Source organism: Amblyraja radiata, chromosome 23 (assembly GCF_010909765.2).
Source record: "Amblyraja radiata isolate CabotCenter1 chromosome 23, sAmbRad1.1.pri, whole genome shotgun sequence".
Classification (NCBI taxonomy): Eukaryota; Metazoa; Chordata; class Chondrichthyes; order Rajiformes; family Rajidae; genus Amblyraja; species Amblyraja radiata.
In genome coordinates, this window is record NC_045978.1 from 28,315,106 (window position 1) to 28,459,284 (window position 144,179).

The 144,179-nt window shown below is 41.7% G+C and overlaps 2 protein-coding genes across 19 annotated transcripts in view; one reads left to right on the forward strand and one right to left on the reverse strand.

Annotated features, from left to right (window-relative positions):
* Window positions 1-7,957: 7,957 nt before the first annotated feature.
* On the forward strand, window positions 7,958-68,529 carry zmynd8 (zinc finger MYND-type containing 8). Of its 11 annotated transcripts, none has more exons than XR_004415467.1 (21): window positions 7,976-8,140; window positions 29,425-29,643; window positions 30,306-30,419; window positions 31,858-31,950; window positions 36,385-36,472; window positions 39,200-39,270; window positions 39,607-39,684; window positions 40,958-41,073; window positions 42,193-42,683; window positions 43,805-43,954; window positions 44,669-44,821; window positions 48,748-49,287; window positions 51,446-51,820; window positions 52,466-52,662; window positions 54,789-54,869; window positions 54,969-55,047; window positions 57,395-57,634; window positions 58,607-58,764; window positions 63,171-63,272; window positions 64,190-64,241; window positions 67,543-68,529. XR_004415467.1 is itself a non-coding variant. In XM_033041889.1 (20 exons), exons 1-19 carry the CDS (start codon window positions 7,973-7,975, stop codon window positions 63,246-63,248), a joined length of 3,474 nt encoding a protein of 1,157 aa, XP_032897780.1. In that variant the 5' UTR covers window positions 7,958-7,972; the 3' UTR covers window positions 63,249-63,272; window positions 67,543-68,529. The 11 variants fall into 11 exon arrangements, 9 of the variants coding, with proteins under 9 accessions (XP_032897780.1, XP_032897786.1, XP_032897778.1 ...); XR_004415468.1 differs by having other exon boundaries at window positions 63,180-63,272; XM_033041889.1 differs by lacking the exon at window positions 64,190-64,241 and having other exon boundaries at window positions 7,958-8,140; window positions 39,215-39,270.
* Window positions 68,530-108,850: 40,321 nt separating this feature from the next.
* The window catches only part of LOC116986401 (eyes absent homolog 1-like), a 216,486-nt gene continuing 181,157 nt past the window's right edge, over window positions 108,851-144,179 (reverse strand). For all 8 annotated transcript variants that reach the window (XM_033041902.1, XM_033041899.1, XM_033041901.1 and 5 more), the window contains 6 exons: window positions 120,448-120,506; window positions 120,171-120,331; window positions 119,033-119,147; window positions 116,995-117,116; window positions 116,477-116,577; window positions 108,851-109,721 (listed from right to left, as the gene is read on the reverse strand). In XM_033041902.1, coding sequence (XP_032897793.1) covers window positions 109,641-109,721; window positions 116,477-116,577; window positions 116,995-117,116; window positions 119,033-119,147; window positions 120,171-120,331; window positions 120,448-120,506 — 639 coding nt within the window. In that variant the 3' untranslated portion in view covers window positions 108,851-109,640. The remainder of the gene's footprint in view (window positions 109,722-116,476; window positions 116,578-116,994; window positions 117,117-119,032; window positions 119,148-120,170; window positions 120,332-120,447; window positions 120,507-144,179) is intronic.

The window sequence follows — 144,179 nt, forward strand, 5'->3', positions numbered from 1 at the left end:
CAGGACGAAATACCGCGCGCAACTCCACACTCCTCCACGCCACTCCATGCGCCCATCCCGCGCTACCCACACGCGACCAGGTCGCGTAAATGGCGCGCAAATGACGGCCAAGTGGGACAGGCCCTTTAGAATCACACTTATTTTGCGATAGAAATATTTGTGTTTTCACTTTATAAGAAGAAAGATAACATTATTGTAAAATATATCACTATTGTGAAAGTGTTCCAATTCCTCTGTATAATTTGAAAAAACAATACAAAAAAAAGCAAACAGTATGACAATTCAGTCCCAAATTTCTTCTAAATAAATCTAATGCAGTAGCATTATGAAGGATAGACATTTATTATGTATTAAGTGTTAAATAATTTCATCATGATGGCATATGCTGTGAGGATATGTGGACCAGAGAGCCAGCACTGGATAGAATGATAAATATCAAGTCGAATTTGGGCACCTGAAGAAGAGACATGAAGACAGAAGAGATGATGTGGTCAGCTATCTGAAAGTGAGCATCACAACTGTGAAGGCCTGAGATGTAGGGAAAGGTTGGGCAGGCTTGGATTATTCCTTGGAGTGCAGCGTGCTAAACGATGATTTCAGTTTAGTTTAGATATACAGCACGCAATCAGGCCTTTCAGCCCATCGAGTCCGTGCCAACCAGCGATCCCCGTACACTAACACTATCCTACACACTAGGGATGATTTACAAGCCAATTAACTTATAATCCCGCACGTTTTTGGGATGTGGGAGGAAACCAGAGCACCTGGAGAAAACCCATGTGGTCACGGGGAGAACGTACAAACACAGTACAAACAGCACCCATAGAGAAGATTGAACACGGGTCTCTGGCGTCGTGAGGCAGCAACTCTACCGGAGTTGCCTCTAATGGAGGTGAATAAAATCATGAGGGGAATAGAAAGGATGAATACACACAGTTTAGTTTAGAGATGCAGCATGGACACAGGCCCTTGGCCCACTGAGTCCATGCCGACCATCAATCACTCGTTCACACTATTTCTATGTTATCCCACTTTCTCGTCCATTCCCTCCACCTTAGGGGCAATTGTACAGTGGCCAATTAACCAAGAAAGCTGCATGTCTTTGTGATTGGGGGAGGAAACCAGAGCACCCGGAGGAAACCTATGCGGTCACAGGGAGAACATGCAAACCCCACACAGAAAACATCTGAAATCAGGATCAAACCTGGGTCTATGGTGCTTTGAAACAGCAACTCCATCAGCTGCGCCAATGTGCTCTTTTTCCAAGGGCAGGGGAATCAAGAATTAGAGGGTTTAAAGTGAGAGCAAAGATTTAATAGGATCCAGAGAGTTAATGTTTTCACAGAGAATATGGAATGTGCTGCCAGATGAAGTAATTGAGGTTCACGATTCAAAATTCAAGATTCAATTTAATTGTTACATGTACCAATTAAGGTACAGTGAAATTTGAGTTACCATACAGCCATACTACGTAAAAAGCAAAAATACACACAGCACATAAAATAAAGTTTAACATAAACATCCACCACAGTGGAATCAACATTCCTCACTGTGATGGAAGGCAATAAAGTTCAGTCATCTTCCTCCTTTGTTCACCCATGGTCAGGGCCTTTGAACAGGGCCGTTGCCGACGGTCCACTGTTCAAGCCCTCTCGTCGGGATGATCGAAACTCCGTCGTAAGGAAGGATCGGAACACTATGGAGCTCCTGAGTCGGCCGTTTCTTACTGGAGACCGCTGCTTCACGGTGTTAAAAGTCCACAGCCCCTGCGGTCGGAGCTCCAACACTGGCGGTACTCGGCAAAAGATCCCAGGCTCTGCGATGGTAAGTCCGCGCAGCACCCGTGACTTGAAGCTCCGGGCCGGTCTCCAGGAAAGGCCGCACCACTCCACATTGTAGGCTGCAAAGGGGGGCAGAGATGCAACACGGAGAAAAATCGCATCTCAGTCGAGGTAAGTGACTGAAAAAGGTTTCCCCTGATCCTCCCCCACACCCCCCACATAAAACATACCAAGAGACATTAAAACTAACATTCAAGACATACTTAAAATAATAAAAACAGAGAAGGGACGACAGACTGCTGGCGAGGTGGCCATTACGGGCGCCCCCCGATGGTCCACAATGCAAGTATGATCCAAATACAGACCCACACAGGTTATAACATCTAAAATACATTTGGACAGATACATGGATAGGAAAGGTTTAGAGGAATATATGCCATGTGCAGGCAATTGGGTATTGCTTAGATGGGGCATCTTGATCGACGTGGATGTGTTGCGTTAAAGGGGTCTGTTTCTGTGCAATATGATTCTATGACAGGACAGTACAGTGGTAGAGTTGTTGCCTTACCGCGCCAGAAACCCAGATTCGATCCTGACTATGGAGTCCTTACCGACTACCTGCAGGATGCTAAAGGGTGATCATATAAAGGTTTATAAAATCATGAGGCGAAATGGATAGGGTGAATGCACTTAGTTTAGTTTAGAGATACAGAATTACAGAAACAGGGTTTTCTGCCCACCTAAAGAGAGTGGTTTGGGACTATGAGTAAAATTATCACCCTGTTGAGGCAAAAGTAATTGGTCATTAAAAGGATGTACACTGTGTAAAAATGTGCAGCTTTGAATCTGCTTTACAATGGCAGCAAGTAATGCATTAGCACTTACCTGCACAGTCATTATATTGAAGAAAATATTTAATTAACTGAGAAATGTATGTATGACTTGGTGGTAAGTTATAAGAATCCATCCAAAACAAAGATATTTAAACCCTTTTTAGTTTTCTCTCTTCTAACACAATGGAGCTTGCACTCGCTTACGCTACCTACATCATAGCAAATGTCTGTGGTACTATATATTGCACAGCCAATTTTCATTTTTGCTGGAAAATGTTTGCGAAACATGGGCAGGTGGGGCTGGCATTGATGTGGCATCTTGGTCGGCATGTGGAAGTTGGCTGAAGGGCATGGTTCCATGCTGTATAGCTCTATGATTATTAATTTTTTCCTTATGCTTAAGATTTCTACTTTTGAATTTGTATTCCCAGATAGTTGAACTCAATAGCTATGGTTGATAAGATGCCATTTTAAATTTATATAACAATAGAAACATAGAAAGTAGGTGCGAGAGTAGACCACCCGGTCCGTCGAGCCCGCACCGCCATTCGCTCATGGCTGAACACTAAACAGACACACTTACCCACAAACAGTAGACACAAGACACAGAACACAAGACACTACCCTCCCCTTTATACCGCTATCACCCCTCTCCACCCCAAGAACCGCGTGATCTCCTGGGGGAGGCAAAAAAACGGATAAAAACCCAGGTCCAATTCGGGAAAAAAATCCGGGAAATTCCTCTCCGACCCCAATCCAGGCAATCGACACTTGTCCAGGAGATCACTCAGGTCTTACTATACTAACCATACCTAGGTCCATATCCATGCCCTCTCCCCGTAGCCCCTTATCCCCTTGGCAGCTAAAAAAACATCTATTTTAGACTTAAATATATTTAACGTTTCTGCTTCCACTGCTCCCTGGGGCAGTGAATTCCATAAATTAACCACCCTCTGGGTGAAGAAGTTCTTCCTCATCTCAGTTTTAAAAGAGCCCCCCCCTTATTCTGCAACTATGTCCCCTAGTTCTAGTTTCCCCGATCATTGGGAACATCCTCGGTGCATCCACCCGATCAAGGCCCCTCACGATCTTATATGTTTCAATGAGATCGCCTCTCATTCTTCTAAACTCCAAAGAGTAGAGTTCCAGCCTACTTAACCTTTCCTCATATGTCAATCCCCTCATTGCAGGAATTAATCTTGTAAACCTTCGCTGCACTGCCTCCAGGGCTAGTACATCCTTTCTTAAGTATGGACCCCAGAACTGTACACAGTATTCCAAATGTGGTCTCACTAATACTGTGTACAGCTGCAGCAAGACCTCCGTGTTTTTATACTCAATCCCCCTAGCAATAAAGGCCAAAACTCCATTGGCCTTCCTGATTGCTTGCTGCACCTGCATACTAACTTTTAGTGATTCATGTACTACTACCCCTAGATCCCTTTGCGTTGCATTACAACGCAGCTCCTCCTCATTTAGAAAATAACTTGCCCTATCATTTTTTTTCCCAAAGTGAATGACTTCACATTTATTAGTATTAAATTTCATCTGCCAAGTTGTTGCCCACTCACCTAGCTTATCTATATCCTTTTGCAGACTCTTCCTATCCTCCTCATCCCCTACTTTTCCTCCCATTTTTGTATCGTCCGCAAATTTTGATATATTACACTTGGTTCCCTCCTCCAAATCATTTATATAAATTGTGAACAACTGGGGTCCCAGCACCGACCCTTGCGGAACCCCGCTAGTTACCGGTTGCCATCCCGAGTATGAACCATTTATCCCCACTCTCTGCTTCCTATTTGTTAGCCAATCCTCTACCCATGCTAATATATTACCCCCAATCCCATAATTTTTTATTTTTAGCAATAGTCTCTTATGTGGCACTTTGTCAAAAGCCTTTTGGAAGTCCAAGTATACCACATCCACCGGTTCCCCTTTATCCACCCGGGTTGTTACTTCCTCAAAGAATTCGAGCAGATTCGTTAAACAGGACTTCCCCTTCACAAAACCATGCTGGTTCTGTCCGATGAAGTCATGTTTATCCAAGTGCCCCGTTAGTGTTTCTTTAATAATTGTCTCTAACATTTTACCCACCACCGATGTTAGACTAACCGGTCTATAGTTACCCGCCTTCTGTTTACTTCCTTTTTTAAATATAGGTGTTACATTGGCCATTTTCCAATCCACTGGGACCGTTCCTGCCTCCAGGGAGTTTTGGAAAATTATCACCAATGCATCCACAATCCCCACCGCTATCTCCCTCAAGACCCTTGGATGTAATCCATCAGGCCCAGGGGATTTATCCTCCTTCAGTCTCATTAATTTCCCTAATACCACCTCCTTGGTGATCTTAATAGTATTTAGCTCCTCCATTCCTACCGCCCCCTGTTTATCCAGCGTTGGAATATTTTTTGTGTCTTCTATGGTGAAGACTGATACAAAATACTCGTTTAATGCCTTTGCCATTTCCATGTTCCCCACCAACAACTCTCCAGTCTCACCCTCCAATGGACCAACGTTCACCTTAGCCACCCTTTTTCTTTTTATATAGCTATAAAAACTCTTACTATTAGTTTTTATGTTGTTCGCTAAATTCCTTTCATAGTCTATTTTCCCCGTCTTAATTAATCTCTTAGTTATTTTTTGCTGACCTTTAAATGCTTCCCAATCCTCTACCCTCCCACTATCTCTGGCTACCTTATATGCCCTTGCCTTCAGCCGAATACTATCCTTTATAGTTTTACTGAGCCATGGCTGACTGTTCTTACCCTTACCCCTTTTTTTCTTCATAGGAATAAATTTTTCTTGAAGGTTATACAGTAGATCCTTAAACGTACACCACTGCTCATGTACCGTCTTATTCTTGAGTCTGCTATCCCAGTCAACTTTGATCAGCTCAGTCCTCATACCTTCATAATCCCCCTTATTTAGACTAAGCACCCTAGCCTGAGTTTCAACCTGCTCCCCTTCTATTTGAATATGGAATTCGACCATATTGTGGTCACTTGTTCCCAACGAGTCCCTAACTATGACATTTTTAATTAATCCTGCTTCATTACACAGGACCAGATCCAAGATTGCCTCCCCCCTTGTCGGTTCTGTGACATACTGTTCTAGGAACCCGTCTCTAATACATTCTATAAACTCTTCCTCTAGTCTACCCTGCCCAGTTTGGTTTGCCCAATTAATATGAAAATTGAAGTCCCCCATGATTACAGCAGTTCCCTTTTTACATGCGTCAACTATTTGCAGATTTATGTTCTGACTAACAGCGTCACAGCTATTTGGAGGTCTATAAATTACACCCACTAGTGTTTTTTTCCCCTTGTTATTCTCTATCTGTACCCAAGCTGTTTCACTATCCTGATCCTTCAACGCAATATCCTTCCTCTCTATTGCCGTTATTCCCTCCCTTATTAAAAGGGCCACCCCTCCTCCCTTTCTTTCCTGTCTATCTTTTCTAATTGTCGAGTACCCCTCTATATTTAACTCCCAGTCCTGATCCCCTTGCAGCCATGTCTCCGTAATGGCCACGATATCATAACTATATATACTTAATTGCACCGTTAATTCATTTATCTTATTTCGAATACTCCGTGCATTTAGATAAAGCACTTTCAGATGATTTTTACTACCCTTCCTTTCCGTTTTTGCCCCTTTTACATCTAGAGCTTTATCTTCACACATTCTGGATCCTCCTGTCACATTTTGATTTTCCGTTTCCCCACTGATACCCTGCTCTATTTCCTCTACCCCTGCCGTTATTACCCCCCTTGATACCTCCCCCCCGCTACTTAGTTTAAAGACCTCTCTACTGCCCTAGTTATATGATTTGCCAGGACCCCAGTCCCAGCACCGTTCAGGTGAAGTCCGTCCTTACAGAACAGATCCCCCCTGTCCCAGTACTGGTGCCAGTGGCCCAAGAAACCAAACCCATTTTTCCCACACCAGTCTTTGAGCCACGCATTCAGCTTTTTAATTTTACGTACCCTCGCCGATTTGGCCCGTGGCTCAGGTAGCAATCCGGAGATCAGTACCCTCGAGGTTCTGCTTTTTAATTTATTCCCTAACTGCTCAAACTCCTTCAGCAGATCCTCCTTCCTCGTCCTTCCTATGTCATTGGTCCCCACATGGACCACGACCACTGGATCCTCCCCCTCCCTCTGCAAATTTCTCTCCAGCATCGCAGAGATATCCTTAACCCTAGCACCGGGTAGGCAACACAGCCTTCGGGACATGTTCTGCTGGCCGCAGAGAACCTTATCTACCCCCCGAATAATACTATCCCCTATCACAACGGCATTTCTTCTAACTCCCCCCTCTTGAATGGCCCCCTGATCCACGGTGCTGCAGCCAGGTTGCTCATCCCTCCCACAGCCCCTGATCCCGTCCTCACATTGAGTAAGAGCCTCGGTCATGCTCGTCAGGGACAAGGGCTGTGGCTCCTGCCGCATCTCCTCCTGGTTCCCCCTACCTGCCTCGCTTATGGCCACACCTTCCTTTCCTTGCTCACTAACTACTGAATTAGTTAAACTGGTCGGTGTGACCATCCCCTGGCACAAAACATCCAGGTAATACTCCCCCTCCCTGATGTACCGCAGCGTATGAAGTTGGGTCTCCAGCTCATCAATGCGGAGCTCGAGTTCCGCTAGCCTCAAACACTTACTGCAGCTGTAGGGATCATCTACATCAATGGTGTCGACAAATTCCCACATCTCACAGTATTGGCACATCTCCTGGCCGCCCATCTTATATAAGTAATTAACTGGTCCTATTTAAGAATCCCCTACCCGGATTACTGTATTGATACACCCCTTATTTATATAATCCTACCTCCTATAAATGGGAAAGTACTCACCCCAGCCGTAAATTACCTACTGGTTTGGCTGTCTAGTGGTAATTCCGTCCGCTCTTCCTGTCTGGTCCACTGCTCCCTTGCAGTGCGTGGCAAACCTCTTAGCCTCTGTTAGCCTCTCGAGCCGCGGCTCCGTCCGTCCTATTTTTGTCAAGATATCCCCAGCTGATCAGATCTTCAAGATCAGTTGATTCACAGCTTAGAATCCCAGGTGTGGCCTCTCCCACGTGATCTTCAGTAGTCAGTTTCCTATGGTTCATTAACATGCCCTAAGGATATTTGTACATGTTTGGTACAGTACTCCGGACTAGGTCAGGGGAAACAACAAATAATTGATTTTTATGATAGTGCATTTTACCTGGGACAGAAGGGTCAACTTAACTGAGACTCCACCAATTACGATGGAAAAAGCTGAATCTTCCTTAGGTTTCTGAAGATGTTTTCTCTTAATAGAACATGGTCATTTTGTTGCCATGAGTGAATGAAGCTTGCTTGGTTTAATGTTTAGAGTTTATTTTTCAGATCTTGGTTCGGGAGAACGTACGGGTCTGAAAAGAAAGCAGCTTAGCCCGCAGCCATCTTCAAATGGGCATTCTCCACAAGATGAATCATTGAGTCCAATAAAAAAGAAGAAAAAACCTGGTTTAGCCAATTCGAGTAAAGAGCAGGTATAGTAACATCCGAGTGTGTCCAATTCATGCTCTGATACTTTGTAATTTTATCAAGCTGCATCACCCCATATTATTTCATGGTTATAATTTGAAATTGATTACAAAAACCAAGAAAATATAAAGAAGAATGAAAGACCATCTATGAACAACAATCCAAATTTGAAATTGAAAACATAAAAAGCTGGTAAAATAAACAGTGCAGGTCAAGCAGCATCTGTGGAAAGAGAAACTGATAATGCTTTGGGTTTTTTTGTGGTCTTCAATTCTGATCTGCAACCTAACCATGGAATCAACTGCAAAATGGTTAATAGTAGAGCATAAACAATCTCATAAACTTCCAGGAGACCATTTATAATCCATAACTTCACTTGACCACAATTAAGAATCTAGATTCAGTTTAGAAATACAGCAAGGAAATAGGCCTTTCAGCTCATCCTGTCCTTACCAACAACTTGCAGGATGCTAAAGGGTGATCGTATCAAGGTTTAAACATCATGAGGCAACTGGATAGGGTGAGTGCACAGTTTAGTTTAGAGAAACAATGTACTCAGGCCCTTCTGCTCACCAAGTCCACCCTGACCATCAATCACCCATTCATTCCAGTTATCCCACGTTCTCATCCATTACCTGCATGTTAGGGTAATTGTACAGAGGTCAATTAAACTACAAACCCACACGTCTTTGAGATGTGGGAGGAAACACGAGCACTCGGAGAAAATCCATGAGATCACAGGGAAAATGTGCAAACTAAACACAAACGGCATCCAAGGCCATGTTAGAACCCTGGTTTCTGACGCTGCCAACTGCACCCCCATTCCACCCCTGTGGAGATGAGTGTGTTTTGTCAGCTTGGCTTTAGAACTGCAAATGCCCTTCTTACAGGAACCTGTCAAGTTTCCTTCTGAAGGAGTTACTGTTACTTTAACCAATTAATATTTTGGAAATTTGTTCCTAACTCGGGTATGCTGTGCCTTTTTTTGTGGGGGAAAAAAATCAGCTGCATATTCAAAGGATATATTTTAAATTTAGTTTAGTTTAGAGATGCAGCGCGGAAACAGGCCCTTCGGCCCACCGAGTCTGTGCTGATCAACGATCCCCGCACACTAATACTATCCTACACACATTCCCAGCCAATTAGCCTACAAACCTGTATGTCTTTGGAGTGTGGGAGAAAACCGGAGCTCCCGAAGAAAACCCATGCAGGTCACGGATAAAACGTGCAAACTCCGTACAGGCAGCAACTCTACCCCTGTGCCACCTTGCCGCCCTGCTCTATATAATGCTGGTCTATATTTCTGATATAATAAAAGCTGCCCAGCTCAAGAATTATTAGTAAGTGTGGCAGTTATTGCCCAAAAGTGCAATATCTTCATTGACATTGAATGGTAAGCTGAATTTGGCTTAAAAAGATGGAGATGCCATAGTTATTTGAGCAAAGTAAGAGAACAATCAATGATTGCAGAGAATTGTCAATGTCATATTCCTGCATTAATGAGTAACATTTTTTTCTGGTCCAAAAATGCTCAACCTCTTTTTTTCATAATTTTCTTTTCTGTATGTTGACATGGTTACTTCTTGTTTAGTTTATTGAAACAAAAATAGGAAATTAGCTACTGCTAGTTTTGCAGTGCACATCAAATTGACTGCAAATGTTATTTTAATTTGATTTTATTAGATTTTACCAGTGCTAAGATCCTTTTGTAGCTAAGACCTTTGACATGTACTATATTTGAACCTCTGCAGCAGCAAATTGAAAAATGAGTAGATTGATATCAATATCAAGGATTTGGAACTTTTACGAATTGACATCTAAATCTGACAAATCTAAATTTTGTTTTAATCTCATCATTTACGGATTTAGTTTGGTGTAATGCAGCTTCTAAATTATTTAAACATCTTTTAGATTTTGCAATGTTTTATTTGTGACTTGTTTGATGACAAAGTTAGAGAGGTATGTTTACCATCCTTGGAATTATTTTATCTATCTGTTCAGCTTATAAAGATGGTAGGTAGCTTTCTCAGTATTTTCAAAACTGTACCTGTTTATCATACCCGTTTGTGTTTCTTAGACACAACACTATGCATGTGACATGTTGGAAGGTGGTCTAGTAAATTAGTTTCTTTCTAAATTGAGTCTAAAATTCAATTGATATCATCATGGTTTTTTGGTGCAGGTTAACAAAAAAGTAACATTATAATTTGAATGTATCATAATCTGATGTCCAAGCTTATTTATTGTAAGTAACATATAAGACCCCTGTTATGAAGCAGTCATACACAAGTGTCAGTTTTAAATCGAGTGCAAAGCTTCTCTAAATGTACTTAGTTATCAAGCTCTCATTTACTTTTGTTAATCTAGATATCCTATGTTATGTGGGAACATTGCTGGTATTCTTCTAACTAAACTTGGTGACAAAGGACCAATGCTCTGTGCACATTTAGCAAGATTTAGGTGAATGTGTACGCAACGTCTGGCTGTGCATCTCATTTCACAGATACTTTTCTGAAAATGGCAACTGCATTCCAATTGGAGTCTCCATAACATGTCTATTTAACCATTGATTTTAAAACAGGGTAATTCCGTGTACTAAAATCAATCCAAAATCAAGGAGGTAGTAATGCAAGACCAAGTATGGCTTTGTTGTTCCAAATCACTTCCTAATCTTTTTTAAACAAAATCACTGAAGTATAACTCTTGAAGTTTATTTGAGTATACAAGCTTATGACCATCAAGCAGATATTATATGATCTGGGTACATTGCTGTATTGATAATCCAACAATTTATCCTGCCTATATTAAATCTAAATTGTATCTAGCAAGTTTAATTTTATATTTACTATAGGGGCGATTATCAATATTACGAGGGATCAATGCAGTCTCGTAATGTGCAGTATATTTCTCAATCTTTCAAAAAGTGCAGTCCTGTTAATATATCACAGATATAGTGCTTATTCAAAAACAAAATGCAAGCCTTCATATAAGAATAATCTTAGCCAGGATCAATATTTATTGTTTTTGGTTCAATTTGGTCAATAAAAATTTAAAACAATGTATCTTTTTACATTTTAATTCAATTACAATTTCCCATGTACCGGAATGTTACATTCCTGAATAGTATAAAAACGTAATTAATTTCTTCATTTCTTTGTCATATAACATGCTGAAACACGCATCTTCAACTGTAAGCCAATAGCAAGACATTTACCCATGGGGCATGCCTCTCACTCCATGTCACACTTGACAACGTTTGAGAGAAACTTGGTTGGTTTTACTTGCCGAGAAATCAGAAAGAAAATAATTCACTTGCATAATCAAAATGCATTTTATAGCCAATTATAGATTGTGGTTGGAAAATGTGGCATTCAGAACAGACATAAGGTATCAATGAGACTACTGGAAATGTACAACATTTAGTTGACAGTTAAATGTTGACCAGGGTTCTAGTGGAGCTCCTTTGTTGTATTGTAGAATCTTGCTTGAATCTGGAGGAAGGCATATCCTTAGTTTAAACTCACATCTGCAAGTATGCAGCGCTGGCATTAAAGTACTTCTTCAGCACTGAAGTGTCATCCAAGAGCCTTTATTGAAGTAGAGTGGACTAAAGTCTTAAACCGTATGATTATGTGAGTGTCAGCTTGGAGGTAAGGCTAATAAATCGATTGATGCCATGGCTCAGATCATTATTTTCCAATGTCAATCCCTTCTCTTTATTGGAAACCAGAGATAAAACATGCTAGTGTAGTGGTCACTATTTCTGAATATACAGTTTTAAAAATGTAACCACAACTTTTCAAATATCTTGTACGCCGACATTTGGCTCTTTTTATGACAAGAAATCGATTCTGTGGTTATGGGTTGGTAAAATTGAACAGTCAGCCCATGTGGCATTTTATAATCACATTTTTATGCAACTATTTTATTGACATTGATAATGATTTAATGCCGAAGAAACCTATTTCTTCTAAATGCACATGCTCATGGAACGCCTTTCTACTTTTATCCTCTGAAGTAGTTTTGTGGATAAATTGCTATTAAAAATGGTACTGAGAAATTATTCCCATTCCAAAATTGAAATATATTACCAGTGTTTTTTGTTGCACTGATTTGTTTTTCTTTATAAATTTGTATTTGAGAATTGATGAACAGATTTGGTTCCCAGAGAGAGAAAGAATTAATAAGTGCACATGAAAAGGCAAAAACATTACAATAGCAATCTATAGAAATGACAAAAACTACTAAAACGCTAATATTTGGTCGGTGTGACTTTATCTCGTAGAATTTTTGACATTTGGTGTCATTATTTTTATATTAATTCTGAAACAAATAATACGTTGGAAGCTTGGTATTCATTGGTCAGTTAGACTATCTGCTGACTTCAGTAAACATCTCCATTTTCTACAAGACACAAGTTGAGAATGCACACCATTTATGTAGAAGAAAGCTCAACAACATTGAAGAAACTCGGAACTCAGATCTAAAACAATGTGGTCCACTCTTTTGCAACTTTTAACCTTCACATCTTCCATCGCTGATGTATTGTTTCCACCTGCATCTGCGTGGATGTTATCACTGTTGCTGTTTTCATTATTACCTGGACAGCACAATGAATGTTTATTTCAACACATGGACTATAGTCATTCAAGAGGATGGTCTGCCACCACCTACCTGGACAGCTTAGGCTGGGAAATGGAAGCTGACCTTGCATGTGACACTTCCATTCATGAACAGTCATTTATCAATACAAAGTCTGCATCTTAGGCTTAAGTGAAAACAGATGATACCTTGTTACTGCCATAGTCTTGGCTACTGTATGACATAATTTGTGGTGTTTACACATTGACTTCATTGATAACTGTTGATCTGGCAAAAAATGTGATTGTTGAAATTTTGTTCGAGATGCTCAAAAAATATTTGAGATGGCAACCAATTGGATCAGATCAATAGGATCCAGAATGATCTTAAGCTGCACCACATTTTATCTTAAACTTAACATAAACAGTAAATATGTAGGTCTAGGTTTATTGTCACATGCACCAAGGCATAGTGTAAAGCTTTATTTTGCATGGTATCCAGTCAGATTAGATGATACTCTACATAAATATAATCAAACTCAAGTACAATATGTAGAGCATGGGGGATGATACAGAGTGCAGAATATAGTTCTCACCATTGCAGTGCACCAGTTCCACAGACAAAGTCCAATATCCCAATGAGGTCGAAGTGAATTGGACAGTGACCAAGCTCTGTGTGGAGTATACAGTTATAATGAAAGTATCATTAATTGTTGCATAATTCCAGAAATATGTACAATATTAAAGTTCATTCTTTTCAGTAAAAGTAGTTTGACTTTTAAGCATATTTAAGTATACCTTGATGATAAATTTGGCCAATAGAAAATCTGTGAAAAACTTGGATGAGGAAAGATTGTATTTAAATCTTTGGATTTATAGAATTGGAAACTGCTGCTACTTTCTTATGGTACTAGTGGAGCATGCATAAGATGGACCGGTAAAAAACCAAGCCATTTCAGTTCTTACTGATCAAAGTTGCTAATGGGTAAAATTGTTGTGCATGTTTTAGACCGCTGCTTTATATTGTTCCAATAAGCTCTCAGTTGATACATTTGCATGGCATGTTTGGTGACTATACTGTTTTGATACTTTTGGCTAGTTTTGTTTCATTTAGGAAATTTGATGGCTGAATTTTTTTCTATTTAGTTTAATATGTGCAGTTGGTTCTGTTAATAATATGCTTGCATAATGTAAATTGATGAATTATAATACGAATGATGAATTGGGGAACACTACTTGTATAAAGAGATCAGAATTGGTTAGTACACGATTTTGATCAGGAACTAGAGAACCAATTGAAAGTTACTTTGGAAACTAACAAGCAGAGAAATAAGCTCTTTTGGGAACAAAGGTCTGGAGGGGAAAACACTTTCCATACTTCCTGTCTGTATGTTCATTGCCTTGTAAGAACATGGCTGCTATTTAATCTGCGGGTGGCCATTGAAATTGACAAGCAATAACTTCTACTGATACTCATGCAAATGAATTTTATTTATCAATGTAAAATGCAGCCTTTAGTATTTTCAGCTTGCAGTAACAAAAATAAATGCAGCTATTAAAAATATCTTTTAATTTTGAAAATCCTGTGGGAAGGGGAATAACTTTATTATTGTGTCTGAAACTCTAGCTCCATTTTCCACACATGTTTTTATAACACAATTTTCTGTAATGCGAGGTTTCTTTGTGACACAACCTTCATGTTATAACAGAGCTAGCTACCTGTACACTGTAACCATGTGATCTGAGCAATTTTGCATTATATTTTGCCTCACTGAGATGGATTACTTTGAGCGTCAACCAAAACCCGTGTGGTTTTCTTAATAACCCTCTTGATTCAACAGCAGCATGTTCTATCTTGCCATTTAAACCTGCACCTAATGGTGAACAAGTGACAAAAGTGCACTCGTATTGTTTAGCAAATCAAACTAACCACGTAATGATATGTGGTGCGATGCATCATCCGTTGGTGACTGTAGAATCTTAATATTTTCATCTTCAATAAGAGGATGGACATAAATTCTTTCATTTCATCTATGCATCATCGGGGGAAGTATATTTTTGTCTCTGATTTTAAAATTGGACACTTGTTCCCTGGAACCTCTTGGCTGGATTACATTTTAGTTAGACTGTTTAAAATTCTCTATTTTTCTTAATCTTTTTTCCCCTCATAGTATTCAGATTTTTCAATTTTAGTATGAAGCTTTTATTCATCAGTATTTTAAAAGAAAATGGTATGAAGCATTAAGTTGATAATTCTCATTCTACCTAGACATTTCCATAGGTGACACCATCTTACTGCATCCATTTTTCTGTGTTGTCTCAAAGAGAAATGGTTAATCCAGGCAATTTCAATGTAAAATTATAAGCAGTTAGACACAAATTACTGGAGCAACTCAGTGGGTGAGGCAGTATCTCTGGAGAAAATGAATAGGTGATGTTTTGTGTCGAGACCCTTCTTCAGACTGAGTCAGTGGAGTCAGGGTATAAGTCTTCATTGCTGGAAATATCTAAATGACATTTTGTTGGCATAGAAGACATTTTGAACACAATTTAAGTTTTGGAGGGTCTGTCTATCCCAATTTTCAAATATTTTGTCCCTTTCTTTCAGCTTTGCTTGAATTTTGTTTCTCTAGTGTGGTGTCTATTAGGTTTCTAGTATTATCTCTCTGCCATGGTCCAACTTTTATGTTTAGACATTTTTTTTAGATCCTTTTTAAAGTGTTCTCAGGAATTGAGACTGAAATATATTACACTTTATAAATTCCAAAAGGGGCTTAACAAGTAATTTAACAGGCTCCCCTTTCCTCCTAACATGTGTGCTAAAATTTGTTGGACTGACTAGTCACTAATAGTTTATCATTAGCTGGTTTAGATTGAGCATCATTAATTATTCTGCATGGTCTTTTTTCAGTTAGTTTAGTCTGAGCATCATTAATATTTCTGCATAAGTAAAGAGCTTCAGAAAGCTTTGGATTATTGCACAGTCATCTCCTATCTTATAACTGTATGTAATTTGAAGGAACCGAGTGCTTTCTAATTTGGCCAGCCTGTTACATTTGTAAGTTTTAGGGAATTGTCCATCAACTTGTTCTTGGGATTAACTCTGTATTTTGATTTGCAACAAACAGAGTGCTATTTAATATAAGATGCTTATTTATCAGCAATTGATCGTATGTGTTGAGAAATGGAGTGGACCTTGATCTTGGTGCCTTCCTGTCTCCTAACTTAATTTAGTGTTGTTGATCAAATGCAGTAGATAATTAAAATCCTCAGGTTTGATGTTACATTAAATTATTACTGTCTTTCGTAGAAGGTTGACAGAAAGACTAAGCTGGCTCAAGTTTGACTAATTAATGAACATGTTGAGCTTTAGCAGATCCAGCAACATCAAGTGTCACAATGTGATCTTTATCTGGATCATGTAGTCTCTTCATCTGTCTTGAGTTGCTTTTGCTCGCCATTTAGCACCGTTATACAAATTTACTGCATACATTGATTGCATTTTTTAATCTAACATGGACAGGCTACTTTCTTTTCAGCATGATGTGTGTTCACAGTATATTAGAGCCCATTTGAGATGTTCTCCAACATTTCTTGGACATTGCCTTTCTTTCCTTGAGTGTTGCTCTCACTTAGGTCAACTATCATTTTTTGTTGTTCTTTTACCTTGCCACAAATTCATCCCATTTCTCTTCCAGTGACTCTTGTGTGTGTCCCTGATTACCTGCCTCTGATTAGATGGTTGTCTGTACAAAAACATATATCTTCTAAATATGTAGTGGAGTCAAACTACATTCAAGACTTGTTCCATCAAGGCTGTATTTCTAACAATAAAGTAGGGGGGTTAATTAGTTGCTCCAACACATGGTTTTAGCTTGCAATTAGTAACAGCAATGATCTTTATACTTTATTTTCAAATTAACAATTTTGGATATGTGCTCTGTGGACTCCACAAGAGGTTTCAGTCTTGGTTCTGTGCTTCTGTCTCGGGAGTAGGATTGAAGTTGGAATTTCTAACAATTCTGAATGCTGGCATTTAAGGATTCAAATTGGAGAGAGCCCTATTAGAAAATGAAAGAACTCTAATGTAAAGTTAACTTTCACGCACAGCACCAGCCCAACTAAAAATATCAGAAAGTAGAACGTCAGTCGGAAGATAGTGGTCGTAGAGTACGAGGGTGCCCCTCTGCCATTATAGATGCTCTCACTAGGGTCTCCTCAATATCCCACAGCTCCGCTCTTGCTCACCCTCCCCCCATTCATAACAAGGACAGAGTCCCCTTGTCCTCACCTCCCCCCCTTCCATCAGCCGTCGCATACAGCATATAATCCTCCCACATTTTCGCCACTTCCAACGGGATCCCACTACTGGCCGCATTTTCCCATCTCCACCCTTTCTACTTTTCCGCAGAGACCGTTCCCTCCGCAACTCCGTGGCCAACTCATCCCTTCCCACCTAAACCAACCCCTCCCCAGGTACTTTCCCCTGCAACCGCAGAAGATGCAACACCTGTCCCTTTACCTCCCCCCTCAATTCCATCCAAGGACACTAACAGTCTTTTCAGGTGAGGCAGAGATTCACTTGCACCTCCTCCAACCTCATCTGCTGTATCCACTGTTCCAGGTGTCAACTCCAATACATTGGCGAGACCAAGCGCAGGCTCAGTGATCATTTCACTGAACACCTTCGCTCAGTCTGCCTGAACCCACCTGATCTCCTGGTTGCTCAACACTTTAACTCCCCCTCCCATTCCCACACTGACCTATTTGTCCTAGGCCTCCTCCATTGTCAGAGTGAGGCCCAGCACAAATTGGAGGAACAGCACCTCATATTTTGGTTGGGTAGCTTACACCCCAGCGGTATGAACATTGACTTCTCTAACTTCAAGTAGCCCTTGCTTTCCCTCTCTCTCCACCCCCTCCCCCCCCCCCTTCCCAGTTCCCCCCCCAGTCTTACTGTCTCTGACTACATTTTATCTCTGTACCACCCACTCCCCTGACATCAGTCTGAAGAAGGATCTCGACCCGAAACGTCACCCATTCCTTCTCTGCAGAGGCGCTGCCTGTCCCGCTGAGTTACTCCAGCATTTTGTGTCTACAGTTAGAAGATAGTGACTGAAGCAGCAATAGGAGATACATTCTGGGGAAAATAAAGACAAGAAGATTTTACAATGAGCATGTTGACCAAAAAGAGGAGATACTCGAAGACTGCACCATATTGGAAGAAATCAGGAAAACAGGAAAATTGCAAAACAAAAGGATTAAAAGTGGATTATCTTGTGGCATAAGAAAAAAACCCCATTATACATAGTGGTGGTTCAGATTTGAAATGGGTAGTGGGTAGTGGAAATGGATTCAGTAATGCTTCTTAAGAGGAATTGATAATAATTGAAGTGAAATATTTGCAAGCGAGGCAGAGCTTTGAGGCCACATGGATGTGTCTAAGTGAGAACGTGCAATCTTGATGGGCTGGTTGACCTCTTCTTGTGCTGCATTTTCCCATGATTTGTAAATAAAAACCCAAATGCTGGTATAACGTGGAGAAATGTGAAACTTTGGTGGCAAAAACAGGAAGGCAGATTTTGATCTGAATGGTGTCAGATTAGGAAATGGGGACGTGCAACGAGACCTGGGTGTGTTCGTACATCAGTCACTGAAAGTACATGCAGGTACAGCAGGCACTGAAGAAAGCTAATGGCATGTTGGCCTTCATTTCGAGAGGATTTGAGTTTAGGAGCAAGGAGATCCTATTGGAAATGTACAGGGCCCTGGTGAGACCGCACCTGGAGTATTGTGTGCAATTTTGATCTCCTAATTTGAGGAAGGACATTATTGCTATTGAGGGAGTGCAGCATAGGTTCACCAGGTTAATTCCTGGGATGGCGGGACTGACATATAATGAAAGAATGGGTCGATTGGGCTTGTATTCACTGGAATTTAGAAGGATGAGAGGAGATCTCATAGAAACATATAAAATTTGTAAAGGATTGGACAGGCTGGATGCAGGAAAATGTTTCCGATGTTGGGGAGTCTAGAACCAGGGGTCACAGTTTCTGAGCTGAGGAAAAACTTCTTTGCCCAGAGAGTTGTGAATCTGTGGAATTCTCTGCCACAGAAGGCAGTGGAGGCCAATTCACTGGATGTATTCAAGAGAGAGTTAGATTTAGCTCTTGGGCTATAGGAATCAAGGGGTATTGGGAACAAACAGGAACGGGGTACTGATTTTAGATGAACAGCCATGATCTTATTGAATGGCTCGAAGGGCCGAATGGCCTACTCCTGCACCTATTTTCCTATGTTTCTATGCTACATATATCTTTGCCTAATCTATGTTTTTTTAATGATTTGTGGTAGCATTATTCAAAAAAAAAAAAATTATCCTTGAAGGTTTTTCCAATTAATTGCTTAGTAACTTTTCATACTTGGTGAATGATGTATTTTTAGTAATAAATTCATGAAATTGCATAGTGGTTATATTTCCAGAATATATTTTATTACTGCATTCCAGAATGTTTTACTTGGCAATAAGCTGAATACAGCTAAAAACAGTGTGGGGTTTGTATGTTTGGCATTTATAGTGCAGATGAAAGTGTAGGGAACATTTTACTTGTAATTCACCATTGCATATCCCTGCGGGTTCTTATTCAAAAGGTGAGGAAGATGGAGGATGAGCATACTAATTCAGATGAGTTGGCATCAAAATGATAAAAGCCAGTGATTTACCTTTTTGACATCTATTTTGAGCTCTGTCCGATCTCAAATCTATGAAAATAGAACTTCCAGGAAAGAGTGGGGAATTTCCTGGGTTTGTTAATGAATACAAAATTATATCAATGTGACATTAATGATTAAAAGAGCAGCTAAATGCCTTGAGTCCCAAGTAAATAGCATGCATTTTCCCCGTATGTTACAGATCATGTTTTTTTTTATTTTATATAGACCTTTATCCATCCAGAGAATTTGTAACATATTATAGAAAGAAGAAAGATTTTAGTTTTCATGACCTCCAGACTCGCCAGTATATTTTAGCCAATGAAGTAGATGCTAAGCAGTCGATTTGTGCATGTGCAAATTTGAAATAAGTGCTGATATTATTTGATTTGGATGCTGGCTGATCAACAAATGTTGTGTTAACGGGTGGTGGGTACGTGCTCATATAGGCTATAGCTATTACTCAACTTTCTCAGATTCCTCAACTTTCTAAGAAACCCACGCCACCCTGGCTACACTTTCATTTCACTCCTGCCATTGGGAAGAAGGCATAGGAGCCTGAAAACTGTATGATCCAGGTTCAGGAGCAGCTTCTTCCTTACAACCATCAGGCTATTAAACAATATAATTTCCAAATAAGCTCCGAACTACATAGATTTGGGGAGATTGTTTTTGTCATTCCACTATTATTATATGGATATATATATATCTACCTGTTGTGCTGCTGCAGGTAAGAATTTCATTGTTCTGTTTTGAGACATATGACAATAAAACACTTTAGACTCTTGATCTTCTTCAGACTGAAGAATTGTCCCAAACTGAAACATGACGTATTCATGTTCTCAAGAATTGCTGCCTTACCCACTGAGTAACTCCAGCACTTTGTGTATTTTTTTCCCCACAATGGAATGAGCGGCATGGGGAGGTAGTTGAGGCAGGGACAATCACAACGTTTAAGAAACTAGTTAGACAGGTACATGGATGGGACAGGTTTGAAGGGGTTTGGGCCAAACACAGGCAGGTGGAACTAGTGTCGCTGGGACATGTTGGCTGGTGTGGGCAAGTTGGGCTGAAGTGGCTGAACCTGGTTGCTAAATTTATTCATTCTATTTACTGCAACCTTTAAGATTTAAAAAAACGAATTAACTGTGACTGGTGTCCAAATGCAATCATAAAAATAAAAGTGAAGGCATAAAGACAATGGAAGAGACAAATACACTGTGAGCGAAGGTGAGGTTTAAGGTGACTAAACATACAAACATGACAGAATTAAATGGAGGCCAAAGGAACAGCAGATGCTGATTTACCAAAAAATATATCAAAGTTCTAGAGATACTCAGTGGGTCAGGCAGCATCTCTGGAGAACATGGATCGGTGGAGTTTCAGGTCAGATCCTTTTCCATCCCCCAATTTGAAACGTCATCTATCCATGTCCTCCAGAGATGCTGCCTGACCTGCTGAGTTACTCCAGTACTTTGTTTTTTTCTTTTTGACAGAATTAAACATCAGATTCATTCATAAACAGGTTTCAGCCACTGGCATCTTATTGGATGATCTATTTTGAAATACATTTTCAGATTACAACTAATTACAAATTTGCGATGACTGACAAAAGTCATTAAAAAATACAAATTGGTTGGTTTAGGGATTGTTTAAAATACATAGATGTGAATAAAGTTATAGAACAGTTCAGAGTTCCAAAGGGAAGTTATCCTTTTTAGTAGCAACATGTTAAGTTTTGTGCTGGAAAGTTTTACAGTTCTTAATTTACCCAAGCCAGCCACAACACAGACTCTGTAATTAAAATCTGGGTCCTTCGTTTTCAGTGATCTGGAGCAAAGCATCAGGGAGTTGGAAGTATTGAAGTGGAGTATTAAAGCAGCTGAATGGAGACACAAGAAACTGCAGATGCTGGAATCTTGAGCAAAACACAAAATGCTGGTGTTACTCAGCAGGTCAGGCAGCATATGTGGAAGGAATGTATAATCAACATCTTCAGACCAAATAGGCATCTTTTTGGGTTAGGACCCTTCTTCCGATTCCAATTTGAAGAATCGTTCCAACTCAACACGTCACCTATCCATTCCCTCTTAAGATGCTGCCTGAACAACTCCAGCACTTTGTGTTGTGATTAAAGCAGCTCAAGTCAGCACTGGCCAAGTATATTCATGGATTTTAGTTCTTTGAGATGTAGGTACATCATTCTTTGATGAATCAGACACCTATCACTTTTGTTAAGGCACATAAAGAATGCTTCAGTATTCAGTTCCAATTTCTTTACCCATTGGGAAAGAGCCTAAAACAACATGTCATACTTTGTCAAAAAGTACCCTTTCTTCATTTTATTCTTTCTTCCACAATGTAGCCAGGTGTACCACCAACACATCTCCTGCCTCCTCCTGAATCTCAACACAATCCGAATGATAACCAGCAACAGTTTGGTTTTCCCTGTTCCTCGACCTACCCTGCCAACAAGCTCAATACACTTGCCTCCACCTTATAGCTTAATTTCAGGCCATCAAGTGGACCAAACCATCCGCAATCTCATTGTCCTACTTGACCCAAAATGGAACTTCCAATCTCATCACAAAACCTACCTTTAGTTCAGTAAAGTGATCAAAGGGGCTACTTTCAAGGTCATAAAGAAACACTTGCCAAAACTCACTTGGGGCTCCATCATGATCATTCAACCCTAGCCTTGCTCCAAATACGGAGATTTCCAGAACTGATCCAATAGTGGCTGCTTTGACATAGGGAACAGGACCCCCCCCCCCCCCCCCCCAAAAAAATGATAGTTCATAGGCGGAAGATGAGAGGGAGAAGATTTAAAATGGACCCAAGGAACAACAACTTCTCGGAGAGCCATGGAATAAACTGCCATAGAAAGTGGTTGAGGCAGGTTGAGTGGTTGAGGTACAATAATAACTTTTTTAATGCATTTGGGCAGATTCATGGACAGGAAAGGTTTAGAGGGATATAGGTCAATTGAGAGAAAATAGTACTTGCTTAGATGGGCATCTTGGTCAGCATTGACATTGGGCTGATGAGCTTGGTTTTGTGCTGTGATACTCTATGTCCCTATAAAGACAGCATTTACCCAAACATGGCATCAAAAGTGTTTAGGTAAATCCAAAGTCAACTTGAAGCAAGGGTAATAAAACGCTCCACTATTTAATTCCTGTCAAGTACAAAAGCAAATGGCAGTGTTTATCATAGATTAATTGGTACAATGCTTGAATATTCTGTAGTTGCTCCTTGAGGCGGTGTCCCAAGTTAGCCATCTTTAATTGTTTCAACAATGATATTTGTGTCAAGGGGTTGGAAGCAAAGGTAGTTGCTCGTGAATCAGAAGGAGTGCATTCTACAACATTAATGTGTGGTTCAGTCATGATGAAGACTATTATATTGGCACATTGGTAGGCAGTCAGAACCTTTTTCCCAGGATGGAAAAATCAAATGCTAGAGGGCAGAGCTATAAGGTAATGGGGCAAAGTTTAAAAGGAGATGTGCGGGGCAAATTTTTATTTTACACAGAGGGTGGCGAGTGCCTGGAAGGCTTCACCAGGGTTGGTACTTGAGGCAGATACGATAGTGGCATTTAAGAAGGTTTTGGATAGGCACAGGTATATGGAGGGATATGGATTATGTGCAGGCAGATAAGAGATGGTCTTGACATCATGTTCAGCGCAGACATTGCGGGTTGTAGGGCCTGTTCTTGTTCTGTACTGTTCTGTGTTCTAAGAAAAGAGGACTCAAAATTCTTTGAGACACTGGAATCAGTCGTGGGATAAGAGGAACCTGTACAATATACCATAGCTGGGAGATTCATACCAAACTTTCAAGACTTGGGCATCTGTATAGAGCAGCAGAAATATGCTGCACAAGAGAACTGGAGTGGTAGATGGCACTCATGCAGAAAATAGTACAGTTTTAAATGGGAGCAGACTATATGAGAATACAGAAGGAAATAAAACTGACATAGATTATATAATTCTAAGCATCATGACTAAATTCAATGAGCTGCAGAAACAGCTGTGCAGGAACATGTATAGCCATAAATGAAACTTTACCTCCCACAAAAAAATGGTCAGGAATAGGCACTTAATATTGGCAGATAAAAGATGTTTAGAAAAGACGGGGAAGAAAAAATGTGGGTGGGATGGAGGTACTGGTTAGAAAAAGACATTGTAATGCTGGAGGGAAGGCATGTTCTTGAGAAGTCAAATGTATTATTCACTAAGTTAGAGTTGGATAACAAGAAGGGAGCCATCAAGTTACTGAGGGTTTGCTCCAGGTTTCCCAATAATAAGTGGCAGCATAAGGAGCAAATCTGCAGAGAAATTACAGAAATGTGCAAGAACTATAGTTGTGATTTTGGGGGCTATCAAATGAAACCTTTGATTGGCTAGAATAATGTTAAAGGACAAACATAGCAAAGACTTCCTCAATTGTAATCAACAGAAAGACCTTGGCCAATGAGGCACAGAGCAACATTGAATTGACTTCTGGGAAGCAAGGTGATCCAACTGCACCAAAGATCAGGGAGGGGGTACTTGGGAAGCAGTGATCATCAAGTTAAAAAGGTTTACATTAATAGCACCGAATGGCATGGAACAATCAAAAGCAGAGATTCTCAACTGGAGGAGGGCTTACTTCAATGGAATGACAAACACCGAGGTAATGGAAAATTAAGTATTGGAGATAAAACTGCAAAAGAACATCAAGTAACATTTTTAAAAGGGGAGATGTTTTAGGTACAGACAGGGTAACATTTCCACCAGTTGGAAAATTAAGGGAAACATAACCAGTACAAAATGACAAAGGATGCCCAGAGGCATACAGAAAAAGGGGAGGTTTGATGCGAATCAGCTGAATAACTCGAGTATCAGCTTGAAGGCAGTTAATATAACAAGAGAATATAAACCAGAGGCAAGGGTTATCTGACATTTTAGAATGAATTGTTTATACCGTTGGATTGTTAAACGACCCAGGTGGAATAGGAGGTGTGGTTTCTCTGGTTTGCATTTGGCTTCACGGGCAGTGGAGAAGGACAAGGACGGAAGATCAGTTTGGGAAATGAAAGGAGAATTGAAATTGCATGCAACTGGGAGCTTGTGATGGCCTATGGCGTCAAAGCACAGGTTCTCTGCAAACCAGTTACCAAATCTGCATTTGGTCTCTCCAATCAATACAGTGGTGGCCACATCGGGAGCACAAAGTGTGGTAGACGAGGGTGGAGGAGATACATTCCAATCTTTGCCTCATCAGGAAGGGCTGTTTAGTCCCTGGAAGGTGGCGAGGAATGAGGTATAGGAACAATTTTGCACCTCCTATAGTTACAGTGGAAAATGCCAGGGATCAGGGAAGGGTGGATAATGATGGATAATCTGACCAGGGAGTCGCATGATAGTGATCCCTGCAGATTCGTTAACTTTCTAAGAAACCTCGTGCACATCAAATCTCCTCAATCTTCTAAGGAAGTAGAAACATTGATGGGCTTTCTTTATGATTGCATCAATGTGCTGGGTCCAGATGGGTCGTAACCTGAAACATCACCTATCCATGTTCCCCAAGAGAGCTGCCTGACCTACTGAGTTACTCCAGCAGTTTGTGTTTTATTTTGTATATTTGCACCTGCAGCTCCTTGTTTCTCCGTGTTATATTGTGGCACCATTTGCAGTATTTGTGGTGTGGTTCCAAACTCTCTTTAACATGATCTCACATCACTCAGAGACTGCTGCTGTCCTTTTATCGGTGCTCCATTGAGAGCATCCTAACATACTGTGTATGCGTATGGTACACCAGCTGCACAGCGGCTCAGAGGAAAGCGCTCCAGAGGGCCATTGACAACGCCCAGAGGATTGTCGGCTGCCCTCTCCTTACCTTGGAGGACTTACACAGTTCCCGCTGCATCAAAAAATCCCAGAGTATTATAAAGGACATTTCCCACCCCGGACACTCCCTGTTTGAACTGTTGCCGTCAGGCAGACGGTACAGATCTACAAGGACAAGGACAAACAGACTTAAAAACAGTTTTTACCCCACTGCTATAAAGGCACTAAATGTAGCCGCCAAGGAACGCAGGGGCGATACATACTAAGAGAATGTGAAATCGACAGAAGGATGTAGGGCTGGGTGTTTATGCGTGCTATTTTTATGATATTTATTTTAGTTGTTTATCTTTTTTAAATATTTACCTTGTATGTATCGTTAGCTTTTAGAAATGTTTGAATGGTGCACTGACTGGCTGACATTTTACAATTTCGTTGTACATGGTTCATGTTACAATGACAATAAAGAAACTATTCTATTCTATTCTATTCTATTTATCAATATAGGTCCATGCGGGTTTGTTTATATTCTGCTTCCAATTCCACCACTTTTGCAGTCTGAATAATTGTTTTCATGCAAATTTGAGCATAGACCTAATAACGATGCTCCCCTCACGTGAACCAAAAGCTCAGAAATATCTGCTTTTAAGGTGTGGTTCCAAACTCTCTTTAACATGATCTCAAACTCTGGCCAGTCATCAACATTGTGTAATAAACCATTCTAATGCTGTAAGCTCCACAAAATGTAAGAGCAATAGTAAAGGAGAGTAAACAGATATATATTTAGTGTCTTAACATAAACACAGAAATCTTCAGAAATGACACTTGTTAACATATGGCATTTGCATCCATTTGTTTTGCTGAATAAAACATATCAGGCATGTGAATGCGAAAACGCCCTAGCTATTACCTTTACATGTGATTTCACATCCTAATGGGAGCTTGGCATCGTGTGGGTTTCAGTTTTATATTGTGAATTTGCATGTACCTATTTGACATTTGGGCAACGCTGTTCCCAAATAAATTTGGGCAACGCTGTTCCCATGCTCAAACTGGTCAAGCCTGAACACCATGGTAATAAAATCACTTTTTATTGCCCAATATTTATTTTACATAGTCTCTGTAGAGTGGCCATGCAACAAATGGTTTAATATATTTGGCATAATATCTGGTTTTGTTAAAACTTCGCCAGAGGTACAGAGTTTTTGAAATGAGCATTTGTCTATCATGCATACCTTCAACTTTCCTCTTCTCCTTCAAAGAGCATTAATTGTGAAATTTCCAATTTGATTGTTTTAGGACATAGCCAGCTAATATTACAAGAACATCACTCTGGAACCAGGTCTTTAACTAACTTAAAACCACTCAATGACCTAATTTACCTTTTTTTCCCCACTCTCTGATGGATTTCTTTACAGTTCTGTTCTGTATTCAATATTCTTCATACTTCAGTGATTTTGTTTTAGGGTATATACTATGGATTGTGTCATTGGTATCAGCTGAAATCGGTAAATTAAAGCTTTTTTTATTTTAAAAGTTCCCTTCTTTCATAACAGCAGCCCATATTTCCAGTTGTGGTTTGTATGCTTAGGGAGAATAATTAATTTTTTGTCAGTGATTCCACCTGAGGGGGGAATTTTTGAAAGATAAATATAATTTAAGGAATGTAAGTAGCATAAGAGCCAAATTCAATGAATTCAAGATCACAAAGTTTGGTGCAATATGCTTTGAATTTGTGAAAATCTGCTTTGCAAAGTTAATTAAATATTCTTGTATACTTCACTTTGTGCATCCACCCTAAATTGTCAAGTTAGTTCAGCAATACAGTGTGGCCGTTGCATTGCATTGAATCCTCACCTTTGATTTCTTGATAATTCCCAGAAATTGATGCTATAATTGTTCTTGCCAAATCGAAATGCTCTACATCACTGTGTTATGACTGAAATGCCACAATTACAATCACATTGACAGAACCTATCTGATGCACCTCTGCTGGGTGTAGAAAAATCTCCACCAAGTTGCAGTAGCGCCATTGTATTTTGAAGGTTGGACCATAATCTCATAGCCTATCCATTGCAGAATAGGAATTTGTCTTCCAATTAACCAATTTGTAGTACCCAATTGAATGTAGGAGAAATGAACAACTGCAAAATATTTTGACTTGTGATGGCCAAGGATTACAATGGAGTTTTTAATGTTGAATTAGTTTGTAGCATTTCTCCTACTAATAAATTTAAATGTCATTCACATGGCCACATTTGATAAATTTGACTTCCATCACATCAAGAGATGGATGACAAATAACTTTGGAAACTGGGCAGGCTCTAAGGACTATTTTGAACAGGGAGGAAAGGAAGAGAGATCTATGAATGAAATTCCATGGTGTACTACTGAAATAGCTGCAGGCATAGTCCGTAACAGTAGGATGTAGGAAATCCTGAACATAAAAGGGGGATCAGTTATGCAGAGGCTCCAATTGGATACATATATTTTGATAGGTAAGGCTACTGAAGTGCTGGTCAACATTGATGAACAATTTTAAGTTAAGGCATCGATTAGGGTTTCATATAGGCCCATAAGTTCAGTTTTAGTTTACTTCAGAAATAGTGTGGAAAGAGATCTTTAGCCCACTGAGTCTGCGCCGACCAATGATCACTCGTACATGAGTTCTATGTTATCCCAGTTTTGCATCCTACACACTAGAGGCAATGTACAGAAACCAATGAACCTACAATCCTGCACGTCTTTGGAAAGTGGAGAACCCAGAGAAAACCCATGCGGTCACAGGGAGAATGTATAAACTCTGCGATGACAGCACCCGTAGTTAGGATTGAAGCCAGGTCTCTGGTGCCGTAAGGCAGAAACTCTATCGCTGCGCCACCGTGCTGTCGAATAAATGGAGGAGCAATGGGAATTAAAATACCAGCAATTGAGCTTCTGATGAGCTCAAGTTTATAGCAGATGGATGATGGATCAGGATAACATTAGAGCTGTTGAGACTGATGATAACAAAACCATTATCATTGGTTTCAACAGTGGGTGGAGGCACGGATAAACATGGGCATCTTGAGGTTAGATATAATGACGGGGCCTGGCTTAGCTTGAGAAACTGGTCAGGGTGCATGATAGAATCAGAGGGTTGGTACAGAAGGCGTGTAGGGACAGAGACCAAGGAACATGTTTCATGTTAAGCTGGTATCTCTGTAATTCTGGTTTAATTTACTGTGCATTGAACAAATATTTTCAAAAGGTCAATGGAGGTGCCAGATATTTTTGGTGCTCGGACTGATCAATGGTTTAGCAGTGCTGTTAAATCAAAAATAATAATAAGCCCTTCCAAAACTGAATGCAGTTAATGATTCTTATACATGAGGTAATGGCCCGCCTCCACATGACCAGGGGTTGGAGGGGAAAACATAACTGTTGTCCTTCAAAACTTAGTTTTCTTGGAAAAATACCAGGCAAATAAATTGGTAGCTTTTGTTACCCCAAACGTGAGGAGCTTTAGTAATATTGCACAGAGAGTATATATTGGTATTCACTGTTAATACATTTGCAGTATTTTTCAGTAAATGTAGTTACTTTGTGTGTATTTAGTATTATTAATTGCAGTATTTTGTGAAGTATATTATTTTTACTGTAGTGTAATTAGAATACCGGTACTTGTTAGGTATCACATTGCTTATTCAGATGGGTTTCTGCTACAATTACGCAATAAAATATATAATATTTTCAGCAATATTTTTTTGCTGCACCTTAAACTCAAACCCAATTGAGCATTGCATTCTTTGCTTTCTTCCCCCACTTTGTCTAAAACTATGGATATCAGTAACTTTTACTACTTTTATCTATTTTGTATTCTTTTACTTTGCAAGACAATGTAAGAAAAAGTATGTGCATGTCTTGTAAGTAAAGAGTACAGTTGCATGAATTTGACCAGACTTGCTTGTATAATTAAAAAAACAAGCTTGTCATTAATTTGTCATCTTCTGACTGTCTTGTAATAATCTAGCAATCTTGTTCAATGGACGGTTGTTCCTATTGCATTCTTAACCATCTGGTACTCAGGATGAGAAGCCTAACAGAACTGGTATTTTTTTTGCACCCTAACAATTGGTGATCATCCCATTTTGAAACCAAGCCTGTTTCTCTTGCCTGCCATTTCAGTTGACACTTAGACGTGGTCCCTTTGCTTCTATGAAGCAGCCATTCACCAAAGACCTTCTTCATGTTGTACCACAGGATGGTCGAAATGACTTCTATTGCTGGGTGTGCCACCGGGAGGGCCAGGTTCTGTGCTGCGAACTCTGTCCTCGTGTCTACCATGCAAAGTGTTTAAAACTGAACGCTGAACCGGAAGGGGACTGGTTCTGTCCAGAATGTGAGGTATGATAAAAGATAGTTGAAACTATGGTGAGGGAAATGGGTTTAAATTTGTACAAATTCAAGAATAAGAAAGTGGGATTTTATTTTGATTATATGTAATAAATAAATTTGGATAAAAGATGCATGAAGCCACAATTCCTAGGATAAGGTTCATCAATAACACAAACTGGTATGGATACAGGGAACTAACTGAGTTGCTAAGGACATGACTAATTTCTGTGAGCTTAATTGAATATTTCTTTATTGTATCAATAAGCCTTTGAGCTATAAAGGTAGAATTTTAATCAAATAATTTATTGATTTTCTTTTCCTAAGTTCCAGGTTTTGTAGTTTTGTTAATTCATCTGTAGCACTTTTACAAGCAGCAGCTTTAGAAGCTGGCAGATAAATAATTCACAATGTTTTCCAAAGGGTTAATGCGGTAACTTGGTCCTAAACTTGATGGCGTTGGACTCATTTGGGACCGTTGCCATTCAGACTGTTGTACATTTCATGAGTAAGAAGAGTATCTGACTGAAGATTAATGGTGCACTCCCTGGAAGACTGCATTTTCAACGGCATGTCATTATCTTTATTGTGCTGAGGTGGTTCCCAATCCATACAACAGAAGCAGATTTATGTTTAAAAAAAAAAAATAATCCTTCAATCTGTTTGCTTCACAGAAAATCACGGTCGCTGAATGTATTGAGACTCAAAGTAAAGCTATGACTATGCTCACTATAGATCAGTTGTCTTACCTGCTGAAATTTGCACTACAGAAGATGAAGCAGCCAGGAGTAAGTACAAATGGCAATTCTGTGAAATGACTGTTATTTTCCTGTGACTTCTAAAAGGGACACATTTCTGATGTTTGTTCAACTTCTCGGTTAAGGGTCTTGAGTGGTAGTGAGATTACACACTAAAGGGAGGGAGTATCAAACTGAAATAGATAATGCACTTCAATATTTATTAATAAAATAAAAATAAAGAATCAAATACAATGCTGAATAGGAATCTTTTAAATGGCGTAGTGTCAGAAATATTAAAAGGTAAAACACAAGAAACGACATGATCACAATTTTTCAATATTCCTTTGGTAGAGTAAAGTCAGCTATGAGTCAATCAAACCATGAGGCACTTGATTTTAATTTAATATACTGATCTGGAACAAACGTAATAGCAAAATAATCTACTTCTTTATGCCTCTTAATGATTTGCTTAATTGTTCAACATCCAGCTACCATTAGCTACAGAAGTAAAATCCTTTCTGAGAGTGCAGTCCCAGTGCTCAAGATCTTACTCCTTGCAAATATAAACTGCAGCTGGAGTTTGTCAGAAATTGCGCTTTGAAAGAAATTAGACGGCAAGGTGGCACAGCGGCAGAGACCCGGGTTCGATCCTAACTATGGGGGCTGTCTGTATGGAGTTTGTACGTTCTCCCCGTGACCTGCGAGTGTTTTTTCCGGGAGCTCCAGTTTCCTCTCACACTCCAAAGACGTACAGGTTTGTAGGTTAATTGGCTTTGGTAAAATGGTAAAATTGTACCTGGTGTGTGTAGGATCGTGTTAGTGTGCAGGGATCGCTTGTCGGCACAGTACTTGGTGGGCCGAAGAGGCTGTTTCCGTCCTGTATCTCTAAGTTAAACTAAACTAAATCAGTGACATCTTATCATTTATCTTTTTTACTTCGGTCTTTTCACTTCAATGCCCCTGCAATCAATGGAGTGGGTCTCTCTCAGACGACCACTGAAAGTGTTATCCAGTGGAGATTCTCTTCTATCCTCCACTATCACAGCTCCGAGTGGATGTTACCACATCATGTGCTGACTACCTCCCATATGATTGGGGAACATGAAACAATATATAAATGATTCATGGAACCGAGCATTGACATATTAGTATTATTTCTGTCAACCTGACTGTATATGATAGATTTTAATTAAGGTTATTGCAACAATATATTACTCTGATCCACTCAGAGCACAGCTTTTTACTGCCTCCAAAACATTGTGCAAAATTGCATTAGTGGCCCAACTGGCTGTGCGAAATGTCATTGTGTGATTTGTCATGCCATGGCTAATCATTTGCTGCAATTATGGAGCAGCTGAGTTTCTTGTTTGACTACTTTCTCCAAAAAATGAAACAAAACCCAAGCTTTATTAAAGTATTTTCCGAAACAATTATTTTGTTTCTAATTATTTGTAACTTTTAAAAATACTGTGCTGCTTATTAACAGACTGAACCCTTCCAAAAGCCGGTTTCATTAGAACAACATCCTGATTATGCTGAATATATCTTTCATCCAATGGACATCTGCACATTAGAAAAGGTATGTTTTCGGACCTCGGGACTCTTATTAACAAATTAGGTCCCATTTGCTTGTGTTTCTGTTTGATTTTTCCTTCTCTTTTCTTAATTGTGTAATTGCCCCTTCTTGTCTCTCTCTGCTTTCAGTTTGCGACTTTTACTTTGGAAAGTCATGAAATCCTAGTTCAAAATAAATGCACATTTGTATAACAATTTCAGCATGTTACAGTCTAGTGCCATCCAGTGGCAGAGAGCGTATTTAACAGCATTGTACTTCAATAAATGCACACGCGTCCAATATTATGCACAATACCATTGTTTACTCAAATATCTGTCATTGCTAAAGCTATGTAGCTAAAATATGAACCTGTTGGTTTATTAGTTATTATACATGCTTTGAGTACAAAAGTTGGTTCATGCATGTTTTATACCAGGGATCTTTTCCTGCTTGATTGGGAAATTGACTTGAGCACCTTGGAGAGCAAGTCACTTTAGTGGGTCAAATGTTTGTCTTCCAACAATTGGACATCTAATGTTGCCGTCCAGTTTACCTGTTGACAGACAATTTGCCTGTTAAATCTACAACCTGCAAACTGTCTTTTGTAACTTGTAGAAATAGTGATAATCCCACAGGCAATTAGCATGAGAACGATTTAAATGGCAGATAGACACAAAAATCTGGAGTAGCTCAGCAGGATAAGCAGCCTATCTGGAGAGAAGGAACGTGTGATGTTTCGGGTCGAGACCCTTCTTTAGACTGGATAGGGATAAGGGAAACGAGTGAACGAGATTTAAATGGCTCCTGCTTTTCCATTGATCGCTTGCTCTCTGTTTGTCAGCCTCATTGTAGAGCTCAGTATACAAGTATATAATTACACAGCATTGCTGTGGTTCTATTAGTTATTACAGTCTATAAACATGGTTTGCGGCTGAGATATTTGCAGTCTGTGCTGGTGTCATGGGCCAATATATACCTTTTAGCCCAACTGACCTAGTATTTATACTCTTGAAAATCTTCCATCATTGGGGTGGCACGGTGGTGCAGCGACATTGATTGATTGATTATACCTTTAATAATCCTTTACAGGAAATTACAGTGCCATGACAGCTTCAAGACAAACATAAAACCACACATTTCCTCAAATAGCTTCCATACTTAACAAGTTAAAATACAAGTTAAAATACAATGAATGGAAAAAAGTGCAGTTATTTATGCGCATTATATAACCTTATAGCAGCTGGTATACAAGACTTCCTATGTCTCTCAGTTTTGCACATTGGTGCAATCAGTCTCTGACTGGAAGATGCTGCTCTTGATCACCTTCAGGGCATGGAGTGGGTGAGTGGGGTTGGTCATTATTGAACCCAGTTTGTTCAGAGTTCTGGCCTCTGCCACCTGCTGGACCGTTCGTTGCTCAGCCCCGACCACATAGTTGCTGCCTTACAGAGCCAGAGACTCGGGTTTGATCCTGACTACAGATGCTGTCTGTTACAGAGTTTGTATGTTCTCCCCATGACCGCATGGGTTTTATCTGGGTGCTCTAGTTTCCTCCCTCATTCCAATGATGTACAGGTTTGTAGGTTAATTGGTTTTGGTAAGAATTTTAAATTGTCCTTCGTGTGTAGGATAGTGCTAGTATATAGAGATCGCTGTCGACGTGGACTATGTGGGCCAAACGTCCTGTTGCCAAGCTGAATATCGAAACTAAACTAAACAGCTTGTTCCTTGCCTTTCTCCTTTATCTAGATTCTCCTCAATGCATCTGACCTTTTTAATTCAACCACTAACTGTAGAAATGGGTTCCATGCTCTAACCTTGATGTGTAAAGAATTTACTGAATTTGTTTGTGAATAGCATATAAATTTGAATTTGAATTTTGGAATAATTAAAGGCCGTGAGACAAAGTAAGTTTGTGTCTTCTCTATAAAATTCCTTCATAATTTAAATATTTTGTCTTAACAGTCATACAGCACAGAAACAGGCCTTTCTGCCCACAGAGTCCATACCAACCATCAACCACCCAATCTCAATAGTTCTATGTTACCCCACTTTCGCACTCACTCCCTTCACACAATGGGCAATTTACAGTCCAATTATGCTACAAATCCAAGTATCCTACACATTTATAGACGGGCAGCAAGGTGGTTTATTTTTTTTATTGATGGGTAGGGTGTTTGAATATATTTTGCCATTTCATAAGATATGGGTGTTAGTGAAAAGCTCGGTGATTAACAGCCATTTTAAAGTTCCCTTGAACTGAATTGCTTACCATGACATTTCAGAAGGGAGATAATATCCAGCTTTATTGCTATGAATCTGGAATTCTTTATACTGGGAAAGTAGGTCAAATTTATTTCCAAGAAACTATTAGTGAACAGATTTGTTTTAAAGCTAATTCAGTAGTTCCACCATACTGCATTGCTACTTTCATATGGAATCTAGAACTTGGGGGCAGACCAAGGAGTCATCCACTTAAGGTGAAGATGATGAGGAATTTCTTCTGAGGTCCAGGATCTATTAATTTCTTTATCACGGGTTTATGGATGCCGAGTCAGTGAACACATATGAGGGTGAAAGATTTTGGTTATTAGGGGAATTGAGAGTCGAGAATGGGCCGGAGAGCAAGGCTGTGCCAAGAATCAGCCAGAGGGTTATTGAGCAGAGAGGTTTGAGGGGCCATATGGCTTACATCTGTTCCTGTTCTTATGTTCTGTTATTCTTCCAGATTATTCAATTATTAGATTTTATGATTCTCAGTTACTGTGGTGAAATTTGAAATCGAATCCAGATCATTCAGACCAGATCTCTGGATGATCAATTCAGTAATTATTTTACTGTGTATGGCCTTGCCCTTATTGACCAACCTTACCAGCCCCTTATTGGAAATTGATCACATCTTGCTCGCTCTTCTTATTAGGATGCTTTATTTTATGGCATTGTTAATCTCTGTTGCTTCTTTAAATCATTTTTCAATCTCCAATACACCCTTTACTTTTTGCAGCTGTTTTTTTTTAATGTGCATATTGAATTTTATGTATTAAAATTTCCTCTCCACATGTATCCCATATTCTTTACAATTAAATTCTGCAAAACTTTTGGGAAATATATTTTTTAAAAGCACCTACTATTTGTTTAATTTAACAGGCCTCTCTCATATTTGGATATTTTTTTATTGTTGAGCATAGCAGATCTGGATTTGAATGGAATGGCTCTGCCCAGCAAACTGCCTGTAAATAATTAATTACTGCCATAAATTATAAAACTTGTGCGATTTATGTGAATTAACCTATTTTTTTAAATCTTGTGCGTGTTGTAACAATGTTCCAGAAGCCAATACCAAACAAAATCTGAGACCGAATGATTCATTTTGCTTTTTAGACATCAAACATAAAACAACAAAAGATACAGCACAGAAACGGGTCCTTTGGCCACAACATCTGTACCAAACATGATATCAAGCTAAACTAATCTAATCTACCTGCACATTATCCATAGCTCTCCATTCCCTACATATACATGTGTCTCTCATATCTGCTTTCACCACCATGATCTTCCGCACATCTTTAAATTTTGTCCCTTTCACTTAAAGTTATGCTCTTTAGTCTGACATTTCTACCTTGTGAATAAGATTCTGACTGTTTACCCTATCTATGCCTCTCTGAATATTTGGTCTCCCCGCAACCTCTGGAAGTTCAGAGAAAACAATTCAAGTCTCTCCAAACGGCTTATAGCTAATCAGGCCGCATTCTGCTAAACCTCTTCTGCACATTTTCTAAAGCCTCCACATCCTGTAATGAGGCGATCAGAACTGTACACAATATTCAAAATGCATCCTAACCTGTCCTATAAAGCAAAATCATGACTTACTGACTCTTTACACACTGAACTTTACCTCCCGTTCTGCATTATGTTTACATATTCTGTTGTGCCGCAGCAAGTAAGAATTTCATTGACCTATCTGGGACACATGACAATAAAACACTCTTGACTCTTGACTTGACTCTTATACTCATTGCCCCAACCAGTGAATGCAAACATACTATATGTTGTATTTACCACGCTATCTACTTCCATTGCCATTTTCAGGGAGCTGTGGACTTGGACCTCAAGATCCTACTGTACATTAATGCTTTTAAGGGTCTTGCCATTAACTGTATACTTACATTCAACATCACACATTGCAACTCCTCACAATTGCTCAGTTTGTGCAGCACCTTACACCTTGTACAATCCTGGTAAATGCCATTGTTCAATGACAACAAAATGACTTGCTTGTACTCGAGTTACACTCTGGGCAAGTTGGAGTGTATCTCAGTCTACTCAGTCAATTGGATTAAATTACCATGCTCTCACTAAAGATAGACTACATTGTGTGACCTTGTGGGCTTTTCCAAATTGTGGTTGTGTAATAAATGAATATGCATTTAATACCACTGAGTATTTCTATTCTTTCAGAATGTCAAGAAGAAGATGTACGGTTGCACTGAGGCTTTCCTAGCTGATGTCAAATGGATATTGCATAACTGCATCATATATAATGGTGGTAAATATCATCGTTAATACATAATTTCTTTTAAAATATATATACATTCCAGCTTCATTCTCCTATTCTGATGGATATCTGTGGTGAAGGAATATGTGGATTCTAGGTATCTTTGTCCTAAATCATAGAAACTTGCTGCAGGCATAAAATGACACCACTGCTATCTAAATTAATATGAAATGGACATCTTTCCATTATCTGCCATTCTTTAATCCTGTGTTTTGGGGACAATCCAGAAGTATCATGTTGCACTAAATTTCCCTGATATTGTTGTACCCAAGTGTCATTTGGGTACAACTGTGAATGGGAATATTGCTGATGATTTATGTTAAAGTTCTGCTGTATAACACCAGCCAACTAATTGTAATTCTTGCAAACCCCAAATTCTGGAAAAAGTAATGGTTGTTTGTGAAACGGCCTCCTCTTGTACACTATATTTCCCTGAGCCTATAGCCTCGAGTCGTATTATGATTTTGATATCAGTGCACATTCTTGGACATGTAATTACTTATTTTGGAAGAAGAAATATGTTGGACAGTCTTTATTTATTTTCTTTCCTTTGGTATTAGGATGCTTTGTGGACTTTGTTTGAATAAATGGCATGCTATCTAACAATGGAGGGCACCAAAGTTCAAACCAAATTTGATTTTGTGCATGTTGGCTTGCCACAAATGCACTAGATAGTATCAGAGGGTGGGAGCTCCCACAGCGAGAGGACTCTGTCAAATTTCCCCCATTCACTTTCTCTTCCATTGCCAGTGCATACTGTAACTATTAATATAGTATCTCATTGCTACTCTAGCTGATGTCTGCTATCTTGGTATTTACTGAAAATTAAACCATTGACACTTCATGCTTTTTGCACAACTGGAGCACAGTGTTTGTGGAACATTTACCCACCATGTTAAAGAAGCACTGTTGACTACTGGTTTGCTTATAATATGTGGAAATGGATCATGAGAGATTCCAGCAACTCTCACTTTTCATTGAAGCTGAATTGCAATGGTTTAAGATTATTCATTGTGGTATCAGATAAGATGTCAACAATTATTTCCACTCTCGTCTATTTTCTTCCAATAGATTCTGTGCCTTTTGGTACTTCAAATTAGTCATAGTTGAGCTTTGATGCAGTCAAAGTTTCCTCTTAAGTGCACAGGTGCAAGACTTAAGCCAATTTGATTTACTCATTGTAACAGCAACGATGGAATGAGTACTTTGGACACACCAAATAGTATAGGCCCTTCCACGCTGAATAGCGATCCCCATACACTAGCACCATCCTATACACTAGTGACAATTTACAATTCTTACCAAAGCCAAACTATGGAATGTGGGAGGAAACCGCAACACCCAGAGCAATTTCCATGCGGTCCCGGGGAGAACGTACAAACTCCATGCAGACAGCACCCGTAGTCAGGATCAAACCTGGGTCTCTGGCTCTGTAAGGCAGCAACTCTAGGGCTGCACCACCGTGCCACCCTTGTGAAAACCTGTGCTTCAACACTAGCTGTAGCTTTGGCCGGTCTAGCGCTACCAAAAAATTCCCCATCGCTCAACAGTAACTTATTGGCAAAGTGTTGGAAGCAATCTGCCTGAATCCTAGTCTTACACAATCATCTTTCCCAGCATCTGTGCACTGTGTTCCATGGGATGAACAGTAACGTTTATTTTAGCAACACCTTTAAGCCCATGGTTTCCACCACAGGGAAGGGCAAGAGAAATGGATGTCTGGAAAATACTTCCAATTCTTGTGCAAATTGGCTTGGATATAGATTACCATTCCTTCATTGGAGTGGAGTCAAAATCCTAGATTTTCCTTCCCATGCACCTTCTGGGATTACCTACAGCATACAATCTACAACGAAGTATAGAACAGAGCCACACAGGGACTGGCTCTTCAGTCCACAATGTCTGTGCCAAACATGATGCCGTTAATTTAATCTCATCTGCCTGCAATTGTTCCATATCTCTACTATTTCCTGCAAATCTTTGTACCCATCCAAAAGACTTGTATCGCCTCCACCATCAACCCTGGCCGTGTGTTCAAAGCACCCACCACCACTTTTTTTCCAGAACAATTGCTGATTAGCTTTAAATAGCAAAAACCCTTGAAGATTAATTCACCACTGATGACTACCAGGAGAATATTTTTTTTATATCGGTTCCTGTCCTTGGCAAAATGCATTCATGCATCTTCAAGTAAAAGTTGCTGATAATGATCAAATAGGAATGATATCTTTCTTCTGCCCCATAGTGTTTAGCTCCATTATACAGTGCAGAAGGTTGAAGATTAAATTATGACGTATGCCTTAATTACTCAATGGATAATTATGGATAATTTTGCAATGGCAAATGAGCTATAATTATCACGTGTGCAGTCATTTCAATAGTATTGTACTGAAAGAAAACATAGAGAGATCAAAATGCTTTGCAACATGTGTCTTGTGGCCTTTAATATTTATCTGAACTAGTCAAAATGGGATCAGTGTCTTCTGAAATATGATATTTCTGACAACGTAACACATACGATCTTGTATTGTGTAATGCAGCTTCTGCTCGTCATGATTTGATCCATTTACTGGTTTAGAGAAGAGACAATTTCCACTTAGTCAAGCAAATGTAGAGTAAATCCGAAACATGTCACAGTGTAGTTATTAGGTGCACACCTCATGTCATTAAATTAGATGCCAGTGTCATTCTGTGTTCTGTTTTTAATATCAATAATAGATTTCTGTGTTGCAGCCAATCATAAATTAACAGCAACAGCTAAAGTGATCATTAAGATCTGCGAGCATGAAGTAAGTATTGATGAGGCATTTGTGTGATTTTGTATTTTTATACTCTGATTTAATTGGAATTATTTAGACAGGATCATTTACTTTGGAATAAACATATGTTGTTCAAAAAATTGAAACACAATGTTAAACAAACCATTCAGATCACAGTCTGAAAGAGAAAAGCTCCTTTAACCTTTCTGATGAGATCATCCTAATCATCCTTCTATTCTTCTTTTCTCTGTCAGCTATTCACTCTCTCAGATGTCCACTTTGTGGTTTTAGTTGATGCTTTGCTCCATTGAAGAAAAGATGTGGTTTCAAGCTAATATTTTTCTCCTCTTTCCCCTTAAAAAATAGATGAATGAAATTGAAGTTTGTCCAGAATGCTATTTGGCTGCATGCCAGAAGAGGGACAATTGGTTCTGTGAGCCTTGTGTAAGTTAAAGTGTTCTGTAAACTGAATGTCAAGATGTCCATTAAATCAAACAGCTGATCCCTTATGATCTTTAAGAAAGAACTGCAGATGCTGGAAAAATAGTTTCTCCAGCATTTTTGTCTACCTTATGATCTTTTGTTTGCTTTAAGACATTTCTAAACACCTTTACAATCATTCTTTCCACTATCCAGAAGTGGTTATTTCTAAATCATTGCTCCTTCACTCAAATAGATGCCTCAGAAAAACATATTTTCATTAGTGCGCTATTGGTGGGCAGTAGGTCGTTGGTCAAGGAAAGGAGAAGAAATTTAAACATGACATGAAAGTTTGCAAAAACCATCCATTGTGCTTCTCACCAGATATTGATCACATTATTCAAGATGAAAGTTAGACTTAACTTCTTGATGTGTTATCATCACCCAAAATTTGTTATCCCATTCCAGGTCAGTTCCTAATCCTGTTCAAGGGTTGTGAATTTTCAAATTGCATCCTCCAGTCCTCTATGAAGAATAGCTTAGTTCCTTTACATGGACTACCTTCCACTTATCTTATTGATCTTTCATCAAGTGGACTCTGAGTCTTTGTTCAATCTGGTGGAACAGACGTGTTGTTCAGACAGAGGGTAATTATTGGCGTTTTTCATCAAACTTATACAATCACAATTTTTGGGCAACCTCTACCTTTTGCCACTGAATCAGTGAACATAAAATCTCTGATACCTGTGGAATACTTCCCTGCTAAACTTAAGGAATAGAATTCTATTTCCCCAAAACTAAATCAAAACAAGTACAGTGGCAAGTTTTGTTATTGTTGTTTCTGAATAATGATATTGAGTAATATTTTGAGTCAAAGTAAAACTGACTTTTCTCAATTTCTAGTCTCTGCTGTGAGGCTTCAGGGCACAGTCTGGTTGTTTTCAGAGCGATAATTTAGGTTGCAAGTAGCGGGCATGAACTCTGGGGAAAGCTAGCACAGTAGCAGGACACTGCATAACTGCCAAGAGTGCTGGTCGAGATTTCCTTTAAAAAAAAATGATCGCTGTGTCTGTGGCCTGCAGGGTTAATGCTTGTGCTGTGCTACTGATTTTCCACAGAAGAATTGTGTTTAAATATTGTTTATTAGGTGCAGTTTACAAATCCTATTAGTTATAATTACTCGCATTGAACTTGTGTAATTCTTCATGTACTACTTGATCCTCTCCATTCAGCAATGCAGTAATCTTCCAACAGTTCAGATTTACCTGCCTCTTATCACTATTTTTTTTATTTGCAGAGTAATCCCCACCCACTTGTCTGGGCAAAGCTTAAAGGCTTTCCCTTCTGGCCTGCAAAAGCACTGCGGGACAAGGAAGGACAGGTTGACGCGCGATTCTTTGGGCAGCATGACAGGTGAGTAATGTGTAGGAATGAACTGCAGATGCTGGTTTACACCGAAGATAGACACAAAATGCTGGAGTAACTCAGCGGGGCAGCCAACATCTCTGGAGAGAAGGAATGGGTGATGTTTCAGGCCGAGACCCTTCTTCAAGAAAATAATGTTGTTGTTTTAAGTGTACTATTATTCATGTGGCCAGAGCCCCATGCCAAAGTTTATTTGCTTTTTGCTAACTCACAATGCATGATCTCAAGTTCTGGAGTGGGGCATGAGTGTATATCTTGAGGCCAGAATAATCAGAGCACCAATCCACTCTTAATTCTAAATGGAACATAGGGTGTGTCTTCAAAATCTAAATTAAGGAATGATTTGTCTTAAGAGCATCCAACTGCATTGCTATTGGTTAAGGAGCTCCTAGATTTGAATCCAGTAATGATGAAGGACCAGCAATATAATTCTAGATGTGGCTCGGTGGTACCCAAAATGGTGGTGGTCCCATGCACCTGCTGCACTTGATCTTCTTGGTGATGGATGGTTTGGGAGGAGCTTCCAAAGTAGCTTGTGTACTCATGGTGGAGGGAATTAATGTTTAAAATGGGTAATGAAACGCCAGTCAAGTAGGTTGCTTTGTCCTACATGATGCATTGCTAGCTGGCATTTGAGCAAAGTGGCACCCTGAGTTTACTCAATCCTGGCAATAACTCCATGCATTGATGTGGCTCCATTTACATAGCAAAATATCCCAAGGCCCTTCACCGAAGCATTATCAAAATTTGACTTTCAGCCACATGAAGAGATGCAAAGACAGATACCTAAATGCCAAGGAGGGATTTGAAAACACTGAGGGTAATTGTCTTAATCAGCGATGCCACACTGGAATGAATTGTATATCAGTGACCCACAAGCATGACCATTGAAAATAACATGATATGATGATGACAAAACTGTTAAAAGATCTCTCAAAATTCTTGACCTCTGGCCCTTGGATCAAAGGACAATCTGATCCTCAATGGGTTTGATTTGCATTTATAAGTAACATGTTTTTGTCATTGTGATGTTGGAGCCGATGAGAAAATATTGGCAAGTAAATCTAAAAGAGGCATTAATTTAACAATTTTTTCTCCTATTCACAGGGCTTGGGTTCCAATAAATAACTGCTACCTCATGTCCAGAGAAATACCCTTTTCTGTGAAAAAGACGAAAAGCATCTTCAATAGTGCAATGCAAGAAATGGAGGTATATGTGGAGAACATTCGTAAAAAGTTTGGAACATTCAATTATGCACCTTTTCGGTCACCATACACTCCCAACAACCAATTCCAGATGCTGAAAGATCCCCAGAACCCAGCCGCAGGAACTGCTAAGCCTGATAAATATGAGAAAATCAAACTAAACTTTGATATGACTGCCTCGCCAAAAATAGTTCTCAGCAAGTCTCTGTTAATCGGTGGTCCCAGTCAGAGAATTTCACTAATGGACACGCCTCGTTCACCAATGAGCACCAATTCTTCAGTGCACACTGGTTCTGACCTAGAAACTGATCCTACAGAGAAGAGCATGAAAGCTACTTCCAGTCACTTTAGTGCAAGCGAGGAGTCGATGGACTTCATTGACCGGAGCACAGGTATGATATACCTTAATTTTAACAACTTGTTTCAAAGTGTATGTTGAGGCAGCATTTGATGGAGCGGGAAGGAAAAGGAGAAATTAACCATCTTTTTTTTCAAAAGCTATATAAAAGGAATCCATTGGAGAGGTTGTACCTTTATAACTCCTTCAAAATTTATGCTTATAAATTTGATTGCCAATTTTTTTTCGATATAATTCCCATTTATTTGGATAACACACTGTCCCCAGTAGGTTGTGTAAAAGCATTTCAGTTGCCCTGCACTGAGGACTGTCAGTTCTGTTTTCCAGATATCACAGTAGAACAGAAAGTGCTATACCAGAGTGGCATTAGTCCTAAAATGAATTGGGAATGGGTGACTGTATCCCTGTAATTTTATTGGGAGGCAGAAATATTGTATCATTAGAGTCGACAGATGCTACTAGGAATTTGTGCAGTCAAAAGTGAAAAGATTTAAAAATAGATGTTGAAGATTGACACAAAGTGCTGGAGTAACTCAGTGGGTCAGGCAGCATCTCTGGAGAAAAAGGATCGCTGACGTTTCGGGTCGGAACCCTTCTTCAGACAAATAGACGCTCTAGGGTTTTAAAGAGTAATCTAAACATCTTAAAAAGTAAATCTAAAAATATATGGTCTTGGATTTTAAGAGGGTAGTTTTGCATGCCGTTTCCATAGAGAGTTCTGTATTTTGGAGATGATGTGCTGATGTTACCAGTATGTAAAGATCTTCCAAGTAATGGAGACTGCAACTTTGGTCTGGCGAACTTGAAATTGTGTTGACATTATTAATACCACCTTACACAAGATTCTTAATGTTATTCCAACAGAAAGGAGATATGAGGATAGGTAAAGGATTATCACTGAATATGGAATTTGTCTGGCAGATGAACTTGATCTTAAAAATGAAGAAGTTCAGAGTCATGCAGCGATCATGCATTAGCTTGATGGATTCTATGTTCTATGTCCATTCACCCATTCCCATTCTGTGTCGAGTTTTGGATGACAAACCTTTCTCCTCCAACTGACTTCATGTTCATTTGTGGTACAGGTTACAAACAATGTTCAAACCTGAAATTCTCTGCCCGATCCACATTGATCCAGTTTGTTTCCTCTTTCAGCTTCTCCTGGATCTATGAAGACAAGTCAAGCTGGCAGTGTGTCGGGCAGCCCAAAACCCTTCTCTCCTCAGTCCTCCACTCCCATTGCTGCTAAATCAGAAAGGACTCTGAAAACCCCTCCTACGGGCAGCATCCTTAATCTAAACCTTGGTTAGTTGTGACCACAAAATGTTTTTCCATTGGCTTTATGGGATTTTTAGTCAATCTATAGCCACATAAAGAGGCTGTGTGGGAGCAGTGTATGTGCATGCATTGGGATTGTCCAGTGTTGTGTGCCATCTTCTTTTAGCTATTTCCAGCCAGGGAAGGGGACTTTGAAGTGAGTAATGTACATTGTTTGAGAGGAAATTAGATGCAGAAGGTTGGACAAGTATCACTTTTTCAAAACAAAAGCTTTGTTTTATGATTCAACAAGGTAGTCCCAGTAACACACCATCCCAGTTATTTTCATAGTTTATTTTTCATTGTATATTGCAGGCCACAAGATAGAGTAGGGAGATTATCATGCAGTTTTCTATATTTGGTATGATTGAAAAGTTGTTTTCTTTCATTATTACTTATTCTGTGGCTTCAGCTGTGCTTTTCATTTCTATCGTGGTCCTAAAACAGTAATAGCTTGGTATTCTGTCCAAATTATTGTCTCAAAGGCCATGTTGTCATTGATTTGCCAAACTCCATTGTTTTCACACCATCTCTTAATATTGCATTCTAGAATGATCAGTATTCTGAGACCATGTTCCACATTGGCTTTGGGTCACCTCTCTGTCTTTTCAGATGTCTTCAACAGAGGCTTGCTTCAGGCTGATATCACATCATTGGTTTTGCTTTCTCATTAATGTTTTATTCTGTCCTCTTGTCTGATAGATCGCAGTAAAGCAGAGATGGATCTGAAAGAGCTGAGTGAATCTGTGGTGCAATCGGCTCCTGTGCTCCTCACTTCACCCAAAAAACACCCAGTCCGGAGCAGTTTCCTGCTTAATCTAGACAAGACAATAGAAAGTTGTAAAGCACAGTTAGGTGAGAATGTGTCTGTTATTTATCAAATTTTAAGCCTTCAGGAAGGACTTATTCGTTCTTTGGAATATCAGTGTAATTAAAGTTTGGTAGAAGATTTTTTTTCCTAAACTTAATGGTTTGGAAGGCAGGAGAGTTGGCATTTCATCTTTTAACTGTTTGTTTGTGGTATGCATTTTTTAAGGGACAAATTAATTTCCCCATACCTTTGGTAAAGTTGGAGTGATGCATTTTAATGGACAAGGAAACCAACATAGACACAAAGTGCTGGAGTAACTCAGTGGGTCAGGCAGCATCTCTGGAGAAAATGGATGGGTGACGTTTGGGAAGCCGTCTTAAGACTCGTCAAATCAACATGACGGATATGACCTGCTAAAATACATTTATTGAAGAGAAGTTTAGTATTAATGATATTTGAGATAGAGATTTGTATTTACTCGCATTTAATAGAGAATCCAGCACTCTGTCTGGAATTGCCAAGACTAAGATGTGATTTAAAATAATTTAGTGTGGCTCCACCCAGTGGGTAGGCCACTTATTATGCAAACCCTTGGCAGTCGGTGGTAGGGTCACACGACTGGGTAATGGTGGGAAGGAATTGTCATGAGGTATAAGGGTGTGCCCTGGTATAAGTATTGAGCCCCGGGTCAGCCTTCCCCCATTCGCGTGTGTGTTGTTCTCTTTACTTCAACAATAAAGATCTCTTTGATTCACCACACATGGCTTGCTTATTCGCCCGCCATATTGGTGACCCCGACGATCCAAAACAGTCATTTTGGATTTAAATCATGGACGCAGTCAACTATCAACTTTCAACAGCCCGAGGTCGCTGACAATCCGGCCCAGCAGAATTTTGTCTCCCTGAAGTTGCCCGTGTTCTGGACATCGCAGCCCAGTTCCACGTTCGACGCATAACAGCCGACGAAACGCGGTACTACTATGTGGTCGGCGCGTTGGATCAGGAAACGGCCGGTTGCCTGGTCCCTTACCGACGTGCGCCACCGGATCAGGACAAATATGATGGCCTTAAAGCGCTGCTCTTGCATTCCTTTGGGCTCAGCTGCCCGGACCGCACAGCACGGTTCATGCGTATGGGCGGCCTTGGCGATCCCAAGCTGTTGGAGCTCATGAGTGAGATGCTCACCCTCATGGATGGGCGTCGGCCCTGCCTGGTTTTCGAGCACACCTTTTTGGAGTAGATGTCGGACGACATTCGCCTACTGCTCACCGGTGAGGATTTCGCAGGCCTCCTGCTGTTAGCGGCGGACGAGCTGTGGTAAGCCAAGTGGCAGGGTGGTGACTCGATCGATCGGGTATCGGCTGGAGGGCCCAGAGACCAGGCCCTATGTCCACCGGGAGTTCAGCTGCGTCGCCAGTCCTGAACGACCCTGGTAAGGGGAAGTGGTGTTACTACCACCAGCGCTCGGGTCCTGCAGCCCGTCTGTGCCGCCCGCCCTGCTTGTATCCGGAAAGTGCCAGGGCCGGCCACCAGTAGTCGCTGCGGTGGTCGGCCTGAAAAATCGCCTCTACGCGTGTGGGATCGACACTAAGGACTCGGGCGTGGAGGTTAGCGCTTTACCCCTGTCGGGGGTGGACACTCGTTATGGCAAGTGGGGGCCTTCGCTGACTGCAGTCAACGGCAGGTCCATATGGACGTTTGGAGTTCGCACGATCCTGCTCATCTTTGGTCCATGCCATTTTACCTCGACCTTTACGGTGGTTGATGGTTTCCCAGCCGTTGCTGGGCGCAGATTTCCTCTGGGCCTAGTCTCTGTTAGTGGATGTGCGGGGGCAATGCCTCGTTCGCCTACCCTTTCGCTTTCATGCCTCCGGTTCTGGGGGGGGTCCTGTGGCGCCACCCGGTGGGTAGGCCACTTAATATGCGAACCCTCGGCAGTTGGGGATAGGGTCATGTTACTGGGTAATGGCGGGAAGGAGTTGTCATGAGGTTTAGGGGTGTGCTCTAGTATAAGTATTGAGCCCCGGGTCAGCCTTCCCCCATTCGCGTGTGTTCTCTTTACTTCACCAATAAAGATCTCTTTGATTCACCACGCGCGGCTTGCTTATTTGCCTGCCATATTAGTTCAATTTCACACACACATTGTGTGTTTCCAGGAGGCTAATGGCAGCCAGTCCAGATATGATTGCTATCCCACTGTGCGTGGCCATGGGAAAGGAGGGCACGTAGTCACCGATCAACGTACGCTGGGTGCCACGATGGCACTGACCCGGGCCACTGTACATGCCAGTCCCAGCCCCGTCTGCCTGCACAGGGGAGACAAACAGTGAAACGGCGGCGTGGCGAGTAGAGCTGCTGCATCACAGTGTCAGAGACCACGGTTCCATCCTGACCACGGGTGCCATCTGTACGGAGTTTGTACATTGTCCCTGTGATCACATGGGTTTTCTCTGGGTGCTCTACTTTCCTCCTACACTCCAAAGTGTGTGTTTGTAGGTTAATTGGCTTTGGTAAAATTGTAACTTGTCCCTAGTGTGTAGGATTGTGTTAATGTGCGGGGTGATCACTGGTCGGCGCAGACTCGGTGGGCTGAAGGGTTTGTTTCCACGCTGTATTTATCTGATCATCTTTGTGATGATCAAAATACAAAGACTCTAAACTCGTATTTTAGAATCTTTGTATTCTGATGATCACAAAGATTATTTGTTTTGTTGGACTGAAGAGATATTGGCAAAAGTTTGAATATGTAAGTGCTGTGCTCTATGAGGCATTCTATACTGCATTGTAGGACCAAATGATAATGTGTGACCTCTTTTGGAATACAGGACAAGATTAGAAAGCCCTATTACTCAGAAAATAAAATGTTATATTTTTCATAGATAACTCGCACGAGTTATCTTCCTCAAATTGTTAATCTTGTTAATTGATTTGAGGAAGGACTGCAGTTAATTTTCTTGAGAATAATCAGTTTAATTTATGGCTGTTATAAAATCCAATGACCCCTGTTGGATTTTGTATGATGTATTTTGAACAGTGATTACTGTTCCTTTGTAAAGAAACAGCCTAATGGTAAAGAAAAGATTAATAATTTGATTGAATTGCTGGGATTTCTGCAGCTTTCTAAGTCATAAACCAGCAAAAAGGCAAAAAACTACTATCCAGCTTCTCTTTACTTTGAAACGTATTGGCAACCCTTTGGGAATTTTGTGGGCATTTCTGCACAAAACAGTTATCATTCACTTTCAAAAGCAAGTTAGGAACCAAAGCAAATACTACTTTGGCAATTTCCTGGCGGTTTATTCTGCCAGACTTTAGATGAAGTTCACTCTATACTCACGACTGTGTAGCCAGACACAGTGCAAGCTCCATCCTCAAGTTCACCGATGACACCGCCTTTGTTGGACGAATTACAGATGGTGAAGAGTCAGAGTGTAGACATAAGATCGATCGACTGACCAAATGGTGCCTTCACAACAACCTGGCTCTCAATGTCAGTAAAACCAACTGATTGTGGATGTTGGAAGAGGAAGGATGAGGATCCATAAACCAAAAGTAAAACGATACCGATTTTTTGCGTGGGAATTGATTTGATCCAGATAGTTCAAATCACTTAAAAATCAAGGGGATTGTCCTTGCCAATTTTATGCCAATTATATTCTTGTATTTTTTTAAAATTTTATGGAGATTTAGAAGTTGAATTAGTTCTACTTATGCTGCGAAATTACATTTTTATTTTAAAGCACCACCAGGCACCAATACTTCTTGCTCTCTACTGGCTTGTTTTGACAAGTTGCATATAAGAGCATCATATTGGTTAATAGGAAATGCTATTAATAATGGAGTTAGTGCACTCTATATTCTTTAGTTTGATACGTTTATTATCAACTTTTGAAGCATGTACATTTTTTTTGAGACTTCATTGATGATATGTCTGGTATTGTTTCAAAATTCTATATATTCTTATCCCAAGGGATAAATGAAATTTCTGAAGATGTTGATGCGGGTGCTGAACACAGCGACTCCGAAGATTCAGAAAAATCGGACACTTCTGACAGTGAATATGCCAGTGATGAAGGTCCAAAGCTAAACAATGGACAAGAAGAGAGAGAGGAAAAGGATGGTACCAGGAGTGAAAAGGAATCTCCCTTTGTGAAAAAGAAGCCTAAACATTTAGTAGTTCATGGGGAAGTGAAGCAGGAGACCAGTCCAAGTTCTCTTGTGGCCAAAAATGAGGCTCTGGGGAAGGAAAAGGCAAATGGGGATTCAGACAAAGAGCACATTGAGAAAATTAAAAATCTACATCAAGGAACAAAGGAGAAACTGGGAAATAAAGATGAGACTGATTCTCCAACAGTGCATTTGGGACTGGATTCTGATTCTGACAATGAACTAGTTATCGATTTAGGAGATGAAAGCAAAGAAGCTGTACGAGAAGGCAAGAAAGGTGAGAAGAGCAAAAAGGAGTCAACACCAACAATGAAAGAATCGCCAGCCTCGTCAAATACGGAAAGTATGTATACTTAAACCTGTGCTTTCCTTAATGGTATTATACAGTGCCCTCCATAATGTTTGGGACAAAGGCCCATCATTTATTCATTTGCCTCTGTACTCCACAATTTAAGATTTGTAATAGAAAAAAAATCACATGTGGTTTAATTGTACATTGTCAGATTTTATTAAAGGGTATTTTTTAATACATTTTGGTTTCACCATGTACAAATTACACCAGAGTTTATACATATTCCCCCCATTTCAGAGCACCATAATGTTTGGGACACCACAATGTCATGTAAATGAAAGTAGTCATGTTTAGTATTTTGTTGCATATCCTTTGCATGCAATGACTGCTTGAAGTCTGCGATTCATGGACATCACTGTTGCTGGGTGTCTTCTCTGGTGAAAGACAACGTGCTGAGAGTTCTCATACCTGCATTAAGAAGGGATTTAAACATACCCGAGCAATTATAAACACCTGTGAAGCCTTGTGTCCCAAACCTATGGTGCTCTGAAATGATGGGACCATGTATAAACACAGCTGTAATTTCTACATGGTGAAACCAAAATGTATTAAAAAATACCTTTTAATAAAATCTGACAATGTGCACTGTAACCACATGTGATGTTTTCTATTACAAATCTCAAATTGTGGAGTACAGAGGGAAATAAATAAATGATGGGTCTTTATCTCAAACATTATGGAGGGCACTGTACCTGTTCACATTGTTAAACTTGGAGAGGGTTTAATAATACCCTGTACTGTGTTTAGTTCCTCGTGGTTTGATTTGGATGTTGTGCGCTATTAGTCATGAATAACACCTTGTCCAGCTTTCTGCCCAAGACAACTAGTTCATCAGTTTATGGTTTCGTTAGATTGTTTGAGGAAATCCATAACTTAATTAACAAGCATATTAACATATAGAAGGTGCTATAGGTTTAACAAATTGGAAGATTTAATGTTAACAGATGAAAAGGACATTGGGATTTAGAGTTTGGTTATTTTAAAGCATGAATTGCCAAATGATGATATGAGTTTACTTGCAAAACCAAGCAGAACCATTAGACTAGTTGAATCAGAAATTTATTGGCTTGGTATAGGTTTCTGTGACGTTATTTAATAGAGCCATTTGTATGGTATGGAAGCAAGCCCCTGTGACCCACCTTGTCCATGCCGATCAAGTTGGCATATTGGGCTAGCCCCATTTGTCCACATGTGGCCCATTGCCCTCGAAACCTTTCCTGTCCATAAATCTGTCCAAATGACTGAAAAGTCTATAGCTTCCTTTGGCAGCCTATTCCATGTACAGACCTACTCTCTGAGTGGGGAAAGCTGCCTCTGAGGTCCCTCTTAAAAATCTCCTCTCCCAACTTAAGCCTGTGGCCACCAGTTTTGGAATCTTCCACCCTGGGGAAAAAGACTGTGACCATTCATTTTATTCTTGCCCCTCATCATCCTTTACACCTCAATAAGGTTCAGCCTCCCACACTCCAAAGCAAAAAAAGTCCCATCCTCTCCCTCTAACTCAAGCTTGCAAGCTCAGGCAAGATCCTGGTGAATCTCCTCTGCATCCCCTCCAGCTGAATTACATATTTCCTGTAGCTGGGCCACCAGAAGAGCACACAGTACTCCAAGTGTGGGTCTCACCAACGACTAGTACAGCTGCATTGTGATGTTGAAATAAGGAAATACAATAACCTAAACAGGAAGGAAAGTCTTGGGAAGTGCTTTCTTCAAAGTATTTCACTCTTTTTGTGAATAAGATGATTGTTTAAAAACAAAATCTAGTTTGGCGTCTTTTAATGTGGGATGTTAATTTTTACAGCGGGATTAACATGAACTAAATTTTCCTCAGTACTAGATTGCTTCATGGTGCAGGGATGTAGATTTTTTTTGGTTGTGATTGGCCATATTTTATAGGAGGTTCGTCCAAAAAGGTGATGATATGAAGAATAAAAGTTACATCAGATTTTTAAAGATTAAATATTTTCACTGGAAATTTCAGAGAGAGTGGTGGGAGAAGGAATACCTTGAACATAATATGCTCTTTCCACCAGCTTTCCATTTTATTACAATGAATATTACAATCAAAGAGTGAATTGTGAATTGACTGCTGATTATCGGTTCTAATAGTTATAAGGGGAAAAAGTAATATTCCTAATTATGTGTATAGGTAAAGCATCACCCACTGCAACTGTCTCCAGTCAACCTAAAGGTGAGGTTGCTTCTTCACATCCCAGTCTCCCAAGCCAGACCCCTTCAACCACTATAACAACAGCTGCCAGCGCGGTGTCCACATCCACAGTTTCAGCTGCCACTGTTAGCAACAGTCCGGTTAAAAAGCAACGGCCTTTATTGCCAAAGGAAACCGTACCATCTGTCCAACGTGCAGTCGTGTGGAATCCCTCGACCAAGTTTCAGACCTCCTCACAGAAATGGCATTTGCAGAAGGTCCAAAGGCAGCAACAGCAGCAGCAAGTGCCGACGACTCAACAGCAACAGTCTCAGAACACAGGAACGCGATACCAGACAAGATTGGCTGTGAAAGGTATAAATATTTTGAGTCTAGCTCTAAATCTGGCAGACGGCAAACCGCATGATAGCGGTAATTTTGTTATAGAGTCATACAGCATGGAAGCAGGCTCTTCAGTCCAACTCATCCATGCCGATCAAGATGCCCCATCTAAGCTAGTCCCATTTGCCCGAGTTTGGCCCATATCCCTTTAAACCTTTGCTATCCATTACAGGCATTGGAAAAGTCTTGATTTTGTACTGGGGCAATAAGTAGATTGATCCTGTCCGTGATTGTACAAAACAGTCACAGAGAGAAATACACAATAGGACCCAAGCTCCTAGGGTTTCATCGAATTATCTTGAATAATCTGCAGCATCTCAATCAAAACACAGTTTTTTTAAGATTAACGGAGTCAGCATATTGAGATCTACCATTTTTCCTTAATTGCAGGAAAACAACTCCCTATTCTTTATTGGCACCATGAACTGTACTAAAGAACAAAATTTATAAGTTCAGAGTTATTGTAGCTTCCAAAATGGTCAAAGCTCATATTGTACAAAAGTTGGTTATGGTTTGAGAGTTTGGGAGGGTTTGACTGATAGCCAAGAAAGAAAGGTACAATTCAAGGACACTGACCTATTCTCACTTTTCATACTTTGACTTTACTTCCCATTGCAGCTGTGCAGCAGAAAGAGGCAACTCTGGCAACTTCCACTTCTTCCATTACTTTGGTTACAAGTACGTCATCTCTATCAGCGGCAGGCAGCAGTTCAGCAGTCGTGAACACAGCCTCCAGTTCGGTGTACAACACAGATCTACCCATAGCTACTCCATCTGCTGACGTTGCTGCTGATCTTACAAAGTATACAAATAAGGTTTGTATTGCAGCTATGATTGAAAATACCTGCGACATAGAATTTTGTACAGAAATTATGACATAGAAGTAGACCATTTGCCCCAGTCGCCCGTATCAATATCCCTTTTTGATTTGGGGATTATTATTGTTTCTCTTTAGTTCTGGTACATGACATGTATGACATGAATGTAGCACGTATCCGCTCAATGGCTGCAATATATTTGCATTGCCGAACTGTAAATACTTAAACCCATTATCCTGATTCGATACTGTTCCTTGAGCCAAATTTGAATTTCATTGTCAGCCTTGTGATCGTCAGGGCAAAAAATGAACTCTTCACTATTGAGTATGCACAAAATTAATTTTAGTTTGAGAGATACAGTATGGAAACAGGCCGTTTGTCCCAAGTCCGCGCTGACCAACAATCACCTCATACACTAGCTCTATCCTACACTCAAGGGACAATTTACAGAAGCCAAATAACCTGTAAACCTGCACATCTTTGTAATGTGGGAGGAAACCAGAGCACCCAGAGAAAACCCACACAGTCACAGGGAGAATGAGCAAACTCCGTACAGACAACACCTGGAGTCAAAATCAAACCCAGTCTCTGGCGCTGTAATGCAGCAACTCTACCACAGTACCTCCATGCCACAATTTTGCAAGTCTCACTGTCGTGCCCCACATAGGAAACAAATGACTTAATGGCCTGTCCCACTTGCATGCGATTGCGTGCGTTTGGCGCGACGAACCGGATGCGGAGTTCGCGGGAAGTTTGCGCGTGACGTCATTTACGTCATGCTTACCAATCAGCTGGGCAGGAGACGGGCCGACTGAATTTGAGCGTCGCATGGCGTCGGGCGGTGACGTCATCACGCAACGCCACGCGCTAGGCGTACGCCGTCAAGACGCTGCGTACGACCGCAAGGCACCTGCGTGCCGACAGGCCGTTGGCGCGCAAAGATTTCGGTCACTGCAAGATTTTCGGAGCCCCGCACGATGCCGGGACTAGCCCCGCACAACTCCGCACTTCTAAGTGGGTCCTGCCCCGCGCAGCCATACAGTGCCCGTACGCCTCAAGCGACCACGAGGTCGCGTAATTTGCGAGCCAAGGTCGCGTAAGTGGGACAGGCCCTTAAGATAATGAAATCAAAAATATAGCAGTACAGCTCTGTAAATTAAACATAATTACAGATTTATTGAAGCTAGATTATAATCCCTCACCTCTTTCAAAAGATTAAATTTAGAGAATCTTTAACACAAATGTTAAAATAGTTTGCCTCTGAATAAACTTTTTACTTAATGGCTAACACAATGCTTCATTAAATATGCTCCTATAATAAATATTCCTTCTGGGTTTTTTTTAATGATGAGCAAACATTGAAAAAAATGTGCAGGATAATTAAAGAAATGAGGCTTCAAAGGCAGCCAAGTAGTGTCTCGGAATAAGGATAAAATATTATAATGAATCAGAACCATAAAGCAGGTAATTAGACCTGGTTCTGTTATAAGTTGTCACCTTGCAAACATGTGAAGGTCACAATCCAGTCAACCAACATAGATTGAAACTTGTAAACACTATTAATTAAATTCATCATTTGTGGTCTGTGTACTTTCTCTCACTGGTTCAAGCATTGAATAATTATACATGCTAATTCAGCTCCATTTAGCATATTTCTTGACATGAAAGATGCAATACCAATGACGATGGGCAATCCATACTAACATTCGATCTCTTTAACGTATCCATTCAATCAAAATGGGCATAATTACACCCAACCCCCTCCCTTCCCATCAACATTACCATCATCACCAACGTAAAAAATAATCCGATTCTTGGTCACGTCTTCTCCCGTCATACCCCCTCCCCCCCACTGATTTAATATAAGAAATAGATCAAGAATAAACCATTCAACAATTCATGCCTGCTCCACTATTGAAAACAATATCATTGCTGATTTTTACCTCCATTCCTATACTAATCTCATGTTCCTGGATTCCCTTTATACCCTCCATTCTGTTGATCTCGGGGATTACCATTCATTTTGACAACATAAAATATCTTTTCCATTTAACCAACGACAAATCTACGACAAATTCACTCTTTATCCATGCTAATTTCTTGATTAATCGATTACTTTTTAGATGATGGAAGCAATAAAAGGAACAATGACTGAAATCTACAATGATTTCTCCAGAAACAGCTCTGGAAACACAATAGCAGAGGTTAGTTTATTGGTAGTCAAATTGGAGTCGTGCCGTTAAATAACATCACTGACATTAGCTGACCAATCTGAATTACTGGTTTAATTTCTCATCTGGCAGATTCGACGAATGAAAATTGAAATAGATAAACTGCAGTGGTTGCATCAGCAGGAGCTTGCAGAAATGAAGCATAATCTTGGTAGGTGCCACAAATCGGCCTTCTTTTCTATTTTACTTAATATATTGGATGAATAAATCGTGTAATTTGTCCTCTCCATGCCATAATATGTTATTTTGACCAGTAGATTGCAGAAGTATATCAGCATGCAAGATAACACTATGCAAAGTGGTTTCCTTTTTCTCATGAGAAGTTTCAAAGCCTTATTTTATGATCTTTCCCTAATGGTGCAAATGAGATTAAAATGACATCTAACTCCTTCATTGGCTATATTTAAGAGGGAGTTAGATGTGGCCCTTGTGGCTAAAGGGATCAGGGGCTATGGAGAGAAAGCAGGTATAGGATACTGAGTTGGATGATCAGCCATGATCATATTGAATGGCTGTGCAGGCTCGAAGGGCCGAATGGCCTACTCCTGCACCTATTCTATTTTCTATGTTTCTATGAGTGGAACATAGGTCTTTCGGCTGCCCAGCAATTTGAAACTTGACAGAATTTATTTTTACTTTTCCATTTGCTGTCAGTATACAACAATCCTTGGGCAACACGCAGCCTATGAATTGTAGACACTGTTCCCTTTGGCACAAGAATTAAGATCCGGAGATGAAAAAATGAAGATGATTGGTTAAACAGCCAGAAGTGCCGTGAAGAAGTACTTTTTTGCGTAGCATATGGGTAGAATCTGCATTGGGAGGTGCTGGATGGTGGTGGCAGGAAATACAAGTCCACCACCGTTTTTCCGGCGCCCTTGGTTCCAGAGCCTTTCTGGATTATCCGTTTTGCCGGACCAACAGAGGTCACGGCCTTGTGGGGACCAAGATACCCACCTGCAAAATCGGCCGTGGAAGTCAGCTATGGGAACGGATCTGCCATCTCTGGCCCGGCCGGAGTTCCAGAGCCCCGGCTGCAGGTAGCAAATTTATCCCATCAGTTGGCTGCGGAAGTCGGCTATGAGCTGATCTGCCAACTCCGGCCGGGCTGGAATTCCAGCGCACCAGCTGCAGTTGGCAAACCTGACCCGCAAATCGGCACATTTTCAGGGAGGAGGGGGTCTTCGGTGGGGGGGGGGGTGGGATGGGGTGATTTTGTCCAGATTAAAGGGGGAGAATCAGGACCACCAGTTGGCGGAACATCTGTGATGGAGCTATAGAGGGAGAGCTGATTACGGTATTGAGAAGATAACTGGGTATACTCATGAAAATGGAGAAAAAAAAGCAGGGAATAGGGAGAAGGTGAGGGAATGGGGCCAGCTAGATTGCTTTTGCTTTGAACTAGCTCTGAGGCAATAGGCCAAGTGGCTTGATTCCTTCAATGATAGAACCTATCATAAATAGGTTCCCATATTTGTAAGTACACTGATTTTTCAAGATTATCTCATTAGTTATCTTAATTTGACTGCATAGAACATAGAGCAATGTCGCGGAAGAACAGCCCCATCAGTCCACAATGTCTATGCTGACATGATGGCAAGACCAACCCTTGTCTGCCTGCACATAATCCATATCCCTCCACATCCATGTGCCATCCAAAAGTCTAAAAGTCGCTTGTACATGTCACTGACTGTGTATTCCAAGCATTGATCCCCCTCTGTGTATATAAAACGAAACTTGCCCCACACATCTACTTTAAAACTTGCCCATCTTATCTTATAGCTATGGGAACGGATCTTATCTTATAGCTATGCTCTCTAGTATTTTGTATTTTATTCCTGGAGCATACATTCTGACTGTCTATGTCTTTCATAATTTTACATGCTTACATCAGGTCTCCCGTAACCTCCGATGTTTGAGAGACAACGATACAAATCTGTCCACCTCTCTCTGTAGCTAATACCTGCTAAACCAGGTATAATTATGGTAAACCTCCTCTGCATCCTTTTCCAAAATTGCAATTCATGATTAAGAGTGGATTTAAGCAGTAGTCATTCAGCATGTGTTGTCCTCCATGGAGCTTACGGATTTTCATTCCACCTCTACCACAGAATTATATAATGCTCAAATATTAAATTGCATACCTTTTTCATGTAGGAGTATATTTTTCTAGTCTGGTGGCATTTTTTGCCAGAGGTGGTCAAGGAGTAGATTGCATGTAGAAGCTTCTCTCGGATCATGAAGTGAGGGAAGTTGGACACCTATCTGGACACTTCTTGAATGATGTAAGAATGTTTCCTAGTCACAAACGAAGTGAATCTGCTCAAAATGTTGGTTCTGACTTGCAGCTTGTTAAAATCAAAACAGTAGGATGGGGAACTGAAATACCATTAAGTAATTTGTTGACCGTGTTTTTGTTTTAGGAAATCTGTTCTTCAATCCTTTGACAATTAAACTGTGGTCATTTCCTGAATGATATTTCAATTTGTACTTTACAGAGCTAACAATGGCAGAGATGCGCCAGAGTCTTGAGCAGGAAAAGGACCGCATGGTTGCAGAGATCAAGAAGCAGATGGAGACGGAGAAGCAGCAGGCTGTTGATGAAACTAAGAAGAAGCAATGGTGTGCAAATTGCAGAAAGGAGGCCATCTTCTACTGTTGTTGGAACACCAGCTACTGCGACTACCCTTGCCAGCAGGCACACTGGCCAGAGCACATGAAGTCTTGTACTCAGTCAGGTATATAGTGCTGCACATTCTCCCCCCCCCCCCCCCCCTATCCTGAATGATCTAACTTTTACAGCACGGTAATGCATTCTACTTTGTTTAAAAAGGGATTTAACCGAGGCGCGGCTGGTAGGGCTGCTGTCTCACAGGTGCTGTCTGTGTGGAACGTTCTCCCTGTGACCGCGTGGGTTCTCTCCCACATCCCAAAGATGTGTGGGTTTGTAGGTTAATTGGCCTGTGAAAATTGCTCCTCGTGTGTAGGAAGTGAATGTGAAAATGGAATAACTCAGGAACTTGTGTGAACAGGTGATCAATGGTTGGCGGGGACGCGATGGGCCGAAGGGCCTGTTTCCATGCTGTAACTTTTAAGTAATCAATCAATCAAAAAAAAAAATGCGATTGTCAAGCTTTTTTTTACGCATGTGCAATATAATTGAGATTATTTTTGTTAAACTCAATTTAGTGTTATAATTGCTTCTGTCCTGCCCACAAACCTGCCCCTGATATCCCTATGGGGTTCCCCATTGAGCTTCTGGCATGACCTGAGTCGGCTTGGCTGGGTGTTGTCTGCAAGCATTAGGACAAGCCAGGCTATTGCTCCTCAACCGTCAACTTTGAATGTGGAGAAAATGTAACCAAAACAGTAACATAGTTTTGGTCGCAGCATGGCTGTGGTACTGTCTCTGAGGTATGAAGTGTTGATACTTCATCTCATTTGATTTCTATGCCTCTTTTTTCAGCAATAAAAATACGTGGGCATAGTCTTCATTCTTTACAAAGCAGCTGTAGGCTTAGATTAATTCAATTACCCATAAATGCACTGGCATTGAATAAATTTGTACAATGTGCAACCACTGCTCCACATAAACAATACTTCTTGAGATGGAATCAATGTAAGATTGCTACCATCTCCCCAGTTCTGCTTTGAACTTGGTGCAGTCATTTCAGCAGTTTGGTTTTAACCGCTGTGTGTTTTGATTGTAGCCACTGCCACTCAACAGGAACCAGAATCAGAAGTGAACTCCGAGGCATTGAATAAAAGTGCACAGCCAGCCCCAACTGTCCAGCAATCGCCACCGGAGGCCAAAGCAGGCCAAAATGACAAGGATCCCAGTACAGATAAGAATAAGGAAAATGTCACAGTAAGTTGAGCTTGGTACCAATATAAATAATACTTTTCCTACACACTCAAGGCTTTAGTATTCTCAAATATCTTGTGTTTATTTTAAAACCTGTTCACCCTAAGGATGTAGCTCAGATAAAATAAAACTACAATAGTGCAGATTTTTATTGACCAGTGCGCTGCTAAAGGAAATCTGTTGGTTATCAAATTTTGTCCAACCACCTATTGGAGGGTCACTGATTAAAAGCTTTTCCAGAGTATTTTGAAATTTGTTATCGTGGCTGTTCTTATTTTCAGTTTTCGTGTTCTTTTGATCATCTCCTTTTACATTCTATTCGTAAACCATTATTTTGCTCCTTGCAACTTGTACACAGTGCTCTTTTTCTGTTATGTAGACTGAAGCGGAAATATTTTGCAGTGTCAGGTACATAACTAGTTTTTGCTTGGATATTGAACAAGATAATAAAAAAATTCCTGTGTTTCAATAACCCACCTGAAAATATTTAATATAAAGCTTTATCCACCTCCAACTTAAAACCAATGTAATGAACAGATATATAATGTAGCATATATGGCACAATGTAATACATTAATTTCTACCAGCATTTTTTAAAGCCAAGACTATAATTGGATTTGTGATCAATATTTTCTTGCCTTTGTTCACCAATAATTTTTGTCTTCTATCTACCTGTACACATAGCTTGTTTCCTTGCTCCAGTTGATTGGTCAGGTACTGGACATTCCCGCAATAATGCCATTGATTATGTGACTACAATAGAGATTTGCAAATGCATAATAAAGCTCAGCGTCACTTAGACTCATAGAATTGTACAGAAACAGCCCTTTCAATATACTGTTGTCAACCTTTTTGCTCATCTATACTATTTGTCTGCATTTAGTCCATATTCCTACCTATTCAGTTGTCTGTCTAAACTTCTTTTAAGTTCTGATTACATCTGATCTTACCACCTCACCAGGGTGAGTTCCAGATTTCCACCTCTCCTGGTGTTAAAACACCTTGTTCCTCAAATCTCCTTTAAAACTCCCCTGTCTCACTTTTAATCGACACGATCTTGTTCTTGATGCCCTTATCATGGGGGGAAAGATTCCAGCTCTCTGCCTTATCTATGTCCAGCCTATGAAGGCAATCATGCTAAATGCTTTCTTCACTGTCATATTCACCTGTGCTGCTATTTTCAGCAAACTACTGACACGAACCCTAAGGTCTCTCTGTTTATCAACATGCCCTGCTAGTTATTAACCTTTATTTGACTTCCCAAAATGCATTACTTTGCACTTGTCAATATTAATTTCCATCTGCCAGTGCTCTGCTCAACTTTATCTTGATTGCATTATCAAAAGCATCTTGCACCCTTCTATATCTCTCATTTCCCTCTCCCCTGACTCTCAGTCTGAAGAAGGGTCTCGACCCGAAATGTCACCCATTCCTTCTCTCCAGAGATGCCGCCTGTCCTGATGTGCTGGACCATTTTTTGGATTTCTTGATGTTCAGTGATGCAAATGAATATATTCCAAACAACAAGGTTATGATCTCCAATAACTGGTCAAACCAGGAATTTTTGTCACTAGGCAGAGTGAAAATCAGTAGACAAGTAAACGGACATGAATCCTGCGCATTTGAAATCAAAGAGATTGTTGTAATGAAGGTTGTTGAGCTAGGACCTGCTTCCTGATGGCCCTGTCCCACGGTACGAGTTCATTCCAAGTGTTCTCCCGAGTTTAAAAAAAATCAAACTCGTGGTAAGCACGGAGAATGAACGTAGCGGGTACATCGGAGCTCGGGGACGTCTCTTAGTGGCTCGTAACGCTAACGGCAGGTACTCGGGAAGACTCGCTAATGGCAGGTAACCTCGGGAAGACTCATGAAGATTTTTCAACATGTTGAAAAATGTCCACGAGAGCCCCGAGTACCGACGAGCGGCCATTACCGTAAATCTCCGAGTTCGAATCATGACAAACTCGGGAGAACTCTTGGAATGAACTCGTACCGTGGGACAGGGCAAACTCGGGAGAACTCTTGGAATGAACTTGTATCGTGGGACAGGGCTTTAAGGGTCTAAACATATTCTGGCATGAATATGTGCTTCAGTTGAAGTTCATATATGTAAAGGGACACAATGGGTTAAAGTGGGCAGTGGGCTTACAATGTACATCAGCAACTAGAAAGGGAGTAGCATTGCTCCACCCCATGTACAACATTTGTGGCCCCATCATCACCTTAGATGCAGGAAATCCCCACTGCAAAGTTTAGAATTAATTTTCCTTATTTACACTGTAGATATCCAGTTGTTGCAACTATCACAAACCTGATGGTCCATTTTTACACAAATAATATTACTGAGACCTTCATCAATTATTGTTTGTGGAATAAAATGGATTGCACTGTAGCTTCTGGTCTCCATAGAAGAGCAGTAAGCCATGGAGATCTGTAAGTTGCTGTTCAAGATATCCTGCACATCTCTGAATAGCTTTGTACTACTACCTCTAGTGGATTTGTCATTAAAATGCATGAAGTTGAGATGGTACAACACTTACCCATCATACACGTCAGGAAAAGATTAAGTGTTGCATATTTAACTGCAGTGTTAATTTTAAATGTTATTTACACAAAATGGCGTTGAAAATTTACACTTTACATTGTGGAGTCATAACTTCAAATTTTAATTATTTTTAAAATATTTTAAACCATTAAAAAAAACTTCACTTTGTTTTACCTTTCCTAGCCTCATTTCTTTTTCTAAGCTTTTAAAAAAAATAAAATGTTTCAATTTGTATTTATCAGATTTACTTTTTTTTTAAGTCTGACTGCTACTTTCCTGGTCTCACATGCCACAAATATATTTGGAGAATATTTTGCTGAAATAGTTCTCAATTTGTTCTATGTTGTCATACAGAAGGCCACGATGAATTGCTAGCATTTTGTAAAAATAGAACTCTTATACTAGGGAGAAGCACGCATATTTTCAGCCCACCAGTCTGAATTGGATTACACCTAAATTTTAGCATGATATTAATTTCCTGCATCATCCCTACTCCCTAAACGAGAAAGAGACTTAAAAGGGATGAATAACTTTTATGTGTAGAAAGGAACTGCACATGGTGGTATATATCGAAGATAAATATAAAGTGCTAGAGTAACTCAGACCAAGTTGCATCTCTGGAGAAAAAGAAAAGGGTGACATTTCAGGTCAAGAAACTTGTAAGGTGCCTTCTATTTCTCACTCCTATTTTCCTTGTCACACCAGTACTATCTATAGGTAACACCTGAGATTTTAATGACCACATTTTGAGATGCTGAACTGCTGATTTTAAGTACTTAAGCCACTGTCCTTTATTAAAATGCGCACTGGGATTAATTTTCAAAATATTATTAGAACTTGCAGCTGATGTTACCTGCAGGGCATCTGTTATAAGAAATTCATCTCTAACTGGTGCTTGATTCTCAGTGCTGGTTTCTTTAAAACTCCATTGTTAAGTTGAAAACATTCTAGCAACTAAACCTGATCAAGCCAGAAGTAAAAAACTACAAAATATATATTAATTAAACCAGCAACAGATTCTGCAAAGCTGAACATAAGGACAGAACGCCAAAAGTGCTGTAATAATTCAGTGGGTAAGGCAGCATCTCTGGAGGACATGGACAGCTGATTTTTTGGGTCGGGATCCTTCTTCCTCACAAGGGCCTCGACCCAAAATATCGCCTAGCCATGTCCCCTAGCACTTTTTTTGTAAAGCAGCATCTGCAGTTCCTTGTGTCTGCAAAAGGAGAAGGAGATGGACACAAAATGCTGGAAGAACTCAGTGGGACAAACAGCATCTCTGGAGAGAAGAATTGGGTGACGTTTCAGGTCGAGACCATTCTGACTCATGGCATGAAGACTTTGAGTAGTATTACTTGCTCTTCAAAATGAATGTCAGATATTCAAGATTACTGAAGATTACAGATTGCAGGCCCTATTTGTGTAGCCATGTAGCCCTGCCAACACTGAGGAAAGAAAATAAATTTGAGTGGATACCATATAACCATATAACCATATAACAATCACAGCACGGAAACAGGCCATCTCGGCCCTACAAGTCCGTGCCGAACAACTTTTTTCCCTTAGTCCCACCTGCCTACACTCATACCATAACCCTCCATTCCCTTCTCATCCATATGCCTATCCAATGAAGAGTGGAATTTAATGTTAAAACTATCTTCCTAAAGCTTTTATAGAACTCTAAACCTCCCGCTTAACCAACAAGTGAGTAATTAGACGAAAGAAGGAAGCTGCAATACATTGATTTAAATGCACTTTATTCTGTATAAGAATTATTGTCCTAAAAAAAATAAATATATTAAAACCAGGAGTTGTTAATACATATTTGTAAGACATTGCAAATAAAATTCTCTTTGTAATACTGTCATTGCAGGTAGAAGCAGGTGTGACCAGCCATCAGCCTATTAAACTGGTCCAAGTCCAGGCACCGTCAGCCACCTAGATGCTAACAGCTCAGCCCACAATCGTAAGTACAACCATTTACCAACTAGACAGTTCTTGGCAATTGGAGGAAAAACAAAATACCATGAACCAGATCGAAATCTTTACAGATCCCTTGGGTTGAAAGTGGTGCTTCTATTTCTCTAAATTACCACATTCACTCATTTTCAAATGTTTGGGCAAAATATCCTAGCATCTTAGAATAATTTACTAAAATCTCACTAATGACTAATCTTTGTTCCATCCTACTGTAAAATGTCCCCTCTGTACTTTATTCATTCCACGTGTTCTCAACTATCCACGTTTCCTATTAATCCAACTTCTGAAACTAGCTAGCAAACATAGTAAATGGTAAGAGAATCATCTTCCAAACGGGGAAATCCTTCAATTTTTCACCAAATTAATTAAAAGTTAAATACAATGTCTAGCCCTGGAGAGAAGCCATTGATGCTTATCTAAATGGTACATTGGTAAATGCGTTTGCTTCTTTGGGGTATTATGGTGGAGCTGATGGTCTTTATGATGTGTTTTTAAAGTGTGTAAACTTTATTTTTCCCTTTGTTTTAAATATAGCCAAGTCAAATATATCTCATTTTTTGAGATTGTAACATCCTTTTAGTACCGTTTATTCAAGGGCAGAGCTAGCCTGTTGTGGAGCTGTAGATGGAGTTATTATTATTACACGCAATGTCTACTGTGAGGCTCTCTTTATATCCTTTCTCCAATGCACCTATTTAGTGGTTTTCTTGTACTGGCTGTGTATTAAAGCATTGTAATTAGGAGCCAGGCCCTGCTTGGGTAGGATGAGTTAGAACTACCACTTTTCCCATTTTATTATTTATTTGCTAAAGAGTAAAACTTTGGTTCAACTCTAAGGCATTGCACCTATTATTGATGAATAGTGGTGTTCAGGTGTCACTGTAGAGCTCTCTTTCTGCGCAGAATATTTCCAGAGGATTCAGTTTACCACCACAAAGTTGAAATTCGCTTTCAGGTAAGCCAAATAGCTCTACCAGAAGTGATTTTAGCACATTTGCTACTTAACTCCCATCTACAATGATGTACACATAATGCACCTTTTGAAGCAAAACGAGGCTGAATTAATTTGTACTAAAATTTTTGTGTTCTCAATGAACTTGAATAAACAAATACTCGAATTAACAGAAATGCGAAATAAATGTTTAGTTTAGAGATACAGTGCGGAAACAGGCCCTCCGGCCCACCTTGTCCGCACCGACCAGCGATCCCCGCAAATTAATACTATCGAACACACATTACGGACCATTTACATTTATGCCAAGGCAATTAACCTGCAAACCTGTATGTCTTTGGAGTGTGGGAGGTAACCGAAGATCTCGGAGAAAATCCACGCGGTCATGGGAGAACTTACAATCTCCACACAGACTACACCTGTAGTCAGGATTGAACCCGGGTCTCTAGTATTGTAAGCGCTGTAAGGCAGCAACTCTACCGCTGTGCCACCGTGCTGCCCTTGGAGTATTGAATGTATTGGAGATATTCAGAAATTGTGAAGAGGAAACAGGTAGCATATTAAGTCAGTGATTGCAAAGTTATTTTCCCTATGAAACATAGGTGAAGACGTTACATTATCAATTAGTCTCTGTCACGGTCGCTCTAGCCCTCCCGCTCTCCCTTTTTGTTTATGATGGTTCAGTGTTGCAATTTCTCCATCTCAAATGACCCGGTTGCTTTCTCTGTGTGTACAGCACATGCCTTATAGATTGCCAGTTTGTGCGAGTGGCCTTGTTGTATATTTATGGTTTTCATCAGTATTGGAAAAAAAATGATAACGAGACTAATTATAATGGGTGCAGTGATGAACTAATAATACAAAGATAGGAGTTCAAATCTCAACATGGAAAAATACAGTCATTAGTAGTGACCACTATTAGTACTAAACAGTTGTGAAAACACATCTGGTTCATCATTGTTCCTAATGGGAAGAAATCTGCTTTCCTTACCCGGGTCTGGCTTGCCTATGACTCTAGACCTACCTGAATTGGCCGAGCTAGTCAAACGGTTTAATAGTAATTATAGTTGTGCAGTAAATGCTTGCCTTGACGGCAGTAGCCCGATCTGAAAAATGAATCAGTAAATAAAAAATAATGTTTTCTTTCTTTGCCTCTTCGATTTTATCCTAAAAGATGAGGGGAGATATTCAAACAATTATCATGTTATGACGGTTTATACACATATGCACTCAATTTGAGGAAATGGAGCTTGATATGGCTTATGACTTGATCAATGGCCATATCCAAATGTTATGAAAGAAGCAAGCCATCATCTTCACCGTTATAGGAGTACAGCAGCAATTCATGTAGAAAGTGGATTGCTGCTGGATGTGAAGAGGTGTGCATGGTTTATGGTGTAAAACCTACTAAATCCATAATTCTTAGATTTCTACTTAGCTTCTGGTTTGTTGGGGAGGCAGGTGATGCATGGTGTTTATTGGCATGTCTTTTGTGAATGTACCTATTCGATGTTCATGGGATATAGTCTGTAGTGTGTCATTTGCAAGATGCTATTTGGACAACTAAGGTCTCAGAATTATGGGTAGGATATGAAACTTAATCTTTCGATGAATACTGTCTTTTATATTGGGAACAAAAAGATTGACGGGTCCTTTACTTTTATTCCTCATGTAAGCCAAGAGCTTGATAATTATTCACGAGCCCTTGTCCATGCCCTTGGCTTGCCCTGTGCTAGTCAGTGTTATCACATTAAGAAAACTAACCTTGAACATAATTTGCAGTCATAAAGAAAGTAACAACCTGAGTGCAAAACTGCTAAGTCATAGAGTGCACCTCCCACCTTTCATGTCACCTCACCTTAATTTTTGCAGCAAACAACTGCAAAGTCTATTATTTCTGGGGGGGGGGGGGGGGGGGGGGGGGATCACACTCTGGCTGTCTTGAACATGGTTGAATTGATGGAACACTAAATTGCGGATTGAAGTTGAATCATTTTAAAGAGCATAATGTTTGGAAGCTCCCTAACATCAGTTGAACAACTGTGCAACTTGCTGTTTACCGTTGGAAGAATGAGCACTTAGAATAGTTGACCTTACTGACACCATATGTCTGCTGTTATTGCAGTTAACCTTTGAACCTGAAACATTTAAAAATTCTCATGTCACAAAACTAATTAGAGATTTCTTCAATTTGTTGGAGGCTAGCAGATAGGTCAATTCTTAAAAGCTTTATTTTTGCCAATGCAAAGAATAGAGTTGTAGCTGGCTGTTGACATAAAGTTACACCAGTGATTTCACCACATTGAATAGAATTACAAGGACCGACAAGTCTGCCACGAATGTGCCGAGTACTGCCCATCCTCCTGGCAAGGAGGTACTGAATGCTGAAGAGCTGTGCGTGTTATTGTGCTTTGCTTCTACTGTTGCCATCAAATTAGGTGATCAACTGCACTGTGCATAGCTGGGGACTTAGGCTGAGGAAGTTCCTGTTGTGAATGCAAAATAATCTAATGATCTGTGTTCTTTTAGCCACATTGATCATTAGTTTGGGTGTATGGTAGTGGGGAAGGCCACATAAGTTTGCCTTGATTCCTTTGTAGTGGCACCTGCTGGTGCTCGCAAACAAGTATCGAACCCTGCGGTCGGAATCCGCGCGCACGTGACTCTGGGAGGGGTCGTGTTTTCGCGCAGTTTTCAGGGCTCTGTCCTTCACTCATTGAGAGACCACCGTTGTGGCCAGTTGTATTTCTGTGGCTTTGTCAAGACTGTCACCGGTTAATCAGATTAAGAATAAATTTGATTTAAACAAACCGTCTTTGTCTTGATCTGCCAAACCTTGAACATTTTGACTGTTGCCGCTTACGACCTAGTAAATTATTTTAATTAATGCTGAGATAGAAAGAAGCAGCACGTGGTAAATACTGGTAAATTTGTTGTGCCTCTGTACCTATTTATATTTGGGGGCTTGACGTACACCAACATTTTATTAGCTTAAATGCAGTTGCTTATCTTGGTAGTTATTATATATTCTTGTAATTATGTCTCTCTTTGCTCTTTATTGCCTAGTTGGCAAAGGGAAGGCATTTACAGAAATTAAAGCGTAGGGTGTATTATTCCAGTGCGGTCTGGGATGAAAGCAGGCACATTAAGTGGTGGAACACCATGAGCATATATTTTCCGCATGACTCCGCACAGCAGCTCTTGCTTGGAAACTTTTGTACTTTTGCATTTTGCCAGACTGTAGATTTTGACTACAATTGAACTTCAATTCCTCAGCGCTTTCATACTGTTTTTCTGCACACAGGTCATGCCCGTTGTGGCGAATTCACCGGTTGGAGTAACGACTGTGCAGCCTGCGGTCCAGTGCGCCCAGACCACGATCCCTGTGCAAGCCCACAGAGCCTGAGAGCCCCAGATTTAATCTGAGGACAATTGAAGAAAGCAGCATAACGGAGCAAGACTTTGCATGGGAATTCATCAGAACTGCCTTCGTTCTCCAACCTTGAACAGACACATTGGTTATCTGCTTTGTATATAATTATACAGAGCTTTTGTGACACTACAAAATGCTAGCATTAAAAAGAATTTATGCAAAGTCTACAGAAGACGACCACATCTGGCAATTTTTTCTTTTTTTTCCTAGAATTTGTCAATTCTTGATACTCCATCCCTGTTGGTATTTTCCTGTAATGTGACTTGATGGAAGATTGTAGGCTCTAGTTTCTGAAAATGTAGTGAATTGGGGAACATATACAGCATGCGACAAAACTAAAAAGCCTTTAGTAGTTGGACCACGGCATATAATATTTATATGTAGGAGTCTGTGAAATCCAGTGATGTAAAAGCATGAAATGGGGGGTGGGCCATGTCTTGGCATTTCTAATGAAGGAATACAAAATAGGGAGGTATGTCTTGCTGCTCAATGTTTCTCTTCTCCCCATGTTCGCTCTTGTTTCCTCTTGGAGTGTCTGTTTTTTGAACAGGAGTTTGTGTATATGAGATAATCCTTGTGTTCAGAATCGTTCCAGTGCTTTTCTGATGTGTATATTTTTGTTTTTTTTATTTTTCATCCTGATTTATACAAGCAGTTTGTACAGTTTTCAACCAGTCCTGATGAGTCAACGTTAAAATAAAAATTAGAAAAAAAAATTGACACTATAGTAAATTTACCATTGTTTTTGAGAACATACTTGCTAGCCTAACTTGTGAAACAGGATTGCTTTTAGCATATGGAAGTATTTTTTCACATTTCTTTGTACAAAGTTTATATTAAAAATAGATGAAAAAATAATGATGTGTATCTTTTTTCTATTGCCAACTCTCTGGTAGTTTATGAAATCAATCACCGTGAAGTGCGGTAGCATTCATGTTGAACTGATCTCAACTGTGGCGCTGAGCAGCAAATGTGGATTTGCACTCCTGAATTTCTAATATGCATGCATTTTGCTCTGCTGTACAGAATGGAGACTGTGTGTGAAAGATTAGATGAAAGTATAAGCCATCTAATTAATTAATTATTTGATGGTTTGCAGCTGATATTATGGGATGGAGTTTAAAAGTTAACTGGCTATGTGGATCATGAATCATAAAACCTGACTCATTCTGTGTAGACTGTGAGTTCATAAGTAAGTACAAAATATATTGCTGATTTTTAAAAACCATTAAGACTTCAATGACTGGCAGCTAAGTGTGTAATGTGGCTTGGTTAACACGTGGTGGGGCTGTTGTCCTTGAAAGCTTAAACCTAGAAAGCAGTAAATTTTTTCTACTCATGAAAATAATCACTAGACATGAAGCATTAGCGTGACCTTATAGGATCCTGCTTTGCTCTCAGCATGGGTAACGTTCTGGGAGAGGTGAATTAAATGGACATTTTCAAAGTTATTGTGGAATCTAAAAGCTCATGGTGTAGGTGATATGTTTTAGAGAGAGATACAGCATGGAAGTAGGCCCTTTGATCCACATCTCCACACCAAACATCAACCACCCATTCATAATAACCTTCCACATAACATTTTTATTCTCTGCACATTCCCATCAACTCCTCTCAGATGCCTTACAAGGAGCAATTTACAGTGAACAATCGCCATGTCTTTTAGATGTGGAAGTAATTCAGTGCAGCCAGAGGAAACCAATACAGTTATAAGATGGAGGTGCAAACTCCACACAGACAAGGTCGTGTTCAAATCCGGGTCTCTGGCTCTGTAAGGCAGTGGCTCTACCCGCTACACCACTGAGCCATTATTCAAAGGAAACCAGAGCACCTGGGCGAAACCCTTCTGGTCACAGGAATAATGTTGGTGTGGATGTAAAACTGCCTGATTCGTGATTGGTAGGCATAATAATGTTTTATTCTGGTTCTGGGTGCCAAGGCTCAACGAGTGATCAACCATAGGGATCGATGTTGAGCCTTTTTACAATTTAAATAAATGAAGACATTGAGCGTTAGCTTGCTGATAACACGACAATGTGCAGGAAAATAAATTGTGAAGTGGGCATAAAAAGGCCACGTATAGGTTAAGTGATTGAGGAAAGATCTGGCAAATGGCTGGGGTATAATGTGGGAAATGTGCATTTGTCCATTTTGCAGGAAAAGAAGCCAAATGCCCAGAGAGATCTGGATGTAATGCATGTGATTTGTCCTGGACCCGCCATATCGAACCAATGGCCAAGAAAGCACACCACCTAAAGGCGGCTTAGGAAGTTTGGTATGTCCCTAAAAACTCTCATCAACTTCTACAGCTGCTCTGTAGAAAGCATTTTATCCGGATGCATCACAGCATTAGAGACCCTCGCACTATCTTTAATCCGACTTCACTGGACTTTATCTTGCGCTAAATGTTATTCCCTTTACTCTTTAACTGCACACTGTGGATGACTTGATTGTAATCATGTGTAGTCTCCACGGACTGGATAGCAAGCAACAAACAAGAGCTTTCACTGTACTTGGTGAAAGACTAAACTAAATTAATTCATTCTGGTCTTGACACATTGGTTGCATCTTATTATTATGTTACTGCAACCATTTTAAGAATATAACACATATTTCACATTTATTTGAGGGGGAGTGCATTGTTCCTGTTTGAATGGATCAGACATTGGCATAGTAAGTGCATGTGTCAGACGATTCATGAGGACCTCAGGTTTTGCTGAGCTGACAGATTTTTGTCAGGGTGATGAGAGATGCTGGAATAAGTGGCTTTGTTTCTGTTGAGTATATCTGGAGTACATGCAGTAGTTGTCGCCCACAAACAGCACTCTTCTCGCCCGCCCCCCCCCCCCCCCCCCCCCCCCCCCGACCCTCTCCCCTGAACCCTGGCTGACATTGCACCGGTTTCTCCCCTCCCCCTCCACCTACACCCCTTCCAGTGGTTACACAACTCACAACTTTGCTACCCTTGAGTTTCACAATTCGCAACTCTTTATCCTTTTCGGGCACAAACCTTCCTTTTCATCAAATAGTGAAAGACCTGGAATAGAGTGGATTGGGAGGGAACGTTTCCACTAGTGGGAGAATCTAGAACTAGAGGCCAGAACCTCAGAATAAAAGGACGGTCCCTTTGGAAGGGGATGAGGAGGAATTTCTTTAGTCTGACGGTGGTGAATCTGTGGAATTCATTGTCACAGAAGGTTGTGGAGGCCAAGTCAGTGGATATTTTTACGGCAGATGTAGATAGATTCTTGATTAGTATGGATGTCAGGGGTTATGGGGTTAAGAGGGGAAGATAGATCAGCCATGATTGGATGGTGGAGTAGACTTGATGGGCCGAATGGCCTAATTCTGCTCCTGTCACTTATGAACATGAGTATCCCAGGCCACCAATCTGCCCATCAAATAACCTCCCCTCGACTGTATTCACCTATCACCAGCCATTTTCTGTCCTGCCTATCCTCATTTTCAGCTCTCTTTCCCAATCCCTTACAATCAGTCTGAAGAAGGATCCCGACCCAAAATGTCACCTATCCACGCTCTGCAGTGATGCTGCCTGACCCACTGAATTACTCCAGGATTTTGTGTCTCGCTTTAAAGATTCATAGTGTCTCCATTTCACCGGGTGGAGATGTAGGTATTTAATCACTTAAATAGCAAAAAAACGTCAGTGTTTACGAAAGCCAATGAACCCTTCTTATATTTTCCAATGAAGCTCAAGGTGTCAGTCCCTCATGAGTCCTCAGTGCCATCTACCTGGACCAGGAGAGAGCTGTACCAGGAATGGGTTGGTAGGAGGGTGAACTGGGATAATGCAACCAGCGCCTTTAAGGACGGCGAGGAACATCGGTTCGTGGGAATTGTTCCAGTACATCGAGCGTGCGGGCCGACCAATCTTTGGACTTTGAATAATGGTGCCAAAAATGGCAGTGCCAGCATGTGTAATATATGCAAAAAGAAATTCCCTGTGTGTTTGCATATCTGACTAATAATGCACTACTGAACTATGTCCCCAATCTCTTATCATGTGTCCAGTTCTTCATTAAGGATGAAAATTGTGTGTTTGCACAAAGGGACATGTCGTGTGTAGTTCACTAAAATAGTTTTCACAAAATATCCGGAGAAACTTGGCATTTAATACTGAGATCTTTAAAAAAAAAGTAAATTGACACCCGTTGCAGCACTTGATGTGCTACATGTTGTACGGCTTCATATTCTGATTACAACAACATAAGAATTGACACAATTATACCACTGGTAATGTCTTTCCAAATGGTAACGTCCTCTTTTTGAGTTTTATATATTGAGAAATGTTCCTTTTTTTTTTTTCATTTTGCAAGGTATACGAGGTTAACGTACAGTATTAATGGCTCCTGGTTTCTATAGAGCAGTAAACATTTCCTGTCGTGACTGATGTCTATACACTTCCCCAGTCCCTTATTGCTCAACCCATTAACATTTAGACTGTCAGCCTCAGGCAATGACAGCTTTGGCTTTGGCCCAAAAGTCAAAGATTGCTTTACGACCTGAGCAAAATGTCAGGGTGAAGTTTGGCTGCTTCTCCTGTTAAGGTTTCCCACTCTGCAATTATCTCAATATGTGTGTATTGCACCACCTTGGCTCTGATGGGCAATGGGCAATTTGCTTGCTCGATCATCTTCATCATCAGAGTCCCTTTTGAGGGAAATTGCATTGACTCCTCTTTGAATGGTGCTTCGCTACTCCGTATCCAATGCATGCACCCAGTCAGAAAGGCCAAGAGAACATCATGGTGTTGGCAGATATGCCTTAATGACTCTGCTTGATGTTTCTGGGAGGCATAAAGTCAGCCAGGGTTCCGACTTCTTTCTCCACACAGTGACTCACTAGCTGTATATGACTTGAACATGGGCAGGACTGTGCTTGCCTGTAACATTGAAATAGCTCGTAGTGTTGCTTTGTCTGGTTTCCCTTGTAATCACTTAGGTGAGGTTCAGATGAATGGCATCCTGGAATTATAACACAGGAAGGATTCAATGCCTTCAGGAGAGGAGGAGGAAAAACTAGGGAGGCGTGATAGGGGAACTATTATAAATCTTAGTAATGCATTCATTTTCTCAGAGGCTACTAAATAATTTGAAACTTGGCTAATTGCTTTGAAACCGTCAGACAAAATGTACCCCCACGGCAGGCTGTGACTTTAGCTCTTGTTACCGGAGCCAAATTTAGTTTTGTGTAAGAACATCCTGCCACTTCACTCTGTCTACTGTCTTTGAGATAAGCTACATTCCCCCCACAAGAATAGTGTTCTGTCATTCATCCCTCTAGGTCTGAAGCAAATTGGAGCATCTTGTGGAGTTCATGTTAAGGATGGAGAAAGGACATGCCCTAGTGTTCAAAATTAGTCACATACAAGGAACAACAATACTCAGAACACAATACAGCACTGGGGGTATCTTGTCTAAAACCCAACACGCGCCATTGTACAACAAAGCTCCAATACCCTGCCACCTTGGGAAGTTTGAAAACATCACAGTGATATTATAAATATTCCTGTGAACCTGGTGAGTATAAAGGAAATGGGAAATATGCAAGCAAATCACAGGAAGGAACTACAGATGCTGTTATACCGAAGATCGACACAAAATGCTGGTGAAACTCAGTGGGTCAGGCCAAAGATTATGGAGCATCTCAGGATCTGAGGCAAATCGTGTATCTGGCCACAAACCCACCCAAGTTCCTGATCCTCGGAGTTTCAGGCAACAAGCCGGGCTCCAACCACATTGCGATCCCAGGCTCTGGCGACTCACCCCGGTTGTACTCTGGACCTTAGTCTCACATTCAGATTAACAAGTAAGTCAGTAGGAGTCTGAAGAAGGGTCTTGACCCGAAACATCACCCATTCCTTCTATCCAGAGATGCTGCCTGTCCCGCTGAGTTATTCCAGCATTTTGTGTCTATCTTTGGCTTAAACCAGCAACTGCAATTCCCTCATACATAGATAGTGAATCATCTGGATTTACAAACAGTTGAATTCCGGATTAACAGAGCCTTACTACAGTGGACTGGTCTAATGGTCATGGCCTTGTGTTCCCTAATGTGAATCTCCTTCACTGCCAATAATGCTCCAGAATGGCATGCAGCAACTTTTGGCATTTATTTATGTTGGTAAAGACCTTGGATGGCTGGGAGTATATGGAGAAGTGGTAACAGGGGCTTGTGGCACCAAATTATCCTAAAGTAATTTAAAATGCCTTTCCATATTTTAAATTATGAGAAAAGAACATAGTGATGAATTCTGCACCATTGCACGAAAGTTGAAAACTGTTGTGATTGAGTCCTTTCTTAATGAGATAGACAATAGGCAATAGACAATAGGTGCAGGAGTAGGCCATTCGGCCCTTCGAGCCAGCACCGCCATTCAATGTGATCAGGGCAGATCATCCACAATCAGTACCCCGTTCCTGCCTTCTCCCCATATCCCTGAATTATAACAGGCAGCGTCTTGTTGACTGTGGCAAGCAGTTCTGAATGAGAACATCAGCATTTGCCCATTCATAATGGACAGAACGATGAGCGTGTTCCTGTTGCTTATGGTCTTAGGAATAGACCTCGTGGTTCTTCATGTCTTCTCTGCCATGCATTAAGATCACGGCTGATCTGTCCCCACTCACACTGAATCTGAAATTCTATCAGATTATGACCACTTTTCTCCAGAGGATCGTTTATTAATCAAATCGTTATTTAATTCTGCCGCATTACATTTGAGTAATTCTAATATACTCTGGTCTTTTGTAAATTATATTACGGATTATTCTAAGAAATTGCCCAATCACATTTTATGTATTTGCCCTCAAGTCTGCCTTTGCCAATTTGATTTATTATGGAGAGAGCAAGATAAAAGTTACCCACGATTATTACAGTACCTTTCAGATAAAATCTCAAAATTATTAACAGTGTAGTTTAAAGTAGTTTAAAGAGGGCCTATTGACTAGTACCAACAATGACTCCTTTCCCTTGGTCTCTTATCTCCACTCGATCTAGTTCTACATTTAAAAAATTTAAATAATTTGTTGTTCAAACAGACCATATCTCCTATTAATAGGGCTATTCTGCCTCTACTTCCTCAAGATATTAGTTTAGTTTATTGTCACGTGTATTGAGGTATAGTGAAAAGCTTTTGTTGCATGCTAACCAGTCAGCAGAAAGACAACATATGATTACAATTGGGGACGACAGATGGCACAATGGGCTAAGTGTTCGGCTGGCAACCAGAAGGTAGCCGGTTCGAATCCCGCTTGGAGTGCATACTATCGTTGTGTCCTTGGGCAAGACACTTCACCCACCTTTGCGTGAATGTGTGTGAATGTGTGTGAGTGATTGGTAGTGGTCGGAGGGGCCGTAGGCGCAGATTGGCAGCCACGCTTCCGTCAGTCTGCCCCAGGGCAGCTGTGGCTACAGAAGTAGCTTACCACCACCGAGTGTGACTGAGGAGTGAATGAATAATGCGATGCAAAGCGCCTTGAGTATTAGAAAGGCGCTATATAAATCCCATCCATTATTATTATTATTACAATTGAGCCGTCCACAGTGTAGAGATACATGATAAAGGGAATAACGTGAATAATGTTTAGTGCAAGATAAAATCCAGTAAAGTCCGATCAAAGATAGTCCAAGGGTCTCCAATGAGGTAGTTAGTAGCTCAGGACGGCTCTCTAGTTGTTGGTAGGATGGTTCAGTTGCGTGATAACAGCTGGGAAGAAACTGTCCCTGAATCTGGAGGTGTACGTTTTCACACTTCTGTACCTCTTGCCCGATGGAAGAGGGCAGAAGAGGGAGAATATTCAGTTCTCAGTCTTGGATACCAAGAAACATTTTTTATGTATTTCCAGCATCTTCAGGGTTTTTTATTCCCTGGAAGTAGTAGTTGTCAGTAAGTGAATTCTTATCTCATTATTTCAATTGTGTTGTTCACCCAGAGATCACTGGTGGTATGTAGCACTGGATAGGGTGCCGTGCATTTAACTAACTGAGAACAACTAATAATGAACTTACTCTATAAACCTATAAATAAATGTATCAATATATAAACTATAGGGAGAGCAGGCTAGAACTTTATGTGTTGGAGTGCAGGAGGATGAGGGGTGATCTTATGGAGATGGATGATTATGAGAGGAATAGGTAGTGTAACTGCACAGTCGGGGGATCAAGAACCAAAGAGGTTTAGGGTGAGAGGGAAAAAGATTTAATAGGAACCTGAGGGACAATCTTTTTACCCAAATGGTGGTAGGTACATGGAATGAGGTACTGGAGGAGAGTGTTGAGGCAGGTACTATCACAACATAAACATTTGGACAGGTACATTGAAAGGATAGGATGAAAGGAGGGATTTGGGCCAAACGCAGGCAGGTGGGGCAATGTTGGTCGGAGCGGGCAAGTTGTACCGAAGGGCTTGATTCCACACTGTATGACTTTATGACTCTCTAATAGTGCTGCTATTAATTACTACTTCAACTCGAAGAGGAGGAATGTGGTCAGGGTCAGACTACTGATGCTTCCTGGCAATAAAACCCCAAATGAAGGAGGCTCTAATGAATTCCTGGGTAGAAGCCTCCCTGTTCCTTCAGGTGAGGGATGAACTTACATTTACACTGCTCTACCTTTCAGGTGAAAGGTGGGCCCGGTAAGATGAGTCAGTCACAGGGGTAAAGAGAACAGAGAGGCATCTGTTTTGCAGTATCTGTCATCTTTACATGGAATGCACCACAAAATTAGACACTGCACTCTCACAACGTTTCCAAGCATTGACTTTGTCATATATGTTTGAAAAACAGGTGAGGTATGAGAAAATGATATAAAAAAATGTGATTTGACTGATTTGTTGAAAATTACAGCAAATTTTGCTGTTTAAGTAAATGATTCCCGACCTGTTTTTTTTTCCAAAAATGTAACACAATATTAAATGGCCATAGGTGTTAGTTTAAATTAATCTTTATTTTGGCACTAGACAGACACTGATTAATGTCAAAACTATCACAAGCTGCTGCATGAGATGATTTGTAGCCATTTGTACAGAATTTAAATAACTTGAAAAGTGAAACCTGATTAAGTCCAAGGATGGTGAAACATTATTTGGGGTGAGTTTCGGGTTAATTTCAAGGAGACAATGATTTATCTTATTGCTCAATATAGATTCAAAAAAAATGTGATAATTGAATAAGGGACAACAAGACAGAACTTAGGATTTTCTCCTCACGTCCCAAGAAATGCATTTTTGATTTCTGCCAATCTCACAACAGGGCGAACTTAATCTTGGGTGGTCATGAAAGTCTGGGGCTGGTGAATGAGTAGTGTGTGTTACACCCTGCCTGATTTAAGCTCTTCCAAAGTTGTCACTGACAAAGGAAGGTTCCAAGCAGAGGACAACCATTTCAAGAATAGCAGTCAATAGGAGTCTGAAGAAGGGATCTTGACCTGAAACATCACCTATTTCCTTTCTCCAGAGATGTTGTCTGACACGCTGAGTTACTCCGGCCTCATGCTTCAAGAATCGCAGTTGGAAAGATATAACAGTGATGAAAGGGAGGTTGAAAAATATGAAGATATAAAAAGGTTGGGGATATTTGGAGGGTAAACTCGTGGGAAAGAGTTGGGACCATGAAGCGGCCATGTAGGATGGATGAATGCATAAAGGTCAATAAAAAGCTAAAGGATATCCAGAGGTGGGTTCAACATGATCAGGATGTCAGGTCATGAACATTGAATTCTCCAATTTAAGGTAACCTTTGAGGGGGTTGAGAGGGGAAAATAGATCAGTCATGATTGAATGGCGGAGAAGACTCGATGGGCTGAATGGCAATTCTTATGGTGTCCTCCTGCATTCCTTCCTCTGGCCTCACAATTCACAACTCTTCAACCGGTCTGTCTCACACCTGTTTTGACCTCCGGCCTTTGTTCTCACCATTTGCCCATCAAATCCCCCCCTTGCCTATGTCCACCTATTACCTGCCACACTTTGCCCTGCCTCAAGTGAAGAGAGTCAAGATTCAAGGATGTGTTTCTGTCCCAAAATGGAACAATGAAATTGTTACTTGCAGCAGAATAACAGATATGCAAACATAGAACTCTGTAAACACCCTAATAAACAACAGTAAGGTGCGAGATATAAATCTGATGAATACAACATCCAATTGAATACATAGATACATGACCTCTGCTGTGCCCTATAATGTACTGTTCCTGGATGGTCCCTACTGGGTCGAGGAGGTGCTGGATTCCTATCCTTTGCAACTGGCAAATACGCTGGAGGCCACTGATAGATGAGCAAAGAGATTTGACTACGAAACTGTCAGGCCTTGGTGTTTAGTTTAGTTTAGCTCAGAGATACAGCGTGTCAACAGGCCCTTCGGCCCACCGAATCCGTGTCGACCAATGATTACCCCAAACGTTAGTTCTATCCTACACTCTAGAGACAATTTACAGAAGCCAATTAACCTACAAACCCGCACGTCTTTGGGATGTGGGAGAAAATCAGAACACCCGTAGAAAACCCCTGCTGTCCCAGGGAGAACGTACAATCTCCGTTCCGATAACCCCCGTAGTCAGGATTGAACCCGGGTGTCTGGCGCTGTAAGGCAGCAACTCTACCGCTGTGCCACCGTGCTGCCGACTGTGCTGCTGTGGGCTTTGGGCTGGAGGAAGGTGCTGAGCACAAACGCTCTGCCCAGTGGGGGCTTCCACATAAAACTCCGAGCTGTTTTTTTTTAACTTTAGCCTCTGCAGCCAAAGTGCCCGGCATTAGCTGACATCTGCATTAGACTTATTTCAAATGATTAAAACCATTAAAGCTAATTTGCCCATCGATCAAAAAATTGTTCAATAAGAGATCCTAGCTCAAGCAAAGCACTTCTGATCAGCCTTTCATGAGGATTATGCCAAATGTAATCTGCACTAGATCTGTGTTCTCATTCCTTTTGTAAATTTATTCTAACAGGAGCAGCAGGCAAATTTCTTCTTTTTGGAATATTTTCTGGTGGTCCAGATATAATATCCAGATCACATTTTAATGCAAATATTATACTTACTCATTCCACATAATTGTGTCAGTCATAATCAATGTCACATGAAGAATTGTTAATATAATATTTTACAAGTAAAAAACAACTTGTTCAGTTGCTTTTATGTAATCAGTTGATGGCATTAGGGGCAGGATATTTCAATTCAATTCAGGGGTATTTAGTTTGGTTTAATTTGGAGATACAGCATGGAAACTGTTTCTTTGGCCCACCGAATCCATGCCAACCATCGATCACCCATTCACACTAGTACTATGTTATCCACCTTCTCATCCACACTTGGGTCAATTTACTGAGGCCATTTAACCTACAAACCTACTGTCTGTGGGATGTGGGAGGAAACCGGAGCACCTGAAGGAAACCCACGTGGTCACAGGAAGAAAACGTGCAAACCCCATGTAGACAGCACTCGAGGTCAGAATTGAAGCCAGGCCTCTGGTTCTAAGTGGCAGCAACACTGCCATTGTATCACCCATAAGCATTATACGAATATAGTGCCATTATTAATTAATACACAGTTAATTATATTCACAGTTATATAATATTTATTTGGCACAGCATTATGATTATTAGTTCAGAAAAATATCATGAATCACAGAAACAGGCACTGAGTCTTTAATTTACATTAATCCCATTTTTATCATCACACTCCCATTAATTTTCCCTCAGATTCTGCCATTCACCTACACATTAGATAAAATTATAATAGTGATATTTTGGGATTTGGGAGGAAATCTAAATAATCACAGGGAGAACAGTCAAACTCCACATAGATAGCAAAGGCGGTCAGGATCAAATCTGTGTCATTGGAGCTGTGAGGCAGCAGTTCTACTGTGTGTACTATTCCGCATCTCTAGTCCAGTCTCCAATCATATATAGTTTTTGAAAATCATCCCACCAGTACAGATTGGAATGGGACAAACAGAGTGTGTGTATTGATCAGTAAATCATAGGGGCAGGAATAAGCAAGGGGCTTCTTCAAGGAAGTAGGCCGATCATCCATTTTGTCTGACTTGCTTGCAAAAGAAGAGCTATCTATTTAGATTTTAGGAGACAATTTCTCATAAGTTGTAAGTTGTTTTCCCAATGGGAAAAATGGTAGAAATGAAATTTGCATGTATTAAATGTCAAGAAAACATCTGAAAATATTCCACACTTAAGAACATCAGAAACAAGGGTGGCACAGTGGCACAAAGGTAGAGTTGTTGCCTTACAGCACATGTAGCGCCAGAGACCCCGGTTCGATCCCGACAACGGGTGCTGTCTATGGAGTTTGTACGTTCTCCCCGTGACCGCATGGGATTCCTCCGAGATCTTCGGTTTCTTCCCACATTCCAAAACACATTCAGATTTGCAGATTAATAGACTTATTACAAATCCTAGTATAAATGTAAATAAATGTCCCTAGTGTGTCTAGGATAGTGTTAATGTGTGGGGATCGCTGGTTGGTGCGGACATGGTGGACCGAAGGGCCTGTTTCCGCACCGTGTCTCTAAACTCAACTAAAAAAGTAGGAATTGAACATCAATGGCCAACTTGATCCTTAGCTTGAACTCCACTTTCCTGCCAGATCCCCTTAATTCATGGTTCAAAAGTCTCAGTGAAGTAACTATTCTTGTTAAAGTGGTTGATGCATCAGCATTTTGCAGCCCCTAAATTAATTTTGAGGCATCACCCCAATTCGTGTCTTTTGATTCATAGCTTTCCATTCTGGAATATTTTAACATTGGATGATACATCTCCACACACAATATTTCAACAGAGGTATACTCATTTAGTTCCAAAAAAAATTAAGTGTTAGAAATTTGTCTTTATGCTGGCAAGTCATCATAAATCTATAGTAATGAAGTGAAACCTCTTTTGGTGGATGTGTCACAATAATATTTGCCTAAACAAATCAATAATCCATCGTTTAATCAGCAATTGTCAAGTAGATTTGTGCTGAAAGAATCATGGGAAATCTTGCAACACTTTCTTTAAGAGGATCAGTGTAGCATCAAGTTGATTAAGTCGTGAGTTATTACTTCCATTCAAATCCATTGAAAGTTCACTTTGAATTCCATCTGTTGTGACATCTTTGCAACATACATTTTTGAATTTCAGATTAAATTTCAGATTAAACCAGCATCTGTAGTTCCTTTCTATACAGCCTTGATCCACTGCAGTTTGCCTACTGTCCAAACAATCCACACCAGACGCCATCTCCCTGGCCCTATACGTATCGGCGGAACATGGAGATAATGAGGACATCTACGTCAGACTACTATCTATTACGTATATCTCTGCCTTCAACACCATAAACCCAGCCAAACTCACCTCCAAATTCCTGGACCTAGGAGTCAGCAATCCCCCCCACCCCCACCCCAGGACCTCTGTTATTGATCCTCAACTTCCTGACTTGTAGACCATAATCAGTGAGGACAAGCAATAAAAAATCCTCCATAATAAATCTTAATACTGGTGCCCCACTAGAGTGCTTTCTCAGCCTCTTACTCTATTCCTTACGTACTCTCGACTGTGCAGTAAAACTCTGCTCTAACTCCATTTACAAGTTTGCCAATGACACCATCATAGTGGGTTGGATCACGTACAATTCGGGACAGAATACTAGCTTAGTAGCATAGTGACAAGACCACAACCTCTCCCTCAATATCAGGTAGACAAAGTACATAGTTATTGACCAGGAAATGAGGTCATGTAACCCCCCCCCCAGTCAGCATCTGCGGTGCCGATGGTCAAGAGTAAATATCACCAACAATTTCTCCTGGTCCAACCAAATTGACACTATTGCATGAAAGCACTCCAATGTCTGTCTACTTCCTCAGAAGACTAAGGAAGTTTGGCACATCTTCAATGACTCTTACCAACTTCTACAGGTGCATCATAGAAGCTATCCTATCAGAAAATATCACAACTAGTTTTGCCAACAGTTCTGCCCAAGGTTGCAAGAAGTTGCCGAGAGCTGTAGATGTAGCCCAGTCCATCACTCAAACCAGCCTCTCCCCATCAAATCCATTTGCCCTTCATGTTGATGTTTTCTGAAGAAGAGTCCTAACCCGACACGTCAATTATCCATCCCCTCCATAGATGCCTCTTGAACCGCTGAGCACTTTGCACTCCAGCACTTTGCGTTTTACTCAATATAATCAAAGATTATCACAACCCTTTCATGCCCTCTTTTCCGTCTCCTCAGTTATTGATGTTCAAAAGCTTGGACACACCTACCATCAGATTCAGAAACAGCTTATTCTCCGCTATTATCAAGCTAATGAACATTCCTCTTGTAAACTAAAAAGAGTGAAGTCTCAATCTCCCAACCCACCTCATTGTAGCCTTTGAACTTTAAAAAAATTGTATTTTCTCAATAGCTTTAAGGCTATAATGTTGCAACACTACATCCTGCACTCTATTTTTCTGTTTGCACTATCTGTTTTACATGTGTACACGTGTGTGTATGATTTACATGTGTATGATTTGACTGGATAGCACACAAACAATGTTTTTCACTGTATCTTCACTAAATCAATACCAAATGATATACCTCAACTTGCACTGCTGGTAGATAGCCTTGAATGCAGAGATTGCTTCTGTGGGTTTTAACAATAAAGGGAGGTGGTGTTCAGGAGAAAAAATATTGCCTGGTTGTTGATGGGCATATTTAGCAAGAATGCAGAAGATGGACAAGTCTTCTAGTCCAGGTTGATCCTTGCACAATATCGTTTAAAGAAGGGTGAAGAGAAACAATGTGATGTAATGTTGAAAGAGCATTAACTTTAAAGGGCGGCACAGTGGCACATAGGTAAAATTGCTGTCTTACAGCACCAGTGACCCGGGTTCGATCCTGACTAAGTATGCTGTCTGTCTGCAGTTTGTCCTTTCACCCTGTGATTATGTGGGTTTTCTCCGGCTGCTCCATTCCTCCCAAATCCAAAGATTTGATGGACATTAGCCCTGCACTGAACATTATAGCATTGGCACTGTGGATGTGTAAACTCTCCCTACTGTGTAGATTAGAACTAGTGTGTACGGGTGATGGTGGTCAGTGCAGGCTCAGTGGGGCTGAAGAGCCTGTTTCCATGCTGTATCTCTAATCTAAGCGAAACAAAACAAAACTTTTACCCAAACTGATTTCTTAGACCAGCGCACCACTTAGAAATTGGCCTTTGAATGTCCTTAGTTTCTCTGAGTGGTTGATTAAAGTTTGTGGCTTTAACGAAAACTAAAACCTACAGCTACTATCAGCTTTGTCTAAAAGGAGAATTGTAAGGCAGCCGTGGGCAAACTTAAAGCCTGGAACAGTTTTCTCACCCCTTAGAATGAATGCACATGAAGACATCCACATCCAAAAGAGCCGGACTCCATCCATGTTAAACATTTGCTTAGGACAGTGGCCACCTTCCATGATGATTCATTTCAACTCCTTTAGAAATGTTTCCTCTGTCACAGTAATTGCACTTGATGCCCTACCCCACCCGGCAAGTATTATGTTGGCCTTGAACATTTCAGAAGATCCATCATGATCTTTCCATGTTATTTGGTATTGTTTCAAGTGCCAATGCTATAATGTTCAGTGCAGGGCTAATGTCCATCTTCACATATATTAATAAGATCCAGCTTAGTATTAATTCTGTCCAGGGGGGAACTGTAGATGCTGGTTTAAACCGAAGACAAACGCAAAAAAGCTGGATTAACTCAGTGGGTCAGGCAGCATCTCTGGAGAAAAGGAATAGGTGACGTTTTGGGTTGAGACCCAAAACGTCACCTATTCCTTTTCTCCACAGAGGCTGCCTGGCCCACTGAGTTACTCCAGCTTTTTGCGTTTGTCTTTAGTATTAATTCTCATGGCTGCCATGATGTGTTAGAGGTGTGGTAATCCTCATGCTGAGGCATTTTGAATGACATGCAGATTAAATTGCGATGGATCCCGAAGTCAACTGTGTCCTTTTATGCACATGACGAAGATAAAATAGAGTGGGGAGAATTGTGAAATGCATCTATTTTTCGTTAAAATGAGAACCATTCCATGAATTGGGGACACATAGCTTAAAGTGTCCAGGTTTAAATTTAGATACGGTGCGGAAACAGGCCCTTTGGCCCATCGAGTCTGTGCCGACCAACGATCACCCGTGAACTAACACTATCCTAGACATTAGGGACAATTTAAAATTTTACCGAAGCCAATTTACCTACAAACCTCTAGTCTTTGGAGTGTGGGAGGAAACCCGAGCACCATGAGAAAACCCACATGGTCACAGGGAGAATATAGAAACTCTGTACAGACAGCACCCATAGTCAGGATCGAACTGTCTCTGGCGCTGCAGTAACTTTACTGCTCTGTCACTGGGTTTATTCTTGTATCGATACCGTGGAAAGCTTTGTATTGCATCCTATCCAAACAGATCAGATATCCCATAGAGATACAATTAGTTCAAACTCAAGTCTGTAGCTCTGAACATTTGCAATTAAATTGAGAAATGCCTGTACTGGTTTCAAGGCATCTAAATGGCTTCCATTCAGCAAACACCAGTGTACAACACTTGGGTGTCTTGGTATGTATACGAAGGAACTGCAAATGCTGGTTTCCATCAAAGATTGGCACAAAATGCTGGAGTAACTCAGCGGGACAGGCAGCATCTCTGGATAGAAAGAATGGGTAACATTTCCGGTCGAGACCCTTTTTCAGACTGAGAGTCAAGGGAGAGGGAGACACAGAGTCTGAAGAAGGGTCTCGACCCGAAGCGTCACCCATTCCTTCTCTCCAGAGATGTTGCCTGGCCCTCTGTTACTCCAGTTTTTTGTGTCTACTTTCGGCTTAAACTAGCATACGTAGTTTCTTCCTACACTTTACTTTTATCAAAGTGTTTTAGGAATGCAAATAGTTACACCATTTCTAGGGAGGAAAGATCAAATACCACAGGGCATAGGTGTGAGAGATGCTGGCTTGCTTGCTCCCTTATGGACCAGGTTTATCACAGTGCTCTTGATATTGTAAAATCTGCATGAAATGTCATAATTTAACAAGGGAGTCTACACTAATCAGAGTGGCTTAATTTGTCCACATAATATGGTATAACATGTCTAAATTTTATTTTATTAGGCAGACTGTTTTGACCAACAGATTAAACCTACATCAAGATGTTGATATAAAGGTTCTGAAAATTAGTTAGTTTTTTTATATGTAAGTTACTTCAAAGACAACAGATGGTGAAGCAAAAATGTTGGTGTTGACTTCAGAATGAAGATTCGCCAGGACAGCATCGTGGTGCCGTGGTAGAGTTGCTGCCTTGCAGTGCAAGAGACCTGTAGACCTCAAACGCAAGAAGAAGAAGTGCAAGAGACATGGGTTAGATCCTGAGTACGGGTGCTGTCTGTATGGTGTTTGCACGTTCTCCCTGTGACTGCATGGGTTTCCTCCCACATTCCAAAATACATACAGGTTTGTAGGTTAGTAGGCTTCATATACTGTTAATGTGTGGGGATCGCTGGTCGGTGGGCCGAAGGGCCTATTTCCATGCTGTATCTCTAAACTAAACTAAAAAAGTAGGAATTGAACATCAATGGCCAACGATCCTTAGCTTGAACTCCACTTTCCTGCCAGATCCCCTTAATTCATGGCTCAAAAATCTCAGTGAAGTAACTATTCTTGTTAAAGTGGTTGATGCATCTGATCCATTTCCTTCCACAATCCAAAGACGTAGAGGCTTGTACAGTAATTGGCTGATGAAAATTATAAGTTTTCCCTAGTGTGTAGGATAGTGCTAGTCGAAGATGATCGCTGGTCAGCGCGGACTCGGTAAGCTGAAGAGCCTGTTCCTGCACTGTATCTCGAAACTAAACTAAACTAAACTAAATTAAACTAAACTAAAACTCAACTAAAACGCAACTGAACTAAATCTTAACTAAGCTAAACTAAGCAAACGAAAGCAAAGGAAAATAAGTGCCGAAGAAGTGTCACAACCCGAAAAGTCACCTATTCATTTTCTCCAGAGATGCTGCCTGACCCGCTGTGTTACTCCAGCATTTTATTTCTAGCAGTTTATTTTTATAATATTGAAAATAAGAGCTGGCAGATTCCTTGCAAATTTTCTATTGCTGCATTTAAGGCATTATGAGTCAGAAGCTGGAGATGTTACACAGAATTAAAGAAAACATTTTTTCCCCCTTTGAAACTACTTCTAGCCCGGCTTGTCAGAAGTGCTCGTGAAACGATAGCTTCAGATTCAAACGTGCAAGCTTTCTAAAAGTACAACACAGCCAGCACTTGTAGCTCCAAAGCTGTTCCATATGTCCTGCTACCTTTGAGATGTATCGTTTTCATCAAAGGGGTCCAGGGGCTTCATTCACATGTTAGGTCCATAATCCAGTACAGCAGACAATTTGGCAATCATTTGTTAAATATAAATTTTTTAGACAAGAATAAGGCTCATTCAACAGGAGTGGAAACAGGGACAACATTGTACTTTCTCACAATTGCTAAACTGAAAAGAAGGCGAAAGAAAATCTGACTCCCTGCTATGTAAAATATGTCAAGAACGTGGAATCCAAAATCCAGACCTTAACATAAACTAATAACAAAGAAATTCTGTCATAGAAGTTTATTGAATGTCGTTATAAAACTGTTGAGAGGAAGTGGTTAGGTATGACTATTGTCTATAATATTGACCAGCTGTGGAGGCTGAATATGAAACCTCATGAAATCAGACAGAATTTATAAGCTGAGAAAGTGTCAGTCCTGATTCTGATAAATTGTAGACATTGAACTAGTTGACCTACTTCTTCTTCTTGAGGTCAGTAAGCACTCACTGACAACACAGCGATGGAAGCAGGTCATTCTCCCTTCTTGTGAATGGGGGGGACATATCAGCCATTGTTCACCAAGAATTTGGGGTGGACAACCTAAAATAATAGTTATTCTTTTCTTTTTTAATTTCAAGATACTTTCTCTACTTCTTTAAGTAATATCCTTGGTACTGATAGCACTCTTAAGCCTGGATCAGTAAGTATGTGGTTCAGCTGGTAGAGCAGCTGTCTCACACTGCTCTGAAGACCCAGGTTGGATCCTGACCCCGGGTGCTGTCTGCATGAAGTTCACATGTGCTCTCTGTGACTGTTTGGTTTCCTCCGGTTACTCCGGTTTCCTCCCACATTCCAAAAATGTACGGGTTTGCAGGTTAATCGACCAACCGATCAATCGACCAACCGATCAACCGATCAATCGATCAACCGATCAACTGATCAGTCGACCAGTCAATCAATCAATCAATCATATCTGGGCCTGACACTCCAGTGCAGTGCTGAGGGGGTGCTGTACCGTCAAAGGCACAGACTTTGAGGCAACAGAAGTGAAAGACAAGTAAGAGTCTTACCCAGTTTGCATAAAGGAAAAATTGGTCTATGGAAGACACCATCTCCTTGCACTACATTCAGCTCTGGATTACCTTGACAATATGAAAGAATGCTATTCATTGACTAAAACAGCCTTCAACACCATAATGCCTAATAAGCTCATTCCTAAACCTCTGGGCCTTGGCTTGACTCTGCAACTGGCTTCTGAACTTCCTGACTTGCAGACCTCAGTTGGTTAGTGTTGGTTATAAACGTTTTCTCCACCCTATCCCTCAATACTGGCGCCGAGGCATCCATGTCACCAGCAACCTAATCTGTTCCTTTCACATTGATGTGGCGATCAAGAAAGATCATCAGCGCATTTACTTTCCTTGGCTTCTGAGAAGATTCGACAGTACTTCGAGGATTCTCTCACATTTCTAATGATGTGCAATGGAAAGGATTCTGATGAGATGCATCTTATCCTGGCATGGCACCAACTGTCCTCTCGACTACCTAAACGTGCCAAGAGTGGTGAACATAGCCTAGTCGATCACAAGCTCATCATTTCTTCCCATCCAGTCCATCTACGCAGTGATTTACATCAGGAAGGCTGGGGATATGGTCAAAGATGCCTGCCACCCATACCATTCCTTTTTCTCTCCTCTACCTTCTTAAAGAAGATACAGGAGCTTGCATGCTTGGATGTCCACACATAAGAACACCTTCTTCTCCATTGCTATCCGACTCCTGAACTAAATACCTCCTTCCCGGAGATGCTACCATATACTCTTACACTTAACTTTACCTCAGTCAGTTGTTCGATTATCGTACTTGAATATTTTTACACTTTGTATTACACTACAATCTTATATTATTCTGTTCTTTTGCATTCATAGTTACATTTATGATTGTAATTATCATTACTGTATGGATATTGTTTACTCTGTAAGCTTCTTGTGAACAAGGAATTTCACTACACCCTGTTGTACACAACAATTAACTGGTCTAATCTAATATAAACACAAAATGCTGGAGTAACTCAGCAGGTCAGGCAGTATCTCTGGGGAACATAGAAAGGTGGTATTTCAGATCAGGAGCCTTTTTTCAGTCTGAAGAAGTGTCTGCTTGGGACCCATTTCGGGTTGGGATCGTTCTTCAGTCTGAGGAAGGGTCCTGACCCAAAACGTTACTTATCCAAGTTCTCCAGGGAAGCCGTCTGACTGCTGCATTACTCCAGTATTGTATGTTTTGCAGAAGATTCTGGCATCTGCAGTTCCTTGTTTCTTCTCACTAATCTAATATAAATGTTTATCTACCTAAAATCACTAAAGGAGATTGTCACATTCGTTTATAGTGAAATCCTATGTGTGTAAATGTTTCTCTGGCTGTGAACTGCTTCGGGTCATCCTAAGATTGGATAGAGTGCCATGGAAATATTCTTTCTATTCTTTCCTTTTTTTTCTGTCTTACGTGAATCAATCTCTGCAGTTCACTGCACATTTAGATATTGATCAGAGAATGATGGTGCAGTTGAGATGTTTCTCCAAAGATTGGGAAGAAAACTCAGGAAAGCCACCGATCAATGGGTTTTCCTTGTACTTCCTGGTGGCTAGTTTGAGATAAACATTGGTGGATGCTCAACTATAGATAAATCAACATTTACATCAATCACAGAATGTTAACCTAAACAAAGATGGATTCATTTTGTCAGAAAGGTCACTGTGGTAAAGATAGCCGATTGAAAATTCTGTGCTGGGTAAGGAATTAAGTGAAGTAATGTCACAGCAAAACAAAGAGGACTTGGGAAGAGCTTTATGTTGAGGCAACAGGTTCTGTTATGTAGGAAGGAATTGCAGATGCAGGTTTACACCGAAGATAGACACAAAGTGCTGGAGTAACTCAGCGAATTAGGCAGCATCTCTTGAGAAAAGGAATAGGTGACATTTTGGGTCTGAAGATGGGTCTCGGCCCGAAACGTCATCTTTTCCCTTTCTCCAGAGCTGCCTGACCCGCTGAGGTTCTGTTGTGGGTTTGTCAGTTTCCAGTGAATCTGCAGACGATCCATTCGATCTGCAAGCGTCAGACCTTTCTGTGCTGGATATCCCCTGCCTCTTACACCTAAAGGGCTTATTCAGAAAAATGCAGGGACGGGAACCACATTAATGAAAGATTTGAGAGTCCGATGCTCCAGGGTTACCCAGGAAAGTCAGGTCTGTTAAACTCTTTTGTATTTTGGGCTTTAGAAGACCTTAATATCCTTTGGAGTTCCAGCGCCCATGTGACTCCGTCTGTTGACTGTAAACCACCGTCAACATTGTTTTGACAATTTTTAACAACACAGATGTGCCACGTTTAATTTCAAATATCATTCAATGAACGCTAATTGATGCCGAATGGCTCCTTGGTTGACAGTGGTATTTCCTGTATTTCCAAAGAGCGAGGGATATCACCTGACGAGTAGTCGGTGTGATTTACTTGCCCCCCCCCCCTCCCCCCTCCCAAGTTCGTGTTGGAACCAGAGCAGGCTGCTGTCGCGTGAACGGGGCAGATTTCAGGATGAAGTCAAAGTGGCCTTAAGCAAGATTGCCGGCTTTTTATTACCACTGACAAGTTTACTCACCTCATCATCCTCCTCCACGCAGAGAAACACATCAACGTTCTGCAGGGACATAAAGAGATGATCTGACTAATTGGACCTGAAAATATGTCTTATCATCGTCCAGCCATTGTTCTATTGTTGCTCCGCGCTTTTGATGACATGGGAAAAAAACCCCAACCAGCCGGCAGAGAGGGGAACTACAATCGTTTTAATTCCCCTTAGATGATAGCCTTCCTGACATTAAGTTGCGTTGCTGGAGAACAGCCTCCCCGAGAGACGTTGGAAGAGGATGCCATAACTTTGCCTTTCAAGAGCGAGACTCTGTGAACGAGCAGGGGAAACAGCAGGGATCATGTGAATAGTCTGCTCAAACAGATCCCCTCCAACCTGTCAAGTCTGTAGCCCCAGGTAGCATCGGCAAACCTGACAGCTTGACTGGTGTGTCTATACCTGATCCTGAGCAGCCATCAGAGGAGAACCAAGTACATGCATTAATGTGAACTGGAGGGCAGTCCAATACCTACGGCACAGTGTGATGTAAGAGAGTGTGACGGTTCTTTTGTTGCCAAAATGATAAATTATGTCCGCATAGGGACATTAGTGACTCACAGATTTATCTTTCCACGTCCATATCTGTTCTCAATTTTAACCACAGTTCCATGGTTCAAAAATTCTAATCATCAAACCTGTTCGGTCATTTTCAAACATTTGTGTTCGGTCGATCGCTAGAGAGCAAGGATTTTCTTCGGGGAAGTGATTCTTTCTTTGTGATAACTTCAGAAGTTAGGCTTATTAACGAGATGGAACCATGTGATTCAAAAGCAAGCGATTTTCAATATAACCATAAAGTGACAAATCTCTTGAAGAGCAATTAGAGGGGTGTTTTATTTATGATGGTACGGATTTCAGCCATCACATTCATCCCAGGATTTGGAAAATTATTTCACCACGTTTAGGTTTAGGCTTAAAGAGGGTATTTTGACCTTTCTGCGAAAGGTTAAACCTTTAGATTGATTTTTTTTTCCTGTAGGATCCAATGACAGCTGTGCAGCCTGTCTCAGTACTTTACCTAAACAGTTTTGTAACCTCCATTTGCAGAGTCCCTCAGGCCAACCTTGTGGCTCATCACTAGCTTCCATCTGTTACATGTTTCACATAGGGGGTTTCCTTTAATGTCTTAATATCGTTCGGTTTTAAGATCTGTGCAACAGTCTGACGACCCAGACCACATAATGTGCATTACTTCTGAGAACAATTATGCTAAGACTCTGGAAATTTCCTGGTGATTTTCTACCCAACTAATAGGGTCAGCTTGAAAAAAAAGATCTTTTATATAAAGCGCGGCACGGTGGAGCAGTGATAGAGTTGCCGCCTTACAGCACCAGAGACCCGGGTTCGATCCTGACTACGGGTGCCGTCTGTACAGAGCTTGTATGTTCTCCCCGTGACTGCATGGGTTTTCTCCGGGTGCTCCGGTTTCCTCCCACACTCCAAAGACAGACAGGTTTATAGGTTAATTGGCTTCGGTGAAATTTGTAAATTGTCCCTAGTGTGTAGGATGGTGTTAGTGTGCAGGGTGATCACTGGTCAAGTGCGGACTTGATGGGCCGAAGGGCCTGTTTCCACATTATATCTCAAAACTAAACTAAAGTGAGTTTAAAGTCCTTCTCGTTGATGCCCTCCCACAGTGTGCTTTCCACAATGAAGAATGCAGCGGGGTAAATGGTGACTGAGAACAAAGAGGTTCCTCCTCATACAGGAAAAGATCAGCGTTGCACTTTATGGAGAACCGTGGGCACAGAATCTGCTACCTGACACACCAAACTGGAGTGCCTAAAGCACTGCCCTGCACCTTTACACTGGACAAGCTGCATCATTTTGTGCGGGAATCACTCTTCACCCATTGTAAATAAAGGAGAAACTATTTCCTCACTGAGGTTTCACTGGAAAGATGGTGTTCATAAGGGATAGGAGTAGAATTAGGACATTTGGCTCATCAAGTCTACTCTGCCATTCAATCATGGCTGATCTATCTCTCCCTCCTAACTCCATTCTCCTGCCTTCTCCCCATAACCTCTGACACCGGTACAAATCAAGAATGCCAGTGTTGGCATTGGCTTAGATAGGGTAGACAGTCAGAACCTTTCTACCAGGGTGGAAATGTCCAACACTAAAGGGCATAGCTACAAGGTGGGATCAGGGAACGTTTATGGGTGATGTTTGGGACAGATTTTTTACACAGAGAGAGCTGGGAGCCTGGAACTCCTTGCCATGAATGGTGGTGAGGCAGATACGAAAGTGGCATTTAAGAGACCTTTAGATAGACATACTGAAGTGCAAAGGATAGATGGATATGTATCCTGTACAGGCAGATCAGAAGGGTTGAACTTGGCCGCATGTTTGGCGAAAACATTGTAGGCTGAAGGGCCTGTCCATGTGTTGTCCTGATCTATATTAAAGGAAGATGTGACTATCCTGACGTAACTACAATGTGGTGAATAAATGGTTCCAGTCTTACCATTGCGGAGTGGTGACATCATGGATAAGTGTGTCGAGAAAGAAGGGTAGTCAGGCAAAGTAACGGAGTCCAAGAAAGATAAATTGTATTTGATCTACGTGCAAGAATGTGGTTTGATAATTTTCCACTGAATACTGCCAATTATAGCTTTCTCTTTTCCAGCATGTCGTTGGTTTTGGTTTGGAGGATTTCACTGATTGAGAATTACACCCATACCTGCCTTTGAAACACTAAGGAAGAATTCCAGTTAAAAAATGCACGTACGATGGTTAGATTGAGAAGAGCTCTGTGGGGTTTCTAGCGAATGTGATGCTTATGAAGAAGGGAAGAGGCCATGAATAAAGTTGGTTCTCCCAGGATGAAGCTACAGTGTTGTACTTGGGGTGTGCCGATCTCTGTGATGCCCGCAAATGCAGGATACTCAACTGCAAAATCTGTTGGTAGTGGGGGGCTGCATTCACACGAAGTGGGCGGCATAATGACGCAGCAGGTGGAACTGCTTCCTCACAGCGTCAGAGACCCGGGTTCGATCCTGGCCTCGGGAGTTGTCTGTGTGAATTTTGCATGTTCACCCTGTAACTGCGTGGGTTTCCTCCGTGTGCTCCGGTTTCCTCCCACATCCCAAAGACATGTGGGTTTGTATGTTGAAGATAGACACAAAGCGCTGAAGTAACTCAGCCGGTCAGGCAGCATCTTTGGAGAAAAAGGATGGGTGACGTTCCGTGTCGGGACCCTTCTTCAGACACGGGTTTGCATGTTAATTGGCCTCTATAAATTGCTCCTCACACATGGGGAATGGAAACAAAAGTGGGATAACAGAGAATTAATGCACACAGATGAACGATGGTCGGTGTGGATCTGAAGTTGGGCCAAAGGGCCTTTTTCTCTGCTGTATCTCTAAAGAAGGCTTTACTAGGAGAAGCAAAGTCCCGCTAAACAGACTAAACATCTCAGGCTGCACTGTGTTTACTGAAACGTTCATGCCAGGTCATAAGTAGTCGGCATTCTTCTGCCAGTTAGTGCTCGGGGGCCTGAGGGCTTTAAAATCAGATCTACTTCTATCTAATTCTGAAGCAGGCAGGGTTAATTGCTGTCTATTACCAAAGTCCCACATTTGGATTTGAAGCAAATTTGAAGCAGTCTTTTCTGCTGCTCTGGTAAATTGAGGAGTTCTGATGTTGAAAACAGTCGCCCCCAAAAATAAATTGTTTATCCTCAGCATTGTAGGATTCCAAATTTAGATCACACCCCTACAACTGAAATGCTCACAGTGTGGCTCCACAAAAGTCTCATTGCTTTGGGCCAGGTTTTCACACTTCTGCTCTGTAGGGGAAACAGAATGCCAAGGGCGCCAAAAGTTCTACTCCTTGTGTGTTGAATTTAAATATTTAAATATATTTTTCTGAACTGGCACCTGGAAATACTTTAGCCAAGAGATTAATTACTATTTGTGGGGTAAATGGGAACGCTGCCTCCAGCAATATGAATGTCTGGCTGATGAACTCAGTTAAGACAAAAAGGACCTAAAGCTGATGTGTGTAGTTTAATCGTGTTACCACAGCTGAAATTTATATTAGAGGCAACAATCATTCTTCCTTCTCGTATTAAGTAAATATTTTTCAGTCACTTGGTAATTTTTTATCGTTCTTCGCCTTTGCTGAGAACACCTCAACGCAAGGCGTAAAAAAGGTATTAAGGCAACAAAGTGCTCCCTGACCACTGTCAACACTAGCCTGATATGGACACAATGGAGTGCATGAAAGACCACTGCCCTTTCATATGGAGATGGTAGCATCATGGTTAAGTAACTGGCGTCATATCCAGAGGTTCGGAGTTGAATCCCACCCTGACAGCAGCGGAATTTAAATCCAAGGAATTAAATAAATCTAGTCTCTCCGAAAAATCGTGCCCAACAAACCACCAGGTTATCGTAAAAAAAATAACATCTGTTTCACTAATATCCTTCAGAGAAGTAAATCTGCTGTTCTTACCTGCAGCGGCGTATATGGGACTCCAGCTCACAGTGATATGTTGACTCTTCACTGACCTCTGAAGTGGTATAGCATGCCACTGAGTTCAAGGGGCAATTAAGGAAGGGCAATAAATGTTGGCCTTGCTAATGACACCCACATACCGTGAACGAATATGAAAAGCCAAGGGTGCTCAGTTACTGATCTGTTACATTTCCATCCTGAGGTGCATGCCTGATGTTTATTATACACCACGTTTAGAAATATCAGCAACACCCAAGCTAGTGGATGTATTCAGCGCAGAAAGAAAGGCCGAGTCAAAAATACAACACGCGGACTTCTACTCCCCTTGTTAGAAGAGTGAGATTGTTAGATGCTCTGCTAAAAATAATATCAATAAAGAAATTGGTTCTGAATTCAAGATATGCACAGTAAATTAACAATTATATTCTATATTAGGATTGAAAAAAATTTAGGGCAGCATATTGGTGCGGTGGTAGAGTAGTTGCTGAGCAATGTTGAACTACTATCTATCTCTTTGATGACCCTCAGACTATCCTTGATTGGACTTTGTGGCTTTACCTTGTACAGTGTATATAGTGTATACTGTCAATTGATCGATTGTAATCATGTGTCTCTGCTGACTGGTTAGCACGCTACAAAAAGCTTTTCACTGTACCTCGATACACGTGGCAATAAACAATGAACTGAAACTGAATGGCGTTTGTACGTTCTCCCTGTGACCACGTGATCTTTCTCCGGGTGCTCTGGTTTCCTCCCACACTCCAAAGACGAACAGGTTTGTAAGTTAATTGGCTTCGGTAAAATTGTAATTTGTCCCTACGGTGTAATATAGCGCTAGTGTACGGGGTGATCGATGGTCGGCGCAAACACGGTGGGCCGAGGGGCCTGTTTCCGTGCTGTATTTCTGAAGTCTAAAGTCTGAAGGTCAGATGGTAGTGATGATCAATGAGATATGTGTTTAGTCAATTCAGTATCTTCTTCTGACCAGGTTTGCAGATTTTTTTGTGCCCTGGGAATTTACCAGAATTTTCATCAAAGCATAAGTGTGAAAAATTGGCCCAAAGTTATGAGGCTTTTGTGGGATTATTTTGTGGGATTATTAAACAATTATTTTTTGGGTGTCTGTTTTCAGCAGCAGAAATCCTCAATTTACCAGACCAGTATAAATTCAGATCAGAATTAAAGACAGATAGAAATAATTAAGAATTCTTTGGATCACAATATTTACTGTGACACTGGAACTGTAGAAGATTCATTCGTGAAATGTAATTGGCCAGAGTTGATTATGTTAGTTTTAATGATGAAATGCTGCCTGTCAGTAATTCAACAACAAAAGCTTTTCACTGTAAATTAAACTCATCCACTTTAAGAAATGTCCTAATTTCTTTTTTAAAAATTAATCTTTAATTTTTGATCAAATACATTTTACAGAATTACAGAGCATATTGACAGGTTGAATCATGGACTGGTTTGGCAACTTGAATGCCCAGGAATGAAGAAGATTTCAAAAAGTGATGAACACTGCCCGTTCCATCATGGATACTGACCTCCCCCCCCCATCAAAGGGGTCTCGGGGTGGGAAGATCGCAACCTTCACGTGGTCCGCCCTGTTTCGACGAATGCAATCAACCTGGCGTGCACAATCAAATAAGATCAAATAGAACAAGTTGCCTACAACTTTAGGCTGTGCACGCCATTCAGAAGAAGAAGAAGAAAGGAGTCTACAGGATGCGCTGCCTTAAAAAGGCAGGCTGTATCATCAAGGACCCACACAACGCCGGCCACACACTCATTTTACTCCTGCCATCAGGAAGAAGGTTTAGGAGTCTGAAAACCGTGACCTCCGGGTTCAGGAGCAGATTTTTTCCAACAACCATCAGGCTTTTAAACACTACAAACACCAACTAAACTTCAAACTAAAGACTTTCTTGGTTGCAATTGGGACTTCGGGCTTTTGTTTTGTTTTACATGAATATTGTTTTTTTAATTTATTGAACTTTTTTTGTTTGTTTTATGATGTTATCTTTTTAATGCTGTGTTTACAGACTTGTTTTGCTGCTGCAAGTAAGAATTTCATTATTCTGTTTTGGTGCCTATGATAATGAAGCACTTGGAACTCTTTCACCTTTTTCCAAGCCTAATTGCAGCATCAAATACACTCATTGTTCATATGTAGTCCCACAGTTATATATGTTTTAACTTTGCTTTGGAACATGCTTAGTTTTTAAAGGTACAGTGTGGGACAGGCCCTTCAGCCCACCAAGTCCATGTCAACCACCGATCAGCCGCAAACTTGTTCTATTCTACACACTACGGAAAATCTTACAATTTACCAAAGCCAATTAACCTACAATTCTGTACGTGTTTGGAGTGTGGGGGGAAACCAGAGTACTGGAACTAATATTTGTTTAGCTTTGTTTATTTTAGTTTAATTTAGTTACAGCTTGGAAACAGGCCCTTCGGCCCACTGAGTCCGTGTTGACCAGTGATCACCCATCCTACACCCTAGGGACAATTTATAGAAGCCAATTAACTTACAAACCTGCAATTTTTTGGAATGTGGGAGCAAACCGGACCACTGGGAGAAAACCCACGCGGTCACAGGAAGAATGTACAAACTTTGTACAGACAACTTTGTATAGTCAGGATCGAACCTGGGTCTCTGGCGCTGTAAGGCAGCAACTCTACCGCTGAGCCACTGAAGATTCTGGTTTACACAAAAGGATGCAAGGTGCAGGAGTAACTCAGCAGGTCAGGCAAAATCTCTGTGTCCGAAGATGGGTCCCGACCTGAATAGTCACGTATCCATGTTCTCCAGAGATGCTGCCTGACCCGTTGAGTTACTCCAGCTCTTTGTGTCTGTTTCACTCAACAAGTTCTTCCTCGGGAGAACCACATGAGGGTTGCGTGGACTATTTTCATGAGTCGGCTCACTGCTGACTGCCAAATCCACTCTGACGTTTATGATTAAATATCCTTCATGAATCGTAGGGCGAAGGGAAAACATTTGTATTATGTGCGCCACCAATGATGTGTTTGTGGCTTGTCACCTCCCTTGAAAAACTGCACAAAATCATAATCAGATAAATAAAGAAAAGGAAAAACCAATGGGTCAGATTTATGAATTTTAAGGAAGCTCAGCAACTTAATGTTCCACGCTACATGTGTTAAACAATATGTGAGAACGTATACTGTAAACCAGTGTTCTGGGACTTTGCTACAGTTCAATTGTGGTTGCTTAAGTTAAGAAGGTTGCACGGCAGAACTCTGATCTAACTGGGTAGTTGTTTTATACAATCCCAGAGCATAGTGTATCAGAGCATGAGACTGCTGTGCCACTGTGCATTCTATATCTCACCTCAGTGAAAGTAAGGGTAAAATGTTGCTTGAACTAAACACAAGGGCAAACGGAAGTGGGAGTGTACAGTGACGCAGCTGGTGGACCTGTTGCTTCATGGCACTGGAGACCAGGGTTCAATCCTGACTTTGGGTGTTGGCTGCATGTGTTCTCCCTGTCGCTGCCCAGGTTTCCGCCGGATGCTCTGATTTCCCCTCACGTCCCAAAGACATGTGGGTTGGTCGGTTAATTGGTCACTGTAAATTGCCCCATATGTGTGTGTAGGTGACTGCTACAATCTGGGTGGAATTGATAACAACATGGAGAGAATAAATGTGTGAGAAGGAACTGCAGATGCTGGTTTAAACCGAAGATAGACACAAAAAGCTGGTGTAACTCAGCGGGACAGGCAGCATCTCTGGAGAGAAGGAATGGGTGGCGTTTCGGGTCGAGACCCTTCTTCAGACTGGTTAGGGATAAGGGAAACGAGAGATATAGACGGTAATGTGGAGAGTTGTTTATCTCTCTATGAATGATTTACTTCAGACATGAACTCATCCTTCGTGCCAGATAGCCATCAATCCTCATGACATTGTCAAATAAAAAGTTCTAGAGCATTCATATATCAGTCAAGGTCTATCAGTGTTCTTGTTTAGCTGTAACCTAATTAGACTGTAGACTTTTGTAACCCAGACCCATTTTGCTTCAGCTCTAGGACAGTATTATAGGTATCCATCTAGATGAGTGTGCTGGTAAAGTCACCTCACTGGCAACCCACTACCATGAGCTCTCAAGTTTGGTGAGGACACTTGGTCAAATGTTACGATGCCATCAACAGGCCCTGACTGTACATCTAGCAGGGAAAAAAACAGTAGGGTTTGCAGCAGATGAAGATGGTGGGAAAAATACTCTACGTCAGAAGAGTCACGAACAAGGCAGTATTGCTTTTAAGTCGTAAGTTATATAGTGCAGAAATAGGCCCTTCAGCCCATCTCCTGGGACGACTCATACGGTTATGGGGACCTGATGAGGCAACTGAACCGTCCATCACCAACTGGAGAGACAGCTCTCGACCTCCCATCTACCTCATTGGAGACCTTCGAACTATCTTTAATCAGACTTTACTGGACTTTATCTTGCACTAAACGCTATCCCCTTATCCTGTATCTGTAGGACGGCTGTGATTGTATTCACGTATAGTCTTTTCGTTGACTGAAGAGCAAGCAGCAAAAAAAAGTTTTACTGTACCTCCGTATATGTGACTATAGTAAACGAAACTAACCAACATTTCCTATCCATGCATCTACCTAAATGTCCCTCAGACATTGTAATTGTATCCATCTTCATCATCTCCCTTGGCAGCATGCACCACACTCCCACCACCCCAATTTCTTCTCCTCCCATCCCAAGTCCACACCCTCTACTCTCCAACTTCCCCACCCCTATGACATCCATTCTTAGACTTCCTTCCACTAGGACTCCTATCCCTTCGCTATCCTTCACTATCTCTACAGTTCCCACACATCCAACTTGTCCTGACCTTCCTGATTCTGAGTCGACCACGGAACTCAATGCTGCCGAGAAGCCGATGAACCAGGTGATTTTAGATTAGTTGAGAGATACAGTATGTAAAGAGGTCCTTCGGCCCACCAAGTCCAGGCCAACCATCGATCACCCGTTCACACTAGTTCTATGTTATCCCACTTTTGCATCCACTCCCTACACACTAGGGGCAATTTACAGCAGCCTGTTAACCTACAAACCTGCATATCCTTTGGGATGTGGGTGGAAACCGGAGCACCTGGTGAAATCCCACATGGTCAAGGGGAGAATGTGAACAGTGGCAGCACCTGAGATCAGGATTGAACCCGGGCCTCTGCCGCTGACAGGCAGCAGCCCCACCAGCTGCACCACTGTGTGCTACCCAGCACTTCAATATTCTAGCAAGAAAGCATCAAGGATCAGGAGCTGAAATAACAGAGGCCTCACCACAGATGCATTTCTCATTGCTCATGTCTTACCCATTCATCCTTCACCCAGTCAGAATTAAAACCGGACCCAAATTAATCCATTCAGGTAGTGACTTTGTTTTTTGTCAAGCCCACTGCGGAGTCTGTGTACTTACAGATCTTAATGCTTAATCTGTGAATTTTGTTCACTTTTAAGAGATTTTCTATTAAACAGTTAATCAGCAGTATCCAGAAAACTCCTATTAACTGCTTGACTTCCTCAAATTTTGCGACGCAGTCCTATGGACCAGTAATGTGTTTTCCATACTGGTGTATCTAATTGGAACAACAGCAACTCGTATTTGCATCCTGCCTCTAATGCAGTGAAATGACTAAAGGCATTGGCTAGAATGTTGCCAAACAAAACTTTGCAACGAGGCCACAAAAATAAATATCAGAGCAAATGCATGGTCAGTGAGTTCGGTTTAAGGTGCATTATAAAGGAAGAGAGATCAAGAAAAGCTAAAGTGTCCAGGATGGGAATTTCAGAGTTTGGGACCTTGATAGCAAAATGTGGCAACTGTTGATCAGCTACTTGATGGATTGAAAGACACAGCGTGGAAACAGGCCCTTCGACCCACCAAGTCTACAACAACCATCGATCGTTCACCCTAGTTCTACAGTATGTTATTCCCATGTTCGCATCCACTCTCTGCAGAATAGGGGGAATTCCTAAAGTCCAATTAACCTCCAAACCCGCACGTCTTTGGGATGTGGGAGGAAACCGGAGCACCCAGAGGAAAACCACACAGTCACAGGGAGAACATGCAAACTCCACGCAGACAGCACCCGAGGTCAGATGGTATCCAAGATTCTGACGCTGTGAGGAAGCAGCTCCACCCGCTGCACCACTGTGCTGGCCTAATCAAGAGGAAAATAAAACCGTTCTAATCCTGATTTCACCCCAAAGTCACACAAACAGACCTCTGGTACCTTCTGAAAAGACCCAACTCACTTTGCTATCTTGCAGTAATTGCAAAATAAGAATCTAAATGGTAATGTGCATCCCCCACTTTCCCTCTTCCTCCGTTTTAGTGAAGGCCCTGAAATGAACACAGAATATAGAACAGTACAGCATAGGAACAGGCTCTTTGGTCTCATGATATCTCTGATAATCATGATGCCTAATTAATGAATACCTTCTGCCTGCAGATGCTCCCTATCCCTCCATTTGCTGCATATCCAGACATTGTGGGCTGAAGGGCCTCTTCTCGTGCTGTACTGTTCGATGTTCTATCTATTTGTCTAGTTAAAATATTCTTCAATGCTGCCACCTCCACCCCTGGCAGCGCGTTCCAGGCACCCACTGCTCTGCATAAAAACCCGCCACACATCTCCTTTAAGTTTTCTCCCTCTGACCTTAAACCTGTGCCCTCTAGACTTTGACATTTACACTCTGGGAAGAAGCATCTGACTGCCGACGCTATCCATGCCTCTCAGAATTATATAAACTTCTATCAGGTTTCCCCTTTGCCTCTGATTCTCCAGAGAAAAGAATCCAAGTTTGCTGAACCTCTCCTTCTGGCGAATACCCTCTCATCCAGGCAGTTTCCTTGTAAACCCGAATGTTCTTAAATCCACGCAGAAGAAATCCATTAATTTAGTAGATATTGTGGTTGAATAGTGTGAACACCAAAGCATTGAGGACGTTGGTGTGGATTTTTGAGATGAGGCGCAGGTTGCTCAGATTTGAACATGATAATTTCAGAGAATTACAATTATTCAATCATAGAGCATAGAAACGGAACTGCACTCACTGTCCACCCTAGCGCATCCTATATGAATCCCATTTTATGCTCCTTACATGTGCATCGATTCCCCTCTGATTCTACCTCTTATACACACTCAAGAGGCAAATAACAGAAAGAACTGCAGATGCTGGTTTAAATCGAAGATAGACACAAAATGCGAGAGTAACCCAGCGGGACAGGCAGCATCTCTGGAGAGAAGGAATGGGTGACGTTTCGGGACGATCTTTCAATTTACAGTGCAATTTACTGTGGTCAATTTAATTTAAGGCAATTTAAAGTGGCCAATTAACCTGCCAATTCACACGTCTTTGGGATGTGGGGGGAAAGCGGAGCAACCGAAAGGAGCACACACTGTCACAAGGAGAACATGTAAACTCCACGCAGACAGCAGCTGAGGTCAGGATTGCACCCAGGCCACGAGCTGTGATACAGCAGCTCTACCAGCTGTGCCACTGTGCCACCATCCTTTATCAAGTAAAAGGAATAAGGAATCTGAAAAGAGATATTTGATTCCCTGCACATTAAAGAAGGGGAAAGAGGGAATCATGTGGGGTGTATTACTAGTGTATTACTCTGGGCCCACAGCCCAGATGCTTAGACTGATGGTCCCAAGACCTGAGATTATATCCCACAATAGGAGCTAGGGCATTTAATTTCATTAATTAAATATATTCTAGAAATAACAAAGATGCTATCAGTAAAGGTGACCAGGAAAATCCCAGATTGTTGTAAGTGGTTCACCGGTGCCCTTTTGGGGATATAAATATTAGGGTAGCACAGTGGTGCAATGGTAGAGCTCCTGCATTGCAGCGCCTGAGACCCGGGTTCAATCCTGACTGTAGGTATTGTCTGCACAGAATTTGTACATTCTCCCTGTGACAATGTGGGTTTTCTCCGGTGCTCCGGTTTCTTCCCACACTCCAAAGACATACAGGGTTATACGTTAATTGGCTTCAGTAAAATTGTAAATTGTCTCTAGTGTGCAGGAAAGTGTTAGTGTATGGGGTGATTGCTGGTCGGCGTGGACTTGGTGGACCAAAGGGCTGTTAAGTCTATCTGTATATCTGAAGTCTAAAGTAAAATCTGTTATTCCAACCTAACCTGAAGTATGACAACAGGCCAGGACCATAGGTGGTGCAGTGGCGCAGCTGCTAGAACCTCCGCATCACAGCGCCAGAGACTTGGATTCAATCCCGACCTCGGGTACCGTTTGTGTGGAGTTTGCACAGTGACGGTGTAGGTTTCATCCAGGAACTCTGGTTCCCTCCCACATGAGCAAGTTGGTGGGTCAATTGGCTACTGTAAATTGTGCCTTGTGTGTCGGTGAGCGGTGGATCTGGGACAGTTGAGTGTGAGGGGAGAATAGGTAAAATATAATTAATGTAGGATTTGTGCAAACTAGGTTGGTGATGGTTGGTTTGAACTCAGTGATTTAAAGGACCTGTTTCTCTCTATGACTCTGTGGTTGACTCTGAACTACTCTTTAAAATGGCCAAGCAAAGCATTCTGTTCCATAGGGAAATTAGGAATGAGCAATAGATTAGGATGGCAGATTGGCGCAGCAGTAGAGTTGCTGCCTTGCAGCACTAGAGTCCGGGGTTCGATCCTCACAATGGGGGCTGTCTGTATGGAGTTCGTACGTTCCCCCCGTGACCGTGTGGGTTATCTCCGGGTGTCCCGATTTTTTTCCCACATTCCAAAGACTTACAGTTTTCTAGGTTAATTGGCTTTGGTAAAATTGTATATTGTCCCTCGTGTGTAGTGTGTGCTGGTGTATGGGGATCGATGGTAGGCACGGGCTCAGTGGGCCGAAGGGCCTGTTTCCAGGTTGTATCTCCAAATTAAATGAAAGTACGAAGGAACTGCAAATGCAGGTTTAAACCGAAGATAGACACAAAAAGCTGGAGTAACTCAGCGGGACAGGTAGCATCTCTGGAGAGAAGGAATGGGTGACGTTTAGGGTTGAGACCTGAAGAAAGGTCTTGACCCAAAACGTCACCCATTCCTTCTCTCCAGAGATGCTACCTGCCCCGCTGAGTGCTGTCTGCTCCGCTGAGTTACTCCAGCTTTTTGTGTCTATCTAACGTAATTGCGTTATTGTTTAAATGTGCGCCTCTGTTTATTGCACACAATGAAAAGCCTTTTATCATCCCTGACTCAGTAGCATTCTCACCTGAGTCAAAGTGTTAGTGTTTTAAGGTTCACACCAGTGACTCACAAATCCCATCAATGAATGCATATGCGTGGGTGGGATTAGTTCACCTGTCAGCAAAGAAATTGTTATAAATGGGAATTTGTAGATGGAATGTGCTCTATATCAGGGAATGAGGGGACATGTGGCTCGGTGGCAAAACTTTGATTACTTTACCTTAGCTGACGTTATTCCTCCAGAAATTATATATGCACTGTTACAACACATCAAATAATAGTTTTAATCACATGAATAGTATATTTACAATCATGCAAAGAAGGTTTTGGTTTGAAAAGGAAATTGCCAAATCATTATCCCAGCATCATTCTGTAGAAATAACAGTACATAGGAAATTTGGAATTAGAGGAAGAAACTTAGCCTCTCAAGCTGCAGTGAAGTTATGACTAATCATAACTTCATACACCTGGCTAATTAATTCCATTTATGCCTTAATAAGTACGATTAATAAGTATCTATCAACTTAGTTCCCAACCAAACCACTGAAGCTGCATCAATTGCTATTGTGGAAGGGGGTTCCAAGTTTCTATCACCTTTTACATGTAGATGTGTTTCCTTAAATCACATCTGAAAGGTTTGGCTCTAATCTTTGAATTATGTGGAAAAGGTATAGTTGAGAAATCTTGAGACATTTAGTTGAACCTTCTAAATTCCGGGGATTTAAACCTTGGCTATTGTTATCTTTCCTTGTAGTTCTTGAAGTGTGGCTATCACACTGGTAGATCTTTGTTGCTTTCCCTTTAAGGGCAAGTTACGCTTCCTAGCATTCCTAAGGTACCCAGAACTGCTCACAGTGCCCCAGGTGTGATCTAATTAGGAGTTTGTTTAGCTGTTGCATTTCTCTCCCCTTGAAACATCATCAATATTTTATTAGGTTGTTCTATTTTCTTCTATGACAGTTTAACGATATTTGTACATGGGCCCTCAAGTCTGTCTGGACCACCACTACTTCTAGATTTTCACCATTTAGCAATTATTTTATGTATATTTTAGCTCCAAAGTGAATGATCTCATATCCCTAAGCTGAGAACCTTTTGCCACATTTTGTAATTTATTGCTTCCAGTTAAGCTACCTACAACGTGGCCTATTTTTGTTCGTTAGAAACGTTGGATGCGTGGGCTCCAATCCCATTATAAAAGTAAATTACAAATATAACAAATATTTGTGAACCCCGCCCAACCCTTGTGTGGCCCCATTAATCAAAACCTGCCAATTGGGATATTTGCCCATTATCCCTGCTCTCTGTTTTCTGTTGTTCAGCTGGCTACCTTGCCAATCCAACAATTTACCGTTAATTCCATGGGCTTCGGGTTTAGTTTAGTTTAGTTAGGTTTAGAGATACAGCGCAGAAACAGGCTCCACGGCCCACCGAGCCATGCCGCACAGTGATCCTGGCACACTAACACTATCCCACACACTAGGGATAATTTACAATTATACCAAGCCAATTAACCTGCAAACCTGTATGTCTTTGGAGTGTGGGAGGAAACTGGAGCTCCTGGAGAAAACCCACGCAGGCCACGGGGAGAACATAAAAACTCCGTACAGACGGGGGGGGGGGTTTGAAAAACCCCCAAAAAACTCCGTACAGACAGCACCCGTAGTCAGGATCGAACCCGGGCTTCTGGTGCTGTAAGGCAGCAGCAACTCTACCGCTGTGCCACTGTGCCCCCTAAAGTTTGAGCCAACATATTTTTTTACCCTGTGAAGGCTTTTATAATATAACTTTTAGAAATCGATTTAGATACTATGTATAGAGTGGAGATGTGAATTGAACTTTAGAAACACATATTTAAGATGGAAGATTGCAGAGCAACATGTAATTAATCTGATGGAACTATTTTGACTTATTGTTAATGCATTTGTTTTCAACAGAACTAACCTCAAGGGCAAGTCGAAGACTTGCTTTCAACTTTGTAGCTCACAACGAATAATGAGCAGTTGATGGCGCTGGGCTTGTACTCGCTGGAGTTTAGTTGGATGAGGGGAGAATCTCAATGAAACTTACCAAATAGTGAAAGGCCTGGAAAGAGTGGATGTGGAGAGGATGTTTCCACTAGTGAGTGGGTCTAGGACCAGAGGGCGCAGCCTCAGAATAAAAGAATGTACTTTTAGAAAAAGATAAGGAGGAAGTTTTTTAATTAGAAGGTGGTGAATCTGTGAAATTTGTTGCCACAGATGGCTGTGGAGGTCAAGTCTTTTCCACAGATGGCTGTGGAGGCCAAGTCTTTGCCACAGATGGCTGTGGAGGCCAAGTCTTTGCCACCGATGGCCGTAGAGGCCAAGTCTTTGCCACAGATGGCTGTGGAGGCCAAGTCTTTGCCACAGATGGCTGTGGAGGCCAAGTTTTTGCCACAGATGGCTGTGGAGGCCAAGTCTTTGCCACAGATGGCTGTGGAGGCCAAGTCTTTGCCACAGATGGCTGTGGAGGCCAAGCCATTGGGTAAGTTTAAAGCGGAGATTGACAGGTTCTTGACCAGTAAAGGTGTCAAAGGTTATGGGGTGGAGGCAGGAGAATGTTGTTGAGAGGGTAAGATAGATCAGCCGTGATTGACTGGGGAATAAACTCGATGGGCTGAATGGCCTAATTCTGCTCCTATGACATGAACTTATTGTTGCTTCTAATTCTTCCATGGGGCTGGTGATTTGCCCTTGAACTTGACCATGAGAGGAATAACCAGTCTCTTTTTACTCGTTAGCTTGGTTTAGAGTAATACTGAAAATAAAAGTGTCGGAGAGAATCTATCCTTTGCTGCTGCATAGTTTTGCCATCTTACAGTTAAAAGTGTTGAAGTAAAGTCTACTAAAGAGGTTTAAGAACTTCTACATGGTCACAGATTAAGCATGGTTTGCTAGATGCAGTGTTCTTGATATCATCTAATTATCTATTGGGGAGAACTATCTATGTGGGTTAACTGTGTGACTGTTTCATGCTTATCTCCTTTTTTTATGCCAGAGATATGGAGGCAGATTAGACTAGACTTGAGACATACAGCGCGGAAACAGGCCCTTCGGCCCACCCTGTCCAGGACGACCAGTGATCACCCCCGTACACTTGCACTATCCTACACACTAGGGACAATTAACAATCTTTATTAACCTGGAAACCTGTACATCTTTGGAGTGTGGGAGGAAACCAGAGCACCTGGAGGAAACCCACATGGTCACTCAAGAATGTACAAAATCTCTGGACAGACAGCGCCCGTAGTCAGGATCGTACCCGGGCCTCTGGCGTTGTAAGACAGCAACTCTACCTGTGCGCCACTGTGCAGCCAGGTGGCGCAGTGGCACAGAGGTAGAACAGTGGTAGATTGTTTTCTTACTTCACAAAGTTGAAACTGCTGGAAATATTCAGCAGGTCAGGTAACATAGACCTGAAATGTTAACTCTGATTCTTTCTCTACAGGTGCTGCCTGATCAGGCTAGTATTTCCTGTTTTTTTCCTCCTGCAGACTTCCTGCATCTGCATTTTATTTTGTTGCATTTTTGATTATTTTTTATGCTTTCCTTGTGCCTTTGACCAACTGACTTATTTTTCAGTCTTTTAACGATTTTGCAGCTTTAAAAATGTGGTCAGTTTTTATCCTCAACTTAATTATTTGAAGTACTATTTCTTTCAAAATATTATCCAAGAGGTATTCAATGGTTGGCCTTGGTCAAATGCCCTTGGTGTGCAGGTGAGTGGTGGAATCTGTGAAGTTATTTCACAGGTTTTAGTGAAAAGGAGGAACGACATGTAATGGATGATTTTGCAAACAGAATCCAGCTAGTTGTTCAATCTTTGTCATCACCAACCGTAACAGAATTTATAGAAGCTGCATTGTCTAGTATTTAAGATAAGAACAGTAATGTACATATTAATTATACCATTTAATAGGGTGCAAACTTCCACAGTGATTCACAGTAGTGCTGCCAGCCACAAGTTAATATCGTACACAGGGGCAAATAGCATTGGGTGACCGTTTAGGGAGCCTTCGAAACTTCCAATGGGCAAGACTTACAATGATAGACCGATTTAAAAACTGAAGGTGTACAGAGGGCTCCTGAAGGGATTACGCGGGAAAGGAGGGCAGGTTTGTGGGATTCTGTGCCCCCTTATGATAAACGGGATCATATTGGCATTGTATTAAGTTTGCTGTTTAAGGACACTGTAATCTGGCAGAACTGAGCACTCTCCCATACCAAACCTTCTTAAATTTAATTCCATTAAGTTCAAGCATCCTAATGATAGATTGAACATATTTGCGCTGTGGAGACGGATGGTTAAAAGATTGTTGGTATAAAGTGGAAGAAGCATAATTGACTTCACAGTCTTGCTAAATCCCGAACACTCCTGGGTTACTTCAACACAAGGATGCAAGTACTGTGGTGAGTAATGTATCTCAAGGTTACAAGGTCAGTTTCTTGTCACATGTACCAATTAAGGTACAGTGACATTCAAATTACCTGCACAGTAATGGATAGGATTAGATAACAAATCTATTACCATTCCTTCATGTGATTTCAGTGTCTTGTCTTGTCCACATTTATGTGTCCCATTGCTAGCAGTTGGCCAATGATACAAACAATATGTATTGTGGCACAGCGGTAGAGTTGCTGCCTTACAGCGCCAGAGACCCGGGTTTGAACCTAACTACAGAGTTTGTACACAAAAATGCTGGAGAAACTCAGCGGGTGCAGCAGCATCTATGGAGCGAAGGAAATAGGCAAAGTTTCGGCCCGAAACGTTGCCTATTTCCTTCGCTCCATAGATGCTACTGCACCCGCCAAGTTTCTCCAGCATTTTTGTGTACCTTCGATTTTCCAGCATCTGCAGTTCCTTCTTAAATACAGAGTTTGTACGTTCTCCCTGTAACTGCGTGGGTTTTACACACTCCGAAGACATACAGATTTGTAAGTAAATTGGCTTCGGTTAAAAACTGTAAATTGTCCCTACTGTATAGGATAGTGTTCGTGTATGGGGATCGCTGGTTGGCTTGGATTTGGTGGCCCAAAGAGCCTGTTTCTATACATTCTCTCTAAACTACCCTACACTAAACTAAACTCCAACCATTGTTGGATCGTGATTAATCGGGTGGGAAACATTTGTGCAATACTACCTGTAGACTGCATTCATTAAGTATTTGTAGAAGAGTGCTTGACGAAGGTTTGTTTGCTTTACATTAGGATATATAAAACCGGGAGTTCTTTGAGTACCTAGTTGAAAACCAATTTAATGAATCTTAACTTCATGGTTCTATGCCTTCATACAGTTGGTATGATGATGTAGATGGCATTTCTGAACACCAATCGCTCTCCTGCTGTTGGCCAGAAGGAGGGTCTGTTTAACTTTGAAAACTGTCATATGATCTGGCTAAATGGACTAGTTTCAAAAGTCCTCAGAAAATTTCAAATTCTTGTTTATTCAATGCCATTTAACCACAAGATTTGTTGTCACAAAAGTACCAACTGCACGTGTTGATCAACAAGGTGGTGACATAAGGTAGAGTGTAGACACATGCACAGTCCACAGGACACCTATCTTTAATAAAAACACTCACAGGTTGCTATTTGCAGTTACTATTTGAAAACAACTTGAGCAGTATCAGAGATAGAGAGATAGAGAGAGAGAGAGAGAGAGAGATATCGTAAGATTACAAATTTACACAAAAAAAAAAGATTATTTGTCTTTTGATTGTCTTAGCAATAGCAGGTTTTTTAAATAAGAACTTACTGTATTTTCCATTGGGAGGGGCAAGTGTGCTTGCACTGAGCACAGTTCATATTGGGGGGAGAAAGCAGGAGTTCATAAATAGCAAGAACCATTAAAAAAAAACAGTGATTGTACCACGCTGTCTATAACCACAAGTCACTGCCTCCCCCATGGTGTTCACAGCAAAGTCTCGATGATAACGAAGGGTTCAGTTGACTTTGTAGTTAACATCATATCAGGTTTGTGTCTTTTTTTTTTTCAATAAAGGCGCATTTCCATAACGAAGACAGTGGTGCAGTGGTTTAAAACGATTTGAGTTTTTTTTTGTGTAGAAAGGTCAGATCTCATTCTTAACTCTGAAGCCATTTTTGTTTTTCTTCCGTGAGGGTTAAGACAAAGCAAACGTCAACTGCATAATCCACGCATCTCATAGCTGGACGGGCACCACAGTCAAGGAGCCAAGATGCAGCCTCTCCTCTGCTACAAGTACTCGAGTTCAAGAGCGTGCCGTAGGGCCTCGAGGTCCGCGTGGCACGAGATCCTCCAGAAGGGCATGTTGTTCTGCAAAAAGCACAAGAGGGTTTGTTGAAAGGAAAGCTCTCTGATTACAGCAGCCAATTAGAATGTTTCAGTTAGAACAATCCCTGCCTTTGCACCAACTCATTCCTGTGGAGGTGGTTTGGGGTCCACAGCGCAGGGTGCTACCCAAATGCTCTGCATTCACATACTTGGCAATGACTCGACCCAAGAGCTGGGATCAGGTTATTCATGGGGAAAAGAAGCATGGAAGTTGAGTGGAAGTAGTTTGAGGATAATTATTATTTACAGTGTAATAATAATGAACTGCAGGTGCTGGTTTACCAAAGAAAGACGCAATATGCTGGAGTAACTCAGTGGGTCAGACATCATCTCTGGATGACATGGATAGGTGACCTTTCGAGTTGGGTCCCGACCCATAATAATGGACATGTCTCATCCAACCCATAATAATGGGAACCCTTCACCTCATCTCCTCCTAAAGCAGCCCCACAGAGCCCATGGTGACTTGCCTCTGTTTCTGAGGTAACTGGAGTAACTCAGCGGCTCAGGCAGCATCTCTGGAGCACTTGGATAAGTGACACATGACACAAAGATAGGTCGGGACCCTTGTTTAGACTTATTGGGGTGGGGGGTTGGGGAAGAAATCTGGAAGAGAAGAGGGGCAGGACCAAGCATTGGCGATAATGGGTGAACACAGGTGAGGGATAGTTCTTAATTGTCAGGGTTGACTGCTGTAGATCAATGGCTTGGGGAGTAGCGATTGGGAGGGTGGTGGTTAAAAACTTTGTGGATATAGGTAGTTGCTTGGGGAAGGTGGTGGGAGTTCATTGATAGTCAGAAGATAGATCAGTACTGGAAGCTTGATATTCCAGTGGACCTGAGAGTGGTGGGGCAGATTGGTGGCTGGAGATGAGTCACCAGTTAGAAATGTTTGAGTTGGATCAACTCTTTGATAGGTGAAGAACATTGGTCAAGTATTTTGAGGAGGTGGCGGTGATTACCAAAAATGTGGGTGGGGACCTGGGGGAGAGCTGGGTAAGAATGACATTGAAAGGAGCTGTGCCTGACTTGCATTGGACTGGGTCCAGTTCAGACATCCCTTTTAAGTAATGATGAAGTTTGCTGCATCTGCAAGACAGACCTAGAGTCATAGAGTCACAGTCATACAGGATCTGGAGACTTGACTCATAGGGTTCTCATCTTGTCTCCCTTCGACACTGCCATAGAGCAAGCATCCACACTTGGAATAAATAGTACATTGTTATTTTTTTACTGTCAAATCAGTTTCTCTTTGTATTGGCATCCACCTACCCAAAAAATAATCTAAAACTAGTTGACCTAACCTTTTGATGATCTTTGCTGAATTCTTAGAAATAATCGATTATCTAGCACACCCAAGATTAACATGGGTTAACAAACACTGAAACATAAAACTGAGCATGAAACAAATATTGCATCTTACTACTTCCTCCTGGAAGAAAATACAAATGCTAAGTCAAAATAACCTCAGCGCAGTTTAAGCCGTCACTCTAACTCGTTGTGACACAATAGCTTTTTGCCAATGTCAAGTTTAGATTAGAGATACAGCATGGATCAAGGCCCTTCACCCCCCCCCCCCCCGAGTCCATGCTGCCCATCGATCACCTGTTCATCTTCGTTCGATGCTATCCCACTTTCACATCCACTCCCTACATACTAAGAGCAATTTATACCAATTAACCTACAAGCCCACATGTCTTTGGGATGTGGGAGGAAACTGGGAGTACCTGGAAGAAACCAACGCAGCCATAGGGAGAACATGCAAACTCCACACAGACAGCTCCTGGGGTCAGGATTGAACTCTGGTCTCTGGCACTGCGAGGCAGAAGCTCGACCGGGTATGATCATTATTACTTCGTACAATGAATATGAGCCGTCAGTAGTTTCAGCTGGCGCTGGTACTTGTACTATTCTTGGATTTTGAGCTGGATTGTGGTCTTGGTGACATCAGAAGACAGCATCAGGGTAGGCAGGTTAATTGGCCACCGTAAATTGTCTTTTGTGTGGGTGGGTGAGCGAATTAATGACAGTTGGGGTATAGGATACAAGAGAAATTAGTGCAGGAATAGGATTAGTCTGTGAATTGGCATAGACTCAATAGGTTGAAGAACCTGCTATGTTGTAAGGAAATATGATTTGGAACCTCCAGTATATTAAGTTAATTTCATTTAACTTTGCATTTTTCAGATTTTTGGAAGCATGTCATTTTAATTTGATCAAAAAACAGTTTTATTAAAAGCTGATACGCCTATTTGATGCTGCTGGGTTTGAACTCCTGGCACAGTAGCTTGTTCTATGGTTGGCTGTTTGACAAACACTGCCTGGAACACAGGTCTGAGTGTTCATCAATCAGATATCATTTACCTGTTTCAGGCCTCAGTCTCATTCAACCAGCCATTCCGTTCCAGCGTTGCTTTCCTCCAACATGGCTCCCACCCAGCCACAGATTCAATGTTAAAGCTCCTGATGCTGAACTAGTGTGAGGGTTACAGCTGTCGGCTGTATGCGTTGTTGATAATTAGTTCCTCCAACTTTTTTTAGAGATACAGCGTGGCCCACTGTGTCCCCGCCGGCCAGCGATCACCCCACACACTAGCACTATACAATTTTACCAAAGCCAATTAACCTATAAACCTGTACATCTTTGGAGTGTGGGAGGAAACTGGAGCTCCTGGAGAAAAACCCACGCGGTCACGGGGAGAATGTACAAACTCTGTACAGACAGCACCCGTAGTCAGGATCGAACCCAGGTCTCTGGTGTTGTAAGGCAGCAACTCTACTTCTGCGCCCCCCTGCCGCCGACTTTCATTTGAGTTCAATGAGACTGAATGCAGTTGAGAGCAATAGCATTGTGACTGTCTTGCTTGTGTTTATTCTTAGAACAGAGAAATAGAACAAGGACAGAGCAGGAACCAGCCTTTTGGCCCTCAATGTCATGCTGAACATGATGCCAAATTAAACTAATCCTTTCTACCTACACGTGATCCATGTCTCTCCATTCCCTGCATATCATAGAACATAGAACTGTACAGCACAGAATCGGGCCCTTCGGCCCACATTGTTTGTGCTAAACATGATGCCTAGCTAAACTGATCTCATCTGTCTGTACGTGATCCATATCCCTCTAGTCTCTGTACTTCCATATGCCTATCTAAAAGCCTCTTAAACACCACTATCGTATCCATCTCCACCAGCACTCTGGCAATACATTCCAGAACCCCATCACTCTCTGTGCTAGTTTCCCTTTATCATGTATCTGTACGCAGTGGACAGCTCGATTGTAATCATGTATAATCTTCCCCCTGACTGGTTAGCATGACACAAAAAGCTTTTCACCGTACCTCGGTACACGTGACAATAAACTAAACTAAAATTAAATTTGCCCTGCACATCTCCATGAAACATTCCCCCTCTCATCGTATAGTTATGCCCTTTAGTGATATCACACATCCATGTGCCTATTGCTATGGTTCCCCCAGTTCATGTCCAACCTGCCATGGAAGAGAGCCCGCTGATCCATATATCTGAAACCCTCCTGCCTACATGAGCTCCAAAGCAGTGTAATTAACTGCTCTATAGTTTGAATCCTTGCCATGCCAGCATGTAGCAAGGGTAGTCATCACCGCTGAGTTTCTCCAGCAATTTTGTGTACCTTCGATTTTCCAGCATCTGCAGTTCCTTCTTAAACACTAGTCATCCTGAGATCATGACCCTGAAGATCCCGTTTTTAACCTACTACCTAACTATTCTTTGCAGGACTTTATCTGCCTTGCTGTCGATGTAATTGGTACCTAAATGGCCCATGACCTCAGGCTACTCACCCTCCTCTGTCAGAATATCCTGTGCTGCTCAAATATCCTTGGCTACCAAAGGCAAATATTGTCCCAATTACTTTTTTTTATGAAGGGCTTGTACTTGTGATTAGGTTTCTGCTTAACCCCATTAAGGGAACCAAATTGCATAAGATTTAATCTGTATTATTCATGGGCAAGTGGACAGTGATCATATGATGGGATGTTTCTATTACTGAAGCATACTCAACATGAGGCTGGGCTGGTTGGATATCAGTACCTTCATTGACAAGGCAGTTATTGTGTGGCTTTATCCTTCAGGCAAACCAAAGTAAACAAACTTTAATTACTTAAAACACACCAATGTGCAGCTTATTTGATGCTTCTGTTTTTTTGTTTGGTCTAGACTTTACTTTTAGACTTTAGAGACACGGCGTGGAAACAGGCCCTTCAGCCCACCGAGTCCATGCCGGCAAGCAATCACCCCATACACTAACACTATCCCATACACTAGGGACAAATTACAAATTTTTAACTGAAGCCAATTAACCTACAAATCTGTACGTCTTTGGAGTGTGGGAGGAAACTGGAGCACACAAAGAAAACCTACACAGTCACAGGGGGAATGTACAAAATCTGTACAGACAGCACCCATAGTCAGGATCGAACTCGGGTGTCTATTGCTGTAAGGTGGTAACTCTAATGCTGCACTACTGTGTTCCACAAATCTATTTGTGAAACTTTTCTATTACTTTAAAAATATCACCAGGGCTGCTTAAAATGAGAATCAGACTGAAGTAAGATACTATCTGAACTGTGGATGCAACTGTTATTTTGTAGTGAAAGTGCCTGCGTGCTATTGTACGTAGCTCAGGTGTGTTGCTGAGTCAGCCGTTCTCATTAATCAACCTACAGACAGGCATGCTATGCTGGCTGCTCTTCACGCAATGCCTTCACTACACAAACAGACCATTCACACCGGGACACATCAGTAAGAGGCCACTTCAAACCTTTTCTTCAAACAGCCACTGAAGCTTATTAGAGTTAAATATCCTTGTAAAAACTTTGTTTGCTCAGTTGCTTCAGGTGCTGACCTTGGGGGTGGTGGGGAGGGGGGGTAGGAAATGGGTTTGCTTTGATGTTTCTGGGTACATTGACTGGACCTTTTATACAATGAATTGGATGCTGGGATAGTGTTGTACATTCAGTGGGACTAATTATCTGCCATCACGAATAGAGTCCAAGGATTCTGAATTTACGACATAATTTAGTTAGTTTAGAGATAAAGCATTGAAACAGGCCCTTAGGCCCATCGAGTCCATGCTGACCCATACACTAGTTCCATACTATCCCGCTTTCACATCCTACACACTTGGGGCAATTTACAGAAGCCAATTAACTTACAAACTTGCATGTCTTTGCAAAGTGTGGGGAAAGCGGTGAAAACCCATGCGTTCACAGGGAGTTATAGGATCCTAACATGCATATCTAAGCAATACCCCTGTCTGAAGAGAGGTCCTGGCCCACCACAAATTCCGCCTGAGCCACTGAGTTGTAGTCACTGAGGCATGGAATGCTGTATGTCTCAGGTCCTTCGGCCCAACTTGCCCACACCGACCAATATGTTGCGTCTCCACTAGTCCCACCTGCCTGCGTTTGACCCATATCGCTCTAAACCTGTCTTATCCATGTGCCTGTCTAAATGTTTCTTAAACGATGCGATAATACCTGCCTCAACTACCTCCTCCAGCATCTCATTCCAGACACCCACAACCCTTTGTGTGAATTAAAGTTACCCCTCAGGTTCCTATTAAATCTTCCCCCCCTCACCTTAAACCTATGTCCTCTGGCTCACGATTCCCCTACTCTGGGTAAGAGACTCTGGGCGTCTACCTGATCCATTCCTCTCACTTTTGCCACCATTTTGAGTTTTACTCAAGATTCCAGCAACTCTTGTGTCCCCTGTATGTTGTGGAGGAAACTGCTGAACATGCAACCAAAGAGCTGCCTGGAAATGTAATTGGACAGGGGAATAGGGCTTCAAGTTATTTAGAGTTTAATTCTCCAGAAGCTTAGAAAGTAAAAGTCTTCCACAAAGAAGAACGGAAACCAACAATACAATTCTGTTTCCCCAAAGGTAAGTGGAACTTTAATTGAAAATGCAGAGAGAACATTCAGGATAAAGGGTAAGGCTCCATCTCGCAAATCCTTGTCTTCAAGAGGAAGTGATTATGTTGTTTGGATAACTAATCTCCGTGGGCGACATGGTGGCACAGCGGTAGAGCTGCTGCCTCACAGTGCCAGAGACCCGGGTTTGATCTTGACTACGGGTGCTGTCTGTATGGAGTTTGTACATTCTCCCCATTACCTGCATGTGTTTCTGCCGGGATTTTTACGATTTCCTCCCACACGCCAAAGATGTATGGGTTTGTAAGTTCATTTTAATTGTAAATTGTCCCTAGTGTGTGTAGGATAGCATTAGTGTCTAGCGATTGCTGGTGAGCGTGGACTCGGTGGACTGAAGAGCCTGTTTCCATGCTTTTTCTCTAATGTAAACTAAACTAAACTAATAGATTCATTCTATTTGGAAATCAATGCAGATCAATGTATAGGAAGGAACTGCAGATGCGGGTTTACACCGAAGATAGACACCAAGTGCTGGAGTAACTCAGCGGGACAGGCAGCATCTCTGGAGAAAAGTAATGGGTGGCGTTTCGGGTCGAGATCCTTCTTCAGACTGAAAAGTCAGGGGGGAGGGAAACGAGAGATATGAAAAGGTACATGGAACAAATGAATGAAAGATATGCAAAAGGACAAATACAAAACAAGCCAGCAACAATGATCAAGGAAAGGTGGAGCCCACAATGGTCCATTGTTGGCTGTGGGGAAGGTGATAACGAGTGATACAAACAGTGAAACTCAGTGGGATGACGTAAAAAGATGTACCTTTTTTGCTGCTTGTTCTTCTTCAACACCGTCCCCCACCACAATGTAGACTGCTTTCCTTCCAAACCTTTGAACTATTCTTTCAAAACAGCTTTCCTTCCCTAAAAAATAAACAATAACATTGATGTTCCTCCAATCTCGGCGAGGAGAGGTAATCGGTGAAGCATTTGCATGTCCTTTGCACAGCTGAGGTGAGAGTATTCACAATGGCATTAGGCATGATCACAGTGCAACCAAGCCATGCTGACACTTTCTTGTTCATGGGCCAAGGACGTTGACTAATCATTTAATTCAACAGAGCTTTGTTTTAATTGTTTGTAGTTCAAGTCCAGTTATCTATTAGTGTCACTCACAATGGTTCTAAAGTCAACACTGAGCAAATCCAGCGTTTGCTGAATTCACACTCTGCTGTTGTCTGCGCATTTCTTTCATACACAATGTAATCCTGAGCCAATTATTATGTATAATTTAGAATAAAAACAGATTTCCAAGAGTGATTAAAATTCCAATGTGCTTACCTGTTTTTGTGGCGCTGTAGATATTTTCTATAGGGAAGACTGTGCCCAGTCCGTACAACAACACCTTGGACAGGGCAGGTATCAGCTGCGTTGTTGTGACCAGAATATTCACACAATTTGATCTGTAAAATAGATCGATTGATTCAAAATATTTTTAGATTTTTTCTAATTAACTAATTTCTAATACCGGAGTATTTCAGTGCCTCAGGAGTTTGTTAAACTACTCTTCTTCACAACAAAATATTTCACCTACGATATTGATAGCTAATATAAACATGCTCTAATAAAACAAGAGGCCAGGTCACCTTTGTACACATGCCACTTCATACCTTGTCATTATTAACAGTGAATTCTTGCTGGCTCTTTGACTCCAAATGCCATCACAGCCGAGTTTGGTCCAGTCTTTATCCAGTTTTGCAAATACTTGCAAAATACCCAGTGGGAAACCTAGTCTCGGTTGCAAAGAGTGTGAACCTCTATTTCTGCTCACCACCTGTCTTCTGAGGCCACTGACTTCAATGGAACCAAATATGTTTAATTTAGTCTAGTATTATTTATTTTCTTGCTTGCTATCCAGTCAGCGGAAAGACTGTACATGATTACAATCAAGCAGTCCACAGTGTACAGATAGAGGATAAAGGCAATAATGTAAAGTTCAAATGACAGTAAAGCCTAGTAAATCTTGCTCAACAAAATTCTATGCGAAAGGAAATCAGCTTTAGTTTAGTTTAGTTTAGAGGTACAGGATGAAAACAGGCCCTTCGGCCCACCAAGTCCACGCCGGCCATCAATCACCCATTCACACTAGTTCTATGTTATCCTACTTTCTCATCTACTCCCTGCACTCCAAGGATAATTTACGGAGGCCAATTAACCTACAAATCCGCACGTCTTTGTGATGTGGGAGGAAACCGAAGATCCCCGAGGAAACCTACGTGGTCACAGGGAGAATGTGCAAATTCTATATATACAGTGGCTGAGATCGAACCCGGGTCACTGGCAATGTGAGGCAGCAGCTCTACCAGTTGCCCACGTCTAATCTACATATGACTCCAGACTGTTAGCCATCTCTTCCGTTTGATAATTGGGGATGGACACTAAATGCTAACTTTATCAACTGCCCACATCCTGTGAATTAATGGATCCCACTCCAGAGCAGTTAATGCAACACAGTTACAGAATTGAACTTAATTCAGTATCAATCCTGTCACTTACTTTATTCCTCAAATTCCCTTTAAAATGTAGTCGTGCCACCTTAAACATGTGCCCTGAAGAAGGGTCCTACCCCAAAACATCTCCTGTCTATTTCCTTCCACAGATGTTGCCAGACCTGCTGACTACTCTAGCACTTTGTGTTTTTCTTAAACCCGTGTCCACATGTTATGATACACTAGGGAAAAATATTGTAAATATCTACCCTATACATGCCTCATGTTGTTATAGTTTTAGTTTTTGTTATAGAGATACAGCATGGAAACAGGCCCTTCGGCCCACCGTCCGTGACGACCAGCAATCACCCATTCAGTAGTTCTATCCTACACACTGCACACTAGGGACAATGCACAGAAGCCAATTAACCTACAAACCTGGATGTCCATGGGCCCTACACTAGCGATCCTGCACTAGCACACACTACACACTAGGGGCAATTTACAATTTTACCAAAGCTAATTAGCCTACAAAACTGTAAGTCTTTGGGATGTGGGAGGAAACCGGAGCACCCGGAGAAAACCCACGTGGTCACAGGGAGAACGGGTCTCTCGCGCTGTAAGGCAGCAACTCTTCCGTTGCACCACTGTGCCGCCAATGTACATCTCTCTATCACGTGACCCCTCGGCCTCCTCTGCTCAGGGGAAAACAAGCACAGCCTATTCAATCCCTCCCCATTACAAATGTCTTCCAATCCAGGCAGCATCCCAGTGAATCTCCTCCGCACTCTCTCCAACATGTCTTGCACCCATTTCCTCACTCCAACCCAACTGGGATTTTTCAACGCATTGCTGGTTGAGATAAGACAGGGGAGGCACAGGCAGCTTACCTCGAGTTAATTAGACTGAGTGCTTTCAGTGCATGTGTCAGCCACAGGTCAGTCAGAGCCTCCATATCTGCCCTCAGCTGCAGCCACCCTTCCCTCTTGGGTGTCCCGATTAAACCTGTGCAATGACACACAACCAAGTCTTATTGCAAGTTACAACTGCAAGTAGTTGCTGCACCATTCTGTAGCCAACATCAACCAGGAAAACCACATGGAAAAAATAATAATAGTCAGGCATGTGACCATAAGACAAAGGAGCAGAATTTGGCCATTCTGCCCATCGAGTCTGTTCTGCCATTTCTTCATGGCTGATCTATTTTACTCTCTCAACCCCATTCTCCTGCCTCCTCTCCATAATCGTTGACACCCTTACTGATTCAGAACCTATTGATCTCTGATTTTAAAATACCCAATGACTATTCTTCCACAGCTGTGGCAATGAACTCCACAGATTCGCCACCCTCTGGTTAAAGAAATTCCTCCTCATCTCAATTTTTAATTTGTAGTGTTTCAATTAACACTATAGGTGCTAGTTTTGAAACAGATTCACCAGGGAAAATAGTGTAGACTGTCTCAGAGATGATGAATGAATGCATTTACTAAATACATCAAAACTAATGAATGATATATTGATTTAACCCAGAAATGGCCCTGTTTCATATCCTGTGGGCTTTAAAACCCCCCAAAACATCTCCATCTTTCCTTTTGAGAGTAATTGTATGATTGAGACCTTACAAGAAGCATTTCTATCCTTGGTTAGACACAAAATGCTGGAGTAACTCAGCATGCCTGGCAGCATCTCCGTAGAAAAGGAATAGGTGGGGTTTCTGGACAAGACCCTTCTTTTGACTCAAAGGGTCTGAAGAAGGGTCTCGACCTGAAACGTCACCTATACCTTTTCTACAGAGTTGCTGCCTGACCTGCTGAGTTACTCCAGCATTTTGTGTCTGTCTACGGTGTAAACCAGCACCTGCAGTTCCTTCCTACTCTTTATATCCTGGGTGTTAGATTTGTCATATTTACTGTGACTGAAAAGACTCCCTTTGAAACATTTTGCATTGAAACTACCATTTAAATGAGTTATGCCGGTTTGTGTTATCTTTCGATAGCTTTCAGTAGATGTCACGTTGTAGATACTTGCCGCCAACGTTGTTTTTGTAGGTATTGTACATTTCTTTTACTCGACGGTAGCGGAATGCTAGTTTCCTCATCCAGTCTACACCCCCATGCACACCAGAGCCTATGCAAAGGTTTCCACCAACTGCGGCTGTTTGGAAACCATCTGTTGCAAAGTTATATGTGCTGTGTGGGAGGAGAGAGGACGACTGTTAGTGGCATTAGTTCCATTAATTAGTGCACAGCTGAAATACTGGAGAGTTATACAGCTCTTATGGGATTTATTTTCGGTACGAGCTCACCTCAGGTCCTGCCCATTGTCATCTGAAGACACGTCATCAATGTGGACTTGGTCGCACTCCTGCAAAAACATAATTAAAACAAAAACGCTGGAGTTTAAGTAACTTGCAGAGCACAGAATATTCCCATCACCAAGTTGTCCGCAATTGCTGGAGTGTTTTCCCATGAAAAGATTACTTCCTGAAACAGTTGGGGATACGAATATGGAATCGGATGTTGTATCAAACTCCAGAAAAAATGATTTTAACCTTTAGCCTCTGACCAATATTCTGTCTTACTTAACTGGACTCTCTCAAGGCGCTGAGGTCAAAGTTGAAACCCATGTTGCCTTTTAGCGTTCTACGAGCAAGATCGCAGTCTGAGCTAAAGAATGTTGTTGGAAAATACAGCTAATAAGGAAATGTTTAGTGGCTCTGTCAGGTTCTGTATTTCTACTTTATCAGGAGAACTTACAGTAAATTCCTTTTGCAGATGTTCATTTGGTGGTAAACGTGCAGGGACTGAGAAAGCAGCAACTTCCATTCCAGCTCAGTAGCTTAGAGAAAGTCTGCCACAGCTTTGCGGGTGCGTTATAGTTGGAAATATCACGGGTCAACAGTCAATCTGAAATGAGCTTCATTAAGCAGCATGGGGTGAAGCCACTGGTTTTACTTTTACCTTGAAAAGTTAAAAAAATGTGGAAGAGCCTTGAAAGAAATTACTTGCTTTTAAAATAAATATGTAGGCGCCGCTGGAGATGCTAACTTAAACAGTTTGTGTTTTAGTGAGTATACCCGTAAGGGTGGCAGGGAACAAGATTGGAAAGAATATTCCTTTTTTGCCTCAACATTTACTAATGAACAAATCTGAAGCAGCGGCCAGCACCATGGATATAAAGCGGAGAATTGAATAATATCTCAGTTATGTAGCATCTTTAATGTAACAAAACATCCCAAGATTGTAAATCAACCAAAGGGCGGCATAGTGGCGCAGAGTTGCTGCCTTACAATGCCAGAGACCCGGATTCAATCCTGACTACGGGTGCTGTCTGTACGGAGTTTGCACGTTCTCCCTGTGACTGCGTGAGTTTTCACCTGGTGCTCCGGTTTCCTCCCACACGTGCAGATTTGTAGGTTAATTGGCTTCAGTGTGTAGGACAGTGCTTGAGTAGAAGGTGATCACTGATTCAGTGGCCTGTTTCCCCACTATATATCTCTAAAGTCTCTAAAGTCTAAAGTCTCTCCAAAGAAGAAATTTGGTTACGTGAGCGACCATGATCAAAAGCTCAGTTGCTAATTTCTAAAGGAAAAGAGTGATGTTGAGAGGCAGCAATATTTAAGGATGTAATTCCAAGGATTTAGGGCCTTCACAGCTGAGAGCAGCACAGTTAATGTAGGGGTGATCAAATGGAAATGTCACAGTCTAGAGGGCATAGCGTTAAGGCCAGAGGGGGGGACTTTAAAGGAGATGTGCGGGCCTAGTTTTTTTGTGGGTTCCAGGGTGGTGGATGCCTGGAACACACTGCTGGGGTAGTGAAAGCAGATGCAATAGTGGCATTTAAGTGGCTTTTACATAGTCATATGGGTGTAACCAAGCAGGAGAGGACTGGAATTACAGCACAGATACATAGTGGAATGTAATACATGCCTGTGAATGCCAGTTTTTTTGTTTTCCTAATTTAGAAATAGTAAATTATTTGCAAACATAATATCACAAAATCAAACACGCTCGATATTCTCTTCCAGAAGATATCCCTGATGACCTATTTTGTTTGTTGGATCTTGTCTTAACAGCATGCCAGTGCTCAGGGAAGGCAACATTTTGGACAGAGTGTCGATTTTGACCACTCCCTGATCATGTACTCTGTCACTGTCTATACAGTGAAGCTTCTGTTCTGCTTTTGTCTTGATTCCAACTTTGGAGACACACTTCTTTACACCAGCTTGTTGCGCACTTCTCAAACCTGTTCCCTTCTTTCAGATTTCTATTTGAGTGGCAGAGATAGAACATAAAACAGCACAACACAAGGGCAGACCCTTTGGCCCACAATGTCTGTGCCAAACATGATACCAAGAACAACTCTTATCAGCACATGGTCCATATCACTCCATTCTCTGCATACCCATGCTCCTATCCCAAAAGTTTCCTAAATGCCACTATTGTATCTGCCTCAACCCCAGCAGCGCGTTCCAGGCACTCACCACCCTCTGTGTAAAAAAAAAAACTTGCCCCACACATCTGTACTGTACTTGTCCCTCTTTCACAGTCTGGAAATCATTTTCCATAAGATCTTTACAGAGGGCAGAGTGGAAACTCTAATCCTTTCACTCTGGGTTGCAATGAAACAGAGTCCCAAAGGTGAAAGAGAGTGCTCTAACATACTGCGCCACCATGTCCCATTAAATCCTCAGCATTTTGTTTTAAATAACTCTGTAGCTTACCCTAAACCTGATACCTTCAGAAGCAAGGATGTGACCTTTTACACATGCCTGTAAAATAACTGCGACCATTTACATTATAAATCAAACTATGACAAGAGTTCACATCAGTTAATAGAGTTAGTGAAAACTCAGTGAAATTGAAACTTATGCTGTAAATGGCTATCTTAAATCTGGCCTGCTTGTTGAAAACAGGAATTGAGAAATCTAAAAATGACAAAATGAGGCCCTATGGTAACACTTGGGTCAATGTGCGAGAGACTTCAATGGATCTTAAACAACATCTTCCTACCAGAGTAGTACTGAGTTCAAGCACTCGGATATAGCCTTAAAATATCAAAACCGCAAGACCACATGCTCATTAAGGACCTGTCACGATCAATTCTTGTTGCATTTCTAACCATTTTTAATGTCTTTTCTGGTACCTGTCCCCTTCATCGTGGGCATTCAATGCTCTGTACTCTAATCAGCAGGTGTTTCCACAAACTTTGTGTAAAGTTCTGATTTTATTGCACTAACTGGTTGAGTGTGGGAAAAGGCCTCTGCGAAAGTGTTATTTATCCATCCTCATTGACACAACGCTGGCCAAGAACGCACTGAAAGTTATCATGGGAGGGGGGGAGGGGGGGGGGGGAGGGGAGGGGGGGGGGGGGGGAGGGAAGGGGGGGGGGGAGGGAAGGGGGGGGGGGGTGGGGACACACACACAAGAGAGCAACTAGTTTTCAAACTTGGATTTCTTGTGTTTTTATTTATTTGATCACAGGATATGAAGTTTGCAGGGAAGGCCAACAATTATTGTCCATCCCTAATTGCCCCTTGAACTGAATGCAAGGTAGTTTCAAAATTATTTTCATTGGTGGTTCTGGACAATTATATAGTCCAGACCAGACTGAGGAAGAACAGCTGATTTCCTTCCCCTGAAGGGCATTAGTGAACCAGATGTCTTTTTGAAAATCATAACACACTAGTTTCACAGTTCCCATTACTAGCTTTTTATTCCAGATTTATTTAATTAGCTGGATTTAAATTCCCCAGCTACCATGGTGGGTTTTGAACTCCTTTCTTCCAAATCAATAGCCTAGTGCCTCTGAATATCAGCCTGGCAATTTAACCATTATGCTACTGTAGCCACATGAGTGCTTCTGTATCACACTGCCTTTTCAACACTGAGTAATTTCCACTGCTGCAATCAGCATGGGTCAATGGTCAGGGGCTTTTTGAAACAATAATCCTACGGCCCTACAATGATTCACGTTTGCATGCTATTGGCAAATGTTAGTGTAATTGTGCAAAAGCATTATCTTCCCCTTCTGAGTCTGTCCCTCAACGACTTGTTTCCCTTCTAGTTCTGAGAAGGCCGATGAGTCTAATTTGGGACCAACAGCTTCTGCCACGGATGCAGTTGAAACTACTTGTCAGGGTGGGGGATTTTGGAGGGGGTGTGGTGTTGGCTGGAAGTATGGTTGGGGGATAATGCATGCTTTCCACTATTTACATTGGGGTTCCAGTGCATGGCCATGGTTCTCATTGTCATCTATTTTGAGTGCCTTAGGCCTGATGTGGTTTGGCAAGGCATTGGAGATTGAAGCGTCTGATACCATTGTATTTCTCTATATGAAGGTGGCAGGGATATCTCATGCCTTCAAGGAAGCTTTGAGAATGTCTTTAGACTTTAGAGAAACAGCGTGGATACAGGCCCTTTGGACCACCGAGTCCATGCCGACCAGCGATCACAACCAAACACTAGCACTAGCCTACACTCTGGGGCCAGTTTACCATTTTTACAGAAGCCAATTAACCTACAAACCTGCATGTCTTTGGAAGGCAACTGAAGCTCCAGGGGGAGAACCCACGTGGTCACAGGGAGAATGTGCAAACTGCATACAGACAGCACCCATGGTCACGATCAAACCCGGGTCTCTGGCGTCGTAAGGCAGTAACTCTACCGCTGCGCCACTGTGCTACCAGGTTCCAGTAGAACCTGGTCTCTACGCATCTTGAACATCTTCCCACTGGATCAAAGCCTTGCTCTGTCACGTCTGTGTGGGAAGTTGGTGTACATTTGCTAGTCATGGTGAAGGAAACCTCGTACAACCAAAACCATTACCCATACCACAACCACCACACACTGGCTATGTGGAATAAGCATGTTGAATCCTCTGCCAAATCCTTTAAGTATTGTAAAACAAATTACTGCAAATGTTGGTTCACACAAAAGAACACAAAATGCTGGAGAAACTCACTGGGTCAGGCAGCATCTCTGGAGAATGTGGATTTTGCTTGGGTAGCTTACAACCCAGCGGTATGAACATTGAATTCTCTAATCTTAAGTGACCATCTTACACTCCTCTATCCTCCCCCTCCTTCCACAGAAGAACAGCTCCACAGTTTGCCACATTATTTTTTATTGGTATCACACCATTCCCTCGGCAACAATGGACCTACCAGGTAGCACTTGAGGTCATTTGTGGCTGGCCGTGATTGGTCCTGGTCTTTTCTAGCCTCCAGCTCTACACCATCTTCCTCCCCCCAACCGTCTACTTTCAGTCTAAAGAAGGGTCCTGACCTGCAACATCACCCATCCTATTTCTCCAGAGAAGCTGGCTGACTCGCTGAGCTTGGTGTCTATCATTGATAGGTGATCACTTGGGTCAGGATGTCCCGACCTGAAATGTCACCCATGCATGTTCTCTAGAGATGCTGTCTGACCTGCTGAATTACTCCAGCACTTTGTGTCCTTTTCCATTAGGACTGATTGCCTGCCTACAGATGATAAGTTTTCATCTCTCAACTGGACGCTGAGAACAAGCAACATGTCCAAATCACACCGATCAACATAATATTAGAACAGCGTGAGGTCTTCAGGCTACATAATAGGTGGGCCACCTGTACTCTGAATATCTTGTATGCACTGCTTTTCACAAATGCTTTTTAGATTTACAATTGTGCAAAAATAAGGAACACAGTACTCCACTGTTTCGACTTTTCAAAGTTTATGCATTTATGCTGATAACATTTTCCATCAGTCGATCTAAAATTAAGGCTCTGGACTCAAAAATGTAAAACTTCAAAGTTTTATCCTGAAATAAAACAAAACAGAAGCACTTGTATTTATTTGGCATCTTTCACATCCTTTTCACGACATTCTGAAGCGTTTTACAAACAATTCAGTACTTTTGTTTTGTACCTGCTAATATAATGCAGGAAATGCAGCAGCCAAGGTTGTATGGCGGAAGCTCCAAGCAATGTGATAGAGGTCAGATAATTGGTTTGTAGTACAGGCATCCTTGACGTACGTAATAGGTGACTTACATAAACTCACACTTACAGAAGCAATTCTTTCGGCCCACTGTTTTATTTCCAAGTTGCTCATCTTGGTAGTCGAATTTAGTGGCACGCTACTGTGCATATGGCCCTTTCCGCAAGCCAGTCAACTGTACTTGTAGATTCCTCCCCCCCTCCTCCCCCCATTTCCTCCCCCCCCCCCACGTATAATAGTAAATTTCCATGTGCGCAGTAGCACCCCCATTTCCGACTTACGTACCATCCAGCTTAAGCAAAAGTCCGCAGGACGTAACCCTTATGTAAGTCAGAAAGCGTCTGTATAATCCTCAACTAGCTAGGGCCCAGAGTTGGTCAGAACCGCTTTGCTTTCATTGAAAATTGTGCCAACTGTTTAATTTTTCAGTTTAAGCAAAAGTCCGCAGGACGTAACCCTTGCGTAAATCGGGATTAATTTAATTTAATTCTTAATTTAAGAGTCCTCAGCTTCGACAGTGCATCATTCGCTCAGTATCATTTTGACACTAGATTTGTGCTCAGGGCTTTGGCATAAGGTTTGAATTAGTGGGCTTCTGATTCAGAGATTTGATGACCACTGAGTCCGAGATTTAAGGCCACTGCTATGTGCCAACTTTTACAACTTTACATTTTAATGTGTTAACTTTTACAACAGGTACCATGTGCATAACTAAATCTCAATGCATTCACTGGTCAATCCCATTAAGTAGATAAATTGCAATGACTGGTGGTGGGTGTATGGAATGTACTGCGAGAGGGGGTAGTTGAGGCAGGTACTATAACAGTATTAAAAAGACACTTGGACAGGTTCATGGATAAGAAAGGTTTAGAGGGATATGAGGCAAACATGGGCAAATGGGACTAGCTTAACTCAGCGTCTTGCTCGGCATTGATGAGTTGAGCTGAAGAGTCTGTTTTCATGCCGTAAGACACCATGATTCTATCACCCTATGACTAATTCATCAATGCTATTTTGGTGGCTACGTCTAGCCACGCAGTCTTTGGACAATTGCAATATGATAACATGAACAGAATTATCTTCGAACCACCCTAACTGGTGCACAACCTCCTCACATCCTTCCCATAATGTATTCATGACTGGAATATCAATCACTCAACATTGATGCATTATTGAATATGGAAAGGCTATCAACATATGCACTGTGGTGACTCAAGGAGAAGCCTACTCACTACTGAGGACAAGGAGGCACATGTAAAATAGGCAGTTTTACCAGTGTGTCTGCAACACAATAAAGAAAATAACCCTGCTTTATGTAGATACAAGGAAATGCAGACTGAAGAAGAGTCCCAACCCGAATCGTTACCTACTCATGTTCACTAAAGATGCTGCCTGACCCTCTGAGTTATTCCAGCTCTTTATGTCTCTTATTGTTTTATAGTTTGCATTTAGACTTCCTGTAAGAATAAATTCATTAAGATGATGTATTTAATAACTCTGTTCAAATTTTATTTCCACCATTAATATTTTGAATATAACAGGGAAGCACAGTGGCACAGCTGGTAGAGCCGCTGCCACAGCTGGTAGTGCCAGAGACCTGGGTTAGATCCTAACCTCGGGTGCTGTCTGTGTGGGGTTTGCACGTTCTCCCCATGATAGCGTGGGTTTCCTTCGGGTGCTCCCGGTTTCCTCCCACATCCCAAAGACATGCAGGTTTGTAGGTTAATTGGCCCTCTGTAAATTGCCCTAGTGTGTAGGGAGTGGATGAGAAAGTAGGATAACATGGAACTAGTGTGAAAGGGTGATCGATGGTCAGAGTCGTCTCAGTGGGCCGAAGGGCCTGTTTCCATGCTGTATCTCAAAACCGAGCTAGGTCATGCATTTGTTACCTGTGACCCTTTTGGAAAGCTGTTGCCTTACTCTATATATTCACCCATCTCCAGCTAAGTCATTTTGTCTTTGGCTAATTGAACGTGGAGATGATGGATTACTTGCCCCATTCTTCATACAATGACAATGTTCCCTCAAAACTCCCACTCTAATTCTTTCTTTCCCATGCTTTTTGTGGGAGGCAGGATTTAGGCTGAAGACTTAGCAAAATAGGTCTCCTCCTATATATCCTGTGCTCTGTGCCCAGGGATTGCACATTCTCAGAAAGTAAACGTCAGGAATAGCAACTCACTGTGTTTCTAATTATTGAAGATTAAGATAGTGGTTCTGGCCATTTCCTCATCTTCTGAAGAGAGAAGTTATGGCCAATTCCTTTTTAGACCTTTTCCTTCCAGCTCATGTGGTCTTTTAAATTCCATGGGAAGAACAAAATACTCGTTAATTTACACATGGAACGATTCTTCAGCGATTTAAGCACTTGCCCTATGTCCCTTCCGATCCCTTAGTCTTGTTTCTTTGTTGAAAAAAAACCCCCTTTCAATCTGACTTTGTGTTTCTTGGATCAGAGCCCAGATGTCATCCTAGTAGGTATTCAGCAAGCATTTTCCGGAGGAATCTCCATGGGGATTCATACATTCTACACAAATCTTGTATCAGGTACAGTTATTAGAGTGCATTCCTCATGAACATTTATTGGTACATGCATAAAGTGTGTCTGAAATGGCTACTGAAATGTGCAGCGCTATTTATTCCTGTAGGAACCTTAATGAATTTTACACTATTTGTTATATCGGTGGAGCTAATTCTTTCACTAGGAGCAAAGAGCAAGTAAGCTGGCACAGCCAGTCGAGCAAGTACATTGGCACAGCCAGTCGAGTTGCTGCCTCACAGCTTCAGGGATCTGAGTCGATCCTGACCGCAGGCGCTGTCTGTGTGGAGTTTGCACATTCTCCCCGTGACCGTGTGGGTTTCTGCTCTCATCCCAAAGAAACGCAACATGGAGACGCTCTGGGTGATCGGAGGTTGGCTGCGGGAGGCAGCCCCGGCGCACAGAGATGGGGTGGCGGACGCGGGGCGCGAGGGGACGGCATGAGTGGGTTGCGGGAGGCCCTGCTGCAGTTGAGGGATCACTTCGATCGGGCGCCACTGGAGGCCCCGCAGAGAATGAGCGCATGGATTGGACGAGGCCTGCAGCCCCACGGAGCGAAGGAGCAGCGTCAGAGGATACCGGCATCATTGCCAGGCCACGCCGACTCTGGCCCAGTGCCGCCACCAGGTCAACGGGCCTTTAAGGACCCACTGAGTTACTCCAGCACTTTGTGTCCATCTTTGGTAACAGCACCTGCAGTTCCTTTTTATTACATTAATGCTGAGGCTCTGTAAGGCGCTGGTAAGTCCGCATTTGGAATATTGTGAGCAATTTTGGGCACTTTATCTGAGGAGGGTTTTGCTGTCCCTGGAGAGGGTCCAGAGGAGGTTTACAAGAATGATCCGAGGAATGAGCAGGTTAACCTACGATGAGCATTTGTCGGCACTGGGCCTGTACTCGCTGGAGTTTAGAAGAATGAGAGGGGACCTCATTAAAACATACAAAAGAATGCAAGGCTTGGATAGAGTGGATGTGGACAGGATGTTTCCACTTGTGGGAGAGTCTAAGACTAGAGGTAATTACCTCAGAATTAAAGGACATTCTGTTGCGAAGGAGATGAAGAGAAATTTATTGTCAGAGGGTGGTGAATTTGTGGAATTATTTGCCACAGAAGGCTGTGGAGGCCAAGTCAGTGGACATTTTTAAGTTAGAGATAGATAGATTCTTGAATAGTAAAAGTGTCAGACGTTATGGCGAGAAGGCAAGAGATTAGGGTTAGGAGGGAGAGATAGGTTCAAGGTTCAAACTTATTTGTCACATGCACCAACTAAGGTACAATGAAATGAATTTGCCGTGCAGCGATGCAATTGAAAAAAGAACACACAGTACACAATATAATTGAACATAAACATCCACCACAGCATTCATCACTGTGATGGAAGACAATGCAGTTCAGTCATACTTCCGCCTTTGTTCACCCGTGGTCGGGGCCTTGAGCCCTCCATTGTCGCCGCTACGGATGGCCGGATGTACAGGCCCTCTCGTCGGGATGATCGAAACTCCAACGTCGGGACGGTTGAACACACTCCGCAGCTCGGAGTGCCTGAATTGGCCACTTTCATGCCAGAGACCACAGCTTCAGGACGATACAGGGAAAGGTCGCACCAATCCAAGCTGTTAGGTCACGAGGGAGGCGGAGAAGCGACATGGAAAAAGTCGCCTCTCCGTCGAGGAAGTGACTGAAAAACGGTTTGCCCCTTTCCCCCAACCCCACATAAGACATACCGAGAGACACTAAAACCAACATTTGGACATACTAAAAAAAACAGAAAAAGTCGAAATAACGAACACGCTGCTGGCGGGGCAGCCAACTCGCAGCGCCCCCAACCGAGAGATCAGCCATGATTGAATGGCAGAGTAGACTTGATGGGCCGAATGACCTAATTCTATTCCTATCACTTACGTTATGACCTTATGAGATAAGACACAACTTAGAGAACTTGAAGTCTGAATGGTCCAAAATGGGACCTGAAACATGGCAATTCCTTGTGAACTGCCTCGGTGAAGCGTACTAATCTTAACACTACAATTATTGCACTTTTGTATTTATTTATGATTGCGCTTACGTATGGTATGATTTTACTGAGTTGAATGAAAAACAAACATATTTCACTGAATTTACTGAATACACTCTAAAGATGTACAGGTTTTAGGTTAATTGGCTGTTAATTATTAGACTAACAGAATAAACAAAGCATTTGCAAGGATAGACACAAAGTGCTGGAATAACTCAGTGGGTTAGGCAACATCTCTGGAGAAATGGATAGGTGATGTTTCGAGTCAGGATCTTTCTTCAGACATCACCACACCTCCCCATCAGAGCCCATTACAAACCCTCGCACCACATTTAAACCCCAATCCCTTACAGCTTGTGATTTGTGCCAATTTATCCCAATAATCTACCACTCAGGTCATGAGGTCAAAATGATAGGAGCAGAATTAGGCCATTTGGCCCATCAAGTCTACTCTGCCATTCAATCATGGCTGGTCTATCTCTCCCTTCTAACCCCATTCTCCTGCCTTCTCCCCATAACCCTTGACACCCATACTAATCAAGAATCTATCTATCTCTACCTTAAACATATCTGACTTGGCCTCCACCGCCTTCTGTGGCAAAGAATTCCACAGATTCACCAATCTGCTCCTTCACCAAGGTCACCTCTCCAAACCCAATTTGCTCTCTGCCATCTAAATCCTCTCAGAATACCAGTAAACATTACCCTCCTCACAAACCACTCCACACGCGACCACATGGACATTGGCTTTGCCTCAACCTCCCATCAGTTACTCGGCTGACATTCCTCTAACCACTCTATTGAGCTCATGCTGTCAATGCGCTACTGATCCACAACTGTCCCACTTATCCCACTTTGCATCCACTCCTTACACAGCAGGAGCAATATACAGAGGCCATTTAACCTACAAACCCGCTCGTCTTTGGGATGTGGGAGGGAAACAGAGCACCCCCAGCAGGCACAGGAAGAACGTGCAAACTCCACACAGACAGCACCCGAGGTCAGGATTGAACCTGGGTCCCTGGCGGTGTGAGGCAGCAGGTCTATTAATTGGCCAATTATTCTCACATGAGTTCCACCAAGGCCTCTGCTAATTTTGCATCTCTAAGGAATCCTTTCAGAAATGGATATATCCCTGTGGATCAATATTATATATTTTTAATTACATTCTTGACCAAAGAGTAACTTAAGAAAATCCTTTTCATTGGCTCGTTTGATTTAAGCTCTTCCAACTACTTCAATTCCAGTTTGTCTTTTTTGTTGAATCTTTTGGCGTACTTTGTCGGCTTTCCGTCCTCAGTAAATGAAAATCAAAACACTGCAGATGTTAGAAATCTGAAAAAAACCCAGAAAATGCTCGAGACACTCAGCAGGTCAGACAGCATCTGTGGAATGAGAAACAGAGTTAGAGTTTCAGGTCAAAGGCTTTTTGTCAGAACAGTGTTCAACCTGAAATATTAACTCTTTATTTCTCTGCACATGCTGCTTGACCTGTTGCTTATTTCCAGTATTTTCTGTTTTAATTTTTTGTCTACAGTAGGGCGGGCTGGTGGCGCAGCGGTAGAGCAGCGGCAGAGCAGTGGTAGAGTAGCGGTAGAGCAGTGGTAGAGTAGCGGTAGAGTAGCGGTAGAATAGCGGTAGAGTAGCGGTAGAGTAGCGGTAGAGTAGCGGTAGAGTAGCGGTAGAGTAGCGATAGAGTAGCGATAGAATAGCGGTAGAGTAGCGGTAGAGTCGCGGTAGAGTAGCGGTAGAGTAGCGATAGAATAGCGGTAGAGTAGCGGTAGAGTAGCGGTAGAGTAGCGATAGAATAGCGGTAGAGTAGCGGTAGAGTAGCGGTAGAGTAGCGGAAGAGTAGCGGTAGAATCGGAGACTCGGATTTAATCCCGACTATGGGTGATGTATGTACAGAGTTTGTACGTTCTCCCCGTGACCAAGTGGGTTTTCTCTGAGATCTTTGGTTTCCTCCCACACTCCAAAGACGTGCAGGTATGTAGATAAATTGGCTTGGTGGATGTAAAAATTGTCCTTAGTGTGTGTAAGATCGAGTTAATATGCGGGGATCGCTGGTCATCGCGGACCCAGTGGGCCGAAGGACCTGTTTCCGTGCTGTATCTCTAAACTGAACTAAACTAAACTAGTTTACTTGTATTTTATAACATTTCGTAGTAAAGTGACCAAATGGTACTTCTAATTCTAAATCCAAGCTTTCAATATTCGACAAATGCAAAAGACCAAGAGTAATTCCGTGACCATTTAGTTCCCTTCTTCCCACTCTTGTGGGAACACTTAGAAGGTTCCCTCCCCATGTCAACCATGGCTCAGTAGGTAGTAACTCTTGCCTCCGAGCCAGAAGGTTTTCAGTTTGAGGCCTACAGGTAGAGTTGTGAAATGGTTAACTTACTGCATTAGCAGCCAGAGCTCTGGAGAATTGTTCCAATGACACGGGTTCGAATCCTGCCGTGGCAGCTGGAGAATTTAAATTCAAGTAATTAAATAAATCTGGAACTGAAACATTAAAAAAAAGGCCTCGGTACAGTAATAATGAAATGACTGGTTGATTGTAAAAGTCCATCTGGTTCACTAATGTCTTTCAGGAAAGGAACTATGCCATCTCTACCCAGTCCAGCCTACATGTGAGACACTAGAGACTGTAGATACTGAAATGTACAAACTGCTGGAGGAACTCAGTGGGTCAGGCAGCATCTATGGAGGGAAATAGACACATGACATTTCCTGTCGGGATCCTTCTTCAGACTGATGATGTTTCCATCTTCAGTTCAAAGAAGGTTCATGACCCAAAATGTACTCTGTCCATATCCCTCCCCAAATGCTGCCTGAACTGCTGAGTTTCTCCAGCAGGTTGTTTTTAGCTTATACTTCAGTTCAGGCCGTGGCCCAGCGCCAGAGACCCGGGTTCAATCCTGACTGCGGGTGCTGTCTGTATGGAGTTTGTACATTCTTCCCATGACTGCGTGGGTTTTCTACGGGTGCTCTGTTTTTCCCCCACACTCCAAAGATGTACAGGTTTGTAGGTTAATTGCCTTCGGTAAAAATTGTAAATTGTCCCGAGTGTGTAGGATTGTGCTCGTGTGCGGGGATCGCTGGCCAGAGCAGACTCGTTGGTTGAAGGCCCGTTTTTGCTCTGTATCTCTAAACAAAACTAATAAAGGTAAAGGCAATAAACGATGACATTGCCAGAAACATCCTCATCCATTGAACAAATACATTTTAATATCTCCTGTAAATGGAGCATGACAATTGAGGATGAGAACGTTGTGTGGTACTGAAGAAATGAATCAATTTTTGAGGGGCTGGCTTTGTATGAATGTTTAAAATACACCATTGCTGTTACTATGAAACACCATTGCTGTTACTATGCTGTTACTTGGTGTCCCAAGCAATATTTATTTCATAGTTGACAAGATGAGTAGAAATTTACCAATCAGGGGAAGAACTTTTGACTCATCATGTCCATATCTTCAAAAATATCAAGCTAGAAATGTTTAGATCTAGTTTAGAGATACAGAGATACGTCTGGAAGCAGGCCCTTCGGCCCACCAAGTCCACGCCAACCAGCGATCCCCGCGCATTAACACTGTCCTCCACACACGTGACAATTTACAATTATACCAAGCCAATTAACCTACAAACCTCTATGTCTTTGGAGTGTGGGAGGTAACCAGAGATCCTGGAGAAAACCCACGCAGATCACGGGGAGAACTTACTAACTCAAAGTATCTGTAGTCAAGATTGAACCTGGACTTCTGGCGCTGTAAGGCAGCAACTCTACCACTGTGCCCGGGGACCTTGAGTGTAAATGAAGTACATTGTTTCCCATATTACAACATAACTCTGTTATTGGGTATAAAGCACACTGGGATGAGAAAAGGTTGTTAAAGCTACTGCATAAATGCAAAACTTCTTCCGTTTTCAGTGCTGACTTAAACGTTTTAGACAAAGCTATGAGTTAACACTACAGATGATAAAAGGCTCATTCTCAGATATTATAACTGGAGTCACCCTTCACACCCAACAGAGTGAAGCTTTTATGCCAGGATTACAAATTGTAGAGCCCCAAAACAAAAGGCAAACAAACTATAATTGACCAACAGTTCTCTAGTATTCACCAATAAATTACTGAGAACCAGAAACACCATCAATCTCCAACTCCACCTTCGTCTGTTCTCCACACTCAACCCCAGCAAAGGGAAAAACATCTTAACTCGCTGTTATAAAAGTAAAATTGTGTACCACAAGAGAAAATACCAATCCAGAATTAGTGGTGAGAATAACAGATGGACATCAGTGTGAATATTCACAAAGTGCTGGAGTAACTCAGTGGTTGGGGGTTGGGGGCGCTGCGAGTCGACTGCCCTGCCAGCAGCGTGTTTGTTATTTTGACATTTTTTTGGTTTTTATGGTGTGTCCAAATGTTAGTTTAGGTGTCTCTCGGTATGTCTTGTATAGGGGGTGGTGGGAGGGAAAAGGGGGAAACCACTTTCGGTCACCTCCTCGACGGAGAGGCGACTTTTTTCCATGTCCCCTGGCTTGCGGCATAACAGCTTGGATTGGAGCGGCCTTTCCCGGAGTCGGGCCCGGAGCTTCAGCAGCGAGCGCAGCGTGGTCTTTTCCATCATAGAGTGGGGCGATCCCTTGCCGGGGGTCGCCAGAGAGGAATGCTCCGATCACTGGCCTGGCGACTTTAACTTCATGGGACTGTGGTCTGCGGAGCTTCTAGCCACGGGCGTGGAGCGGACTTACCATCCGGAGTCTGGGATTCCTTGCTGGGGATCGCCGGAGAAGAGCTCCGACCACCAGCCTGCGGCCTATAACATCCTGAAGCCGCGGTCTCCGGTAAGAAAGTGACGATTTGGGCGCTCCAAGCCGCGGAATGTGTTTGACTGTCCCGACGTCGGAGTTTGGATCATCCCGACGAGAGGGCCTGTACATCCTGCAGTCTGTAGTCCGTGAACTTTGTTGCCTTCCACCACAGTGAAGAATGATGTGGTGGATGTGTGTGTTAAATTCTATTGTGTATTGTATGTTCTTTTTTTAAGAGTATTGCTGCTGGCAAATTCATTTCACTGCACCTTCAGGTGCATGTGATGAATAAATTTGACTGTGACTTTGGTCAGGCAGCATCTCTGGAGAACATGGACAGGTGACGTTTGGGTCAGGACTCTTGGTCAGAAAATTGTTATCAGTAATTGTTGTGGTGTTCTCTCGTGTGTTATACGTACAGATATTGATGAACAATTCTCAATATAAAAAATGCTGAAAATGTTATGGTTTGCTGAAAGATTTTTAACACCATCCTGCAGCTTAATTGTTGCTCAATAATCTCTCTGTACCTAAAAGCACTGCATTTATTTGTCAATTCTTATTCCTTCAGACAATTATTTCAAAATTCTGTGAATTCAAACAGGGTAATTTTTAAAAGTTTGTTTATGATATTCCAATTCTAATCTTAATCTCACAAATAAATCCTGGTCTTTATTTTACTTTGTAAAATGATCAAAAAGTGAGCGAAAATAGATTTGTTTTGCTTCCTGACCTACTGCCAATGCAAATTGTCTCTTCATGTTACTTGATAACAAGGTGAGACAGAAAGCGTATGGAATGCTTGTCTTCATCGGACAGGGCTTTCAGTGTAAGAGTCAGGATACAATGTTGTAACTTTATAGGACTTTGGTGAGGCCACATTTGAGTATTGTGTGCAGTTCTGGTCGCCCCATGACAGGAATTATGTGGAGGCTTTGGAAGGGGTGCAGAAAAGGATGAATTGGATCAGAGGGCATTAGTCATAAGGAGCGGTTGAGCAAACTTAGATTGTTTTCACTGGAGCATTGGAGGGTCAGGGAAGACCTGATGGAAGTACGCAAAATAATGAGAGGCACAGATAGGGTAGACAGTCAAAACTCCATTCCCAGGTTGCAAATGTCAAAGACCAGAGGGCACAGCTTTAAGGGGAGAGGAGCAAAGCTCAAAGGTGATATGGGGGGCCATCACCAATTCCTGCTCTCCATAGATGCTGCCTCACCCGTTGAGTTACTCCAGCATTTTGTGTCTACCTTCGATTTACCAGCATCTGCAGTTCTTTCTTAAACACTAATTTCATTTGCAGATTTAACAGCAGAATTTGCAGGGCATTTTTCTTTAAACACATTGACAAAGAAGTAATTTAAAAAAAAAGTGGAACAGAACAGGGGTGGCACAGTAAATTAATGCTGCCTTACAGAGCTAGTGACCCAGGTTGAATCCTGTCTATGGGTACTGCCTGTACGGAGTTTGTACATTCTCCTTTTGACTGTGTGGATTTCCCCCGGGTGCTTCGGTTTCCTCCCACCTCCAAAGACGTACGGGTTGTAAATTAATTGATTTGGTAAAGATTGTAAATTGTCTCTAGAGTGTAGGATAGTGCTAGTCTAAGGGGATCGCTGGTCGCCTTGGGTTCAGTGGGCTGAAAGGCCTGTTTCTGTGCTATATCTCTAAACTAAACTACAAGGTTCTGGAGGTATGTGAAGGATTATCAGGAACATAAAGAGTGAACGCATTAACTTTGCAATTTAATTTAATCTAAGTGTCAGGAGGATTTATTTTGAGCAGTGCAGCACAGGGAAAGGCCCTTTGGCCCACAATGTCCATACTGAACATGATGCCAAGTTAAACTAATCTCCCCTGTCTGCGTGCAGTTATAGTTGATAATCTAAAGATTTACTTGTATGATTTTAATTACTACTAAAATCACAATATTCATTTAATGATGGAGACGATCGCCCAGTTTAAATCCAAGCATACTGTGGATTAATTATAGTGCCTACCTGATTCCTATTAAGGCACAGTTCAAACTGTCTAAGAACTTTGGTATTTGCTCAGGATCTGTGTTTCCCATTTTCTTCTTTTTTAGACTGATTGTTCGGTGCTTGAACGTGTGACTCTGGTAGCTATCACATTACTGACTTAATGAAATACCATGAAATTAACTGAGACACTACCTCAGAACACATCGGCAGCCACTATCAGGTTACTGAGTAAGTGACTTGAACAGAAATTGACTGAGACACTGGTTTGGACTGGCAAGTGGGACTACTCTATTGCTACTTGTTGAGATCATTTTATGTTGCTTTGCATTTTGCATCTTAAACCATTTTGCATTTTGCATATTAGATAAAGCTTCAGAATGCAAATGAGAAATAAAAGAACACTTGCTTGCTGCTAAACTCCTGCTCCCGTGCTGTAATGTACATTTATTGCAAAGACACAGACTGCACAGTCGCCTTTTCTTTGTTACACAAGATCACTCAGTTCAACACAAGGCAGCAGGCCATTCCAAAGCTCGTATGGGACTGAATTGTGCTGCCACATGACTTATGATTTAATATGTCTGCATCAGAGGAACATACTATACTTGACCTGTGCGTGGCATTTTAATTTTCATGTGTTACCTGTCTAACATTTCAATATTGAGTGTAGAGTAAATTTACCATTTGGAGATGAAGCTATAATATTATGTCAAGCCTGTCTTGCATCACGTAGACTCCTGCAAACCCTTGACTGAGGAAGTGCTCACTGTCTTTACACCTGAGTGAGTTATTTTGACTGTAAGCTCATGGTTTTTTGGCATGGAATTCCTTAGCTAAGGACTCTCTAAAGGAGAGCCTATAAAACTTTTTAATCATTGCAAAAACATTATTTAGATCATTGATAGACATAATAAGCTGGAGTAACTCAGCGGGGTGGACAGCATCTCTGGAGAAAAGGTGATGTTTCGGGTCAAGACCCGGAGATGATTCCTTGATCTTCTATAGTCAAGGCAATATCGGAATTGTGTTGCAACCTATGTTCATAATTTAACCTCGTATTTTTTTACAGAGACAGCATGGTGGCAGGGCCTTTGGCCCACCTACTCCACGCTGACCATCGATCACCATTCATACTAGTTCTATGTTATCCCATTTTTTCATCCACTCCCTACATATTATGGGAAACTCTCTTAGAGGACAATTTACTTACAAACCCGCACGTCTTTGGGATGTGGGAGGAAATCGGAGCACCCAGAGGAAATTCATGCGATCCCAGGGAGAATGTGCAAACTCCACACAGACAGCACCCAAGTTCAGGATTTAACCAGGTCCCTGGTGCTGTGAGCCAGTGGCTCTACCAGCTGCGCCACTGTGCTGCCCGTATTGATAACGGTGGATCTGATGGATGGTGATGGCCTTCCAAGAAGAACAGTACCTCTATCCTCCAGATGCCTATCTCTCCAGAGATCAGTGCAGGTTCAACAAAATGTCCACTAGTTTGTATTCCAGCTCTCATGAGATAAAATGCAACACATCTGATGCCTATATAATTACATTTCATATACATTGGGAGGCCCTTTTAGCTTATGATTTTCCTGAAATATTATAGTTTTTTGGTGACGATGAACTCCAAGCATAAACTTAAATGCCTGAATCAGTCAATAATATGGTTTGTTTATCAAATTGTTATTAAGCTGCCATCCCTTTAATTATCCAAAATGAGAGGCAGATCATAGCAGTAGTTTAATGAAGGTGATCATCTTAAATTCTTAGGATTCGCTTAAGATTGAAGTGGTGCTGGATATATCAACAGAGGCCAGATTCCACCTCGAAGTTTCAGGGCCTGAGTTGGTGGTTCACGTTCCTGGGAATAATTTTTGCTTTCCCAAATGCAAAATAGATCATCTGATTTATGTTCAAATTGATTTTTATTCTGCCGTCGGGAAATAAGTTCACGTAACTCAGGAGAAGACAAAGTGAATTTATTCAGCTGCTGCCGTGGGAGACCTTTAGTAACCAGAGTGTGGGGCACACAGTGCTAATCACATCCTCCTTCACTGAGTATCTGAGGTAGTTTCAATCAGCAAATCATTTTCTTTTTAAGTCACTTATGAGCGAAGGCATTGCTAACTTAAACTTAAACAGGAAAGTAGGTTAGGCTAAAAGGGGCCATGAATGTCCTTGGAAAATAAGATTAAATCCCCGGCGAGCCGCGGCCCAAACCAACGGCAGGCCTGGCTTGGAACCCGAGATGTGCCATGTGGCAGCAGAAGGCTTCTGAGATGCACCGCAGAGCCGAAAGACCCAGCTGGGGGGCTGCTGAGAGCAGGGAGGGACCCGCACCGCCGAGAGTGAGGAGGGGCACCGCAAGCAACCTGGTGGAGGGGTGAGGGGGAGGGGGGCCATGAGTGTATGGGTGCCGAGAGCCAATGTTCATTGGCTCATAATCCACTAGGGGCGCTGCATTGAAGGCGCCTCTGCCTACAGCCTGTCCGTTTTTTCTCCTTCTTTTTTTAAATTTTAGTTTGTCTAAATTATTTGTTTTGGGGTTACTTTCGTTTTTCTATGTGGGGAAGGGGGGTAGGGTAAGGGGGAAACCGTTTCTCAGTCGCTTCCTGGCGGGGATGCGACTATTTCTCCGAGTCGGGTCCTCGCCCCCCCACCTCGCGGCCTACCAGCTGGATTGGAGTGGCCTTTCCTATCGGAGACCGGGGACCGGACCAGAGCTTCAGCAGCGGCGGCGCGGCGCTGGATTCACCGCAGAGCGGGCGATGCCTTCCTGGATAGCCGTTTGAAGCTCCAACATCGCGGGGCTGTGGTTCGCGGAACACCCAGCGCGGGCGGCGCTGACCGACATCGCGGAGTCCTGGGGCTCTCTGCCGAGGGCCGCCAGTGTTGAATCTCCGCCCGGCACGGCCTGGAGACATCGGGAGCTGTGGACTCCGGTGGGAAGCGGCCGTTTTGGAGGTCCAAGCCGCTGAGGTTGACCTCCAGTCCCGACGTCGGAGACCCAACATCCCGGCGAGCGCGCCTGAGCGGCGGGCTGCCCGTAGCGGCGACTGCGGAGGGCTCGGGAGGCCCCGACCACGGGTGAACATCGAGGAAGAGACTGACTTTGGTGCTTTCCCTCACAGTGGGAAACTTTTGATTCTGTTGTGTGGGGATGTTTTATGTTGAATTCTATCGTGTTGTGTTCTTTATTTTATTGTATAGCTGTATGGTGATCACATTTCACGGTGCTATCTGGCACATGTGACAAATAAATATATCTTGTATCTTTTATCTTGTCGTTCCTTTGTTTAAGAAAGGCAACTGGAAGAACACAGGAAATTATTGGCTGGTAGGGAAAATGTTTGGGGAAGTCAAGGAATAGATGGATGTTGAACATGTGTAGGAAGAAGGGATCAGATCACGGTCAGTGCAGATATGGTGGGTTGTGTTTGGTTCCGTCTATTTTCTATGTGTGGACTATGCCTTGCATTTATTCACCATCCCTAACCTCCTCTTAAGCCAAAAGCTTAATGGACCATTTAAATTGCATTCTTGGGGCACTGTAGTCATGTACAGCATGGTACATTAGAGAAAATTACACAAGGCAAAATTCCCTCCTCATGGGGCACTGGAGAAACAGTCGGTTTGTTCATGAGAATATAATCTCATAGTTTCGTCAGTGGTACAAACCTTTTATTCCAGATTACTAATTAACTGTATTTAATCATTCCATGTGCCCTGCTGGAACTTGAGCTCATGTTTCTGCATCATTAGTCCATTCCTACTATCCCCAAAAGGGTATTTTATGTGTGTCTTACCCTGAAGATAAAATGCTTTATTGGTATTAGCAGCTTGGAATTTTGACCCTGAAACCACTTAAAATGCATTTTTACAAAGCAGCAGCAAATGGCATTTAATGTGCTGATTTATTCTTCATTTATTAGTGTTGGCACTAATAGAAGTGTATGGAGCTATTTGTAAGCAATTTTCATTGTGTAGCAGACAATAAAAGATAATAAAAGAGGGGGAAAACTAGGATAGTTGGATTAGTTTTGATTTGCTTCATTAAAAATCTATTACAGATATGATATTATGGGTTCCTTCTGTGCTAAGTTTAAAAAATAATGTTATTATTTTATCCAGCACAGAAAGGTTCAAGAAACACTAGCACATCGGTTATGTTGCTGGACTAGTATCAAGATGATAGTTCAAATCTAGCAATGGTAGCTAAGGAACCAAGGTAATTAAGTACACTTACTGGATTGTTGTAAAACAAACATCTGTTTTACTAAAGATAGACACAAAGTGCTGGAGTAACTCAGCTGGCCAGGCAGCATCTCTGGAGAAAATGGATGGGTGACGTTTCGAGTCAGGACCCTTCTTGAGACTCTTGAATTATTTTACATGTTATCTATTGCTCTCAATAAATAGCATGGGCTCTGCTTCTGAAACACCTTCTGCTCTCACTACTTTGCTCTTGTTGCCACTGCAAACTTTACACCAGGTTTTGAAGCTAGCCTGTGCCTCCAGAAAATCACCCTCTACAAGTTATTCCAAGTGAAGGAAACCGCCAGCTTTGCAGTGAAAAGGTTTCCTTTCAATTACACTAAATCCCTTTTATGTAAGCACTGACTACATTCACAAAAGCACAGAGATGTACTTAACAGGAGAGGCGTGAATGGTGTATGGGAGGCAATTAAGCTTGTACTGTACATATGATTTTTCCCAAGCTTCCCACTGCAATCAGCCTTGGTTGTGCAAACCCACTGTCTCTTTACCCCCAGCTCAATCACATATTTTCCAGTTCATTGCACCGTCTGTACCGATGTGTCATTAGCAAAGAGTTCTTAATTAGCTAGATTGAGGAACAAAGACAGCTCCAACTAGTTCAACATTTTCAACTTTCATTCATGTGCAGTTTATTATTAAATCCAGTTTTATTTATATTTAAAGCACCAAATAATACATATTTACCTGTAGTAAATGCACACACATTAAAATCATTTGTACTGCTGAAATATAATTATACATTATAATTTTATGGCTCCCAAGCAGATATTGTAGCAGCATCTTTATTATTTAAGAAAATACTTATGGAATTGTAATAAACTTGCCCATACACTCTAACGGGTAATAGAACAAAGAAGTGACCAACATAGGAACAGGTCCATTGGCCCACAATGTCCATGCCGAATGTGATGCCAAGTTAAACTAATCTCCTCTATTTGCATGTGATCCATATCCCGGCATTCCCAGCATATCCATGTGCCGATCTAAAAGCCTCTTACACACCATTGTCGTATCTGTCTCCAGTGGCACTCATGACTGCGCCATGGCGCAGCGGTAAAGTTGCTGCCTTATAGCGCCAGCGAATAGGGTTCGATCCTGACTACGGGTGCTGTTTGTATGGAGTTTGTACATTCTCCCCGTGACCTGCGTGGGTTTTCTCCGGGATCTTCGGTTTCCTCCCACACTCCAAAGACGTACAGGTTTGTAGGTTGATTGGCTTGGTAAAATTGTAAATTGTCCCTTTGTGTGTAGGATAGTGTTCGTGTACAGGGATTGCAGATCAGTGTGGACTCGGTGGACCTCAGGGCATGTTTCCGCGCTGTATCTCCAAACTAAAGTATCACTCCTGATGCTTAGAAGGCTCAGTGTGCCTTCTAAGCATCCGCCACTCTCTGTGTAAACCCCCCCCCACACATCTTCTTTAAACCTAGCCACTCTCACCTTAAAGCTTTGCCCTCTAGTCTTTGACACTTTCACCCAGGGAATGTGGGATGAATTGCAAATCCAGTATTATTTTATTTCATGTTCGGTATAGACATTGTGGGTCGAAGGGCCTGTTCCTGTGCCGTACTGATTTATGTTCTATGTTCTTAAATGTTTAAATGTTATGACGTGATCTGCTATTCGGGAAAATTCATTTTGCTTCAACTCTCAAATTCAGTGGCTCATATTTTTCCTCCCTAAATGCACTCAACATGTTCTCATAGTGAATACTTGAAGCATGCAATGTCGACCAGTTAATCACTCAGAAGTTGCAGTCAGTGGCTCTGCGACATGCTGTTCAATGACCTTGAGGGAAGCTCCCAACAAAAATCTAGTCCTCCTTCAAAATAACTCCCTTTTCATCCAATGCCTGTCGCTGTTAGGAATCTTTGGTGAAGATGCCATAATGTTATCAAATTGCCTGAGCTCCAAATGCACAGGAAGTACATCAGGAAGCAAGATCTCATTTTAAATAAACTCCTAGTCAATATGTAGGTTGCTAAATGAATTATTTTTAAATCCCTTTAACATTATAAGGGCTAGGACTCTATTCCATGGAGTGTAGGAGGATGAGGGGTAATCTTATAAAGATGATGAGAGCAATACATTGGGTTGATGTACTTGCCCAGTGTAAGGGAATCAAGAACCAGTGGACGTAGGTTTAAGGTGAGGGGGAAAGACTTAATAGGAACCTGAGGGTAACTTTTTCACAGAAGGGGTGGTGGGTGCATGGAGGAGGTAGTTGAGGCAGGTACTATCACAACGTTTATGAAACATTTAGACAGGTACATGGATAGGATGGGTTTGGGTCTGGAGGGATATGGGCCAAATGCAGGCAGGTGGGACTAGTGTAGATGGTGCATGTTGGTCAGTGTGGGCAAGTTGGGCCACAGGGCCTGTTTCCATGCTGGACTTTATTTAAATATTTATATTGAGGA

What these genes read in the sequence shown, in the direction of transcription:
- zmynd8 (XM_033041889.1), top strand. Translation starts at nt 7,973, where the DNA reads ATGTTTAGAGTTTATTTTTCAGATCTTGGTTCGGGAGAACGTACGGGT. An exon ending in CTGCATCATATATAATGGTG is followed by an intron (nt 36,473 to 39,214) that starts GTAAATATCATC and finishes TCTGTGTTGCAG; the next exon opens with CCAATCATAAATTAACAGCA. An exon ending in CTTCATTGACCGGAGCACAG is followed by an intron (nt 42,684 to 43,804) that starts GTATGATATACC and finishes TTCCTCTTTCAG; the next exon opens with CTTCTCCTGGATCTATGAAG.